The sequence below is a fragment of the Labrus bergylta genome, chromosome 14, assembly GCF_963930695.1.
Source record: "Labrus bergylta chromosome 14, fLabBer1.1, whole genome shotgun sequence".
Lineage (NCBI taxonomy): Eukaryota > Metazoa > Chordata > Actinopteri > Labriformes > Labridae > Labrus > Labrus bergylta.
Window position 1 is genome coordinate 18,290,177 of NC_089208.1, and position 144,179 is coordinate 18,434,355.

General features: G+C 40.5%; 5 protein-coding genes across 11 annotated transcripts; 4 read left to right on the forward strand and 1 right to left on the reverse strand.

Moving 5' to 3' along the window:
- Window positions 1–4,780: 4,780 nt before the first annotated feature.
- Window positions 4,781–16,268, reverse strand: hunk (hormonally up-regulated Neu-associated kinase). Its single transcript, XM_020639857.3, has 9 exons — window positions 15,566–16,268; window positions 12,526–12,818; window positions 11,732–11,787; window positions 11,223–11,358; window positions 10,988–11,115; window positions 8,696–8,822; window positions 8,391–8,559; window positions 7,986–8,148; window positions 4,781–7,105 (listed from the first exon to the last, which is right to left on the reverse strand). The coding sequence occupies exons 1-9, from the start codon at window positions 15,806–15,808 to the stop codon at window positions 6,354–6,356; spliced, it is 2,067 nt and encodes a 688-aa protein (XP_020495513.1). The 5' UTR covers window positions 15,809–16,268; the 3' UTR covers window positions 4,781–6,353.
- Window positions 16,269–19,811: 3,543 nt separating this feature from the next.
- scaf4a (SR-related CTD-associated factor 4a) lies at window positions 19,812–30,556 on the forward strand. Its single transcript, XM_020639860.3, has 19 exons — window positions 19,812–19,985; window positions 21,607–21,690; window positions 21,809–21,853; window positions 21,951–22,112; window positions 22,274–22,403; window positions 22,587–22,723; window positions 22,831–23,007; window positions 23,134–23,219; window positions 23,306–23,390; window positions 23,677–23,850; window positions 24,070–24,143; window positions 24,279–24,469; window positions 24,696–24,796; window positions 25,085–25,198; window positions 25,320–25,476; window positions 25,627–25,754; window positions 25,975–26,128; window positions 26,257–26,409; window positions 26,565–30,556. Exons 1-19 carry the CDS (start codon window positions 19,956–19,958, stop codon window positions 27,680–27,682), a joined length of 3,300 nt encoding a protein of 1,099 aa, XP_020495516.2. The 5' UTR covers window positions 19,812–19,955; the 3' UTR covers window positions 27,683–30,556.
- Window positions 30,557–31,503: 947 nt separating this feature from the next.
- Window positions 31,504–35,391, forward strand: sod1 (superoxide dismutase 1, soluble). Its single transcript, XM_020639859.3, has 5 exons — window positions 31,504–31,661; window positions 33,785–33,881; window positions 33,993–34,062; window positions 34,807–34,924; window positions 35,018–35,391. The coding sequence occupies exons 1-5, from the start codon at window positions 31,590–31,592 to the stop codon at window positions 35,123–35,125; spliced, it is 465 nt and encodes a 154-aa protein (XP_020495515.1). The 5' UTR covers window positions 31,504–31,589; the 3' UTR covers window positions 35,126–35,391.
- A 17,809-nt stretch (window positions 35,392–53,200) lies between these two features.
- On the forward strand, window positions 53,201–107,918 carry tiam1a (TIAM Rac1 associated GEF 1a). 3 transcript variants are annotated; one of them, XM_065962834.1, is made up of 30 exons: window positions 53,201–53,421; window positions 69,212–69,316; window positions 72,002–72,648; window positions 73,713–73,999; window positions 75,137–75,164; window positions 75,276–75,409; window positions 75,502–75,733; window positions 76,321–76,493; window positions 77,094–77,318; window positions 78,934–79,119; window positions 81,595–81,741; window positions 81,938–82,012; window positions 84,726–84,896; window positions 86,456–86,560; window positions 87,867–87,948; window positions 88,230–88,316; window positions 90,651–90,863; window positions 91,814–91,947; window positions 99,903–100,127; window positions 100,516–100,584; window positions 100,720–100,845; window positions 101,000–101,108; window positions 101,247–101,426; window positions 101,565–101,683; window positions 101,791–101,899; window positions 103,095–103,153; window positions 103,416–103,512; window positions 104,554–104,641; window positions 104,752–104,924; window positions 105,486–107,918. In XM_065962834.1, exons 3-30 carry the CDS (start codon window positions 72,009–72,011, stop codon window positions 106,100–106,102), a joined length of 4,890 nt encoding a protein of 1,629 aa, XP_065818906.1. In that variant the 5' UTR covers window positions 53,201–53,421; window positions 69,212–69,316; window positions 72,002–72,008; the 3' UTR covers window positions 106,103–107,918. The 3 variants fall into 3 exon arrangements, with proteins under 3 accessions (XP_065818906.1, XP_020495496.1, XP_020495495.1); XM_020639840.3 differs by having other exon boundaries at window positions 71,980–72,648; window positions 75,137–75,409; XM_020639839.3 differs by having other exon boundaries at window positions 75,137–75,409.
- A 1,537-nt stretch (window positions 107,919–109,455) lies between these two features.
- On the forward strand, window positions 109,456–143,514 carry grik1a (glutamate receptor, ionotropic, kainate 1a). Of its 5 annotated transcripts, none has more exons than XM_065963235.1 (18): window positions 109,456–109,896; window positions 118,177–118,344; window positions 119,254–119,511; window positions 121,551–121,732; window positions 122,538–122,591; window positions 122,685–122,855; window positions 123,260–123,403; window positions 125,303–125,410; window positions 125,660–125,704; window positions 130,330–130,443; window positions 130,820–131,023; window positions 132,261–132,484; window positions 133,102–133,220; window positions 135,160–135,377; window positions 136,287–136,512; window positions 139,617–139,867; window positions 140,485–140,656; window positions 142,942–143,080. In XM_065963235.1, exons 1-17 carry the CDS (start codon window positions 109,767–109,769, stop codon window positions 140,608–140,610), a joined length of 2,742 nt encoding a protein of 913 aa, XP_065819307.1. In that variant the 5' UTR covers window positions 109,456–109,766; the 3' UTR covers window positions 140,611–140,656; window positions 142,942–143,080. The 5 variants fall into 5 exon arrangements, with proteins under 5 accessions (XP_065819307.1, XP_065819306.1, XP_065819305.1 ...); XM_065963234.1 differs by having other exon boundaries at window positions 140,485–140,652; XM_065963233.1 differs by lacking the exon at window positions 140,485–140,656 and having other exon boundaries at window positions 109,457–109,896; window positions 142,942–143,514.
- The last annotated feature ends 665 nt before the right edge of the window (window positions 143,515–144,179 follow it).

Consider the following 144,179-nt stretch of genomic DNA (forward strand, 5'->3'; position numbering starts at 1 on the left):
TGTTCACCGCCAGAGGAACAGCCATCCAGCTCGCTGGCCGGCACGCCTGTCAACAGACGTTATCCCCCCCCCCCCCCGCTCATGCTCAGACACACACACACACACACACACACACGGGGGAGGAGCCCTGAATGAACCCCCCACCCTAATCTCTGTGTGATGTTTTTCTCTCTGCTAACCCCACCCTTGCCCCTCTTTTTCTCCCTACCCCCTCCCTCTGCTGCCGTGAAGGAAAAAAAAAAATTCAAAACAACAACAAACAAGCCGCATGGTTTATGTTTTTTTTCTGGTGTTGTCGTTGTTTGTGGGTGGTGATGTTTTTCTTCAGCCGGTCCTGGCTTAAGGATGGGATGCGTGCATAGATCCAGCACAGAGAGAAGATGATGCAAGCAGGCTGGCTAGTCCCCTGTCCAGATGTGCGCTGTTGTTGCACCTTGTCACAGCCTCATTTTGGAGATTTAGTCCCTGTTTGTTTGTTTGTTTTCTTTTGTTCTCTTTTCCATTAGGAGTTTAAAGACTCAAAGGCTGATATCTGTGTGTGAAGTGAGAGTTTGGGAATGCCCTCTGAACACATTTGGCTGTTTTATATATAGACTTGGTGTTGCTTGATGCATTGCACCGCTGAGTGCAATTATTGCACCGGTTTCACCCCGTTCATCCCGTAAGTCTCAACCAATCACCAAGACCAACACAGGAACACAAACACACATTCACATCTCTCAGTACATCTACACACACACACACACACACACACACACACACACACACACACACACACACACACTCTCTACAAGCACTTGGGGACAAAGGATGAATAATGCAGAGGTAGTGTCTGAGTGAAAGTCGCCTCCCCTCTTCCCCTCCTTTTTCACCTTCCCCAAGCAATAAGGAAGCAATGTTGCCATGGAGGCAATGAAGCCTCGGCACACTATCAGCCAATTACAGCCTTCGCTGTGTGAAACATCGCACCAATGGCAGCCTGATCTGATGCTGCTGTTGCAACAGACACTGAAATGCTATTGGCTGAGCTCTGCTCTTTGATTGAATTTCTGATCTTGTTTTTGAGAGAGAAAATAACTCAAGGAGTGCCACCTGTGTGCCAACTTCCAAAATATGTTTGTGTTGCTTTTTTTTTTTAACATGGAATGAAAAGGCTTACTTTGAAAGGAGAGAAATGTTAGGAGTATAAGACACCTCAATCATGTACTAGTATTGGTTCTTTTGTGAGGTGAACAAGGAGAAAGGTGTTTTTATTTCTGTGATTTAACAATCCGGGATGTGAATTATCAGTTGAAATATTCTGGGGAAAACTATTATTAGCAGTTTCCTATCATCATATGAAGACTTTTATTGAAATTATTTGTCGAAAGTCTGCCTTTCCCATTTTGGGCACCCCTGACAGAGGAACCACACCCCACCAGTAGCTCAGACTATGTTTATGACCATTTCCTGGTTTAACTCTTGATTCTCCACAGCACTCTCTGTTCTCCATGTCACATTTCAGCACGGTTTAATCAAATATGTTTTTATTCTTGTACACTTATGTAAATCCCTTGTGAGGAGTTTGGGAGTGGTTATGAAACACACTGAAATAAATACTGACGACTTTATTAACCCCCAGAAACAAACAAGACAATTAGGGAGAAAAATCCAATCTTTTTTTTTTATTATCACTTTTAATTCATGTTACTGCTGCAGTGGGGCAGCTGTCAGGATAGACAGTTAAACAGTACACTGAAGAAACTATTTTTTTTTTTACAATTTCCACTAAATATTACAGTCAGATTCTGGGACTTAAAAAAAAGCAGGATTAGATTTTTGACCAAAAAACACACACAACTTATTTGCAGAAGAAGAAAAGCTAAGAAATCAAATGTACCGCTTGTCCACAGGAGGCGCCCATATCAACAAACTGAAAGTTCAGAGGAAGAAAATAATTTCCAGACATATTTATCAGATCATAGTACAAATGATGAGTCCTCTTTATTTCTGTGTTAAAATATGAAAAGAAAAGTGTAAGCCAAATGTTTATTTGAAAAAAGATGTGCGTTACAAAAAGTCACATTCCTTTTTTTTTCTTCTTCTCCTTCCATGTTTGGTGTGGTAGACATATGCTTCACTAAAATCTTCTTTTTGACCTACACTCATGAAGACGGTCTGTTCTCATCTGTGTCATTGTGTCACTCAGACTAGACGGTGGGTCAGTTTTTTAAACCCCTTCATCTAAGAGGTCACACTTCCCCAAATTAATCTCAGGAATCAGTGGGTGTAAGATGATCCGAGTGTCAAGAGCATTTGTGAAACTTAGCCCAGTATAGTTTTACTAACAGCAGCTCTAGGGCAAAAGCGTAAAACCTCTTATATTAGCTCAGCCTCCTTGTTTCATTAATCACCTTCATCAGTGTCTGTGGTCGAACTGGATCGCCGGCTAGTCGCAGACACATCTAACCAAAATCCCCTCAGAGTGCTCAAAGCCTTCTGCTTCATTAGAAACATCTGTTTATTTATCTCCCCCTTTTACATCTTTGTGTACGGTGGGGTCCGTCTAATTATCTCCTTCTCGTCCTCTGTGTGTGTGTGTGAGATGCTGAGGAAAGCACTGCTGGACTTTTGGGTAGTTAAACCAGGTTGCACATGTGTATGTATCTGCGCAGTCCCTGAAGTCTGTTACAGCAGCAGCAGGTTAATCGTCTGTTTTTCTCAGACACAAAGGCTCGCCCCGTTTACCAGTGACACCCTGGTGTGAGTGTGTGTGTGCGTATGTGATGAGATGTGTGCTGAAAACAGGATTAGTGTCATCAGGATCTAAGCCTGAACAGATTGACAGAAATAACTCCCTACTGTCATTAAGTGGTCAGTTTGACCTCAAAATTATCAATGACTCGGATGACAAAACATGAGCTTTGTGTGGTCTGGGACAGGTGATGACGAGTTTGTGGGGAGCAGTTATGAATGCCATCGCTCAGGTATCTGTTCTTGGTTACCACAAAGAGATTGGCTGTTTTAATATTCTCTCACTATTAGGGGGGGAAAGCCTTAATTTCTCCAGAGTGTGACAAATGATAAATTCCCTCTCTCAACTGACTGTTTGAATTTGTGTCAAGCTGTGTTGTTTGGAGTTAAGGATAGAAGACCATGATAATAACCTCAATATTAGACCCATTTCTACTTGTTAAGACATAGAACATCATCCATTATCGCCAAAAGTATTCCTGGAGAATTATAAAACGTTAACAGGTTTTATTGTTCAAAGTCGTTTTTGATATTAAAATTCCTCAATGATGATGATTATTGCGACCACAATTTTAACCCCTGCTGGGACTAAGGGGCGTCTGTGTGTTTGCCACAGATGCATCGCTGTGTCTTGTCCTGTTTATGCACAGCTTAATGTGAATTAATCTGTTTGTCTAGGAAAATCATGTTTTTGTCTTTATCTTGTCAGCATGGATTTCATTCCATTATGCTTTTCCAGAATACCAAATGTGTTGCTTTTCCTCCACATTCAGATCCTTTCAAGAAGCAGTCTTATGCTAAACTAACTTTTTCTATTTTATTTTATTATTGATGGTCAATTTGCTTCTTGTTACATTAATATTTTAATCTATAAACTGTGCAAACATGGTTTAAATATCCATCATGTTTTTTGCCAGCGGCCAAGTTCCCTTGTCAAGAGTATTTATCTGAAACCATGACATGGACGATTTAGATTCAAATTAAACTAAAATAAGTAAATATATATATTTTAGAGGCTTGGCAATTTGATTTTGATAATTATTCATTTTCTGTTTAATGGAAAACAGTTTCCAAATCTGGCGTTCCCCAACTTTATCTCTCACATCACTGACGTGTTTTCAAAACGTAATCATCGCAAATGATCTCCACTCTGTGTCGTAAACATTTTGTGCACACACCTTTCCCAGGTGTCACCAGAGAAACCACTGAACAGTACTGGAAATACCTGTACATGTGGGGTGGTGCACGGCATCCTTTCCCTCAGTGTTGTATTTAAGCCGAAGTATGTTTTTCTCCTTGGACCGCCCGGGGAGTCTTGACTAACTGTTCGCATGTCTTCGATAAACAAAAGGCTCCGGCTCTAATGCATTACAGAGCCACTCTTGCCCCTCGGCTTTTATCAGCTTAGCCACGCCGATTTAATCGGGCGGCCCTGTTTATGTTGTCCTGCGTGTTTGTCTCAGAGCTCTGGTGATCCCCCTTCTTTGTCTCGTCAGACCAGTGTCACCCAAAGAGGTTTATGATGGGGACGCGGGGGCCACAGCTGAGTGGATTAGTGTCTACAGTATGAGTGTGTGTTGGTGAAGAGGCGTGGGGGGGGTCATAGTATATGTGTGGGTGTATGTATATCAGGCCTCAGGATCCTTCAGCTGTTGCAAGGGTGTTTTTCTCTTTTTAACCACCACAGGTGTCTTGTGGGAAATGTTTGTGGTATGTGAGACAAGTGGCACATTGAGGCTGTAAAGCAGCATACACCCTCCCCTCGCAAAGAAGCTGTCCTTTATAAAGTCTTCCTCAAGCTGAAAGCTCTAGGAATAAATGATACGCCTGCAGCTCTGTTGAAATTTAACACACATTAACCAGAATGTGAAATTCTGTGGATTACTGTGGGTTTGTTTACTTAATGATGGTAATTTATGTAATTTAATTCAGTAATACGTCGGCGAATAAAAAGTTGAAGTTCATGGCATGTGTTCAAAAGCACATGACGTGGGGAGAAATGTAGCCAGACAGGTGCGTTTGAAGGAGCAGACAGACACATAATGGATTCAGTATAAATATTTAAAATACTTTGTACAGCATAGAAATCTCTTGACACTCAAACAAAACCATCCATTACAAAATCTTACAAAAGACCCTCCCCCCAATCTGTATCAATCTCATAATCAACCAGAAAAAAGGTACAAAGACAGAACATTTCAAATGTTCACAGTAGTTACAATTTCGACTCGTGAGACATTGCATGCAACTTTTCGTTTTGGCCAGGAAGAGATTCTACAGTTTTCTTAACAGTGAGGAGCCTCGTGTGCCTGTAGGTGCCTACGGTCAAATAGTTTTTAAGAAGCCACTAAACGAAGAAAAAAAAAAAAGAAATCAGTTCAACAAACATGTGAGAATCCCTTTTGTACAGGACGGCGTACATGACAGTAAAACAGGAGTCACACCGTTATTTACAAGCACAGAGAGCTCTTGGCAAATACTCGTCATTGCAGTTAACATTTAAGACTATTGCACAAACTACAGCATTAAGACAATAGGAAGTGAATTATCTTCATGGGTGTAATCCTGGTAGCACTTCTTTGCACCTTCTTGCCCTCAGCTACTTGCGAGGTCGATCAGTTTCATAAGGCTTTCGATGCTTTTTTTTTTTTTTTTTTTATCTTTATCTTTTTTTTCCTCTATAAACCGGCATATCCTCCCTTAGTAAGACTTCTACAGTTTCCCTGTAGGTCATAAAGGTGATGTAACCCTCGTGTATAAAAAGTTATAGCTGTGAATTATTTCCAGTGTTGAGTGGTGTTTTATTGAGAACACTATAAAAAGTGAGATCATGACTCTATTCTTGGTAACTACTTCTAATTCACTGTGTTGATGTCTAATGGCACTAACACTCACACTTCGCTACACTGTGGCAAAATCCACACAAGCATGTCGCAGTCGACTGCTTTTCTACATAAGTGTATGAATAATGCAGTGAGGTAAAAGATGGTAAACACCGTTGTTCCTATAGGTTTTGGTTTTCTTTTTTTTAGAATAGTGCAGTGCGCTTCGTCATTCCAGTCAGCGTTGAGGATACAGTGCCAGCTGGCTGGAAGTCAATGACTTTCTTTAGAGTTTTCTACATACACAAAACATTTAGACATGTAGTCAGGGTCAGGGTTGGGGTCTGTTAGCTGGTGTGAATCAGTCTGCGGCTCAATTAGTAACCAGTTACAGCAATGTTACGTAAGAGTTTATAATACAGTGTTTTGTGTGGGTGTGTGTGTGTGTGTGAGTTTTTACACATTGTCGGCAAGGCCCATATTACATGATGTCCCATGTCCACTCTGCATCTAGGACACAGTGAGGATATGTAATACCTCAGGGGTCTGTTTCAAACTCTCGTCGTCTTAATGTCACCACCTCTTACACAATCAGAGCGGTAACACAAGAAATTCAATTCTTTACCCCTTTTGTTATTCTTTTTATTTGTTTTGAATGCTAAAGTCCATCATGAAAAGTGGCTCAGTTACAATAAAGGGACAGTTCACAGTTCAAAAGGCCGCTCTGGAAGACCTCTCCAACATGGTTGGAAGGGGCCTTGAGTCTTTCTTTTTCTATTTTCTTGTGTCCTGTATCCCTCAGCAGAGGGTCTTGAGTGCACCTGAAGCACAGAGGAGAGTCTGCATGGGGTAGGGAGGCGGGGACACCACCTCCTCCACAACCTGTTCTGGTCGGAAGCTGAACGGCTGCAGCTGAACCTTCTTTTTTAAGATCTGTCCGATCCCCATAGATGGGAACTTGCTACGGTGCGTTGGGCTGTCGGGATCGCTGCTGCTGCTGTTATTGGAAGGTGGGCTGAAAGCTGAGGTGGGGTTGAGGGGACTAAAGGCGGACTTTGGAGGGCTAAACGCTGAGCTCCCTGGTGGGCTTCCTATGGTGCTGGGGGGGCTACCGCTTGTGTCGGAGGATCCACACCAATCCGAGGAGACGCTTTTCTTGGGCTGTGGGTTTACGATGAGGACAGGAGGACTAGGGATCGTGGCCTTCTTCAGGTAAGAGGAGTCAGGCTGGAAGGCAGAAACGTGACGGGGTGGGGAGAGAGTACCGTTGGTTAGCTTGTACCAGGGTGAAGCGGGGGTGTCTTCGATTTTCTCCGCTTTGGAGAGGGAGCCGAAGGAGTGCATGCCAATCGGCGATGGTGCCGGTGGAGCAGGTATGTTGTGTTCTGGGCTTGTGTTGACTTGTGGGAGGGTGGCCAAGCGTCTCCGCTGCTGAGGGGTGTTTGGAAAGAGCGGATGGATCTCGAGATATTCCATCGAGGAGGATGCGACAGTGCCAGGTGGTGCAAGAGGGGAATTACGATGGCCTCCAGTAATAGCTCGCAGTAGACCTGAGGGGGAAACAAGAAGTTGATTAGCATTTCTAAAATTCTTCACTTTTATGTCTGTCAAAGTTGTCAGTTTTTTTTTGCTCAACTGGTTCCAGACACAACTGAATGAAAGGTTAAGACGCTCCAGAACAAGTTTGGCTAAGTACCTGCCTTCATGTACAGATTCTTTATGTCATGTCAGTGTTAACATAACTCCCCACAGACATAATAATCGTGAGAGCATGTAACAAGAAAGTGTAAAGCTATAAGAACATTCTGTTCTACTTTTTAAAGTCATGAAGACCGGCCTGTCCCAACATGCTGCATCTGAAACAGGCTATGGGTAACTAAGGAGAGAGGAAGGGGCTGTGACCTTAGATTTGCCCGTGTCCCTGTTTGTCCCCTTGTGAGCTCTTCTGCATTGGGTGTGATCTGTCAGAATCCAGCTCCCTGTCACTCGGGCATAGTTTGAAAGAACTCAATTTAATAATAAATACTGCTGAGTTCCTACCAAAAATGTTTAATACTAACTTCTAATTTCTGCATAATTTCATCCGATTTCTAATATGCAAGTTGAAATTAAAATTGCCCAACAAATGATTTGCAACTTGTCCAAGGTGTTTCCTCTCAGATGGAAGGGTGGGTGGACAGACAAACATTGGACAGATGGAAGGTGGGGTTGGATGGATGGTTGGATGGACGGATGGATGGATGGTCGGATGGATGACTGGATAACTACAGTACATTAGTGTGAAACAGGCTGGACGCCGTGCAAGAACATGCATGCTCAGTCAACCTACCCTGTATGGACAAAAGTAAATAAAATACATAAAATGAGTGGGGATGTTTGGAACAAAATGCACTGCATCTTTTTATTGCCCGTCACTAAATTACTCCTCACCTGTTCGGTGCTTCTTCTCCTTGCTCGGCCCCTTGCTGACTGCCAGGTAGACGGGTGTCTGCTTGGGGGGAATGGTGAGCTTGTCGACGTGCTTCCTCCACTGCGTCTGGAAGTATTCGCTCTTCTGCTTTTCTCCTTTCTTTTTCTCCTGGAACTGCATCTCCTTAACACAAAAGCAAAACAGCCCATTACAGCAGGCCTCAGCGTTTTACAAAAGCTGTTAATGTATAACCAGAATTATCATCTTATTATTATTACTATTATCTCTTGTAAACTTCCTTGGAACACAAAATTAATCGAGGTGTCATTAAAGAATACTCTGGACTTCCAGATTAACTTTGTGTTAGTGTTCAGATTGTGTCCTTTACGCTCTCTTATCGTGAATGTTAGCTAGGATCAACATACCCTGTACTCTTTGGAGAGTCTCTTCATTTTCTTGTTGAGGAGAAAGTAGACAGCCAGAGTGTGACAGGCGCGGTTGGTTAGGACGGCGCTCAGCACCTCGCTGTGCTTGTAGCCCATCTTCTCCGTCATATGCAGCAACACAGTGTGGTTTATTTCCTCAATGTGGATCCTTAACAGAAAGAGAACATTGTTCATCGTAATGTTTTGAATGTAATGTCAAAATGTTTTTTTTTTTTGTTGACAGTCAAATTTAGCTAAATTAGACGACCTACTCCTGTATAATACAATCAACTTTTAGAGTCTACCTGTTGAGGTACGGTGCTCCTGTGTTCTTGTTGGCAAGCTGTAGCCAGGAATCTGCCATAACCTGGTGGATATTGGGACGCTTGTTTGGATCCGGCTCGAGAAGCTTCTTCAGTAGACAGATGGCAGCTGAGACAGAGGGAGGGAGAGTACATATTCATACGTTGCCAGTATTTATTTGTTAGATAAAGAAAATAGTTGCCAAGCACTGATACATATAATTATCTAGCGTCTGCTATTTTTGTTTGACAGTTGTGTGACCCAACATAAATGATTGCCTGATTACACGGCTACCTCACACACCACTCAACCGTTTTTATTTTTTGAAAGAGAAGTTGGAGCAGATGTAGGAATTACACAATCGCCTTTGTCGGTTCATGTACCCACTGACCACAAACTTGGCCCTACCCCAAATTATGAGCTTCTTTTTTATATTACCTAACACAGATGAGATGACAGATTTTTGTTGATAACTAGATTAGCAGTTGCTTACATAACTGAGTTAAGTGAGCATGACAGCAACACGCTCAGGAGAAGCGTAAGGTATGAGCGTCACCAGTTCTGGTGAAGTGCATACGCACCTGTGCTATTTTTCCCCCGACTTGTTTCCTCACGCTGTGTCTTATAACTATTGCCCTAGCACTGTAGTTCAAATCACTATGGGACTGATATACTTGTCTTATTTATAAATCTAAATCAAAACATGTTGACACACACCAAGCTACCCTGACATGTTGAATTTGGCTGATACTCAATGCTCACTGATTCACTGATTCACTTGTTTCTCTTGTGTTCTGCTCCTGTTCAGTCTCTCTTTTTTGTCTTTTGTCTGTCTTGCAATAAATAGATAAAAAATATATTATCATAATTTATATATAACAATGATGATGTCATCGAATATGATAATGATTTATATACAATGACAGAGAAAATGGTAATTTCTTCAGAATTACCAGGAATAACTGTCGTTTTTTTAAACGAAGAGAACATAAAGCTGGGAGAACTGTGTAAAGTACATGAGTCCTTTATTCAGCCTTGACTTCAGACCCACAATGTATCATTCTCACAACACTGACTCCTCTTGGTCTATACAATGTCAAACTCTAATTTCAGCTTCCTCTACTATTGTCAATTATCAACCACACCACAGACTTCATGAGAAATTCTGTCAACAAAGAATCTTTTGGTGTCGTGCCAGCGACTTCACTGGAAACGTTACGTAAAACCTACACGCAATTATGAACAAACAAGCTGGCAGTTTCGTTGGTAAAATTGTTACATCATACAGTACTCTGCCAATTATTTCCTGTATGCATTTTGAACTCTTATGTTGAGTAAAAATCTTTAACTCCTTAAACCAGGGGCTGGTGGCGCAGTGGTTAGTGCGTGCGCCCCATGTATGGAGGCTATAGTCTTTCTCGCATGTCATTCCCCACTCTCTCTCCCTGATTTCCGACTCTATCCACTGTCATATCTCTCATTTAAAGGCACAAAAAGCCCCAAAAAATAATCTTTAAATTTTTTTTTTTTTTTTAAATCCTTAAACCATCAAATCCTTGAAATAAAACCATTTCTGTATATTTTGTTGTTTAAGGTAAGTGCGGTGGTTGTTCTGTATGTTATTTTCCTGAAGCCACCAGGCTGATCTTTAAAATGCTTCTCAACAAAGAGTTATTACTTTGTTAGAATCGTAGGACTGATCATTTCTTTGTATAAAAAAACAAAAAAAACAAAAAACATTTAAACTTAAATTTTAAAAGTTTGCTTCCTAGGTGGATAGGATGTCGTATGAAGAGTTTTTAATGAGAGGATTTTAAATGTCAGTATTAAAGAGCTTCTTATAAAATTCTGGAACCCCAGAAAACAAGTGATATCTTGTCTTGCTTCAATAACGCTTGTTAGCTTTAACCTCTTTCTCAACATAACCGGTTTTATTTTGTATAATCCTTTTCAGCATGGATATCTTTTAATCTATAGATTTGAATTTAACTTTAGCCTCTGTCTTGGCAGACAAAAAAGCTTGTCATTGCATTATAACGGTTGTCAAGCTTTGCATTCAGTAACATGTCATCATAACCCTAATTTCATCTTGGTTGCGTTCCAAATGTACATCAACTCTTCAAAAATATATCGTTTGTACCCTAAGGGAAACTTAGACTGTTGTGCAAGTATTAAAGTTGGCACGGTAGTGTGCTATGCCCAGGTTAGCAAGTTCATAGATTTTTTTTCTTCTCCACAAAGGAATATTTGATTCACCTGCACAGAGGTGTGCAAGTTGTGCTTTGTGTATTTACCTGTGGAGAGAGAGGGAGGTAGAGGGTTCATCTCCTTGTCCACCATTTTCTGGTGCAGAGCTCGGAGACTGAAGGGCTCCACGGTGAACGGGAGAGTTCCGGTCAACATCGCGTACATGTTCACACCACTGGAAGATTAAAACATGCACTTTAGTGCCAGCTCATAAAATCAATACATTTATATATCTGTATTTCTAAAAATGTACTACCCCCCAAAGAACGACAATATACTCACATGGACCAGACATCCACCTTCGGCCCGTACTTTTTCCTGGAGAGCAGCTCTGGAGCAGCATAGGCGGGACTTCCACACTGGGTGCTGAAGGGGTCTGAGTATCCCAAGATGCCGGCGCAGTTACTGAGGCCAAAATCTGAAAGGCAGGAGCAGTGGGGTGAGTGTTGTTTCTGTGTTGTTTATTGTTGCCTTTTCAGCCTACGCGTTTAATTAGTCGACTTGTCAAAGCGTTACACACACAAACAGAAGCAGATTAGCACTATGGTGAGAGCTCGTAAAGGTTTTAACAGGATATTTAATTGCTCTTAACCCCTCACCACATGTGGGACACTGCATGTCCAACTCCAGCTGAGAAAATCTTTTTATTTCTACTTAAAGTAATACTGGAATAAAAATAATGTTTTAATTATTAACTGCTAATCTTGTTTTTTGCTGAGGGACGTGTAGATTTTTTTAAAAGTTAATTCAAACGAATGAAAGAATGTCAAATGGAAGAGTTCTTGAGTTACCTATGAGCTTGATGTTGTCCTGCTCATCCAACAGGAGGTTTTCTATCTTCAGATCCCTGAGACAAAAGGGGGGAAAAAGTGAAGGGTCAGTGCCTGCACAGCGTTAGTATTTACATTAGATAACTTAACTAAGCCTCGATCTTCATACAATGCAATGAGAGGTCACCCCCCCCCCCCCCCCACTGACTGCAAGCCCCTACACATTCACCCCTCCCAATGTGGGTCACACTGGCTGATTTTCAAGCTCTTTTGTGTGCCTCCAGATCCCTCCTTGGCCTTAGAAATCCTGTTATACAGTTATCTTCACAGGCCATCTCACCATGATGGAAACTTAGTTCCCAGGCTCTGAGTCACAAAGAAATGAATAAAGTGCTTTGTGAAATCCGATTTAGAGATGCAGTTTATGGGATTTTCTTACATCACTTCAAACATACTATGTAACACTATTTGTACGAGAAATGCCCTGGGATGGCTCATAAATGTGCAGAGGGCATAGAAATAGAACTTATTCATAAATCTTTTTTTTAATCTTATTTATTTTTTAAGATATTCTTCACGGATGCATTGGAAATTGTTTAAATCATGACAGTGTGGTTAGTGACAGCAGACAGGCGTTTTGATTTTTGTGGATTTGCAGTAATGTATACAACAAGCACTTTGAGAAAGAGGATCATAACTGACTCTAAAATCTTAAAGTCAGCCGCTCTAACCCGAAAAAAAAACAAGCAAAGTTAGAAACTTTCAATATGTTTTGTGCGTGTGCCTGTCTTAATCTTGAGTGTTCTTGTTTTTACCTGTGCACAACGCCGGCTCTGTGCAGGTGCTCAACGGCCAGCACCAACTGCCGTATGTATTTCTGGGTCTCCCTCTCGTCCAGGCGTTTCTTGTCATAGATGCAGTTCATGAGGTTCCCACCAGGACACAGCTCCATCACCAGGTAGTAGCTGTTCTCCGTCTCCAGGATGTCCAGCAGCTGGGTGATGTTGGGGTGGCGGATCATCTGCTGGATGTGGCCCTCCCTGCGCAGGTTCTTGGTCACATATGAGTCCTTTTTGGCCTTCCGCTTGTCAATCACCTTCACGGCCACCTGGGGAAATTTAACAAAGCATTGATAAGGATAAGCTAGATTTTGAAAAAAATTCCCATGCACTGCCGTGTTTCGGAGGAAGTTTTTCAGAGAGTTGTAGTGTAACAGGTGATGAGCTTCTCAGTTTCCATCGAGGGTGTATAACTCGACACTACCCTCTTCCTCACAGCTGCTCCATAATGTGGGGCAACCCAGGCGCTATAGGGCCCTAAGGCTGGAGGAGGGGACGTGTGTGTGTGTGTGTGTGTGTGTGTGTGTGTGTGTGTGTGTGTGTGTGTGTGTGTGTGTGTGTGTTTGAGGGGTTAATGAACCATCATAAACTAGGAGGAAAAGCAAATGTTACCCTAGCTGTTAAGAAGGCGCCATGGATGGCCAAATGGACTCAAAGTATTCCCTCCATTTGCCACATAGTGTAGTTGCAGCTGAACACACATGTGGAGGGGTGACAAATGTAGGAGAGAGAATGTGGGAGGATGAATAAGAACCTGAAGATTCAACAGAGTTAGGAGAGCAGATTGCTTGTCTGAACTTTTTTCGGTGTTTAATTCATCTGCTGCATGCTCCTCTCTGTCCTTGTCTAAACGGAGATAAAAAACCTGCACAGGCTGCTCATAAAAGACTCAACATGTCCTTTACCTCTGTGACAAACACTTTGTAGCTAATTACATTCAATAACGTCCCCCATAAATTCTATTTCATCCTTTGCCAGTCTCCTTGTATCTCGGTCTAGACGGAGTTCAAGAGCATGGCTACCATTCACAGCAAATCATCTCAAGGAGAGCCCGCAGACATGGAAAGGCACGGCCGGAGAAACTAATAACCATATCCATTAATGAAATGGTAAGGGGCCACAGTGGTCGCGTGTTTATGTGTGTGTTCTTTCTTCTGTCCTTCAGCTCGTCTTTCTATTTTACTTTTGTCCTTTCATCTCTGATAATTGATTCACCTCTAAAAGCCTTTTTTACAGCTGCCAATTAAACCTGTTTGTGTGTGTGTGTGTGTGTGTGTGCCACAGTACAGTTATAGGCGTCCCCTGTTTACGCCAGGCAGTAAGGATAAGAAATGGGGTGTGGGGTATGTATGGGGGGATGGGGCACTGTATTTACAGTAGGCTAGTCTATATGAGTAGGGTGGGGGGTGGGTTGAGGGTATATGAGGGGGGAGGGGTGTGCCCAGCCAGGGGGGATTCTGGGGGGGATTGAGTTGTTTATCATGCGCCCCTCAGACAGAAAAGGGCGGAGGTGGGGGGGGGGAAGAATAGAGGGGAAAGTGGGTTACAGACATCAAAAACACATGCATATGACCTCAGTAGCCACCCCCCCCCCCTTTGACCATGACAGCATCACCTCACCTCTCCTCACTTTCAAGCCCCCTGCCACTACCCACACACACACACACTCAAGTATCCACTATGACTTTCTAATGATGCTAAAAAAGGATCTCCTTCCCCCCTGACTACCCTTTTGCTTGAATAAAGCAAATTATTTAAGCCCCCGCCCCCGCCCTTACAACGCCTGTTGGACCCTGTGTTACACTGAATGAGAGAGAGAGAGAGAGAGAGTGTCTAGAGAGCAAGAGAGCATGTGATGCGGTTGTGTGATTGCCAGTGTTTGCATCATCCTCAACAAAGACAGTGAGGCAAGGGGAGATGGGCTTTTTTCTACCCTGCTCAAAGAATGTGAGTGGGCTACAAGGCAAGCTAGTGTAAAATATGCTATAATATGCTAATCATTCATTTTGAGTGGCACATCTTATCTTGTACATAACAAATCGAGGCCCATGTGTAGGAAATACATACAGAAAAAAAAAAGGGGGGGGGGGGGGTACATGTTTAAGAATAAATGCAAATTGCCTGCCTGCTCCTCCAGAAGCCTGAAGAGACAAAGGCAACCAGTGGCCAATGGAAGCCCATTTCAAAGCCCTGCACTGGCAGAATTCTAATGAGACTAGAGCCCATTTATCAACGACACGATTTCATATGCAAGTAGCAGCTAAGCTCTCTCATAGGCCGGGCAATTTTCTTCCCGGTCCCTATCACAGGCTTGCGCGCCCAGAGCAATGAGATCACCCCCCAGCAGCAGCAGCAGCAGCAAACAAAGCAGCGGTTCAGCAAAGCTTACCCAATAGCCCAACAACACATGCTGGAAGAAAAAAAATACAGGAAGCTTTCTATCTATCTTACCCACACATACAAAGAGTAAATATTGTCACTAGAGGTTGGCTAGAAAACAATTCCTGCTGCGCGTAAAGCATGGTTCAACAGCTGGTGCCGCATGAGCTCATTAGCAAAGCCTCTAAATGCAAACAAGGCTGATCACTTTCTCAGGGAGAGCTAAGAGCTGATTAGATGCAAAGTATAAAATAGCCTATAACTAAACTGTCTACACTAATAAGGGCTGGGTGTTTTTCTCGTTGCACGTGGAACAATGAAGCTATAGTGACAGCTGACATTACCCATTAAAATGACATTTTAAAAATGATCTCAGACACCTTGATGCATGCCATTAATATTTCTGATATCACAATCAGAAAAAGAAAAAAAAAAAGATGGAAAAATTCAGTTTTTGCGAGTGTTGATTTGAAAAATTACAAGTGTAAGCCATCATAGTTAGGCTAGCCCACTGAATTAAAATGTCTGATCACAAAATGCATTTTAACAATGCCGAGTGACAGCCTGAAAAAAAAAGAAGAAAAAAAGTAGTATTCATGCGTAAAAACACAAGTTGATAAATTGTTGCATTTCTCACCTTTTCCCCAGTCATAGCGTGGAGACCTTCTCTAACTTTGGCGAACGATCCTTCTCCCAGCTTCCGTCCGATCAGATAGTTCCCGACCCGCTTGGTGTGGTAAAAGTTCTTGAGAATGTCCGCGGCGGGACTGCTCAGGGAGGCCGAGGTGATGTTGTCATTCACGGCGTTGTTATTCGGGGTTTTCCCCTCGTACAACGCGTGGCTGTTGTCAACTACCATGTCGCTGTCTGCTACTGGCATCACAGCTCCCCTTGGCAATTTTGTTTCCCTTTTAACAAGGGAGGGAACCTTACACAGCTCGTCCCCCTCGCCCAGCTTAGAGCCAGGTATTAAATGCTTAAAGTCCGGTACAGTGCGTCAACTCCGCTCTGCCTGAGTCTCGCCCCTAATAGCAAATTAAGGGAACCGGAGCGCGCACCACCTGTTCACCCAAAGCATCCAGGGTGCGCACTCAGCAGGTTCCGAGACAAAGTCTTGATAAGTGTTCCAGCTTAGACTTAAATGACACAGAAAATATGACACACTCAATCATTGGAAGTGAGCACCTGACGCAACCTGTCTTAAAGAGTTGTCTTGTGAAAAAAGCGCTGGCTCAGTCAGAGGTAAGCTGTGAGGCAAGCGTCCCTTCTTCTCCACACATGAACGTCTCCTGGTTTGTCTGAACGCAGGCAGCGTGTTTTGCAGTTTGAACTGACTTTGCCGGCCATCTGAGGCGGGGGGGGCGTTTCTTACAGTGAGGATGGGAGGAAAAAAAAAAAAAAAAAACATTCTCACACGCAGTCCTTCGGATGTAGCGGGGGTAATTTTCAATCCAATCAGAGCCGGCGGGCGGAGCGCATGTGAGAGAACAAGGGGGGGGGGACACAACCCCACCCGGTACCACTGCTTCGCATGGTGCGCTGACTGCGCTCACATTGTACACAGCCATGAACAAAGAATACATTTACAGCCTGAAGAGAGAGAGACAGCAACAGTGTCAATGTACATATTCACAAAATCGACATCATTTGTTCCTGTAATATTGTTTCTGTTTGTCTACGCTGTTATATGATTGTCAGGTTTGCTGGTGCGTTAAAGACCCCAAAATACTCCCACCACATGTGCACCACGCGGAACCACACCGCCTGTTACACTGGTAGCATAGACGCAGTAGGTGTACATTTCTATAGTGGTAATAAATATCCACAATAAAGCCTCTCTGTGAGATGAATTGACAGTACCATTTAACAAGCATTACCATGAAACTATTGCCATGTTTTATTTTTTTATTTTGTCATATTGTTGCTGAACTTGGAGTTCTGCCAACAGAGGAAAGTTGTACTCCAGTACACCAGGGACAAACAAAAGAGCAATGCCCCCCTCCCCATTCATTGAGGTGTTCACTGGCCTAATTAATATGGTGTTCATCACTCAAAGGAGGACACCTATAGGGAGGGGCAACAGATGGAGACAAATCTATCTTCCTGTGTTTGGCCTCAGGTCAGGTTAGTCTGACCTGATATGATTATATTATATGTTTTAATTTCCTATTGGGCAACATAAAAATCACCTGTTAACATGACTTTCAACAGAACAGCCCTGAAATAAACAATACATATGTTACAATTTTAAAATGCATCGGAGGGTGTTGATTCAAATCTGCAGTGTTTTATGAGACAGTATGTATTTAAGTTACTGTGTCAGATTGAATTATTATTATTATTATTATTATTATTATTATTATTATTATTATACAGGTGTGTGGTGTTTGTTCCCTCTTTGTATGGATTCCTAGAAGGGTGGAAAAGACATCCACAAATACAGCTTGGCTTGCCCACTGGACCATGCTTTCTAGACACTAAACCAGACGCACAGACATTGTACCAAAAGTGTATGAAGACCACCATCTATTGGAGTTTTTTTGTATTACAAGAAAATACAGTGTCATCGCCTTAAGAAATGAGTGATCTTACAGTTCAACATGCAGGATTCAGAGCTTGATAATAAACAACAACCTCTACCTGCACTAATGAATTTGTTAAATTACTTTGTCTGAATTGAAGTTGTTTCATAAATGTTTTTGTGAAAGCCGTGCCAAAGAAACATCCCCATGGAGATAAAGCCTAAAATACAGTTTTTTATTTATAAGTTTTATTTTCAGCATTTATACTAAAAATATCTTAATATACTGACAAGAGGAATGTAGCCTATGTTACTTTTTATTGGCCTTACAAAGTAATATAGGCCAAGACCTCCATGGAGGAACAATTTATCTGCTTATTGTTAAAGTTGTTTACTAGAGATCTTGCAGCTGGAGCACCATGAACTCAGGAACAGTTGGGTTAAAACCAAATCATTGTGCAGGTGAAGTACAAAACAATCCACTGTGCATGTTAAAACAAAAATCTTTGTCAGGCATAATTGTAATGTTTAAATTAACTTTCCTTCACTTTTGTGAATTCAGTTTTTAACTAGAAGCCTGTGTCAATTTGTTCATGAGAGTAATGTAGTTTAATTCATTTTTTGTGTCAACATACTTGACAAACAACATTGATTTGGATTCTTAGTTTGTTTTCATGGTCTAATGTTGGGTAATGTAGTAACTTGGCAGCAGCAGTTGTATTAGTATTGCATTTTAGCTGGCAGATAGTTGAGAACCCCCTGAAGCAGTTGAACCTGCACCTGGAATCAGAGGAACCACAAGACCATACTGCCCTACAAAGGCAAAAGGCAGTAACTTCAGTTTTTTCAAAAATGAGTTTTTGTCATTTTGGGAATATTACAGATGTGCTTTATTATGTGGACAGATATCTTGAGTCAAATGTGTTGTTTTTTTTTGAGAAAATAGTCAGTTGTATTTGCCTTAACTTCCAAAAGCCCTCGAGAAACCAAGGCAGAGTGCTTTAACTTCACTCATCAGGGTCTTTGAACTGCAGCATTCAGGAATATTCAAACTGAGTTAAGGTCTTCTGCCTTTGTTTTACTGCGGATCAAAGTGAAGTTACTGTTTCACTGCAGTGGAGTTAAGGTAAACAAAGTGCCTTTGTTTTAATATCAGTCATCAAGCACTTCTGACACACACACAGTAGCTTGACTAAAGTGTAGCAAAGAAATAGTGTTGGTTGTGTTATTTAACAAAGCAACCAAGTGAAATACAGTATCAAATGGAAGTTAATGCCTTTTGTCCTTGGCATGACCCCGTTATTATTGTACAGGCAATGCAAAGGCAGAGTACCTCAACTTCCAAACAGGGTCAAAGGTCATGTTTGAGCTAAAGATTTTTTATGAACATTAATAACCTCATTAAAAAAAAATCAAGTATGCACAGACTTCAGGTTGCTTACTGATAATGATTGTTTTAGGATCTTAATTAAAAAGCCAAGGTGGAGTAGTGCAAGTGAGCTATTTGTGAATGCAGGAGTTAACACCTTACAAGCTCTACTGAGGAACCTTATGTACAGATTTATCGGTCGCTTGAATGACTCAAAGAATGTAATTATAATGCTGCTTGTCGAACCCAAGTTATAGTGCAGTACGCTACCAGATTCAAGATTCAAGATTCAAGATTTTTATTTGTCACATGCTCATACAGATGTGCTGTGAAATGTAAGGACTGTTCCGCAAGGCCGTGCAATAACACTCAAATTACTAATACACATATATACAGTAAAACAGAATATAATGTGAAAAATAAAAAAGAATAAAAAAATAAAATAAAATAAAAAAATAAAAAATGCTCATACAGATGTGCTGTGAAATGTAAGGACTGTTCCGCAAGGCCATGCAATAACACTCAAATTACTAATACACATATATACAGTAAAATAGAATATAATGTGAAAATAAATAAATAAATAAATAAATAAATAATAATAATAATAATAATAATAAAAAATACCATTCATACCTTTGGAGACATTGGTATAAGTGCCTTTTATAAGAGGCGGGAATGTTTTTATTCTAATGTATATGTGTGTTGTCTATTTTTTTGTATTGTATGTCTTTTAAAATGGACCTTGAGTCTAATAATAAAAGTTGTTGATGATGATGATGATGATTAAAAAGACAAAGAATTTCCACATTTCTAATATTCTGCCTGCAACTCATTTGGCTGGAGAACATAAAATACTTTAAAGTCATTTTTTTCTCAGTTCTACTCTCTCTGCACATGTTTGGGTTTTAAACAGCACGCCGCCATCCAGTGGACAAGACCTGCAACAACAACACTGAATCCCATCATGCTTTGCCGTGCCCCGCCGACCCGAATGCTAACTATGCTAAGCTATCTGTCGGCTAGCAACCTGGAGAGCGGACATGTTGAACCGACACCTTTCCTTGACTTAACGTCGCTATAAGCGTGGGGAAAATCGGGAGGTTTTCGGGGTACGGCCCGCAGCGTTGGGCAATCATGGACGCCGTTAACGCCTTCAACCACGAGGTAAGAGAGACCCCTTAAGACACCGAGTTTTGTGTTTGGGGGGGGGGGATGCTGGTCATGGGTGCTGTGATACACTGAAGCTAACCCTGCAAGACAGAGCAGCGGGGCCCTTTAGCTAGCTGGACTTGTCCATCTCACCTGGCCAGCTTCACATGCAAGCACTCGTAATGTTGCAGCAGAAACAGCTATATCATGTTTTTCCCGCTTACTAGCAATCTAAACTAAACGCCACAGGCAGAGTCACGTTAGTTACAGCAGCCCTGCACAAAAAGTTCCACTTGTGATGATGTTAGCTTGTGGGTAGCATGGTCACACACACACACACACACACACACACACACACACAGACATCTGTGTTTGGGTTTTAATGCTCCTGCAAACGCACAGCGAGCATGCTTAACATCTTTCATAGTATCTTTTACTCACTCTGTAAGATAGTAAAATAAATATTCTTAGCTGCTTCGGTTATAAACAGCCTCCTGAGTTTCCTTATAAGATGTCTGGTTTAGTTACTGGTAGGCCTTAAGGATGATGGTTGATACTGTTGTGAGTCCAGTCAAAACACGGGTCTGTTTTTGATGTATTTTGTCCCTCTCTTATCATCAAGCTTGTCCTTAACATGCATATTGGAACATATTATTATTGCACTACACACCAGTTTCTCTGTGACTTTCTTCTTCGGTAGAGACCCTCCTAAACTTGCATAGATTTATTCTACCTTTGCACCATTCTGTAGAAAAAGGGTTGGCATGCTATTTTATGTTGTGCTGCTCTGTGTTGACCCTTTTTGAAGCCTCACCTCTAAACCAACAAGCTTCACACCTGAGTGGGCATTGGAAAACGTCATCGTACAGACTCAGATGTAAATTTGGACACCCTGCTGGTTTTACAGTAGAAAAGGGAGATTTCAGCTTCAAACATTAATTGCTTTTTTTCACAGCAGTGAACTGTTTTTGCTAAGAGATCTCCCTGATGCTAAAAGTCCATAATCCCAATGTTACAATCAATAACCTGATAGATTATCAATGGTGGCTACAAATTAATGATCAGTTAAAAAAAAAAAAACTTAAAACACACTTTTTCAACATTTAAGGATCATACGCCTTTAAAAATAGATGTGTTCTTTCACCCAATGTTTCTGGTTTTCAGATCTATTTTGTTCAAATTTCTTCCACTTTCACATCTGAGATGAGATGAGATGAGATTCAACTTTATTGTCATTACACATATACAAGTATAGAGTAACGAAATGAGGTTTGGCATCTCACCAGAAGTGCAAATAAGCAGAAAGTGCAAGAGTCTGTGCTATGTACAGTAATTACAAAATGTACAGATGTAGACTAAAAAAAGTGAATTATTAGGTATATATGGATGGCTGGATTAATGGGATGCTATAAATATAAATAAATGCTATAAATATAAGTGTATTCTTAGGATTATAATATACAGATTAAGGTGCAGTGAGCATGCTATACTAGTTTACAGATAATATAAAGAATATGGACATCTGGCTGTTTATCAAATTAAAAGCAATGCAACTATTTAAACACTTCACATCTGTATTTTCATTGGTTATTTGAATTACTCATCTGTTAAATTATCTCTCTCTCTCCCTCTCCAGTTATTTTCATTGATGGACTCCAAGCCCCCGATCTCTCGGGCAAAGATGATCTCCATCACCAAATCGGCAATCAAAGCTATGAAGGTAAGAGGGACTCCTGCACATCTATTTGATAATCATACTCAGCACATCTAGGAAAGATATCCCTTAATGTGAGACCTATGTCTAAATGATAACACCCTCACGTGCCTGTCTTTCCCAGCTCTATAAACATGTGGTCCAAATTGTGGAGAAGTTTATTAAAAAGGTGAGATGAGCCTTCTCTAAATCCAGCTTTTACCATGCAGTTTCTCAGCACCTTATATGGAAAATCTTATATCCGTTTCCTTCTTTGCTCTCTCCAGTGTAAGCCAGAGTATAAGGTCGCTGGCCTGTATGTGGTGGACTCCATTGTTCGGCAGTCCAGGCATCAGTTTGGATCAGACAAGGATGTGTTTGGCCCAAGGTTCACCAAAAACATTACAGGAACTTTTGAGAACCTTTGCCTTTGCCCAGTAGAGGATAGGGTAAGAACCAAAAATGTGGAAAACAAATTCTTTGATGAAATACAGCTGTTGTTTTTAGTGTTTTAGTCTGTAAGATGATACTACATTAGGGTGGAAGGAATTTGCTCACATTAATGAAAATGTCAATTTTGGTTACTTCAGTTTTTCATTTTCCTTTGCAGAGTAAGATTGTGCGGGTGTTGAACCTGTGGCAGAAGAATGGCGTGTTCAGAATCGAGGTTATCCAGCCTCTCCTGGACATGGCAGCTGGATCTAGCAGTGCTGCAGCCTGCATAGGCACTGATGAGCCAGGTAATATACGAGGCAGTAGTGTATTTCTTTTACATGTTTCGATCATAGTTGAGAATAATGCGTGTTTAAAGAAGAAATGTGTTTATTTGCGTCATATTTAGCACATGATATGATGAATTGTCACTGAGGCATTTTTGCTTGTGCTGCTGCTCACACAAATGAATGCCATGTCTCTTCCCTTAGGTTCTTCCCCACCTTTAGCCAAAGAGCCAGTTACCGCGGTAACAGCAAACTCCACCACGACACCTGCTGCTCAGCTGCAAAACTCTGATCCCTTTGCTGCTGTAGCGCAGCTCTTTCAGTCCTCACGCGGCCAGCAGGTGAGTGTAGTAGTTCATAACACAATCCACACGATCTTTAGGTTTGTATTATTATTCTTTGCACATCTAGTTAACTACTGCTACTGACATTTCTTTCGCTCTTTAAGCTTCAACAGATGCTCCAGAAATTTCAGCAGCAGCCAGTGAAGCCTGACACCAACACTCAGCCTCCTCTTCATACTATTCAAACACAGGTCCAAAACATCACTAGTGGTCTGGGCATGGTGGCCCCGCAACCTCCCCCGCCTGCCCAATCCACCCAGCAGAAAACAGCCTTTGACAAGGTGGCTGAGCATTTATTTTTAAAGTGCAAATAACCAAAGAGCTAAATGTACTCTGACATGCCAGAAGCCAGGCATTAATGTTATCATTTTTGCATGTTTAACAATCATCACCTGACTCGTTCTTAGAAACTTTTGGACCGCTTCGACTACGACGATGAACCAGAAGCTGGAGAAGAAACAAAAAAGGATGAAAATTCATCTCAGCCCTCCTTGTAAGCCTTGAATTTATATCATAGATTACATCGGCTTTGAAACTGACTTTGTGTGAAAATCTGACTGTGTATTTCTATCATTATAGCATGCAGCAGTCTCCAGCCTTCCTGCAGCACATGGAGCACTTCCAACCGCAAATGATGAACATGTCGCAAGATATCTCACAACAGGTATTTAAAAACAAACATTTAAGGATTTTGAAGGTGTTGTAACTCATTCTTCGGTTGTTGTTTCATCTCATTGATTTTAGTTCCCTATTAAAGCTATTGAAGCTAATGTTATTAGCAAGTTAGCTTTGCATATATTGTACAAACTGTATACAGTTCAGTATCTCCTCGTTTTTAAGGCAGTCCCTTTAAGAAAAGGAGTTTTGAAATCATTACATAGTAAACTTTTAAAAGTTAATTTTATGTTATAGGAAATAGAGTTGGCACTCATTCAATTTGTCTTTCTCAGGTTCCTCTTCCTCCAAACGGCCAGCTCCAGGCCTATGGTTTACCAGGACAAGGCTTTCCAGTGATGATGCCTCCTATGGGTCATACTTTACCAGGGCAGCCCCACCTCGGTTCTAATAGGCCTCCAGCCTTCCCAGGGTTATTCCCTCCTCATAATGCAACCCAGCAACAACAGGTAGACTTAAAAACAGGTGCAGGATATGTAAATCCTACATGGTGTTTGGAAAGTTAATTAGAGGAAAAGTAAACAGTTTGTACATTTTTATTTTTCTGGTTAAATTTAAATCATATCCTAGAGTGGTAACACCAGTTAAAATATGTTCTGTTGTTTGAGTATTTAAATAGATAATAGAATGAGTCAAATCATAGAAATGTCTATTCTGTGCCATGTCAGGATGTGTCCTTGGATATGGACCATTCATCCATGAGAGATGGCAGACACGGTCGACGGTCACACTCAGGCTCAAGGTTAGAATCTGAACTAATACATGATGTGTCAGGAAACGTATCGATGCGTTGCCTTATTTTTTGCAGAGATGCTCATTGCCTTTTTTTTGCCATATATCTATCATGAGCTGAAATGTTTTGCGTTTTTCTTTCTAGGTCTCCAAAGCGAAGGCGGTCACGGTCAAACTCGCGCACACGGCGATCTAGACACAGACGATCCCGGTCACGCTCAAAAGACAGGCGGCACCATTCCCCTCGGCCCCGCTCACTGGAGCGCAGGGAGAGGGAGAAAGAGAGAGAGCGACGGCAGAAAGGCCTTCCACCACCTAAAAGCGAAGCACTTAGCAGTGAGTCATAGTCTATTTGTGATCATGTTTTTTGTTTTTTTTAACTGTATTAACTTCAGCTAAAAGTGGTCTATTTGCTGTGCACAGAATCTTTTTGTAATTGTGTAATATCACTCTCAATCATCGTGTTTTTCAAATACATTTCTTTCCTTCAATTCCAGTTGTCGATTATGCTTTTGTACTACTAAGCTCTTGCTCATGTAACTCTATTGTTATTCCTTTTCAGTTTGCAGTACGACTCTCTGGGTGGGCCAGTTGGACAAAAGAACACAGCAGCAAGATGTTGCCTGTTTACTGGAGGAGTTTGGGCAGATTGAGTCCATCAATGTAAGAAGGCCGACAATGATTTTTGCATCTCCTTATCCGATTACTTATTTTCAGTGTTTGAAATAATATGATTGGCTTTCTCATGTAAGTCATTACAATAACAGCTCATAGCCTCTAATTTGTTTGTATTGATGTAAACCTAGTTTTGTTCAGTCTTTCATAAATGTTAAACATTTTTTCAATAGGACCCTGGTGGCATGAGATTGAGTCTGGACTAACTAAACAAAAATAACAATCTCCTTGTTGATCCCCCCCCCCCCCCTGTGTTTGTCTTCCTCTCCCGTTTAGATGATCCCTCCGCGTGGCTGTGCCTATATTGTCATGATACATCGGCAGGATGCTTTCAGGGCTCTGCAGAAGCTTAGCAGAGGATCTCACAAAGTTAACCAGAAAACCATTAAGGTGAGCAGGCAACAAACTACTCATCTGTTTAGTATCACTAATCAGAAAAGCTTGTAGATTAAAAAAAAAAAAAAAAAAAAAGAACTTGAAATGTAATCAGTGGTTGTGTTTGTTCTGCCAGATCGCTTGGGCTTTGAACAAAGGCATAAAGCCTGAGTTCAAACAGTACTGGGATGTGGAGCTAGGTGTCACCTACATACCTTGGTCTAAAATTAGAGAGTCTCAGGTTGAGGAGCTGAAAGAAGGAGGAATACTGGATGCAGATACTTTGTCAACAGGTGAATACTCTTAACAGACACACAAACAAAATCCGACGTCCATTGATAGCTTAGAAAGTGCATGTTGGACGTCCAGTTAGTCACACTGTTTGCTAAAGCAGAAAAGGCTTCATGCACCTAACTGAATCTGACTGGTATCTGTCTTTTCAGAGTGGACTACAGTGAGGAAGACTCTTGATCTTCCAGAGGAACCGACTCACAACGGCAGGTCGGAGCCACAGCACCCTGAAGAGACACAAGTCTTACCTGCGGCTGCTCCAGCTGCTCTTCCTGGACAGGTAAACAATGGCTGCAAGATATTTTTAGTATATTCAACTTTAAGAATAAGAGATGTGGTGATCTCACTGTTTGTGAAACCAACAATTCTTCAACTGGTACAAATGATGTGTCCAGTGTAGCTTATTTATGCAGTCACTTTACTCCTGTATGTCACTGCTAAGATTTTTCTGTTTTCTTCTATGACCTCTCCAATAAACCCTTGTATATATGAATTCTCAGGTCCCTCCAATGCAGCAGCCAATGGTTGGCGTGGGTCCTCTCCAGCCTCCTGTCTATCAGGGTCCTATAGGTGTGCCTCCACCTTCCTTCCCCCCAGGCGTTCCCCCTCCTCCATTCATTAGACCTGGCTTCAACCCCATGCAGATGCCTCCAGGTAGCACCTCCTACACCTGCTATTAAACCATTTCTCACTGGATTTTTACACAGGTTCTCTTTTATAGCAAGAGTTTGATTTAACCTAATCAATTGGTTCAACACCCTAACTCCTTTCTTCTCTCCCAGGTTTCCCTCCTCCAGGTTCCATGCCTCTAGGTCCCCCTCCTACTTCCAAAGGTGGAGCTGAAGACCCGCATTTGGACCCAGCAGGTCTAAGCAACAGAAACAATGATGAGGGGCTGGAAGGCCCCAACATCTTTAACCAGTTGGGACCCATAGGTCGGTCATATTTTCTTGTTTGTTGTTCTGTCTTCCCAAATGTAAAGTGGCTTTTACTTAAATTCAGCCATTAAACCTCCCTTTTGTTCGACTTTAAAGAAAGTTTAATTAATAATTAAAGCTATTTTTTGTTTCTTTAACACGTGATCAAATAGGTGGACCTATCGGTGTTCTCCCAGGTGGTCTTCCAGGGAACATCCAACCCCCCTCTACTGGTCTGCTGGGCGCACGACCTGGCATAATCCCACTCCAGCGTCCTCCTGTTCTCCCACCTGCACACATGCAACGTTTTCCACCACCTCATGTAGCACGACCCCCTCATCCCAACATGCCCCCTATGCCCCCGCAGATGCTGCCCAGAGGGCCACACCCTCAGATGATGCACCATGACCCCGCTCCAACTAAAGGAGGCTTTGGGATCCTCCACCCTCACAATATGCGGGCTCCTTTTCCTCCACAAGGGCATGGCCCTCCTCATCAAGGTCCTCCCCCTCCTCCTTTCATCAGACCAGTGGCTCCCCGTGGAATGGAGGTGCCAGAAGAAATGGATGGCAGACCATTCAGGGGAGAAAGGCCTGGATTCCGGGATCGCGAGCCGGATAGGGACAGAGATAGAGAGAGGGACCGAGGTTTTGGAGGTGGAAGGCGTCCATTTGGTGATGGAGGGAGAGGTGGAGGAGGTGAAAGAATGGATGGGAGGGACAGGCTTGGAGGCTGGCAGGAAGACGGAGCTGATAACCGTGGTGGAGGATGGGAGAGAGACCGAGACCGAGATCGAGATCGAGATCGGGACAGAGACCGCGACCGGGACAGAGACAGGCGAGACTGGAGGGAGAAAAGAAGCAGTCTGGACAGTGACAGGGAACGAGGAAGGAGTGATGATGGGGAAAGGGAGCGAGGGAGAGGGGAAGGGGGAGAACGGGGAAGGGTTGAGGGAGGGAGTCGAGAAAGAGGGAGAGGAGGTGAAGGAAAAGAAGGGGACAGGCCAAGGCGGTCAGAACGTCGAGAAAGGACCACACGTTGGGACAGTGATGATCGATTGGCCAAACTGGAAAACATGGACAAAACCTCTAGCAGCACAGAGCAACCTTCTTTGACTCCTTTAGTTACCGTGGAAAAAGAAGCTCTTGAAAAGAAGGAAGAGTCAGAACTCTTAGCTCCTCCCTCGGACGTAACTAGTGCTGCTGGAGAGCCTGAGCCCTCTGAGCCCTCTGAGCCCTTACCATCAGCTCAAAGTGAGCCTACAGAAACAAAACAGGAAGAAGCATCATAGAGTAGGTCACTCCTCCTTCAGCCAGAGACTGCTGTAAACCACTGAAATATATAAAATCATGTTTTCCACTTTTTTTTTTTTTAAACCAGCCAACAATTAATTGACAGTTCCTGGACAGTTAACACATTTCTTTAAATCATACTTTTCCCAGACATTATCAAACACGCATAAATGCTTAGTTCCCTCAATGCTATGTCGAGCTGAGCAGTGCATGTCAGTTGCAGAAACTTCTGCTTTTCATTTTGGCCTGTACGTCAACAGGTGAGAGCGAACACAGTGTGTTTGTAATGTGGGTTAGGTGTTGCTCATGCACTGCTGCTTTGCCTAAAAAAACTAGAGAAACTGGAGGCTCACCAAATGTAACGGCAAGACAGTTGTGGTTCTCAGTCAAAATACCCTAAAAATGGTATGTGGAGAATCAGATTGACAACATCCCTACAGTTTGAACACCTTTACCTACCTACCACCTTTCGAATCCAAAACTCCCTCTTTCTGTTCTAGACTTTTGGCTCAAACTTAAGAAATGAAAATGTCAACAAGACCTAACGTTTAGCTCTAGGGCAATTATAAAAGAAGACTCAATTTAAAGTGACAGCTGGCGGCAGCAGCAGCAGCACCTGACACTCAGCCTGTGTGGTCACCGTGACAGTACAAGATGCAGCTATTGAGAGGCAGCCGTCACGCGCTGCTCAGACGTCCTGTGCGTCCCTAGTGTAATAGGCTTATGGCCATCAAATTTGGCTTTACATCTGTGTCTCGAAAAACACATGACCACTAAGTGGTCTGTAGTTGAAAATTGGCTGTCAAGTTTTTCTCTTTTAAGTATTAATGAAGCTTTTGCATGCTAACTTAGCTCTGTCCGTCTGGGATTAATTTGAGCTCAGCTTTTAAGTTTTTACTTTGTTCGTTTGCAGATTGAGAGAACAAATGATTCCTTATTTGACTTCCAACCTCATCTGTGTGATAGCAAGCACTCCTCGACAAGTTAGTATTGTCCAATTTAATGTTTTTTAGTTTGCCTAAATATGTCAAACACTGAATTACTGCTCAAACCGCTGAGATGGAGGCACAGTTTGTTTTGTTTTGTCAGCTCTGAATTGCAATATCATAGCCAGTCATGTGAAACAATTAAAATGGCAACAATAGGTCTGAGATTTTGAGACCAGATTTGGGTATCAGAAGTGTACTAGTGCCTGTTTGTTGTCCGAGTAGGACAGAGCAATTACACCTGAACAAGCTTAGCTTGGGTGCATTAAATAGTGTGTGGAGAGCCAAAGAGACCCAACTCATTGGCCTTAATGCAATTGTAGAACCCCACCCTTCAAACATCTGGAGACTGCTTGGTTTCTATTTCAAAATCTATCTACCTTTATATCTGTTAATTGGGATCTCAACTCTTCTCTGATTGCAACACACTTAATGTCATGAACAATTAGAAGAAGTGTCCTCACTCTTACGTATTCTTGATGCAGTAATTGATGAATCATTGTCATGGAAATATACAGGTTATTACCTAATGTCCTTAAAAACCTCTCACTTGATAAATATTTTATTAAACCTTCAACACAGCTCAGCTTATTCTCACAATGTGTCAGAAAATATTGGCTTTGTTATATTTGAGTGATAACAGGAATTACCCAGTTATTTGTGAAATACATTGACACTCCAGTCACTATATTAATATTTAGTGGTTTATGAGTGGTTCACATTCTTTGGTGATACTGTACTCATAAATGTCACTTTAAAGCAGCTTTTTATGTTTGCATGTCTTCATCTTATTGGGTTGTAAAGCTATTGTTAACACAAATTATGAGGAAGCTCAAAACTTGAAAGATAACAGTGGCATTTATGTCTCTAGATTTTTTTACTTCTGGTTAGAAAGGCATTTTAGAAAAACAATTTGGATTTGACATGAATAAAAATTCAGAAAAGGAGAAAAGGTCATGGTGTATTCTAGTAAATCGTCCTTGATACACAAAAATAATTTGATCATTAAAAGTGGGCTAAACAGTTTGATTGATTTAGACAGAGATATTGGTATGCACAATAAAATGTATACCTCATTTGTAAAAAGAAATGAATCATATTTAGATGTGATACAGTTTAGAACGCTAGCAACAAAATGGGAATTTCATTTTTCATCTTTTTTTTTTATGGTAAATGTTGCATCTTTTCCTGAATTTGTAAATACTTTTTGTTTTTCTGTTGATAAAATATAGTAGAAGCTTTTCTAGATCCATCATAGAAATATTCAACACATAATTATTAATGAGTACTGAACACAAGGAAAAAAAGCAAGAATTCAGGTGTCTCTTTGATCAGACCAAAAAGCTTTTCATTTTTCTCATAAAGTACATCAGTCAAACACAGTTTCATTATTCTTTTCTCAACATGAAGATACAAAAAGTGACCCCTTGGCTGAAATGTGTGTGTTAAAAAAAATTGCTTAATCTACAGATTTTGAACTTGGTGTGTGTTTAACTGAAGACATACTGTATTTGATGTTGGTGTTCTGCTTGCCCAACAATTTTTTTTCTATAACACAAAAACTTAAACTTTGAGGCACCAAGGGCAAACCTCAAGTGATGAAATGAAGAGTGTTGCCGGGGAAATACTTCTGTAAATATGCTTTCATAACTCACAATTTGGACGGTGTAATGGTAATCGTTGTTTATAATCTGTGATTTGTTTGTTCAAAAGAAAGAAATTGACTTGTAAGGAAATGCAGAGGCCCTTTGCTTTAACGTTTTCTAACCCCTCATGCTTTGAAAGTTGACAAATGTTTCTATGGTTTGTTAAAGATACAAGACATGAACATAATATCTTCTCAGCCATAGGAAATTGATTTTAATAAACTATTTTTGTACCAAATCATTTTTGTTGTTCAAAGGCCTTTTTTTGTGTTTCAAGCTCAACTTGGATGACAAAAGATAAATGGAACGGATCATAATGTTTTAATTCCATGAATATAAGTATTACTTTTTATGTTGAGTGTAAAAATCCAGTATATGATTGTTCCCTAACTACCTATGGTAGAATAAACTAATAATTGTTTTTTTTATCAGTTAGGCATATTTATGTCTTAATAATGTAAAAAATATATATATTTAAATTGTATATTACAAATAGTTTTCCTTACATATTCATCCTCATGAAATTTCACTTATGCTTCAAATTAACTTTGAAGCTTTAATGTTCAGCATACAGACTATCATTCCCACTGAAAACAAAAGGGGACTTTATCTCTGGCTGAAAGGGGCTTATACTGTATATTTCACCTTTATCAGCGTCTTCATGTACCAACCAGTGGTTATGAAGGAACATAAAAAGTAGTGGGATTTTTGTCAGGTTATTTTTAATCAGACAAATGACTTTCCGACTAGATTTACAATCTCACAGTATAAAGTGATGTGTGGGTGTATGTTGATGCTGACAAACATAAAAAGTAGCAGATTTGTTTTTTAAATATTAGACTACAGTGTTATCTAATATGTTAATGGATATTCACAACAAGCAGATATTTGCGTTTTAATTCGGCATAATGGTTGAATAGAAAGCCTGGGACTTCAACTATATGAGGGCCATCATTTTTTTCATCATTTTACATATTTAAAATACATTTAAAATCATTGTTGTTAGACTAGCAGTTCAACAAGGGATGAGCGTACAGTCTTGTCGACCAGCCCAGTCGTCTTTGCTTTGGACCCAGCCTCTTTAACTTTACGAGTCTCCTGCGTAATCATCAGCTGCCAATCAAAATATGTTCTGTCGGCTGTGCATGGCTGTGATTGGCTGTCTTAAACAGCGGTCCGCCCACCACGCGTATACATATTTTGGTTGTCTCCCTCTCTCTCGGGCCAGATCAGTGGCTGAGGAAACTTGACGTCCTTTGAAGACTACAGCAAAGATGGTGGTGAAAGCTGTTTGCGTGTTGAAAGGAGCTGGAGAAGCCAGTGGGACGGTGTACTTTCAACAAGATGTAAGGAGAGCATATTTTCCTCTATAAAAAAGATATCCATATAGTAATGTTTACTGAAAGTAAATGATGTTTTGACGTGCATCCTGCAGGGTGCATTGGCGCTCGAAATGCTAAGCTAGCTTCGTTCGTCATACTGCTGGAGCCAGTTTGGTTAGGAAGTTAGACCCGGTATTCAGGGTGAATATAGCTTTCTGGCGGTATGAAAAGTCATCTAGCATTCACATACCTAGCTGAGTTTTTTTTTTTTTTATCCCAGGCTACTTCACGCTGTGTGAATGTATTAAATGTCTTTTAGCGTTAGCCTGCTTGTTACAAAACATCAGTGTTAGATAAGTGCGCACGCAGTCATTCACTGTCTGCTGGTTGTCACTGCCAATTAAAATAAGGCCGCATGTGCAAACTAGTTTTAATTGCATGCAAATATTGTCCCTTCAGTAGACTATCAACCTTTGAACGATAATGGCCTGTGATTTTTTTTGTATATGATCAACAGCGTGTGTGTAGGAAACTCCTGTTGCACGAGTTACACGTTTTCATTGACGTTTTGCAGCGTCAATATTTGCAGTCTGGTGGGATTAATTTAACCATATACCATGCCAGGGACAGGGAGCGAGTTATTTTGTTTAAAAAAAAAAAAAGTTAGCTTCTCTGTTGACGGTAGACACGCAAAATCACTAATTATATTTTTGCTGAGTCACTTGCCTGTTTATGTTCCCTTAACCTCGATCATCTGGCCTTGATGTGGAGAGGAATGGGGGGGGTGGCTGTGCAAATAATGTGCAATATGTAAACAATTTCTGACTATTGAAAGACGATAGCAGATGTTTTGCAGAAACTATTGAGTTTGTTTTATATATCGATATTGATAATCAATCATGCATTATGCTACTACTGCAAAGTTGTAAAAAAAAAAATCTGTCCAATTATAAGAGAATTTAATTTGTCTCCTGCAGCATACAGTTATGCATCTACTCCAGGATTGACTTGTTTAAGTTTAAAACTTAAAACCAAGAGGGAAAACTTTTAATTTTAATGTTTCATGATGATGCTCCCTAGTTTTACGTTGACTTAAATACATTTTATTAGTCTACATGGGTGGAAACCATATCTGGATGCTACCAGCATAAAGCAATAATGGTATCACTCTTGCCTGTGCAGATGGGCAAACTGAGATAGGCAGCAGCCTGCTAGTCACAAGTTCGACTCCAGTGGCTTTGCACAAGGGCTGCATTATCTGTCATGACATGGTCTCCTTATCAAGATTTCAGTTGTGTATTGTCCTGCATATTACTTGGTGTAGAGAACAAATAAATTGGCTGGAGAAAGCTAACTTTCGAAACAGTTTTTGCTCAATTGAATCACAGTAAACACCCCATGTGCAATGAAAAACGCATACCTGGATGGAATCATACTTGCAACTATCACTTTTGTCTGATAACGTTCTGGTGTGGCCCTTATTCCTCAATCCAACCAACAATACAATATTTCATTCCCTTGCTGAGGTTCAGCGTCATATCTGCTGTCAATCAAGCATGGACTCTGCAGTCAGCACATCCAGTCCAGCCTGAGATTTATAAGAACATTTCCATACCTTTTTATTTACTTTGTTGTAATGTAAAATGTTGATAATGCGTCAAAAATACGTCAAAAAAAAAAAAAGATTTATCATTATTTTAGCTAAAACAAGGGATGACTCAATGCCATGTCAGTTGAGTTACAACAGCAACATCATGTTTGTTGTGTTTCTTAGCAACCTAAACATGGTGGGCGTTGCTAATCCTTGTCATTGGAAGATTGAGCAAAGGTTTATTGAGATCAAGGAGATTATGTTTTTTTTGTAAAAGGTATACTCTCACTAGAGGGGATTTATTTTTAATTGTTTTTCATTGATGTCTCATGGCTTCAAAATCAAATACCAATTGAATAACTTCTCTTTAGTTTTCCATGAACATCTTTTCACTAATTACTGACTGCCTGGGTCATAAGAATGAGATGGAAATGATCCTTGCTTGGCTCACATAAATCCTACTAGCCATGTGTCGTTGACAGCTCTTTTGTGTCTTTGTCCTCGAAATGAAACGTGTTTATCTTGTTTTTTTTTTTTTTTTTTTTTTTTTTTTAAGAGTGAGTCAGACCCTGTGAAGCTGAGCGGAGAAATCACAGGCCTTACTCCTGGTGAGCATGGTTTCCATGTCCATTCATTTGGAGACAACACAAACGGTGAGCTTCTGAAACAAGTAGTGACTTTATTACCCTTTACAATATTGCTAGTAATAATAAATATTACTGCATTGCCAGACTGAGTATGAAAAGTGTCTTTTCTGTTTTCAGGGTGCATCAGTGCAGGCCCTCACTACAACCCCCACAGCAAGAATCATGCTGGTCCTCTGGATGCAGAGAGGTGAGTGTAGTCTGAGGGGAGAGTGCTTATGGGTCGTTACAATTTTTAGAAAATAATTTCATAATTACAGTTTTTGCACATTTTAAAATGTATCAGAACCATATACACACTGTTGTAGTAATAAATGTAAGTCTCCTAATTGTATAAGTTTACCATATTTTTTGTATAGCTCAAAGGAACAAAATAAAATTACTTTGAAAAGAGAAGTCATTGTCACTATTGTTATTGAATGTGTTTTCTTCGTCTACTTTTAGAAAAATAGAGGAAGTAGTTCCCTTCCCTTTCCTTTTACTGTTGTACTCATATCTGCTTTCTACTCTTTGCAGTGAAACAAAATTAGCTTTATAACACACCTGCCGAGAGCAATCATTCAGGGACAAAGTGACATGCACATATGAACTATTGACGATACATTTAAGTAGTTTCATTACTTCCACTAGTTAAAAGAATGGGCTTTATAACTCTGCAAAACTACAAGGAAATTGTATTTTTCCAGGACAATAGTAATAGCACTTCTCCAAAAACGTGTTCTATTCTTGTTCATAGCACTTTCTATATTCTAACTTTTGTGCAGGATGTCTTCTGGGCTAATGCTTTCTTCAATCAAAGCTTTCAGTTTAGAGTATTCATGTGCAGCTGTAAAATATAATCCTTGCTTTCTGTGACTTTTTCTGATTGCAGGAAATGTTTATGTCGTCTGTGAAGTAATTGTTTTAATGTGCATTTAAAAAAAAATGTGAACAGGCACGTTGGGGATCTGGGGAATGTAAAGGCAGGAGCAGATAATGTTGCCAAGATAGACATCACAGATAAGATGCTCACCCTCACTGGCCCGTACTCAATCATTGGAAGAACTATGGTGGTAAGGAAAAGTGCAGACATGAATTTTTTTTATCTTCAAAGGTGTGAACTATTATTGAATGGAATTAAAATCAAATCTTTCTGACGTGTTTAGATTCATGAGAAGGCTGATGACCTTGGAAAAGGAGGTGATGACGAGAGTCTAAAGACTGGAAACGCTGGTGGACGTCTTGCCTGTGGAGTCATCGGCATCACCCAGTAAACAATCAATCAGTGTGGCGTACTAGAAACGACTTCTCCCCACAGCACTTAAGACCAACATAGCTACTTGATATGACAGTTTGTCCTTTTCGTTTGTCTGGATTTTTAATGTCTAGTCCAGAGTAGGTAAGCCAAGCTTTACCCGGTCTGTCCTTCATGACAGTTTGTATGGGTTTATGTGTCTGCTGATTAGTTTTGGTCCCAAAGAATTGTTAACAGATGTATACAATTTACAGCGCTAATCAATAAATTGTCTATTCATCTGAATCATGTGTGATGTTTTAACATGTTGATACATTAAACAAAGCTGAATTTACGATCATTCATGACTGCATATCATAGCAGTTAGTTATTCTTGTTCCACTGCCTGGCTATGGTTTACAGGCCTCTAAAATGGGAAAGCCATCACTCATGGTGCTCGTTACGATTGTGGATTTAAAAAATGTTTGCTTAAATGATGTATCTTTAAGTAAAGACACTCATTCCTTGTCCAATTTAAATATTAGGTGAAAACCTGGCATGAGGAATTTCCACTTTGCTGCAGCATTAGATTATAAAAATATGGAGAGTTAATAGAGATGAAATATTTCAATGTCTCTTTCCCAAAAGTGAATGAAGGTAAATCAAATACTCAATGCCTGGATTCCAAACTCCCAAAATTCAATTTTCATTGTGTCTAAAGTGCTTTCAGAATATTAATATTATAAGTTGTTTTAGCTCTGCTGTACAAACTCTACAGTAGCATATAGGATCCTGCATTTTTACTTGAACCTGTGGCCCTCATGTGAAGGTCCTGAGAGTTGTAATTGAGTTCTACAACTTTGACATTGAATGTTGGTTTCCTTACTTTATCATAATCCATATTTTTTTCAAGTTTTCAATAACAGAAAGCGTGTAGGCTACTGGTTAGTAAAAATAGGAATCAAATGTGTGGGCTTTAAATGATGCACGTTGAGTGAACTGTTGCGCAAGGTTGCACAACGGGACTTTGGTCTCAGGCCATATATTGGGGTCATGAACTCTGACACGTTAAATTAGGCTTATCAACGCAGTCAATGGTCATGATAACGAGGTGGGCTAGCATCCCCTTAAAGACGGCAGGGATGTAATTTCAGGTAAGACATACATTTTAAAGTATGAGTTGTTAACCCTTTACTGCGGTCAATAATTTGTGAAGGACTGTAAACAGTTTGTGTGTCGTCACTCGTCGTTGGACTGCTGAATAAACTATACCTTGTTGGTTGTTATTTCTCTTGATACGTTTATTGACTTAATTTAATTGCAATTTTGTAATAAATAAATACATTTGATTTAAAAATGAATGTAACAAACTAATTAGACCAATTGTTATCTCTAGTGTCGAATATTGCCCATTAGCTAGTGCTCTAGGTCATGATCATCATAGACTGTAGGAGACCCTAATTTATCTAATATACCTAATGTAACTTAACTGTATAGACCCTAAAGGCCATGATAAGTGGGTCGAATTCCGCCTACAGAGACGAGAGAGAAACAGAAATATTCCATGAATTTGAATAAAGTAAATTTAAGACTGAAACTGCAAATATTGTCGCAGGTGCTCTTTCACCAAAAATATGTCTCAGATATGGCAGATATCTGTTTTGGTCACCGGTGGTCTTTCCTCAAAGAGATGCAAGGCCAGGGTAGAGGTAAGAAAACTGCAGAAAACACCCTTAATTCACAAACGTAGGCCTACAGTATTTAAGAGGAAAAGATAAATCGTTTTAAAGTTGTTTATCAGGACACAGATATGACACAAACCTCATCAAAAGCGTTCATGTGAATTATGCATTGAGCTGTATTGTCCTCTAGAGGGCGTTGCTGCTCTTCATGATTTGTAATTGATCAAGTAAAGCTCTGATACTCCATTTAAGATTACATTTATTCTCCTCTTCATGAAAAATGTTTTTTGCTCGCTTTGAGGTTTGTTTGTTTATCTATTGTAAGGGTTATGTCCTTCAAATTGGTGGCTAGTCATTTCTGCAGGTAAATGCTATTAACATTCAGACCAAACTGGCATTATGCTATAAACTTGAATCATTTTATCATTTAAACTTTAAAGCATTGACTGATGTTGCACATATAGAAACATTACATTTTATGAACATCCCAGACAGGCCCACTAAATTTTTTAAAACGGTTTATGATTGGGCATTTTTGGCTGAAATTGTAATCTTGGCTCTGCGCGTCGTCCATGGTATTAAATTGAACAGCTGTGCCCATCATTGGCCAATACGCATGGAGACACACACACACACACACACACACACACACACACACACACACACACACACACACACACACAAACAAACACACACACTCAGTGTACACATTCCTGCCTACAGATAACCAGGGCTTGGGTACAGAAATTGCATGCTTTAAAAGCCTTTTCCTATTCATTGGAATGGTGGATGCTCGCATGTGAAGTGACTTGGCGCTCTTTCCCAGGGGAAATGAGATATTGGAGGCCCTTCAATGGAGCTAATACCTCAGGGAGTAATCCAGAAGTAAGCTGCAGAGCTGTGTTGAGTTTAAAATCATGCACAAAATGTTTAGCTCCAGAAAGGTGCAGAGGAATAATGATATACAAGACATGAAGAAATCTATTAACATATAGAATATACATATAGAATGACAGTAATTTTTTCCTGTTCCCAGTTCAGAGGTATTTTCCATTGTTCACTTCTTTTAAAGGCATTCGGGTAGTATTGATAAACTAAGAAGTATGGAACCTTAAGCACTTGTTAGTTTATCATTTAAATATATGTACTGTTACGTTAAGTGACACAGCAATTCAAAGGCTGCATGATGCATTAACCTTCACACATGAAATTAACTGTACCCATATGTTTGTCTACTGTGCTTGGGCATATTTAGTGATGCTGTTTCAGGCCAAAAAATCGTAGGCAGCCCAAAACTGCATGTCCAAGTTGAAATATCTGAATTAGTGTAGACAGATGCAGCCAGCAGGGCGGAAAGATGGACTGACTGTAAAAGCTGGTATAAATAGCCTGGGAGTGGAGGTGATGAATAATAGAGACTACCAATGCTCCTGACAGTGAGGGAGAGAGGCCATGACAGCAGGCGAGTCCAGAAAAGCTTTGCAGAAAAGCATAAAATATAAAAGAAATAGAACAGAATGAGAAGTTTCTATCCAGCTGTTTAGAGGATCATGTGAAAGGTCATACAGATATCGATACAACACTGACATTTTGATTGAACTTCTAAGTGCACACTTGAAGTGACAAAAGCATACCAGCAATCAGCCTTCACCTTTAATTCAAGTCTATAGCAAACACAAAACAGACACATGCTGTACTTATGTAAGGCTTGGAGCATAACTGTCACTTCACCTCAACATCATGCTTTCAGGTGAAAGGTAACGCCTGGGGTGTATCCTTCCCTTTAATAGTCATTGCGCCAGGATTATACAGGGTAAAGTAGCCTTTGTACTTGTGTACTGGTTTTACAATGTGCAGTCCTTTTGTTGCTGACCTTGTTTTGCAGGAGTGCATCTATTATTATATATTAAAAGAAGATGTATTTTTATGAATTGATATCAAACACCACATTGTACACTGTTGGTCAGGCGGTCCCTCTGCTGTTTACTGTGAAATGTCCCTAAAGTGGACGATCAAATTTTTAACCAAGTTTGGTTAGTGAAAGAAATGTACTTTACTCGGGGCAGGTGCGTGTGTTCTTATATAAGTATACTTTCTCTGTTAGAATGGTTGTTTTCGCTTTTTTTCTACCCCAAAAACGTTGAGTTTAGCACTCAGGAGTACTCATGACAAGAACCAGTGTGGTCACATTTCAGGAGCTTGCTTCCCATCATTCTCCCCGGGGCTGCAGGAGAAGATGTATGGCCTAGTACTGCAGGTGAAAACTCTCGACAGCTTCATGGTATACATATTTGATCCCATCCAACTACACTGTGGGTAAGCTATTTATCTGAATTGGAATATATGGCAACAAGGGCTGTATGCTGTTGAAAATCATCATCATCATCATCATCAATACATATCAAATGAAGATATAGGAATACAGATTTGATACACAAAATGTTGTGTGAAATTGTTGGCCTGTTTCTTCATCTTGGTTTTTAAGTAACATGAGCGATATGATCTTACTTCTTGCTATATCAGTTTACATTATCGCATTGTTCCTTGAATGAATGAATTGATTATCATCGTAGTCTCAGATAACAGTCCTGTTGATTAACCTGTTACATAATTAAATGTTTTTTTTGTTTCAACTGTAACTGTCTTGATAGACAGCCTCCAATCCAGTTACTGCATAGGAACAAAGACGTTATGTTTTGAAACAAACACAGAAACCTTTTCTGCGCTCGAGCCTGAGTGATCCTATTGAGGCATCGATGCTCACACCCCAATGACCCTTCTCTTTTCTCAGGGGTGGGAGTTCAGCTTCCGGTACACCGTCTACCCCTGACACGGTGGGGATATTTTTGAGTCTAGGAGCCATAGGTCAGGGGTGAGATGCCACAAATGGTGCATATCCTATGAGGCATGGTTGGTCTATAGACAGACTAATTACAAGGCCCCCTTGACCTAACCTCTGGCCCCTGAGCTCTGTGTCATGTGAGCATAGGATCGGAACCCCTGAAAACTCAGATTCACGTAAATTCGTCAGCATTTTTCTTGTTTATGCTGTTCATGTTATGATCTGTGCTTGCTGGACATAACACGATTTGCATTCAAATAGGCATAGAACATAGCAGAAGCAATGTTAAGGTGATTTAGTTTGTAATATGAGCAGGAAAATTGTGAAGTATCCTTTTAGCACAGCAGTAGCAGGCTTTATAAAGATCGTATAGGACTATGTGTTGTGCAGAGATGATGTTCAGCTCCAGAGGGATTCAAAGACCCATTTGACACATTACTGCCCCTCTCTCATCCATGGTCAAACAGCAGTCTAGGGGTCTGACCTTTGAACTCGGTGACCTGCTAAACCTGCATGTCCATAACTCTCACTTTCACTCAAGAAAGCAGATATTATTCTTTCTAGGAAGAACAGCTGTAGGACTTTATCTCAGTCTTTATGAGACTGCTCCATAATAGAGGACACATGATGGGGTGTTTGGCAATTAAATAGCGTGCCAGAGGTGGATCCTGTTTGATATTACAGTGATGCCGCTTCAACTAACTCCTGAATGGTCAATGGCAGGAATATCGTGTAGTAAATATTTACTTATAAGCATGCTGTGTAGTTTACTTTTATGGGCATATAAATGTACACAGTGTCATGTTTGGTAAAAGCTTTTTACGTACTAGTGTTTTTCAACACTTATTTACTTTATTGTTCGGTTTGGACAAAAAGCATGTCCTGAAAAAGCATGTCCTGAAAAAGTGGATATCCTGGCATTCAGGAACTAAACCTACTGTAACCCTTGCTCCGGCTGCTGGAGAAAGTCACCGACTGATGCCAGACTGCCCTCCTCTCCCGTTTTATGAAGGCCTTTGTGGTGTCTGCTTGGACTTGCCATGTATTCATCTTCCACTGAGTCGAAGTCCTGGTCAGATGTTGTAAAGCCCTTCAGTCCTGTATTCTTTATTATATTCCGAGTACAGTTTTTCCATCCTCTTGTCTCGCTTTGCACATGCACATGACGCTTCTCAAACATTCTCTGCTATGATGAATAACATATGATCTGCAACGTCCACCACAGACATTCAACATTTTGTTTAAGCAACAAGTTACATTTTCTAACTTTGGTTCTCAGCTTATATATTTTGAAAACATTTGTCAAACTGTGGTCTAATCAACTGTGTCACAAAAAGACTGAGGGAGAATATGAATCAGAAAAGTAAAAGAATACATACAGCAGTGTGAGGGTGTTAATTAAAATAATATATAATGCTGTTCTTTTCACTCCATTATGAAAGTGGTCATTATCATGTTATACATAATACAAATATTTATGCTTGATATCAATTGTTTATAAAAAAAAAGGTCTGATCAGAAATGACTTGTGTTTGAAATGGCCTCCCCTGTCTTCTCTCCGCCACCTCTTTGTTCCCCTGAGTCTTTTTATGCAGATTTTCCCTTGCAGACAAACTCTGGATTCAGTTATGCAAATTCATTCCCTGTTCAAATATTATCAAAGCCAATATTTAGCAGGGAGTTACAGAAATAGGAAGCGCTGAACAAGCTCAGGGAAAAGAAACCAGTTTGCCAAACATGTCAGCTGAAAATTAGGGAGGGGATTGATTAGTAAGAAAGGGTGTATACCAACGCACAAACTGAACGTTCTTTAAGGGGTGCTCTATCAATGAATCAAAAGGATGGATCATTCTGTGCTCACGCTAACCTTCAGAAAGTATGTTGGCAAATACTTTAGTCTTCAAGCTGTTCTCTTTGTATTAGCACAGTAACAGTGTTGATGCTTTTCTAATATTTTCTCTCTTGAGAACTGGTCCAGTGCTTCTATGTGCATCATGTGCTTGTGAGTATTCAATTAAAGACTCTCGTATATATGTGTGAGATGTACTGTTCAGGTGTGAAGTGTTCTGCGGTTCCCAGAATGAAAACCGCTGCACATACTTGCTCGTCATGGACAGAAGAAAGACGGGGCGGAAGGGAAAGGGGGTGAAAAACAGGTTGACGGAGGGATTGAAAGAGGGACAGAGTGTCAGTCACGACATTGTCTATGGCCTCTCTAGCAGTAGTGTTATACTCTTCTTTCTGATTTCTTCTTTTCTTCTTCTGCTCTTTTTTCTTTCCCCTTTCTCTCTGATACAGATAATGGGTGGAGTCTGGGCCCTGACCCCTACACTCTTTGAAATGAAGGAGGAAATGACTGTTCTAAAATGCGCATATTTTGCATAGTTTTTGAAATACCCGGCCTGAAATTATACACTTCACCCCACGTTTAGCTTAATTATTCATCTACTTGCGAAAACATTTCGAAAAGTAATATGCTAAGATAATCAGAACTGTTCAAGGAGGATGGGGCTGCATCTCCTGGTTCATTTTATACATTCATTGTTTGTATTTAAATAACTCTCAAACTTCTGAGTGCTCCTGAGCGACAACAATTTACCATTTAATGTGTCCTAAGATTAATCCAAGGACAACTAATGTAAAACAGCCCAATATGCTAAATCAATGTGCTTTGGCTCCGATACAATTATTGGATACAATACGATATATTTTCTGCTTAACTCCTACAATTGTTGTCCCAACCATCTCTAAAATGTGACACATGTATTTGTAATCTATCCCACATATTGAAGAACAATAATTTAGTTTGAGCTACAAGTGTGTGTTTAAAGGAGAATATTTGCTCTCACTTGTGTCAAAGTAACTGTGTTAATAGTATCGTTGGTCCTGGTCAGTAACAAACCTGTTTGAATTAGAGTGGTGATGTCAGGGGAGGTGGAATATTAGCGCCTGTGATTACACACAGGTGAGAGTGAGGATGAGTACTCAGACACCTGCACATGTTTTCAGTTGGACATCTGGCTTAGCTTTAAAGCAGTAGATACTAAACGGACTATGTTAAGGTTAATGTAAGGTACTATAAGCAATAATATAAACAATATGAACCTTCTGTCAAATCTGTGACCAACCATATTGAAAGCTTGAGAGATAATATAAAATGTATTCTTAATTTACAGCTGTTTTTGTGAATGCTAGTTTGTGATTTGAGTTTTTCTTTGACAAACTTACTGCACACTTCGCTAGATATTGCACACACTGTCTGGAGCCAGCTGCTGAATTGGAAAGTCTCTAGTTTGTCACTTATTGTGCTTAATGCTACTTCTACTAAATGCAGATCTGTAACTGTATTTTTGGGGCATGAAGCACAATGTTACTAATTTGGCAGCGATTCTAAACTTGTGTGGAAAATTACTCGTTTGTAACATCTCAGCTTTCCTTTTTTAAAATCATTTTCATCATAACATGTTCATTTATCACCCAATACTGTTTTGACAGTTTCACAACTGAAAAAATGTAAACACCCAACACCTGTCCTTAGCCCTATAGTTGCTTATTTGTATGTTGCTGCCCTTTACAGTCTATGGTTGCTGCAGGCTGTTCACCTTCATACAGTATGGACAGAGGAGGGTGTTTGACATTTGATTGTGAATGCACAGACGGCCTTCACCAAGATTTGCTCCATGAAGACTAAAATCCTCCAAAATACTTGTTTCTAGTTCTAGCTTCTAGCCAACAACTGGTCTTCAGTTAGGTTATTATTATTTCTGCTTCACCTCACCAATTTAAAGGTCTTTTTTTACTCTCATATTACCCAGAGCTATTGATACCTGTGTTGGTATTTATTGTGCCCGTTTAATTGAGACATATGACTAGTATCCTCCCTCCAAATCAACTAACTGAAAAGCAATTCACTAATCCATTACTTAATTATCGGATACACAATTCAAATTTATAACTTCTTCAGTATTAAATTGGGCAATTATTCCTCTAATCTCCATTTTTTTTTTATACCTCTTGAATTAGGAGATAAAGTATTGTGTTTTTAGCCCTGTAGGATCTCAAGACTCCCCGCCGCCAACCCCGACTCCATTCCCTTCTGCTGTCTGCCTCTTTCTGGCGGTTTGTGCTTCTAATAATTTAAGCTTGTGAGCTCACACAGCATAAACCCACCCAAGTATGGATGTGTTAGCCGGGTCACACGAGTCTGTCTCTGACACTGACATGGCAGAACTGCAGAACAATCTCCTGTTTTTTTCTTTTTTTTCATGGCACGGCACATCAGTGCTTGGTTTTGCTGATGTTCACAGAAAGCTGCAGAAGTGGAGGGTGCAGTCTGGTTCCAGGTGAAGACCCACAGCACAACATTTTCCATCACTGCAGTCTGCAGAATATTCCTATACAGTGCAGTTTTTTTTGTATCTTAGTGTCAATCTGAAACCAACTATTTTAGTGCATAGAATATTCGGTTCCTGCATTATCTGTTTAGTGATTTCAACAATAGTTATATTTTTGATACTTTCACACCACCCAAATATGTGGGCATGTTTTCAATATTTGTATTTATTATATTCATATTTTTATTACTGAACTAGTGCATAAGTACTAGTACCTGTGTTTCTATGTCCTTGTATTTGAATATTGTATGTATCGTATCTCCATGTTGATGTTTCTGTATACTTAAGTGTATTTGTCTTGTTTTAGGGTGTGTGTGTGTGTGTGTGTGTGTGTGTGTGTGTGTGTGTGTGTGTGTGTGTGTGTGTGTGTGTGTGTGTGTGTGTGTGTGTGTGTCACTCTGCATTCTCTCTCAGTGGGTGGTAGCTGTTAAACTCTCCAATTTGGTGGGATTACTCCTCCACTCATTCCTGTGGGAGCAGCCATCAGCCCATCATCTTTCTGAGGAACACTATACCTTCTGAAGCTCTAATCCCTTCTTCCCTGTCCTCTCCTCCTTTTCCCACACTCAACCTCTTAACCTCATCTCCCACTTTCTCCTCCCTCCCTTCCTTTTTGCTGGCGCTGTCAACTTTTAGCTGAAGCGGCTAAAACTCTGTGCACGCAGCGGCGGCTGTGCTAAAAGCTGTGATGTTACAGCTCCGTCTGGCAAGTTCACCAATATGAAACTGTCAGCTTTCTGTTTTTTATTTAACCAGATAAAAAATACATTCTTCAGTGAAGAAAGGGCTTAGTAGTAAATGTATTCTAAAAAATATTATTTTCTCAGGCAAAAAGGGGGTTCATTCATGCATTTTAATCTATCTTTCATCGTGTCTTTTTTTCTATGTGGGAATCAGCAAGCTACTGAATCGGAGTAAGATGATGTAAATATGAGCTGTCTATGTGTTACACACAGTGAATGATGCAGAGAGACAAGCACAACTGGCGGACAAGAAAAGGTCTAATTCTGTCTCTGCTGTTTGACCTGAAAACAAACCACATACAGTGATTTCTTAAATGAGCAGGAAGTACATGTGTAAACCCGGGTGTATTGTGTGTGTGTGTTTGTGTGTGTTTTTGAATTGTGTGTATGAAGTGGAGCATAGGAGTGTGAGAAAAAATAATTTAAAATCCAGCAGCCTACAGTCATGCTAGAGGCTCTGTGATGCTTTGAGTTAAATGCTTACGCCAGCGTGCTAACATCCTCACTGTATTTATTATACAGGGTGATGTTAAGCAAGTTTAAATCACTCTCTTATTGGGCTTGCCATGTGATAGCATTTATGCTAACATTCAGCCTCTTCATAGCTTACACGTTTGTTTTATAATGTAACAGTCATGTGTGTGTGTGTTTACCACCAACCTGCCAAGGGACTACACACTGAAGTTAGCCAATGACTACAATCTATCATATTTACATGTGTTTGTTCATTAATCTGCACTGTCCCTATTTTGAATAAATAAATGAGAAAACTCTCCCAACACAAGACAGTACAATTTAAAAAAAGGAAAATTTCCTTGAGCAAGGTCATTCATTGTGAGCAAGGAGTTGGTTTGCTGTTGTCGAGCATCAGCAGCTTTGGGTTATTAAATGTGTTACGTGAACTTGATATCAGTTACGCCCTGTTGGATTTCTTTCACTTTGTCAGATTCGGTTTGGTTTTTCATGATTTGCAAACCTGGAACACATCAGTGCAGCATTCAATCAGTATTTTAGCATTAACCCTGACTGTGACATCAGAGGGAATTGCTACCTTGTGTAGATGTTGAATTTAGCTGAATGCAGGAAATAATTGTCTTATTAGGTAATAAAATAAAATAAATGATAATGTACTTTTTTTTGTCTTGGCAAGGAGTATTTCAGAATATTCATATTTTTGTTTTTAGGGAAACGATCGTGCATCTGCCACCATGTTGGGTTAGTAGTCTGCATTTGTGCTTGTGTATACCAGATTTCCTTTATTGCTACCAAGCCAAGTGGTTCCTTTGTGTTACACTTCTAACTGCAGTATCAGTGCTTTAGGCTGGCAGTTTTTCCAGGATGCCATGTCAGAAACCATTTGCATCCTTGTCCAAGAGCCTCTGATGAGTGAAACCTTTGGATGTGTGTGGCTGCAGCCTTGTAAGCGCTTGAACATGCTTTATTAGCCAAAGAGCAGCATTGAGTGTGTGTATGTGTGTGAGAGATTTTGTGTCTCCAGAGAGGTTTACTGGGCCGTGTGAGTAATGAAATGGCCTCTGCAGTTTTTCGCCCATGAGTTTGTGACAAGGTCAGGATGTTGTGCTGTGTTTATGCAGCCGTCTGAGCAAAGCTACAGCCTTATCTAACTCTCTCTCTTCCTCCTTCAGACTTCTTCCTCCCATCCCACTTCGTCTTGCTTAGTTGCAATTAGGCCTGGGTGATAAAAACAACAAGGATAATTATCACGATATAACTTTTCTCAGCAGTTTTCCTGCACTGTGCACTGAGCTGATGATTGTGAAATGTTCCTCTGTTCAAGTATAGTTTTTCATGCTCTGACAATGAAGAATTATTAATCCACAATTAACCATCAGGTTTCTTCAACTTTCACCTATGAGCAAAAATCAATCTTTAAATTTAAATGAATTAATGATAGGACATTTATCGTGATAATAAGTCAATATCCACCGATATGAAAATTGTTATCGTGATAACATTTTTAGTCATATCGCCCAGCCCTAGTTGAAACTCCTTCTGTATTTCTTTTCAAATATGGTTTCAAAAAGCTTAGGTAAGCAAGCATGACATAAAAAGAGATGTATACACTGTCCCCACTCATCCCATGTGCTTGTATATCCAGATAATCATCTCTGAATGCAGCACTCTAATTACTGCTGCTCCCTGTTTACACTGATGAGGATAATCATTAATTGGATACTGTACATTGGCTCCCCGATCTGGAGGATACTAACATGTATAGTATGGCGGACAGATGTGTCTTTATATCTGGTGTCTGGCTGATTATTACTGGTTTTCTGTCACGCTGGTTATGTTTGCAGAACATGCAGAGTGCTGACATGTGACTCTTATCCTGAACTCTGCAAATTTAAATCTCAACAGAGCTTTAGGTCTTGATTTGGACATGTCTCACTTTGCCTTTGCCTCTGTTGAGTGTGGAATAAAAGTTTATTCAGTCTTAAAATATTGAAAGATATTTTTTTTGTCTTCACCTCTGTTAGATTATGAACTACCCAGAACTAAAGATATTTAAAGAGGTAACTAAGTTGATTTTGTCTTTGCAGTAATTTGTCAAAATCCTATGCTGAGCCCCTGCAGATGAATCAACATCTCTATAACTCTTGTCTGTTGTTGTTTTTCTGTATGTTGTTTATAGACTTAATATAACCCTTAATGAAATATAGCGAAACTCAGCTGATTCTGAAATAAGGTATTGCTGACTGCATTGCTGTTTCATGGCTTTCTTGTCATGTTTTTATCTCAGCATGAGCAAGAAAATTTACTGAAATGTAGTAGTATTAAATTGGGACTGAGCTATTTGATTATTGGTTGAAAAATGTTGGTAATTTGTTTGCATTGCTTAAGTTTTTCAATTATGGAATTAGGTACTTTTGTGTGCATCAGTCAAGAAAATGAAGGGATGTGGCTGTCTGTATTATCATTCAAACATGACAATCTTATCATTACAGTGAATACAACGTTTTTAACGTTGTATTCACGTTGTAAACTTTTACCTTCTTAATGCAATGAAGTAAGATTTTCTGTAGTTTGTGATCTGTGGCCCATGCTAATCCCATGCAAGTGATTATTCCCAAATTAGACTACTTCATTGTGCTGTGTTGATGCATGAAGTCAATGCTTGATTGACCTCTTCACAACTCTCCTGTTTGCTTTGTTGCAACTGTTGGGTGGTGCAAAATTAACCCCTTATCATTCTTATCTGTAAAAACAATAGTGTGTTCTCTTCATCCTCAGCATAGCTTTACTGCTTACCTTCAGCCTGAGCTGGGGTCTAATCAGCCACAATAATTCAAAGCACATGTGGGTGTGCACAGCCATTAAGAGGACAAAGTCTTAGCCCGTGCTTACAGCACTGGAAAGTACATGTTATTCTTGGATGTGCTTCAGTTGGTAGAACACTGCAGCTATAGGTAATGTCAACATCGAGCAGGTAACAGAAATATAAAGGAGTAATGACAGAGGAAGAAGTTGCAGTTGCTGGAATTATAAAAAAACTTTTTTCTCCATATTTTTTAATCGTGATGAAAAACACAACTCATTGTTTATCGACTGAAAAAATGAACGTCCATGGCTTCTGGTTTTACTGGACACATCTGCTGAAGTGCTGAGCTGTCAAACTGTTTAACTCACAATGTTTAAAAAATAAGAAAATGTATATTGTATATAAAGTCTAAGAAGGCAACGGTCAAAATCAGACTCAAATATGATTTTTTTTTGTGAGACAATATTAGATTGTCTGAAGGTCAAGCTTCTTCACTCTAATAGAGTATAAAATCTGTGGTTTAGGTGCAGCAATTAAAAAAATTACCAAAGCTGACAGGACAATATATAATGATGCTTTTTCTAAACCACAGGTAGCTAATATTCCCCTCATGAATACTAATCAGGCTAGCTTTGGGCTAATGTACACTGGTAATGTGCTGTATAACCTTGGACAATGATTTACTTAGCCTATCGTAATAACATTAGCGAGAGTATTTACTTGCATATTTTACATAAACTGTGTATAATTGTGGATGTAACCACCCTGTCTCTGCCACTGGTGTGTGAACTGCCATTTTAAATCCTCAAGTTTTGCAAATTAGCTGTACCCTTTTCTTCTAGAAGCAACCTCATTTGGGGCGGGGGCTGGCTCTGGAGGTTACCAGTAAGTTATTTAAATTATTCTGTTTGGGCCTGTGGTCAATTTATTAGTAGGCTAACCATATCTTAAAGTTCTGTTGACGCCAGTACCTACTTCTTATAGCCAACATATGAATAAAACAAGTTTTACTCACTGAAAAGAGCACAGACTAGAATGCAGACTTAATCTAAAAGACCAACAGGGTACACCGTGCACAGCCTACCTACGTTTTCAGGTGCCACTCGGCTGCAGGAACATACAACAAAAAAAATCAATAATTCATGGCATGTGCCACGGATTATAGTTTTTTTTTCCATTGAATGCATACTTCTTGGACAGTCTATTTATTCAATTATCTGCACACAGCAAACTATATGTCCGATATTTCCAGTATTTAAAAAGTCTCTAAAAGGTCAAACTTATTTTAGAATTGAGGTTCAGTGACTAAATATTCTGATGAGACGGACAGGTATCATTCACCTGTAATCCAAATCAACTCTTCCTCTCATTAGGCATCATTTGAAGCCACTCAACAGTTTTCATAAGAGTATTTATTCCAGGTTGTAAATATGTCTCATAAACTTGGGCATTTTGGGCCTCTATAGGGTTTGACTCACTTTTGAAGTCATCCTAAGGTTGCTGTTTTGAGTAAGCAGTTTTCTTCTGAGTTGGCCTAATTTTTTTCAGCCCTGGAGGTTGCCACATTATTTTGGTCCATCTTCTCCGAGGCTCCATTTGGCGGCATTATTCTGTATGTAACCAGTGACCCAGAATAATTCACTGACCACTCCTGGAGTTTTAATGTGAAACATGCCTGACATATTCATGGTTTTTTAAACATGACAAAAAGGTGATCATCTACAATCTATCTATTGCTAAAGCTAATATTAAATCCTGACAAAGTAGCCTCAACTCACATACTACTCACATACAACTGGGGTACATGAATGACTGGGTTTGCTTTTCTGTCTGAAGATAATGGTGTGGAGCCATGGAGGAGGTTGGGTCCATTTAAGATCTCTCACAGGCGATTTTTGAAATAATTGACATCTTACCCTCGAGTGAAACCTTAGCTGTCTGTCACAGCTTTAAATCGAATGCATGCCACAGTTTCTTTGTGTTGATCATGAAGGTATGCAGTCCAACACCTGATGCCAGTCTTTTCTCCACTTCGAGGGTCTGTCAGTCACATCTGTCATCACTATTTATGAGTGTGTTTAGGTCTTTCTATATATCTTTCCCCGTTTGTTTTTTTGACCGGAGTTTGCCTATTTGTCTGTTTGTGTGCATCCACTGCATTTGTGTGCAAATCACTGTGTATATAGGGGTGTACGATGCTAATGGAAACTGTAATGGCGCTAGACAGGGATTAAGCGGATATGACCCAAAGCAGTAGAAGTAGCAACTGGTAGCTACTGTGAATCTAGAAAAGGTAGCAGGCCAGAAGGGGTGTTCTATTGTGGCCCAGCAGCACATACATTATTCATTAGTTCTCCTTGCATGGCTGGTGATAATGATTTTATCAAATCTGGCAAGGTGGGTGGGTTGGGGAAACGAGGCTCAGACTGTGTATATGTGCATACTTTTTTGTCCCTTTTCCAAATACATAATGTTCATGAATTTTGATACAATATGTTTAGCAAGAGATATAATACGGGGACTGATATAGGAAACCAATCTCATCCCCCCCCAGCGCTTAACTGATGTTGACTATGCCACCCACACACACACACACACACACACTGTAACGTCTGATAAGGATTGAAAGGTGGAGTCCATTGTGCTGAAGGCAGGCTCAGGTGTTGCAGTAGGACAAGGGAACAAAACAGGCTTAACTTACAGTGCTGCTAAAAAAAAAAAAAACAGTCTGTTTATTCAACTGAAAATGCGAGGGGTGATTTATCTTTGCCGTTTTTTCCTTTTTGCTGTCATCCATGCAGACTGCATGGCCAACAACAAACAATGAGTGTGTTCACATTACAAAAGCAGCAAGCCAGAAGATGAGTGCAAACTGAGCAACAACAAAAAACAAGCAAACAAAAAAGAACCCCCCCCCCGCCACCCTGATGTTTCTTTAACTCTCGTCTCGGCTTACATAACATCCTCCACCTGCTGTTGTTATTATTACCTCCTCTGTATTCTGCTTGTGCCAACATGCAATCACAGCCATGACTGTCCTTAAACTGCTAACCAGTTGCTCCCAGCTTCTTGAATAGTTGCATTACAGCCCAATAAGGCTTTGTTTGGGTAGGAGTGTGGGAACAGGTTGTCTAAGTCCTCCTCTTGGATTGGTTATTTCCTGTTTCATCTGGCTCCGAGCACTACACCACTGTCTGCTGTTAATTTGTTAGATAACACTGAAAGAAAGAAAGAAACGGGGAGACAGGAAGGAGGAGGACAAACTGGAAAGAGAACAAAGTGTGATGAGTAGAAAGGTGCTAGCAGACCGCCTGTCAGACTGGTAAAGGCAAGAAGCACAGCAGTGGTATTGTCTGAGTAAGGTGCGGAAATGTCATTCTGTGCCTTGGGGTGAAAAGCCGTGAATGTGTGTGTTGAACATGCATCAGCGTGCACATCTGCCAGTGACTTTGTGTTTGTTACTCTCTCTTTCCTCGCTCACTCGTGGAGGTTGTGCCAGGTCTTTTCGTGAGGTGGATATGTTACCCTCCTGCCCTTTGTCCTGACATGTTTGCCTCTAATAATGTTAAATACTACCAACAGAGTTATTTCAGGAGCTTCACTGAGAGACAGAGACAATGGGAAGTCAGTAGCTTGTTATGTAATCGGCCCTGTTTTTCTCCTTAAATCCATTCTCCTTAAGCCAAACTTTTTTGTAAATCATTTGATGACCCTGAGAAGTCTGCTTTGTGAGGGAAACTTATCTCTTTACAGAGGAGAATGTGATTTATTGTTTTAAGGTATTACATCACAACCTCAAATTTAAATATTTTCCACGACAAAAACAAATATATCCTTATGATATTGTGATATCTAAACATTAATACATTTTGGCAAAAGTCGCCACTGAATAGATACAGATGGGAAATGGACTGCTGTTATGAAACCAACCATTTCATTTTTCCAAACTTTGATATATTGTTTGGGACGTTTCACTGTGACTTCATTATCTTTTTTTTTTTTTTTTTTAAGGTCAGAGACACTCCCAAAATGTTAGCGACCTTTTCACTATTTGTTCGTACCCCTGCCACATGCGCCTATATTTACTTATTTTGATGAGAAACTTTAATATTCTACCACAATAACAACATGAAGCTTTGAATGAACACTTGTTTTGCACATCTTGGTGAAAGAAAAGTTTCCTGCACACACTGATCATTACAACGGAGAGTGGAGTAGTGTTATATTTGCTTCCTGAGTAGTTTCTGTCTACTACTTGTTACTTTTGAGAATAAAACTGGGTCACTGTAAGAATCCAATACAATAGTTGTGAATCCGGGGTGACTACAACTGCTGCCAGTGAAGAATCAGCCTACAAACTTTTTCAAACTCACGTTTCTTACCCGCAGGTGGTGATTTCTTTATACTCAGAGAGATCAAACGAGGAGAAAATACACACTACCGTCTCATTCATTTATTTGAAGCCTCTTTTAACACAAAATCCTGGTTGGTTTGGAAAGAAGGAAAGGAAAGATGAGTGAAAAAAGACAAGAGCGAAGCAGCAGCTTAACATGAGCTACAGCTGCTCTCATGGAACTTGTCCAAGGAGTGAGATGGATTTTTCTGTTGCTACTCCTCACCTCTCTGCCCACCTTTTTTTCCAGTTCTCCTTTCAAACTGCATCTTCATTCTAGTGTGTTAAATTTCTGTAAAGGACACACATTGTATTGTTCCTCTCTATCTCAAAAAAATTTACATTTAGTGGATCAGTCGATATTATTTAACTTGCAGGGCAATGCGTCTGTGGCTGCAGTGCACCTGTACCCCTTCCTGTTTTTGCATGCCTGTGTTTGTCCACTGTGTCCATGTGTCTTTGTTTTTTTGGTGTGTGTGTGTGTGTGTAGAACTTGAGGCCAGAGAGCCAGCAATTAAAAGAGGACTGGGACATCTAAAGGCTTAGAGGCACAGACCCAGCACACACGCTGGCAGTCAATTGGCAAGCCGGGGGAGGTGAAATTGGAGCGAGAGAAAGAGAGAAGGAACAGAGATGAGAGAGGAAAGGAGGAGGAGGAGGAGGGTAGGGTGAGTGCATGTGGAAGAGAAGGGGAGAACAAGAGAGAGAGAGAGAGAGAGAGAGAGAAAAAAAAAAGAGGGCGGGCTCAGACTCAGGCAGTGCACACACACCCTCTCCTCAGCCTTCAGTCTAGTCTGGGCGTGCAAGAGGGAGCATGTGAGAGTATGTACTGTAATCTGTGTGTGTTCGTAGAGCTGAATGCTGCGCTGGAGTCCAGGAGATTTCTCACCGATGCAAGGATTCCCCTGTTTGCTCCCTGAGAGGACACGTGCTGACTGAGTTTTTGCCACCACAGGGAATTAACTGGTGCTCACACGGGAAACGCTGGGAGCTCAAGTACTGGTAAGATGTTTTTATTAATGGTATGGGAGCTATGAGAATGAATGAGTGAAATACACACTGAGTTACTTTGAAATGAAAGATAACTGGATTTGTGCTCTGTATGTGTCTGGGAGATACTTCAACCCCTTGGATGAATGGCAATTTTTATGAGAGCAAGACAACATGAGGTGAAGTAACAAGTTGAAAAGTATGCATCTTCTTGTAAGAGTGCCGGCTTGGTGTTGTACATACTGTAGTCTATATACAGTATTTATGAGTATGTGTTTGTTGTGTCTATTCCTATTAAAAGGATAGCATGCTTTCTTGCACAAAGACCCCTGTGTGTGAGTGTAACTTCTCTCCTTTGCTGGTACAGTATACCACTGTTGGCTCCTTTCGCTTGATGGTCTCTCACTCTCTATCTGTAAGACACACAGACATGGACACACACATTTACTCTTACACATTGATTAAAACACTGCATTAGAATGTGTGTGTGTGTGTGTGTGTGTGTGTGTGTGAGATGATAAAAGGAATTTATCAATCATTAATGCCCTCACATGGGCATTGCCTTGTCTCCTATACTGAAAGTAATTTACAGTAGAGATTATCAAATACCTTTACAATTGTCTCTACAGGGATTTCCCGTCATTGAAAAAACTGCAGAGCTCAAAGGTCAAACAGCAACGCAAGGCTTTCCAAATGTGTGTGTATTTGATTAGGAGATTTTATTTTATTTAAGTATTGCAGGGATAAAGTGAGGTATCAAAAACTGAAGATGTACTGACTAAGTATTGTTTGTTGGAATCTTGTTAGAGAGCCAGAGCACTCAGAGGATAAGAATACAAGACAGCTCAGTGCTGAAAACTTTCTGGTTTATTAGACCATAAGCTGACTGATTTGAATTTGATAAAGGCATTATGCTACTTAATTTTGGACTGTGTATGTGAGTGTGCTGTATTGTATGGAAATATTGAAAAATGACAGGAGAGAGCATTGGAAGATGGATAAGACACAGAGGGAGACCTACTGTAAGGGTTACTGAAAGAACAGCAGTTTTGGTTCTCAGGACTTGGCTGTGATTGACAGTAGCCAACAAGAAGGAGAGCGTGTGTGAGAAAGAGAGGAGATAGGGACGAGTTGCAAGATAGAACAGACACAAAAACACAAGAGGAGGATCTGCCCTTGTGCATTTTTACTTTCTGCTGCATACTTCAGACCATCTGACCATCTGCCACTCACGTGTGTGTGTTAGTGGAGGTGTCAGGTCCCAGCTGTGCAGAGGGTCGTCTTTAGGCACCCAGACGGACTAGGAATTTTCAAAGGGCAAAAAGTCTCTGACAGCCTTTCTCCTTCAGCACTGGAAACAATTTAAAAAACAAATGTTCCATTTAAAATACTGAAGTTCAAATTAAGTATGGTAAAAGTAAGATTCAGGGGATATTTTTTTTTAATGTGAAATGTAATACCGTGGTTCATTTTTTTTTTCTGGAATTGTTCTCAGGATCTTTTTCGCAATAATACATAACAGGATATTTATCACTCATTGGCTATAGTAATCCATATAGTATGTTATTTGATAAGCCAATAAACATTAAAGGGAGTTAAAATAGCTTTAGATTGGTAGATCGCTGCATTGAGATTAAGCTGTTGTTAAGCTGTTAGGCAACTCTTAATGTGTAGAAAACTGAGCTAGGGATCACACCGCCTGTGATAAGATGCTGATCGGATCTATCTTTTGAGCCACAGCTGATGTAAGCAGGTAACAGTCACTTATCACCTCAATTGAACACTAAATAATGGATTTCTTTCAGAATAGTTATATCATTCACAAAACCTGTTAATAAAAGTCCTAAACCAATGAAGGTCAGCACATTTTTGACTCTAACCCTGAAACAGTGCCAACACTTCAGACAGTCATAAAAGGTTAACAGCTTTAACACCAAGACTTAAAATACTGAACTTACTTCAACTACTAGTTTTTGTTTTGATTCTAAGAAGAAATCATTTTCTAAACTAGTCTTTATCCCTCTCTCTCTCTCTCTCTCTCTCTCTCTCTCTCTCCCTCTCTCTTGTTATCTTTTCTTCGTGTTATCTTTCTTGCTACAAGTCACTGCTTCAGTTGCCACCATGAGCAAGTTGAATATTGGCAGGGTGTTTTGAGGAAGTGATCCGTAAAAGGGTTTATGGTGGCAGATAAAACGTAGTTTATGTGAGTGTGTGTGTGTGTGTGTGTGTGTGTGTATGTGCACACACTTTTTTTTTTTTTTTTTTTTCAAATTGACAAAGACTTTGTGAAAGCCTGGGGCTGTGAAAAAATAGGGGGAAGCCATTAACTCTTACTCTGTTCCACAATGCCCATCCAGGTTTGTGTGTGTGTCCATTTACTAAGTGTGCAAGTGTGTGTTCAGGACAAATATGTGTGTGTGTGTGTGTGTTTGTGTGTGTTTGTGTATGTGCATACACACAGCCATGTGCTCCATCTGTGTACAGTAAGCTAATATAGAGTTAGCGTGAAGGGGGGGATGGGGCTTTGTTAAGTGAGCCTCTGTCAGTGTGTGAGTGGGGCTGGATTGTGTGTGTGTGTGTGTGTGTGTGTGTGTGTGTGTATGACTGTGTTTGTGTACTGACCCAGATTGATACACTGCACTCATGAGAAGACAGCTCACCTACAGTGCAGATACAGGTAGGCAGATCCTCTTTTACACACTTCCAGCCTCACTTTCAACACCCACACTCGAGCTCTTGTGATGTCTCTAAGGACTCACTCACAATCATGTCTCTGACTGATAACATAACTACTACACAGGTACTTTAACTCTAACCTTTTACACGAAACAAGTGCACTCTCACACAAACACACACACACACACACACACACACACACACACAGTGAAAGAGTAAAAAAACGTAGATAATGTGCCGCCTGAATACAACCTATACCATAAATACAAATATTTCAGTCATCCATACGAGGCTCATATTATACTTCACGCTTCTAATAACACATTTCATTCAAGGGAATAATGATAATGATCAGCATGAGCAACAACAACACAACTCAAGCTCACCACTTTGACCTTGTGGCAGAGCAGCAGTCGCCCTCTCCTCATGATCACAGGAACAGTACATAAGATGCAGTTTGATGAACATGTGGCGGGAATGATAAAAAGATGATGCAATTAACATGAAAGGCATGATCCCCCCCCCCCCTTCTCTCTCTCTCTCTCTCTCTTTCACTTACACTTTCTCAAAGCTTCATCCCTCTTCCACAGTGGTCCATTTATTTCTGCTGTTGAGCAAATATAGAGCTTATGGCCGCCCCCCGTGCCCATCTCCTCCCCCATGCAATCAAGCTCTTTAAATGTTTGTGTTTGACCGTGTGCCTACGGATTCTCTGTGTGTCTGCCTTCCCCAGTGGTTAACTCTCCCAATTCTCCGCTGCTGTTCTCTTGCAGCCCAGCAGTTGATGGATATTGTTGAAGTCTGTTTTGGGAAACCAAGACACAACTAACAGCTGAGGGTGGAGGGGCACATTTTTTTCTTCTTCTTCTTCTGGTTGCACGGAGTGTGTTTAATTAAGGTGCTGCTTGTGGCACAGTAGCATTTAATAGAAAGGCGGGGGTGATTTTGCAGTGTAGATGATTGGAAAAGGCATGAAGGGATGACTTCGGGAAGTGTTGGAAAAAATGCAACCGAAATTTTCCAAAATTGACTTTTCTGATGTTTACCCAATGCTGATGTTTTTCTTGTGAACTATTTCAAAAGTTTACTTCTTCAGGCCCTTTAAAGCTTTTCAAATGAATCGGAAGAGAAGGAAATTATCTTTGTATGAGCCGGTCATAAACATTGCTACATGTGATAGGATGATGGGACATATTTCGATGTTGTTTTGTTTTAAGGGGACCCAAGTCAAATACTGGGGAGTCCCCTGGGATTTTACACACTGTGTGTGTGTGTGTGTTATTGTTTTTGGCTTTTAGCACAAGCCTTTGAAAATATGAGTAATTGTGTAAGAGACACAGGCTGAACACGTCAGCGTGAACATCGTGTCACTCTGACGTGTTTGCTTTACACTATGTACGTTCATTTGTAATGTCAACCACCCGGTTAAGCAGGACTACAACAGTTGTTGTGTGGGAAGTGTGTGTGTGTGTGTGTGTGTGTGTGTGTGTGTGTGTGTGTGTGTGTGTGTGTGTGTGTGTGTGTGTGTGTGTAACATCAGGTGAATAACATCTCTCTTTGTACCAGACCCCTCAACATCAACCCCCTGTAGTGAAGTAGAAGATGCAGAAAGAGAAGGAGAAGCAGCAGAAGGGGATGCCTCTAATTTGTTAAGGGGTCCAGACGAGGGGGAGGGGTGTCTCAGAGCTGACATGAGCAGGCATGTGCCCTCGTTCATTTCCTATCTTTTGTCTCCTCTATGTCTGCTGATGAATTGGGAGTTTCTTCCTTCCTTCCTTCCTTCCGTCCTTCACTCCCTCCCTTTTTTTCCTCTGTCCTTCGTTCTTGCTGTTTTTTTTTGTCTCACTTCTGTCTTTGCTCTATCATCCCCCCTTCCTGCCTCTCCTGATGTGACAGCATCGCCATCCCTGTCATGTCTGCCCATTATCTCTGATCAGTGTTGCGTCCCAGCCCACACACCGTCTCTGGCTGCCAACTGATGATGTACAAATGCATGTGTGTGAGTGTGTCAGTGTGTATGTACGCATCTACATCTTATTTGATATACAGAAGGTTAGAGCTTAATGGCTGTCAGTGGTGGCACCAATTTAAATGTATAACAGGGTTTAAAATAAAAGACGGAGACAGATGAAAACACAAGGATTCGTGCCGTGCAAAGAAGAAAAATAAAAAGTACTGCGCTAAAGAAATGCAACTTAAAAGGTGTTTAAACATGAGTAAATGCTGAAGTGAGATTTAGTGGGAAGATGAAGCAAGAGATGTTCCCTGAATAGAAAGCTGATGTTACGACTTCAGAATAAGAGAGTGGAAATACATCTATGTGTGAAGTGCTGAGTAGGGATTTAAGAGAGGAATTACTGAGGATGTGCAAAGCATGTCTTCAAAGGTTGTCTTTAGACTTTGTTTGCACCGGGGAGATCGGGCCTTTCTGGGAAACATCCTTTCTTTTTCTTTTTTATCTCTGCCTGGAAATCTTTTACAACCCCTACTTTCTACGCGATTCTGTTCAAGTTTACGTCCACATGACTGTTTCATAAAAGCAGAGGAAACAAGCTACTTAGCCATTGTCTCTCCTCCATTCTCATCTGTTCTGGCTTTCCTTCAACCCCTCAAATTAGTTACATAAAGAGAAAGCTGACCAGAGCCTCAGTGCTCATCACATAGTCACACTTCATGTTCCTGCTCGTTGACCTGGAAGTGATACGGTGGGATTGTACAAGGCGGTCTCAAAAGCCTGCGTGTGCATTTGTAAGTGTGTGCACGTGCAAATATGTATGTGAATGTGTCTGAGTGTGTGTGTGATGTAGGGGGGAGTCGCTGAAAGCAAGAAATGAAGGCTTAAGGCAAAGCTGGGTGGATTTTTTTCTATCTTTGGATTGAGTTTCTTTGGGGATAAGAACCCTGTTGTGCTGTATAAGGTTTCTATCAGACTGTGTGTTTTTGTTTTGTTCCTTTGGTGCGTTAGCCTTTAGACACATGGATGTGCCTGAGTATGTGCGGTCAGATTGCCTTTGTCCTCTCCCCTCAGGCCTGCACTCAGATGTCAGTGAGTCGTGTGGAGCTTATACAGGTCACTAATGTGCTGAGAGGGGAGGCTCTTTTCACCGTAGCCACTCATAGCCCAAACAGTAACCCCCATCCTGAGTCCAAACAAGAGCTCAACGCCAAGGAAATGGACCCATTGACCTAGATCCAATCCATCTGAAAAGAGACGCCACATCAATGTCATGTTGGTGACATCCTTTTTTTCGGTAGCTGTGTTTTGTTTTTACCACAAGACATCAAATTTCAGCTGAGTGGACTCCAGTTAGAAGTTGACAGGATTTATTATTTCTTTTTTTTTGGCTCTTTATGTGTTTATTGTTGCAGACAGTAGACATATTAGGAAGCAGGAGTGAGGGAGTGGGGAAACATGGCAAAGTGCCTAACCTCAGGGTCTAACCTGGTCTGCTCGCTTCAAGGGCTATACCCTCTATATATCTTGCTTTCAATGAAACAACTCGGCTGTCTGTCACCCCAAGAAGAATACTTCCTATGCTAAAGGAAGCAAAATACATTCAAGTAAATGAATTCAAGGTTTTTTGGTCCTTATTGCTCACAAATGGAGATCATATTGAAATATCACACAATGCAGCTTGTGTCCAAAATATGTCCCGATACCCTTGAGGTTAACAACTTCTGTTGTGTCTCTTGAATATTGTACTTTGTACTATACTTTGTTCTGAAGTTAAAGTCACCACAATGTGTCTGATTATTAATACAGTACATTCTACAAACAGGAAATCTATGTCGAAAAGGTTTAGATTCAGAGGTTCAAAGGTTGGGTGAATGATTCTTTGGATGTTTTCACAGGTGTTAAAGCTACATGCAAATCAAGCAATTTGAAGGTGACACATCAGCTTCGAGGAAACTTTCTGACTATTTTGTTGATTAAATGATTGATCCGTTAATACAAAAGACCCATTAAATAATAGTGTGAACAACAAGGCTCCTCTGAGGCAGGAAATTACTGCAGCAGTTTACAGTAATTGAAATTTGAGGAACAATGATGCAATGTTCTAGGCGTTGGTTCTCTGAATCTGTTACGCCTAAAGATGTTGATGATATGTACGTGTGTTTGTGTGTGTGTGTGTGTGTGTGGAGACTCAAATGGAGAAGTAGGTTGTAAGAGGAGGGTGGGTCTTCTATGAAAGTAGCCATGTGATAGTTTGAGACTTCAGTATAAATGTAAATTTGTTTCTGACATTCTACACCTATACCATTCGACTTCACTTAAAGTTGACTAAATGTGTGACTCTTGAGTGTGTTTGTGTTTAAAAGAAACTCAGTCTGAGACTTACATGAAAAGAAACCTTTCTAACATTCTTTTGAGCAGTCTCTAGCGTCTGTTGTCCTGGACTCAGACGCTGCTCAGTAAGCTGCTGTTTGTCTGTAACATTCTTGCCGAACATTTCTTACCCCCATCCCTCGCTGCACTGCATTGTCTCCGGTCTCTTCTTCAAGGGGGTTGCTTTGTTTGCAAGCACTGCTGTTGACTCAGGTGCAGGGATGCATAGAACAAACTTCCCCTTCCAAGCTCTTGCTCCCCTTGTTCTGCCACTTCCTTTTTGTCCCCCTTAACTACCTGCTTGCTCACCTGTGTCAGGTTTATACTCTCATGGCTTCACCTAAATGTCTCCTCTACTCCTATTCTCGGCCGTGATCTTTCATTTTCTCTCTCTTCTCTTCTGAATTCTCCATTTTGTTCCTCTTCCCCTAGCCTGTCCTTGTGTAGTCATACCAAAGCCTCTCTCTTGCTGTCTGGTAGGGAGTAATACAAAGAATTTGCCCAGCCTAAGCAGAAATCTTAATGAATATAGTAATGAGAGTGTTGGGTTGTGTTTTATTAACCGTGTTAGCCTTGCTTTTACAATATCATTACCAGATTAACCACATATCTGAATATTGTGTTATTGCAAAGTTTAAAGGAAACTACAATATCTTTGTGATAATCTTTTTGGATAATAACTGCATGCTGTATTTTTAGTACAAAAAAAAAAGAGCCAGCACTCATTTCTCCCTTGATTAGATCTTTGTTACAGACACTCTGGTGACAAACAAACACACTAACAGGGACAATAAGCTCTCCAGATAGTCATACTGGAGTCATAGCGTTACTGACAACAAACCATGCCTGTTCACATTTGCCCTACTTTGAACTGACACAACATCTATCTCTATCAGCCCCTCAGGACCTATCAGCACCACTCCACCTCCTTACCTCTCATGTCTCCTTCCACCTCAGCACACATCATTCATCTTTCTACCTGTGACCCATCACTCGATTCCACCAGCTCCCCTCTGCTCTAACAGCCTCTCATCCCCCTTTTCAACACCATTATACCTTTTTTTTCAGACCCTCTTGCCCCTCTCATATCACGCCCCTGTCTCAACCCTCCCACCTCAATCCATCTACTTTTGCCTAAAACCCTCTTATCCCCCCCCCTCTCTGTCTCTCTCTGTCTTTTTCTCACTCACTCATCCACCCTGTTATTTTGATGTCCCTTCAGCTGGCACAGAGCGGAATAGCAGGTATTACCCACCAATTTGGCAACATTCACACCTGTCTGTGTTTGTCTCCAGGTGTTGATACGTGTCAGTGTCTTACAAGGTGTTGTATGTTTCAACGTTGCCACTTTCTGCACCAAAAAAAAGTATTTGATGTAATTATTCACATGCCGGAATAAGCTACACCAAAACACTTTTTATCAAAGCTTAAACAATTAGATCCTAAAATTTAGAAAAGGGTACAAAAAAAAATCACCCACAAAAGTTCAGTTTAAGGAAGAGTGTGCAACTTTTTGATCCAGTAGATGTCGCCCTTGAGCACCAGCACGAAACCAAAACAAACTGCTGTTTGGCGACACCTCCGCTTTTCTGAAGCGTCCGCTCTCCTCCAGCCACACACCTCCCACCCCTCTCCCCTCGCATTTGCACGAAGGAGTTATCAAATTGGAACACACCATAATTAAGCACTAAGACTGTCCTTGTTCAAACTTCTTGCTGCACTGTTGTGTTAGCAGGCTAAGCTAGCGCGCTTTAGTTTGCTCGTAGCTTCACATTGTACATTTACACGGAATGACCGTGATCTAATAACGCTTACGTGACGTTCAAATAAACAGTTCTTTTATACGGAAGGGGATGAGCCGGCCGGCCGTTCCGTCCAAGTGTGTCCAATCCCTCTTTATTACTTTATTGCCATGTCAACCAAGTTGAGGGGAATGTGTGTCAATGCAACAAAAAACACTGAACACAAAATAAAAACTCAAAACACTGGGAAACAAATCCAGTGACATTAAGTGATAGGTTTATAAAGAGTTAGCTCTATTTTTTATTTTCCTCATTGTTCAAGCTAATACAATACCAAAGCAGTGTAACATGTTTTGCTCGTTATAAAGAATAATGCACCTGGACAAAAAGAGAGCACTCTCATGTTGGCTATGAAAGACGCTGACTTGCTGCTGTCTAATACAGTCTCAGGTGTGTAATGTCTAATATTGCACCCGCTAGCATGCTTAAGTTTCTTTACTACCTGCAAGTCAGAGTTTTATATCATTGCCCACATACCCTGACATATCCGTAGAATACTTTTCTGTCTTTTTGACGTCTTTCTTTATCTTATTTCTGCACTCCCAGCCGCTCCTCCCCCAGGCTGCGCCTTGCCCTGCAGGGTTTCTACGGTTACCAGCTCAATCTGGAGCACAGTCAACGTCTCGTCCCGCTCCTGCTGGATAATTAAACAACACTTTGGCTGCTGCGCGCATTTTTGGAGCAGCAAATCACCACATGAATATTCAGTTGATTGGTTTGGATTATGAGCAGGGGATTGTCTTTGCAATCACTATTTCATCAGGAAGAATGAGAGAGCGCTGATTGAGAATTGTTGAAGAAACAGGTAGTTCATTTTAGTAACATTTCACAAAAATGAAATCGGAGTTTGCCTCATGTCGTGCAACCTGCTGCACTGCAAGGCAGCACTTGAAAAACAAGAGGATTTCAAGTGGCATAGTAACCTGCAACAGGAGCCCATGGTGGGTTTGATTTCGGCTTACACGCCTTCATCTGCTCCTTCATCTCAGAACAAGCTGGAGAATAGAGTGCTCTGATCTTTTAGTGTAAAAGCCTCACATTAAAATATACATCTCTAAAGATCATAATGGGAGGTTTAAATCTATGGGGTTTCCTGTCTTTGAATTCATACAGGCACTCAGTGATCGCTGAGTTTGCACTAGGCAGCAGCAGCTACAGAGCCGAGCATCAGAAGCTACACAAATTCATTGACTCTCCCAAGCCTCTCACTCAATGGAGGAAGACTGGTGGTAGGAGGATTTTCTTTAAAATATGGTAATCCTCTGACTGCACCGTGCAGCAGAGACAGTCAGCTGAAATCTGAGTTAAGGAGCGTACAGCGTAAGCTCCCAGAAAGACGGAGGAGCGTATTTAATGAAGTTAGTGACACTTGAGGAGTAAAGTGGAGTGAATTGGCCGACACTGAATTTCCAATAGCCTTTATTTTCCCCCCCAAATCCTCTGGTGCCACACAGACTCTGACCTACAATCTAAAACCCATAATATGTGTCTTTTTTGCAGATGATATGCTATAATTCAAAGCTGTCTTTTTCCTCCTGTTTTGAACTATTATCTTTATGATAAATTTAGCTTGGTTTGTCACTCACTTGCACAAGAATTGGCAGTACATATCCTCTCAACACACTCCTAAATCTTTACTCTTTCTTCTCCACGTCTCTGTACGGAGATGACAAATTGAGGGGACTAATGAATAACAATCATCTCATTTCCTCCCACTCCACTTTGTTCTGTCATTTTTTTATGCTTTGCCCTCCGCAGCAACCTCGAAATGAAAGTGCTCTCCAAGAAGGAATTATGATTTGTCTCTCACCAGTTAAAAGAAATTAATGTTTGATTTAAGCAGCAGCCGCGACTCATGCTTGCAGGCACCCTGTTTGTGTGTGTGTATGTGTGTGTTTAAGCTGTGAGAGGGGGGAGGCGGCGCGCGTCTTGTCAGATCCCGAAAGGATGAATAAGAAGCTAATCTCCCTCTCCCAGGGAATTCTTCCAGTGATGTTTCAGACAGTACCGTCTCTGAGGGACTCTGGGAGTGCAGTGGAGTGTGCACTCCCATCTTCACAATGGGATGTTTTCAGAACATATCTGATTGTTATCTCAACACTGTAGATATGATTCCTCCTCAAATGTGAACAATGCAAACTCAGCTTGGTGTGCACATTCAGACAAGCAGGAGTGAGTTTGAGATTCTTATTTGTTTTGACCACTGAGCTTCCCTGCACCTAGTCCTGATCACATGTTCTTCACGCTGTGTTTGTTATCTTTCAGGGCAGGTTTGCTCAGTGTCAACAACAACAGGGAAGCCCCAGTGTACAGTCATTCATGCATGCATGCATTTTTGCAAGTGTGTTTGTGAGTATTTCTGTGGGTGTGTGCGGGGTTGTATGCAAATGGCCACCATGGCAACACTGATAAAACTCTCACCCAGGATTCCAAGGTAGTCTATTTTGACTTCCTTGAAATGCCCCATCCAGAAATTCCTTTGTTTACCCCCCAGAGTGTCAGCCTTAGCGACTTCATTCCCTACTCAAAAGGTGGGAACGGTAACCATTTGAGGAATGCCAAATGTGTGGGAAATGTCCCGAGGGAAGGGTGAGTCCATCGACTGCATCATGTGTTTTGGGACTTGATGGGGGGGGGGGTCGGTTGTGGTTCAGCAGGGGCAGAGAAAGGTCAGAGAGATCAGTAGGGGCTGAGAGCTTCTCAGGTTACAGCAGTGTCTAGACTGGTCACTGTTGTTGCTTCCTTTAATATCTTGTGCTATTTTCTTGTGTTCATTTATTACAAGCCAGAAGTAAAATGTAAAAGTTATAACAGTCAAACCCAAATGATATACCATGTATGTAAGTATCATAATAGAAGTTTGATTTGAACTATCAGTAACATCGTGATAGAGTAACATTTTGAGGACTTTGCATCCTGTGATCAACATTTGTTTGTATAAAAAATATACTATTTTCACTTGGTCTGAAATAAGCGTGGTTCTCTTGACAATGTATTTAATTGTTTCTAGTTGACAGTCTTTCCTCTTGTTGTGTAATACATTTTGACTTAAAAATAATAGCTAAGCAGAAATACTTTTTAATACCATCTTCAAGAGTTGAACAACGGTACACAATGAACATGATGTCTTACAAACACCATGACAAGTTTGACATCAGCGGTATCAAGCTGGTTTGTTGTCATCTTGGAAAACAAGGCAAGTTTAGAGTGTTTGAAAATGTCGCAATTTGTAGTCGATGACTGATTTCAGTATGGCTGCCCCAGCATGCGGTCTAGACTATGACAGGTTTAGAAAAGCACTGAGACAGGTTTTGTTAGACTTCATTCACAGAGCAGCGGCGTACAGTAGCACACATCAGCATCCACGTCACGGCTGCTTTGAGTCTGGAAAGCTGAGCTGTGTGTGTCATGTAGGGTGGAGCTGGGAGACAGGTGCAGAGATGAAAAGATTGGTGGTGGTGGGGGGGGGGGAGAGAGTTGGGTGTGCCTGCTCCATGGCTGTTCTGACAGGCCTTTGGTATTTTTCCAAAGAGTGTGTGTGTGTGTGTGTGTGTGTGTGTGTGTGTGTGTGTGTGTGCGTGCACGTGTGTGTATGTGTGAGTCGGAAAACCTGCTCACTTGAGACTCTCTTGGGATGGTGCAGGTGTGTGCGACCGAAGGTATGTGTGCCTTTGTACTAAGTGTGTGCGACAGGAAACTACCCGCTTGCATGTGACCGTGATTGACGTGGGAGCCCAAAGGTGTCGAGAGCCTTTCTAACGCAACTGTGCTTATGTGGCAATATGAGTTTGACAGCTCCAGTGCAAAACTGTTTCTGCAGTTCAGTAGCATATCTAATCCCAGTATGATACTCAGCCCTATGTCTGTCCATTTGTATTTTTTTTTATAAAGCCAGATGTACTTGTAAAAGATAAAAACCCATTATTTAATCAAGTTGGAAAGAGTTTTTCCCACCCGACATCAGCATCCGTATCGGCCTCGATAAGGTTTAAAATGAAGTATTGGTGAGTATGCCCATCAATGCATCATTCAAATACATCACCAACCAGTAACCAAGTAAATTTAAATGGTAAGAAAATAACAAACAAGAACAGTCTAGACATCAAAATCAGTATTAAAAATAATGAAATGGTATTAAAACATCTCTAATGTTGGTGTTGATCAATTCCGCAAATAAAATATCTGAATGAGGAAAGCGGGCTTACATTTTTTAAGAGTTGTGTTTTTATGAAGATATGTCTGGAATTGTATTTGCGTGTGTTTGTGTGTGTGTGTGTGTGTGTGTGTGTGTGTGTGTGTTTTCAACTGATGTGAGTGGGCATGTCTGAATAGTAATGATGCTCTTGCTGCTGTTGCGCCAGCCATTGTGTTAATACACTCTCTCTCAATGTGTTAATATACTGCGAGACTGAGGGAAAGAGAGCGAATAATTATGTTTCCCCTTTTGTCTCGGCTCCCTCAATTAAGCCCAAAGAGAGGCAGCCAGAGCACATGTCTACTTATCCACTTAAAGCTCAGCAACAATAGGACCCCCCCCAATGTCGCTCTATCTCTCACTCTTCCTCGCACGCACGCTATAATTCTTCATTTCCTGCTCCCCTTGTTTTATTTTCACTTGTTTTAATATAAAACTTCTATTCATAGCACCATACCCCAAAATGTCCCCCCCCCCCACACCTCTCTCCCTTCTGTGTCTATACCAACCTCTGCTCCCTCCTTTCCTGTGAATGTGTTTTTGCCTCCAGCCTTGCCTCACCTCTTAGCTCTATAGGGGTTTAGCAGAGAGTTCTCCCCCTCCTCCCCTCGTTACCCTTCTCCCTCCTCCATGCTTTGCTGCAGGGCACAGGGAGAGGAAAAACGAAGAGACTAAACAATTTCGACTGTACATCGCCAGAGGAGAGGCAGCAGTTAGATGTCCCTTGTGTTGTGTTAGGGAGGATTGTTTTGTTTGTTTGGTCTGTGCGTGTTTTTTTTACTACTCTGAGTTTAGACAGATGTATAGATGGACTATGTGGCTTTTCAAAAGCAATTGACAGTTCATGTTATGGAGAGTTCTAAGTTATACTACCTTCTGTTTGTTTAGAGATTTTACAAACCAAATGCTGTATTTTTGTACAGTAAGGGAGTGTATGTTTGCAGCCTCTTTGTATCATTTCATTTACCCAGACTGTATGAATGATCTATCTATACATCGTTAAGGGTACTCATTTTTGCACATTCCTTGACAACAACAACAATTGATGACCACTTAGCTGTATAAAAAAAATAAGCAGGACTAGCTAAGAAAATATGAAGCATCTGCAAATCACTGTGAGTAAATGTGTTATTGTTAGAATTGTTTATCTTTTGTGTGTTTTTGTTTGTTTTGGAAAGGTGGGTGGTCAGCATGTGGGGTTGGATTAGCCTGGGAAGAAGGAAGGATGAGAAATAAAGGAGGGGGAGGGGGACAATAATGAGAAGAGGAGGAGAAGTATCGGGGTCAAGTTTATGTTATGTAACCACTTCCCACAGCTGGGGGTAACATTCGATGCTGTAGCTAAGCTATATGTTTAGATACATGAATGTGGACCCATACATGGTATGGTGTCATGTCATAGTTGACCAGTGAAACAAAACATTGTGTATGGTTTCGGTGCATTTTTTCAGCCCTTATCTTCACTTCTCTTTTGTCCTTTCCACTTCTCCTTTTAGAGCTTTCATTTCTTTCTTTTCCCAGAACAACAAAACGCTGCTGCTTCACTGCCCCACAGAAAAACACACTGATTATTAATGATTATTGTTTGATATAATCAAACAATCATCTGATTATTATCAATTACAAAAGCAGCAGTTGTCAAAGTTTCGTAAAAATAAAAGTATGTTCATGCCAACTAGATGGAAAGCATGCAATTTTTTGTAGCATGAAACATTGCCAATAAAAATAACTTAACAGATGTGGACTATCTGAACAGACCATGTGCAGATTAACATCTGTTTTGCCCTTGATCAAGCTGCATTTTCTCTATTTTTGTCTTATTTGACTATTTAATTTTTGCATTTTTTTTCTTAAAGGCTTACTATAACACAAACGTATCTGACAGCAGTGTCTGCAGCAATAAGGGCTGCAGTCAATCTCCTAGCTGGCCTCCTTCAGACCTCTGAATTCTTTAACTATCCAGCTGAGAAGCATCGTCAGTTTTTTTTGTTGTTGCTCAGATTCGTGTAGAAAATACAATTTTATCCGGTTGTGAACCAAAATCTGTACAAAACTACACACAAGCATGCATGCTCGCACTTGCATACCTTCGTACTATACATAGCACATTATGGAAATCACAGTCTAGTCTAAGCAGCTCAGGGCTGGTATTAAGGAAAATTAGGTTGTGTTGGCAAGCATTATTTAATTGACTCTTAAGCTGTAAATCATTTCTCCATAGCTGCTTTCATCTTCTGTCATTTCACCAACAGTATGCGTGAGTGTGAATGTGTGTGCATGTGTCTTTGTCTGCGGGGTAACAAGGGGTGTATCCCACAATGTTCTATGCACATGCTTGAACATGCCTGCATGGTTTCAAGTCATCTGTGACATTCAGGGTGCTCTTCAAAGAACATAGGATTCTTTTGGGTGAAATGTCCCCCCCCCCACTCCTCAGGTCTGAGCTGTGTTTGTGATGATCTGTGAGTTTGTGATTAAATGTGTTTTGTAAGCCTTGTATTAACCCCGGGCTTACTGACCACAGTTCTCTTCATTCTCTTTCATCCTGTTTGTTGTTTCTTATCTCATAGACTCCCTCACCGGTGAGCTTCACAGCTTTCCCTTCAAGTTAACTTCATGCGCTTTATGTGACATACCTGGCAGATCCCCTTTCTCTCCCTCGCTGCAGTAGTTTCAGAGAGACCTTTCTGTTCCTTGTCCTATGTCTCCTCTTCTGTGTGCATTTGACACATCGGGTCACTTTGAAGTTTTGAGAGCTTCCCTGTAACACTTCTCTCTCTCTCTCTTCTTGTTCCTCTCAAGGCAAGCTGACACCATCGTTTGAGGATGTGTGGAGGATCATGCAGTCTGTGAAAGATGGCTCCACATTGATGATAAGAAGCTGGTGATGCTGCTGCTTAACTATAGGTAACCACATTTTATACAGAGCAGTCGCTCATTGCTGCAAAAATCTCTGTCAGTGTCAGATTTTGGATTGAATTTTAAGTTGCTCCCTACTCGTTTGAATATCTTTGCTTGTTTGGTTAACATCGGGTATCTGTTATGTGATAGCTCTTAATACTGGATTCAATAATGTGCTTTAACAGATTTTTGACATGTGAGAGAAAAAAAGTTGGTGCGCTGCATTTTGAGCCCACACTGAGAACCTGATGGTGTGGGTTTGACGATGTATGACTCAGAGGATCAACTGATCTGACAGCAGTTGACTCAGCAGCTCCGTGTGCTTATATAACAGAGAGCAGGAGATGGAGATTTGGCAGAATGCAGCAAAAATAATTTGTTTGATAACGTCTGTGAAAATAACTAATGGGAACACCGCTAAGAGAGTACTGAAGACAGGATAAGATGTTTCCTTAATTTTCTGGGATGTGAAGTGCACTCTGCGGTTTCAAAAAGTTAGATTTATCAAAAAGAAATCTTGCATGTTAAAATGTAGGCCTTTGTCGTTGCTTTGAAAAATGAGAATGAAATGCACTCTGAATTCTTTATTAGGAAAACACCGAAACCCACCAAGAACCCCTCTGTGAAATGTAAGCTTTTTATGCTCTAAATACATTTTAAATGAGCTTTATTGTCCCTGTGCTACCCCTTTTCAGTGAGCTGTCCCTGACCGATTTCTAAACATCAGAGTTTAGCTAAATTAGCCAAAACCTGGCAATGCTGTCTCTACCTCATCTGTGGGTGCCTCATTTCATTTGCTTGACAGCTTAACTATACAGAGCATTCAAAGAGATCCCGGATACCTCTGACAAACTACGGCCGGTTAATGGGCAATGAAATGTTACTCACTCATCCAGCACACAGATTGACCTGGTTTTTATAGCAAAAGTGACACAGTAAACATGCCAGCGCCACGGGGGGTAAGGCCGGCTGTTTGGTAATAATTTAAAAGCAGAGTATACCTTCTGGCAATGACAAAAAACGATTCTACGTGCAAACTTCAACAAAAAGTGGGTATTAAAAGTTATTAATTAACAAAGTGGCTATTGTAAATAAACTAAAACATTACCTATTCCGGATCGTTATTTTGCTGAGTGTAACTTTCTTTCCGCAAATCTTTTTTTTCCCTACGAACAGAACCATTATATGTGTATAAAAATACTGTTAACTTCTTACCAAAGACTAAGAAACAGACCCAGCATCTGGTGCCATCTATCTGCTTTTGAAAGATCTTGATAGGCTAACAGCAAACAACACTTAATATCAAAGCACAACGCAAGTAGCGGTTAATTTCTTTCTTATTTTTTTAAAATTTCTACAATCACTTAAAAGCCCATTTCACTCAAGCTGTGAATTCATGAAAACATTTTCGACATTGTCCCGTGATTTGCATGTGTGAACACAAATGGCTGAATCTGTTTTCTCCAGACTTTTTTCCTACCATCCGCCGAGTACAATGTCAGTGTACAGTCAGGATGAATCTGAGAACACAGCAGGAAATAGTCAGGAAAATGTAATGCAAGCAGGGGACTGATGGGTAATGATGTCATTTGAGTGCGGATTTTCTCTGCTTTATACATTTTTAACCTGGTTTATACCTCTGCGCTGAATCCACGCCTAACTATGCCATAGTGGGCTATTACATTGACAGCACTACATACTTGTGCGTTGGTGTGTCTGCATAGTTCTGCAATACTTGGCAGTGTGATTTCTGATGATTGTTATTTAGCTATTTTGTACAGGAAACAAGCGTATAGTATAGGATTCTGAGCTTATATATACCGCAGCGCTTTTCCTTCTGCAGAATTTAAGATACGGCGTTGATTCTGGAAATGTTGTAAATGCTGGAAATAAGATTCTACCCAGTCGACCAATCAGCGGGCTTGTGGTCTGAATCGTTTTGACACGCAGTTACATTTTGGGGAGGTGCATGTCAGGCTACATATGTAGGCTCCCGCACAGGTTCAGGGCTAAGTGAACCTACGGCATATGTTACAGCATGGCTTTGACGCAGAAGTATAAATCGGTGGTCTGTATACTGTTTTCCACTTTGGATTTTGTCCTGCAAGAAACATCTTTATACATCTTTGTGATGTTAAACAGTCACCATTGCAGAAGACTCCGTCTCCTCCTGCACATGCAACCCAGCAGAGTCCCCTCACCTAACATAAAAAATGTCAGCAGTCCATGAGCGGGGACTATAATAGCAGCTTTGTGTTTCCTTTTAGGTTTGCCTTACATCCTTAAAGAGAATCATTGAATAGATGCATGCATGTTAATAACAAAACCAGCTGACGGATATATTTAATTGTTTGCATTGTGTGCCATGAAGTTTATACCTTTTATACCATTCTCTCCATTCAAACACAGAAACAATATGTCAAACCCTGCTTTAAAAAGTTGTGTTAGGACCTTGGTATGAGAGTGATGGCCTAATATGTAACATAACTAATATGAATAGCCCTTTAATTTTAGCTCATATGAGTCGTGTTCAAGTTAATATGTGCAAACATTAGATTGAAAAGTGGCACAGACCAAATCATTTACAGAAACATTTATGTCACTACTTTCTAAGTAAGAATTATCCAAAGCCTAAATTAAAATAATGGTTACATATGTGTGTTTCACAGATTCCTCTTCATTTATTTGCAGTTGAATCATGGGCAACGTAGAGAGTCAGAATGGGGACAGCAGTTTCTACGGTGATGTGACGGGACATCTCTCGCGTAAACATACGTCCCGGTCACTTCGTCTCTCCAATAAACAGCAAATCACACGACGCTCACGACACTCTTCTTCAGTGAAACAAGAACACAGGAACTCTGAAGCCTCAACCCGTTCCTCCAGCACCCCGAGCATCCCGCAATCCTTAGCAGAGAACGGACTGGAACCTTTCAACGCCACTGATGAGTTTGGAGAGTTCGGCATCAACCCCCACTGGACTCAGCGTGTCGCTATGACAATGAGGCCAGAGTCCTATCAGCAGGACGATGACCTCTTGGCCACACCCACGCCTGAGACCTCAGAGGCAGACACCGTGGCTCAGGATGGAGGCGAGGACTCCATGGGGGAAGGGGAGGGGGACGTTATTGGAGAAGAAAGGTACCTTCAGCGGATGACCGAGGGTCCACGGGAGGGGGGGAGTTTTAAAAAGAAGCGGTCCAAGTCTGCAGACATGTGGAGGGAGGACAGCCTGGAGTTCTCTCTGTCGGACCTGAGCCAGGAGCATCTGACCAGCACGGAGGAAATGATCGATGGGGAAGAGGAGGAGCAGTTCACACACCCTAGAGCAAGTGCAGGTGAGGATTGTAAACACACACATATTGGTGAACAGACTACTTTTTTTAGACAGAGAAAACACATGTTCAAATACACACATGTAGTTTTGAGAGATACCTTCTATCCCTGTGATACTTGTGCAATATTTTTTGTTATAGGCCATCAGTACACTGAAGGAATCCTACACAGAAACCAAACAGTACTAGAAAAGGGTTAGTCTATCCCTGCTCCTCATGGCGTCGTGTTTGCATTAAAGAGTGTCTGTAAATAGTTGGTTTCTAACAGTAATACCGCCAAATTAAAATTATCTAAATCTCAGATGACAAAATAAATTGCATTTTGTTATTAACACAGCACACAGTATTTTTGGCGTATCCATAACTGGTATTGTTGTCTGAACAACTGCAGTAGTCTTTCAAATCAAATCATACCTTTCCCCCGAGAAAGGAAACTACAATTGTCAATGTATGGACGTTATATTTCCAATTTTGTTCAAATGAATGGTGACAAAGTTCCATATGCACTATTGTTGTATCTTTGCATGTGTTCAGGGGTGTGAGCTTGATTTGATCCACTTTGCAGTTGATGAGGCTGGTGGGGAAAAAAAATCGCAGACACTCAGAGCGAGAATTTGTGAAAATCTGTTGATTGAAGGTTCCCGCTCTTCCATCGGCTGCAGCACTTCAGTTGATCACAGGGTTGTTAGCTTAACACACACCGTGCGGAAGCCCCTGGATTTCAGTGCAACAGCAGGCGGTAGCTGGTGACTTTACTGCAGAAGGTGTAAGTGCTGCCCCAGGAAGTTGGCTTGCTGGGAATAATGGATGGGCTTGCTGCACATACACACACCTACACACACACTGTTCACTCACAAATTCACACAGATTCACAGGAGCACCCAGACACACATGGAGAAGGTTAATTTACACGTCAAATCTGGCAAAGCAATCTGACAGTAATTGACAGTAATCAGAATACACTACCCTCAATTCCCTCATTCAAACACGTATTTACACACTGCTCTGCAATGTCCACTTGTGTGTGTGTGTGTGTGTGTGTGTGTGTGTGTGTGTGTGTGTGTCAGGTTCCGCTGAAAGGGCATCGTCTCTTGACCATCTGTGCAGCCAGCATAGTCCTGGCCTCAGGGGGCAGAGGAGCCGCTTTGCTAAAAACCGGAGGGAGGCCGAGTGCGATGGAGATGGAGAAGGGGAGGAGGGCTTGATGTCTCCAACTGAGGAGGACTGCGGCGGTTATGGAGCATTCACACTCCCTTGCAGACGCTCACACTGCCTGTCTGAAGGCTTGGCAGGGCTGGGCATCCCGTCTGCACCGCGCCCTGCTTTCCAAGGACGCCGTGCACAAACTACTCAGGTTAGAGCACACAATATGTAAAAAAATGTACACAACAGACAAAGTGGCAATCATGTAAAAAAAAAAAAAAGTATATTTTTCTCTGGTTTCCTTACCCATTTCATTCTTTCTTTATGAAAAAGAGATCCTTTGATTGTTTTGATAGCTTTGTGTAACTGTAGTGCCTAGCAGGTCATGTGTACAAGGGGACACTAGAATCACACAAGAGATTTAGGTTTCCTGTGCGCTAATACTCTTCTGATATGTGTCAAAGTTTTCCTGTATGTGCACCCAAGAGTATATTTATGTAGTGGGGAATGGGATTACGAGGAGACCGATCGCAAAAATGCTGTGGGGTTACTTGTCCAACACTGGCCTGGTTTCTAAATTCCCCCTCCAGAAATTTAAGCATTAAAGCAGAACATCTTTCATGCCCTAGACACTAACCACAAACACACACACGCACACGCACACACACACGCACACACACACACACACACACACACACACACACACACACACACACACACACACACACACACACACACACACACACAGAGTCCTAACATGCATAAATATAAACATGGAGATGTATGGATGTAATGTAGAAGCTTTTCTTATGATCTTACAAAAGCACATTCACCCAAGGATAACAGAGAAAGCAGCCAAAAGAAAGGTTGCCATTTATGAAGAGAGTACAGAAGAAATGAACCCGGCTATGCTTTCAACTCTTTTCCCCGAACACCCTAAGCACCTTTGGATGGTGGAGCACCCTAAGTTATCATTATAAATTCATCCAGCCAGGCTAAGGGGGTTGTTAGAGAGGATATAAATAGATCCACAACACTGCAAAACAAAGAGAAAAAGACCAAGGGAGCCTCAGTTTGGTGAAAGAAAAGAGTCAAAGCACAGAAAATATTTTTGTCTAAAGTGAAAAACGTCCTTTAAGCAGAAATGCATTTAAAAAACGTGCACATATTCTAATGCACCAAGCCTCATGGGTATAAATATACACAAATATAAACCCAGAATCAGGTCATGTATGTGTATACCTGGAGTGTCACTTGCTTATGTTTGTGTGTGTGAATATTAATTATTAGTTTCTGTATATTCATACATAATGCATGAGTAAATGAGTTCTGTTTTTCTTGCTGATAGGATATCTCTGGTGTTTTGGGCGAGGGAAGTGAGTATGGCGACAGTGGCATCGATGGTGTCACCACGGAGATAGATGGAGACGGAGAGTTGGTGTCAAGGCGCTGCAAGGCCATGTCGGCTTCTTTCTCTGTGTATTCAGCTACCGAAAGCAGCGTTTTTAACGGGAGCGACAGCGGGAGCAGCAGCGCAGGAGGAGGAGATGGACGAGGCGGTGAAGGAGTCAGGGGAGGAGTTTATGAAAATTTCCGAAAGGAGTTAGAAAATCAAGCCTGGGTGAGTCCCTCTGTTTGTATGTTGTATTTCTGGTTTAATGTTTAATCCAACATGTTTGTTAGAATTACATTTCACCATCTCTTTCTCTTTAGACACATCATGGTCGGGACTGCACGGAGGAGGCTGGCTCCGCCGTGAGTGACGAGCAGAGTAGCGGCACACTGAGCAGCGCATATCCATCAGACGCTCTGATTGGCTGTGCTCAGGGAATAGTGAGGAAAGCAGGGGCTCTGGCGGTGAAGAACTTCTTGGTTCATAAGAAGAACAAGAAAGTGGAACCAGCAACAAAGCGCAAGTGGAAACACTACTGGGTCTCTCTGAAAGGTGTTGCATTTACTACAAATACTATTATGTCTGAGATATTTTTGGATTTCAACTCATATTTGCAGATTACAATGCAAAACATGTGGATGTATAATGACTAAGAGAAAGCAGCTGCAGGTTTATTCTCATTTTGATATAGAAAGTGGTAACATGGGTAACATTTTTGAGCTCAGGATAATCAGGGACATCTCAGTGTAGTGTCACTTTCAGATAAACATCTTTTTCTGACCCCAACCAGTATAATCTCTTACTCTGTCTCTCCTGTTAAACTGTAATCACATCAGTCTCTACACAGTCTGTGCCCTTGGTTGTCACCTCTACTCTCCTCTCTCACCCTCTTCTGTGTGTGGTCTTACATTTCCACTACTCAGCCTCATCACAATTTAATTTTCCGGCGGCAACCGTGTCTAATCCAATCTCATCCACAAGATACAGCATCTGCAGCTGCTTTCTGCCTGCATCCCATCCTTATGTCCGTTATATATCATAGCAGTTAAATGTTAAAGACCTTGGTTGGCTAGTTGGTTTGAAAAAAAATCATAACTTCTGCCTGTTTTTTTAAAATATTAATTTTCTTTGTTTTTCAGGCTGCACTCTCTTTCTATACGAGCATGACTGCCGTTCAGGGATAGACCACAACAGCATCCCTAAACATGCACTGTGGGTGGAGAATAGCATAGTCCAGGCTGTCCCTGAACACCCCAAGAAAGACTTTGTTTTCTGCCTCAGCAACTCAGTGGGAGACGCTTTCCTTTTCCAGGTGAGAGACACATGTTCTTTTAAACATCCATGGAAGATTCAATATGAAATAAAGGAGACAGAAGATGAAATGTTTGGTAAAAATCATTGTTTGGGTGTTCAGTTCTTTCTTTTTTTTCACGGATTGAGCAGCTCAGCAATTGAGAAAGAGTTTGCTTAGAATAAGAAGAGACTTTGCATCCCCTGGGAAATGTGTGATTGTCTGTGTATGGCACACAACTATGTGACATTTAGCTATGTGTGGGAGATAAGCCAGTCCTGTGACTGTGTGTTTGTTCTATGTCTGACATGTTTAAAGGCCACACTGTCATTCTGTGACAGTGATCCACCACACCGACTATTGTGTAACGTTAAAATGTGTCTATTTATATTCATGGCAGCTGTCTACAGTGACATTAAATCAGTGAATGGAAAGATTTGTGGTAATAAATTGATGAGATTATAATGACCACCCTCTGGCTACGGCTAATATTGGCAACAATTCTTATAGCTGTAATTTTATTCATTCTTTTCCTCCATGTTTTCCCCTGTTTAATTTAGTTCTTTATTTTTAGTAGGGGATAAAATCACAAATTGTTTTCCCCTTACTTTCTCCTGTCAGACGTCAGGCCAGACCGAATTGGAGAACTGGATCACAGCGATCCACTCTGCGTGTGCCGCAGCCCTGGCTCGGCAGCATCACAGGGAGGACACGGTGCGGCTGCTGCGAACCGAGATCCGCAAGCTGGAGCAGAAGATCGACATGGACGAGAAGATGAAGAAGATGGGAGACATGCAGCTGTCCACCGTCACTGATGGCAAGAAGAGGAAGACCATACTGGAGCAGGTATGTAAGCTGGGTTATTACTCAGGAAATCTGAAAAGGAGTGAAATAGATTAAAGCTGATTTTTATACATTACCATCAAACAAGGCAAAACACAGGAATCAAATACGAACACAAAAAGATGCAAGAGAAGGAGCAAGAGTCTTTTTATAGTATCAAACTGCAAAAGAGTAAGACTTCATGTACATGTGATGCTGATGTGAACCATCTCTGTGATCACATATGTTGAGCACCCTGCTGAGTGACTGTAGCTTCCTGTTGAGTTGAGTGAAAACACCTAGGGGTCTCTACAGATGCACATCTTTGTACCTTATGAACTGCACTGCATGCTCTCACACACCGAATCTCTGCACAAAATCATCTTTGCTACACGGCGTAATGCACGAATCTCCCAGACAAATGCTCTCGAGGAGCACTTGCAAAGACAGATGGTTTCAAATTTTCTGACTGGTGCCCATTATAAACACATTCAAGTGCAGTGCAATGCAGAATATTCTGCATAACACATGTTAAGACTCATGCGATGCACACATTAGCAGGCATGTGGACACCAAAATCTTTGGTTAATCCTTCTTTATTTGATAGATGTTCTGAAACAAGTCACAGCTGGAATGTCAAACTCTTCTTACATAAGGTTTGTTAACTTTCAGTGAGCCTTTAGTTTTTTTTAAGTACGTCATGCATGTCTGGAGCTGAATGTCAAAGCAAACATATGTAAACATTGCAAGAGAGTTTAAGAATGTGCCCAAAAGACAATAGGCCTCCTTGTTTCAGAAAACCTCCGACTCTTTGTATGTGTGTGGCAAATGGCTGATGGCTAACAAAAGAAAATAGGACTACAAAAAAACCCCAAAGAAGTAGTCAATCTCAATCAAGCAAACTATTTCCCATTTTTGATTGCCTCTGTTAGTACAGTAACATTCACTAAGATTTAGGGATCAAAGCAGCGAAAAGCCTCGGTGACTGATTGAGTCGTTGTAGATCAGAATCTGGAACCTCTTCAATCTGATAAAACATGCTTACATTAATAAACAGGCATGTGAGCTATCTGAAACTGAAGAACCAAAGAAAGAACATTTGCTCTCATTTGTCCTGGAACCGAAAGGTACAAGAAGGAACCAGGAAAAAATGGTTAAGTCCAGATTGTGTTTCATTTCAAGTGTTTGTGTGTGAGTGTGTGTGTCTGTGTGTGTGTGTGTGTGTGTGTGTGTGTCACCGTGTTCCACCTCCCACGGCCCACCCTGTGATACATTGCACATAGCACAGCAGGTCGAGGACTAGTGGGGGCTGTGTTGGTGAGTAATACCTCTCCTCAGGGGCTCCAGCACTCCCACATCTCACTCCTCTGAAATGACCAAATAACAATCCAATAAAGAGGGATCTTAAATGCATATTTTAAATCTTTATTTATTCTCCAAAAGGACACTGAGGTTTCCCCCATTTCCCCCCAAAAACACAACAAACAATCAGAATGAGTGACAAAAAGCACTGTGATCCATTAAAAAATCCATTTATTTATTTATCACTGTTATGGGTTTTATCAGATGCCATATCTGGAGAGATTCCTTTGATGGTTTCTAAATGAATCACTCTTCACTCTTGTTTCTCCTGTGTCAGATCTTCCTGTGGGAGCAGAACTTGGAGCGGTTTCACATGGATCTGTTCCGCTGTCGGTGCTACCTGGCCAGTCTGCAGGGCGGCGAACCCCCTAATCCCAAACGCTTGCTGGGCTTCGCTTCCCGTCCCACCAAGCTGGCCATGGGACGACTGGGCATCTTCTCTGTGTCTTCCTTCCATGCACTGGTACGAATAGAAACGTCCAAGCACTTACTCGCCCCGAGCACACACACTCTTTGTTACTAATTTCTGACTTTCTCTCACTTCTGACTCATTCCATACCTTTTGATAATTTAACTCCACTTAATCCATAAATCAAGTGCTGTCCTACGTGTTTCTACACGTTCCATTACATTGCGTGAGAGGTTCCCAATTCCTGACCCCAAATACCAGCCCAGCTTGTAAAGTGGGTGTGTTTATCTGGCAGTGCAAGCATCTTGTCACATACTGTACGCCTACTGAAAGCAAGAAATTCTGCTTGCCTGACAAATGTGCAAACTAAAAAGGCATTGCATGTAGCCCGAGGATAAAATTGACTAAAACTTGGGTTACATAAGAGCAAAAAAGCAAAAAAGAGAAGGCTAAATAATGAACATCCTATCACTAGTGCGGCACACTAGCTGCTAGGTAAGACTTGTTTTAAAATCCTACACAGCTGTTCTGAAGATGCTGGATGCAGATGTATTGATTTGTTTTCATTTATCTTAATCAGCTGGGAGCAAATAAAAAAAAGAAAATGGGAATTTGTCAACTGTGATCTAAAAATAGCTTCTAATAAGCCAGAGAGATATAGGGCGAAAAACGAAGGTATTACTCATGACACAGACTGGTCAGAACAGAAGTGAGAGGAAGGGGACAGAATTCTGGAAAACAATTTGTTGACAGCCATGAGAAGGAATTTTCTGCACTTTTCTTTAAGCTACAACAAAGACAGTTTGCCAACATGCATCTACAGTCTTAAAATATATTTACTGTTATGTTACTGAAATTCCTTCAAGAAAAAGCCATTTGTTTTTTACTTTTATGTAAAGAAGTGCCGTTTAAAACAATTCAGAGTATGCTAACTGTAGCTGCAACATCATTGGTTTCAATCAAGCCTCTGTCTTAATGCTGCATTATTCAGTTTAATGTTGTAACATTTATTTTTACTTCTCTATTAAAATTCTGTTCTCAACTGTGACAAATCAAATTCAAAGCTCAAGAAAACTAGAACCAAACACATTTGTTTTCACTTCAGAGAGTCGCACAGTCTTTTTATTCTTTCAGTGAAGTTTGGCTCCTTGTAAGGAAATCTATATTTAAGATATGCTCAAATTTACATAACTGCTCACACACTGTCATCACCTCTCACATTCAGATCATTCTCTTCACAAACTTCCCTGATGTTGACTGCTATAGCCTGTGGCTTTAAGCCTAATCATTAGCTCAGTGCTGTGCAGTGTGCACTATGCTCATGTTGTCACCTTTGAGCATTTCAAGAATGTACAGAATGAAAAGTTACCAAAGATGGAATGATATATATGCTGCTGTGTATCACGTTTACGCTCTGTCAAATATCAGCCAGGAAACAAAGAGCAGAGAGGAGAAAAGAAAGGTGGAAGAAACATTTCTTTAGAGCAGTTTCATACAAACAGTCATTCGGATATCCCAAACGCACACACACATTCCCAGAGACACACAACATCAGAGGTTTGTGGTGTGTGTGTGTTGTTTTTTTTATGTGATTGGTGGATCAATATGAACTCTGTTAGTAAGCTGCCATCCCTGAGGCACTTTCCCACAAACAGGCTTAACACTCTCTGCTCTGTTGACCCCCCCCTTTTTTTTACTGCCTACACCCTCACTTCCTTTGTCTCTCTCTGTGTTTCCGACTGTGTCTCCTGTATTCTCTTCTTCTTCTTATCTTTCTTCACACATTTCTCTATCTCAAACCATCTCTCGTGTTTTTCCGCACGTTACCTCCATGTATAAACCCTATTATTTTACGAGTCTTTCGTTATGCAGATTAAGACAGATACACACATACATTTCTCTAGCAAAAGATCACCATGGAAAATTAACCACAGATGTATACATTAACAAAATAAAGAATACAATTAATTATTAAAGGTTTAAACTTTAAAAATCACCCAATTCACATTGCCTATAGCAAAACTGTCTTTAATACAGCTCTTTATTCATCAGGATTGGTATTACCCATGACTCAAGTGACACCACAACACAGTTAACTGTACAGATTCCTCTTGCGTGCTGCTAAGAAGAAGAGTCTTGAGGACAGTTTGACCTATAATGTTTGACATGTGTTTGTCTCACGAGCAGTGATGGGTGAGGAGAGCAATAAGCACGCACACTATCGCGGTACGTGCTTGTGTGCACATACATAGAACACACAAACATACATACATGTGCTTAAAAGTATGTATCAGTGGACAATATAGTGAGTCAGAGCTGCTCCCATAGCTGAGTGACTCAATGTGAATTAACCCAGAAATGCCAGGAGAAGTTCCTTGTTCAATGTGTAGTGGGTCATGAACGAGGCTAGAGGTTGCAAGTGCTCAGTAAGAGCCATTGGTTTACACTGAGGAGCTAGAAATGTATAATTTAACAGAATCATGTCGCGTCACTGTATTGCCTATTTTCAATTCACGTTTTCTGTCTCAGGTGTCAGCCCGTACTGAAAGCAGCCTCAGGAAGCGGAACCAGGCCATGCCTCGTACCTTCAGTAAACGCCGGAGCCGGTTCTCCTCCCTCTGGGGACTGGACACCACCTCAAAGAGAAAGACCATGGGGCACCCTTCAATCAACCAGGTTTTCACAGTCACACTTCCGTAGCTATAGTTTGGAGACAGTGCCAGAGGATGTTATGTGTGTGCAGTTTGCAGGTTAAATAAATGTTCAGTGTTGTTGAGCTGTTATCAGATGTAATTATTGTTTAGTTACTCCTCCATATATGACGTATTAGTATGCAGCCAGCTGTAATGAAATGTTCTCTGCCTGGTTGCAGGTGTTCATTGATGGGATGGAACCAGTGAGAAAGCCATTGGAGCGCATGTTTGAAGACTCATCCAGTGAGAAATCGGTAAGAGTCAGACATCTTTACCAGACAAAAGTACCAAATATATACAATTTCTCATGGATCATAACAGACCTATGTCCATTCTTGAAGTTATATCTGCGTTTTCAGTGTTCAGTGAACCTTAAACTTGAAGCTTGATTAAAGTACAGTAGACCCAAACGCCCTTTTAACTATGTGTTCTCTGACTACTGAAGCCAAAGCAAGATGAAAAAGGCATCACATAATCTTCCAAAAGTTGAACAGAGATCGACAGCTCAAGTAGCTGTAGGCATATCCCTTGTCATTCTTTCTCATAAGTGAACATTGAAATCACTGTTATATCTGATGAAATGTTGTACTTCTATAATGGGTTGTGTTCTTCTTTAGACCCAGAGGCCAGCTACATTTCTAGATTATTTTTTTTTTTTGCTTAACTGAGATCCTTTTGGTGCTCTTGCTCTTCATTTGGGGTCGTCTCTGGGAAACATTCAAATCCTGCACCCTTCTGCATCACTGAACATTTCTTTTGAGGTCATTTCAAACTCCTGCTTAAATGTTTTCAGACATACACTTCCCTCCTAGCTGGAGATGAAAGGAGAAATGTAGTCTGACTGTTAAATTTTTAAAAGCTGAAGAATCTTTTCCTCAATGCAATCAGGTCATCATTTAGTTCATTTGTGTTAAATGAACAAACCGTTTTGATTTACTGACGCTGTTCTTTCTCCTTGACCAGTTAACAAATTGTTTGTTTCTCCAGACTTCTTTCCCCTTTCTCTCACTTCTGACCAGTCTGTGACATAAGCACAAATAATACCTTTGTTTCTGCCCTCTACCTCTCTGGCTTATCAGAAGCTATGTTTAGATCAGAGCTGACAGAGTCCCATTTTTTTTTTCATTGGCTCCCAGTTATTCCATCTCTGTCAGCATCACAGAATATCGACCTGGGGGTATATTTCTGTCAGATAATCCCACTGGGACAAATTTGATTTGATATGTTCAGATCATTAGCTTTCTGATGTTTCAACAAATTACACAGACATTTGCTTCCAAAGGACCAGGCAGTTTCACACCATCTGTGCTCCAGTGTGTCTCTGTGGTATTGGCCACATTTAGAGACAATTACAAATAATGAAGAGAGAAAAATAGACGATCCAAAGCTTCCAAAGAATGTAGGTTTCTGGTAGCGCCTTATCACAGCCTTGTAAATGATAAATTAATCTGAACTGTGAGGTCCAAATACTCATAGGTTGGGCAAGGACAAGCATGGGGGGCTCCATATTTTATGAGATCTGGTAAAAGGCAGCAGAGATGAGAAGGGGTGATGGAGAGAGAGGCCTCAGAAAATAGAAGAAAACTCTGCAGCACTAACCCACTCTGACTCCGAGGGCCCCCAGTGGCTCTATGAGAGATTGATTTCCTTCCACCCACGCCCCTGCTTCAGCTGGCAGGCTATGGGATGACATTAAAGAACTGCATCGGATGCAGCATGCTTCAGTTGGTTGTGAGACGGAGCTGGAAATGCTGCATCAGAAGCACTGAGCATCTTCAGCAAATGTGTTCCACGTCTTCACATCTGATGGCTTTCACTCTGTTTGTTCTGGGGAATCCCACGGATGGCAGAAAAAAATGGGGGGGGAATGAGGGGAAAATTAAATCTAGTACTCTGCCTAAGACCCCCCCCCCCCCCCCCCCCCCCCAACCCCCTAAGCAGAGGCATCCTGGATGGGCCAGGAGGGGAGCCAGATGGTGCCAAGCAGGACTGTGGAGTTCAGGGAGTTAGGGGGAGGTGCTAGTTCTAGGCCCCTGGTCTCTTTTCTGAGAAAATGTGTGTGTTTTTTTATAGCTATGTTTTGTTTGTGCTTGTGAACATGTGCGTTTGTTTGTGAGTACAAAAGGGTGCTTTTGCATATTTTTTGCTCCTTCCGTCTCCTTCTCTGTTTAAAGTTCACTCACACAGATTGAAATAAACACACAGACACAGAACCACACATAGATCTTCATCATGTTCATCTAAACAGGGACCACCAGGGCAGATTGGTAACAGTCAGCAGATTGTGTGGCGTGGATGAAACATGGGGAGGAGGGATATGATGAAGTGATGTATGGATGGAAGAAAAAGGGTACCAGAAGGAGAGTGAATGGGGGGAGGATGAAAGAATAAATGAGTTGATGTATGCTGTTACCTGAAAGGAGGAGATAAGGTATCAGTGACAGACAGCGTGAGGTCGAGTTGAAAAGACGAGCGTGACAGATTCTGAGCGAGAGAGGCTGAAGTGGCTGCCAGATTGGCAGAGGTCAGACTGATGGGCTTAAAGGTTACAGATGATAGTTTGGACAGAATGCACCCATATACTTGAAACTGCAAAAGCACATACATATTGTCTGTAACAAACACCAAGGAAGAGACACAATTCTACCAGGAGGCTCTCATCAGCATAAATGAATTAGATTCTGTAATCAGATCTCCTGCTGCTTTCAGGGCCGGCTTCCATCATATTAGTCCAATCAGTCCAAGCAAATCTGGTTTCTTTTGAGGACAAGATGGGAAATAATCCTGAATTATGCAGATTATTACATGATTTCAGATATTCTCATTTTGGATAACAGAATATGAGGCTAAAAGGTTTTTAAGATCACACTGAATTTATTGTAATGTGCCTTCTGTTTTCACTGAACACGCGGGCTACTCAAAGATGTATGAACCCCTGTTTGAGCCTATGTGGTGATGTGTTTTCAGAAAGAGAAAGAGGACTCTGTGAAAAGTCTTCCTCAGCAAAACACAGACAGTGACATCTGGGTTCCTGATTACCTGACTCCCTCCTGGGTGTGTCTGCCCAACAATCAGCCTGTCCTGGCCATCGTACAGCCTGGTGAGACAGCGCTGGATGTCCTGAGCGCTGTCTGCAAGGTGAGCCATTAGCAACAGCAAGAACACACATTACATAGCCAGGGACTATTAGCTTGTTAGCTACAAATCTGCTGTACAGCACTTTATGTGCAAGGGGATCTACACAGACATATATCTACAGACCTAAAATTGTGTGTCTGTTTAACAATTTGGATTGACAGGTAACTCATTGTTATGTTTCTTTTCTGTATATATTTTTTGTTTTTGGTTCAACAGAACAAAGAAATAAAAGAAACATCATCTTCTAAGCCCCCACACATCCCACACTCAAGAGACAAAATAGAAAGCAAACTTGCAAAAAGTAACCCAAAACAACAAACTTAAAAAATAAGTAAATTGAAAAACAGTGAAGGAAAACTACGAAAAAAATGAGGTAGGAATTAAGTGAAATGCAATGAAAGGCTGCCGTCTTTTTGTAGACATTGGTAGTGGATCTCTTAAGGAGTATCTCACCTTTTGGAATAATTAGCCAAGATGTAGCTAAACGTGTACGAGAGCTTTGCAGCTGTAACAGAAAAATGTTGTTGTGCACGTTTCCTTGCCATATAGACAGAATCTACAGTATGTAGACACAAACACTACAGCAAAACTGGTAACAGCCTGTTAAAAATGCCAATATTATACTTCAACAGCTTTGTCAAACACATGCAATGTGAGGAATGAGTCTCATAAAACGTCAAGCTGCTCTGTCAGGAGAGTTTTGAGTGGTTACATAAGGATAATAAATCACACCTTTTTACAGGCTATTGACAGCCAACGGCAGGCAAACATGCCGCCGTCAACCATTCAAATCCAGATCAGGGTAGCAGGAAAACATAAATAGTTAGAGGCAGATTTTCAGTTTTCTTCTTGAGCATCAATTGGAATCTAAAAAATACCTTGGGTGTTGAGACTGTATGATTCTTCTTGGAAGGCAGCAAAGTGAACATGTCGCCTGTGCTCTCTTCTACTGGCTGTCACATTTCTTTCAGACGTAAGAATATACGCTGCATAATTCTGACTCACACTGTCTTGTCAGATTCATTTCCAGTTCATCTCCTTTTCTCCCTAATTGGTCTCAGTCAGAGAAACACTAGAATAATGGTAACTAATGATATGTATACGTTCTACTTATGAGTTGGTTGACACATACATGTAAAGCTGATCATCATGTGTGTGGGCGTATTTTCTGAATGCATGCCATAAACATGTCACAAGGAACTGGAGCGTCTAATTCATGGTCCCCTGTGCATAACATGCATGTAGATATACATGGATTACATTTATGATTGGATGCATGCTGGTTATAGGTCTGTGTCCTTTTGTCAGGGTATTTTTATGAGCTGTTTTGTACAGTAATGGTAGAAGTAATGGTGTTTTGACAGGTGAATTTAAAAGAGTGCCCCTTTGTTTCATTAGAAGAAAAGCTTGGCTTCAAAATTGCAGGGAATATAACCCACAAGTAATTAGATTATGTCGGCCTGTTGTTTTGAAGAAGTATAGATACACTGGTTGTAGCTGTCAATTTTATGGTTTTCCTTCCATTAAGCATGACTTTTTCTCTGTTTTGTTTCCTCCAGACCCACAAGATAGATCCATCTAGCCACTACCTGCGTCTGAAGGTGTGGATGGACAACCAGACGCTCTTTTATGTTCCCAAATTTGAAGAGGAAATCTCTGATCTGGTGAGGAAATACACACTGAAGCACCATCATAAGAACTTATAATACATTTAACAATCATTACAAGTAAATGTCCAGATTTTACAGTCAGGATACCGGATTTTAAAAACAGAGCTAACTTCCCTCTTAATTGTAGGAAATGTACTGTTGAAGCAGTCTTTATGTCAGTCCTCGAATAATGGCGATATTATCTATAGACATGCCTCTGTTTCCTCTAAATGTTAAAGTAAGTGCTGTGCTCATGATGGACTAACGTTGGGTCTTTCTAATGAAGCAATGCGTAAGGTCTTATGTATAGTCTCTTTAGAAACCTTTATTATTATGTATTGGTGCTATACAAATAATGATTGATTGATTGATTGATTGATTGATTGATTGATTGATTGATTGATTGACTCTCGGGCTTGACACTCTTGTTTCTCTTGGTAGTTACTCAGTCTCGCAGGTAGTTACTCTTGTTTGATTTCTTTATTGATTGTTTTTTTTAGGTTAAACTGCAGTCTCTGCTGAAATTCAGTGTGGCATTTGAATTATGGGGGCATCACCTTATTATGAATTCATTTTGGTTTCATTTCAGGCAGATCTGGATGCCGGCTTGTGCATGTTTTATGACTCGCTAGCAGATTTGATATGCAATGCATAAAAAATTCCCAGGATGCAAAAGGAGCTTCATCACATATGCTATAAATTATGCAAAATAGCATTCAGAGTGTGTGATGTGCCCCAAGAACTGCACCCATTTGTGTTTGTACTCTTATTATTCATAAAACAATCATTCTCATTGAAAAAGACCTCTCCCTCAAATTACCCAGCCACTGTAAACCCCAAAACGTATTCTCTTTGTGACGGCTCTTTGTAGGTGATACACTGAACTTTGCCTCAAAGCAAAGTCATTGTATAACGCACTCTTTTTCCTCAAGAGGCCTTTTATCTGCCTGCTTTGATCAGTGACTCATTTCACCCTCTTTCATCCTTCGTCTATGATATGACATTATTATTTCTCCACGGTGAAGCCCATTCCACACAGCAGACTTCTGTTCCTGTCTGTTGCTTCATACACACAGCTGTTTGTGTGCTCTCGCCCCACTGCGAGGTCAAAACCTCTTCTGAGCACCCACTCTCTTCTCAGTCTTGACTTGGATTTTGACCCCACAGCCTTCACATGTGATTGCTCTGTTAAGAAGACTGAATAATACATGAATCTATATATTCTTTATTAAGAGTGATAACATGACCTTGACTTCCATCCAATAACACTACTCTCTTTTAATTTTTTTGCCAATTAAAAAGACTCTTCTTGTGTTTGCAGCTCTACAAAGAAATTGAGATTTGCCACAAAGCTACAAAGGTGATCTGCTTTGACAAAGCTGAGTCCTGCACCATCGGATACGGTATGCTAGTCTCTGACAATATCCCTTTTTTTCATCTAGATACACTCAGTTCCAGGCACACTCATAAAATCTCTAACAAATTGATATTGTAATAGATCTTATTGAGTCATGCTTGGTTAACGACTAAAGGGGGGTCCCCCAGTGGGAGCCCATTTTGTCTTAAGTGGATCTAATTGCGGGTAGTTATGCAGCAGTGCACTATGTCAAATTGAGATATTGCAAAGAGCACTATAAGAATTGATGGATTAATCTTTTCTATGTCTTATAATGTATGTCTTTAGGTTTTTCTGTGGCAGTAATAGATGAGGACGGGTTGCAGCAGCTCCATATAACTGAAGTGAAAGAAGATGGACTGGCCTCAGCTAAAGGTAGATATTTTTTATTACCAATGAAACACAATTGTAGATAAATTAAGCACCCTGAAGTTGACATTCAGTCATAAAAAACAACAGAACTTAAATTTTCATTCTTGAATCTGGGTCAGTATCACCAGAGGTTATGTGAAGATGTGTGACAGCTGGGTACATATTTCTCAAGTTGACATTGCGCACCTGTTCTAAGAAGCACCTGAAACTCAGATGACTTCTTATCGGTGCAGCGTTGTGTGACCGCATTGCATTGTCTGCTAAGAAAACATTGCTAAATATTTTGTTTGAGAGAAAAGCCTGGTGGTGCTAGGACAGAGAAGAAATGAGGGGAAGAGATGAAAAACAAAATGCACACCTTTTGAAAAATTGCTAACTGGAAGATGCCAAAGGAACAGGTAGAGAGCTGGTGCAGTCTCTTTTAATGCTTTGGATCAACATTTGAGACAGTGAGTCCACTGAGAGAATCACAGCCCAGAAAGGCCTCCAACATCACTTAATGATATGAATCAGGATCTGCAAAATAGAAAAATTGAGAAAAAATTCATAAAGAAAAAAAACAAAACAATCGGGTCCTTGAAATAAAAAAACATCTTAAATGACTCCATCGCTGCCCTTTTCACTTCATTTGATAGTCTGATGAAAACAAAATTCAGTCTGGGAATGGGCATGATGTGAAGACCCTTAGAATAAAAAGATTGCATATAAGCTATGAAATCTCTGCTTTGCCCTCCTTCCTGAGAGCGAAGGAGAAAAACATAATTCCTTTGTCTTCATCTGATTCCTTTATGAAAATCAGTGCATAAAGATCAACCCCCTTTCATATCTTTGTCTATAAACAGAGCAAGACACATATAATGGGTTTATGAAACACACGGCTTCTCTGTAGATAAACGCTAATGTATAGAAAATAACATGCCCCACTGTTGTGCCCCAGGGTCAGACCAAGGTTACTCAACTGTGAGATTGTGTCCTCCAGCATACTAGCAATCTAAAAGATGCTAACTTAGCAGTCAGAAGGTACAGCTGCACTGTTCCTTCACTGTGAAGGGGAAGAAACAGCTTCCAGACAACACAATACATCTTTGTGAAACTATATTTTGCTGAATCATTGAATTAAGTGTGTCAGGCAGGACATTTGTTGGTCAATGTGTACGCAGGGATGAGCGCGCGTGTGTGGTGTGTGTGTGTGTGTGTGTTTCTCTGAGCGTGAGGAGGATGAATGGGGACTGAAAGAGATCACGCTTTCATTTCCGCAGGGTGCACGCAGAAACCAGGCCAGCACTGGACAAGGAGCCCCAAAGGGTCTTTTCCTCCATCTCTCTCTCTCTCTCTCACACTGTAATTCCTGCTCCCCCTCCCCCCTACAGAAGTGCACACAGACACACATAGCAGAGCACACACAGTCATACACACACCGCACTATAGGGCCTGAGGGGTTATCGCTCTCAGTCCAATAAAGAATCTTCTACAGCTGACATTTCACATCCCAGACAAGTAGGTCATAACTTCGGGCAAAAATGTGTGCGATGTGTGTCTATATATGTAACTGTACGTTCGTCTGCGTTTGTCTGTTGCGTAGTAAAAGCCCTATCCTACATACATTCTATTCAACAGCATGATATAAAATGAGACTGAGGTCAGAGAAAACGATAACAAGCAAACATGTGTGACTGTGCTAACAGGACCAAAACGCTTTGTCTCGGTTCATTCTGCAGCGAGGGGCAGGTGACAGTGCTGTCAGACCGCCTAAACAGCTGTCACAACCAATCAGGTTTATTGGGTGAAGTTCATTGGTAATTGGCGGACTGATTGAGTGCTAATTCTCAATTAGCAGAGCTGGGCACAGGTGGTTGAGGGGAGGGGCTAGAGAGAGAAGCTCAAACTGAAGCTGTGTTCTAGTGAAGCCCATGGTTTTTCCTCTCATCCATATTAACACATGAACCTATATATAATGACAGGACAGGAATAGACAGCCATTGCACCATCCCTCTTCAACTGATCCAGTCATGTTAGATCAGTTTTTGCCTCAAGCAAACAAGCATAGATGATGTATTTTTGATGTTAAGGACCACATTAGAGTCCCAACATGTCCACTCAGCCTCAGAGACGAGCAGTACGGCTCTAAAGTTTCGTTTGTGTCGATCATTTGTTAACATCAAGTTGAGATGATGGCTCACGGGGAGGCTGCTGTGTTGGATGGTCATGTGTATTTTGGAATGACAGATGACCTTTTTTTTATTTACTGTGTGTTGCTTATAAACAGTTGAGGTTGCAGTTTTTCATGTTGTATTTTACATGTTGATGCTTAGTTTTCCCCGCTTGATTTCTCACCAGGTCTGAAAGCAGGGGATGAGATCCTTTTGCTGAATGGTAAACCTGCATCTGCCCTCCAAATGGAAGACATGAGGGCTGCGTTCATAAACCAAGCGTTGACCTTGAGTGTCAGCACCCTGCCCCAGCTGGACTCTCGGTTGTCGTGCACCCTTCCGCCCCGGCGCTCCGATGGCGAGCAGGACCTGGCCACAGACATCTTCTCCCAGAGCCAAGGTAAAAACATCCTTTTTACATATAAAAAAAAAAAAACACGCACACATGGGATCAGTTTATGATATTGTGGTTTATTGAATGATGCAAACAATGTCCTCTGGTGACCCATCTAGCTCAATAGGATGAGGAGGGTTTTTCGTTCAATACAGATCAGATTTATTCATACAGAATAAATCTAAATCTACAGCTTAATGGCAAGTTGCAAATTTCCTATTCATGTGTTTTTTTATATACCATCATACATACTCTATGAAACCTTTTATGTGAGAACGCAGACGGTGATCTTTTTAAGCAGAGGTTGAATATGACGATTTTCTAATTATGCGTGGATGCTGTCTGCTAAGCAACCTGCAGGCAGCCGTCAGCTCTCCTCTGACCTGCTCTTTTTATCCACGCAAGGGCACCATTTGTATTCCTTATAAATTGGGGCTGTGCACTGCGCAGGCTGACAAGCTGGCATTGTTTATACAGGGACTCAGAGCAATATGAATATTAATGTGAATCCTTGAGCGGTGTGGAGCTGTCATTGTGTAGGATATGCTGTACTCAAAGGGTCATCCAGAAGGTAAAGGCTATTCAGCAGACAGATGGAGGTTAACAATTATATCATACTAAAGTGGAGACGGGTGTTAAACCAAGTGGCCTTCAACACAGAGGAGACACTAAATGAGACATTTCATACTGAAGCAGTTGGAAAATTGAACAATATTTCTTAATAGTCATTTCAAATAGGAAACATCAAGGTTTTATTGCATCAAGGAGGTTGTTGTTTATATTTATCATCAAATGAAAAGCAGTAGGAATGCCAACTGAGAGGATGCTTTTTCAAGTGTACAATGCATTAATCAAGCAGGATATCCAGACATAGAGGTTGAAGATAAAGTGTTTTCTTTAGTATGTGATGTATGTGCAGTTGCTCAATAAGCTCAGTCCTCCGTTTCTCTCTGTAGAGGACATCCTGGATGAGGTGTCGGGCTTAACAGTGAACAGCCAAGATGAGAGTTTGGATGAAGGACATCGGCTGACCCAGCAGAGCCCTGGAGGTCATCTGGAAGACAAAACCTTTACCGGGATGGGACAGAAGGTAAGGACATGGCAATCAAAGACACAACTTTAATATGTATACACACAAAGCCAAACATAATCAGACACATACCTGCACTAGAGCAGGGGATTAGCAGTTTATTTTTTCACAGGATGGAGTATCTTATCCATCCTGTCTGCTGATTTGTTTTTTTAAGCAAATGACTGAAAGTCCGTGTGTGTTTGTGATCATTTAAAATGAATCTGGAAGGTCAAAAGCTTGACATTTCCTCACTCATGTCAGCTTTCTTTTTTTTTGTAGAAAGTGATAGTGAGAAAAGCTGGGACGTGTTCAAAGGCTTTTTCTCTTGTGATGCTTGTGACCTTTACACAAAGGCTGTTCTGAGGCAGAAAAATATTCTGAGACGTGAAACGGTGTTAATGGCTCAACACGCATGCACAGCCATTACACCATATTTCACACTCATGTGACTGCTTTGACATTCCTTTTTCGTGAAAACAAGTCCAGCTTGATAAAGAATTCATGCTGAATGTTTGCAATTTCTGTTAAAACTCTCGACATACTGTCACACACAGTAGCCTGAATCACATTATTACGTAAGTGTAGTATTACACTTAGCATTTCTACATTGCTGGCATAAGTGTGTGTGTATGTGTGTATGTGTGTGTGTGTGTGTGTGTGTGTGTGTGTGTAATGACGACCGATAGATGAGCAAAAGAGTGAGCTAACAGCATCACTTTGTAATTAAGATTACGTCTGATCTGATCAGGGTCGGTGCAGAGACACGCTGTATGCCGGCCAGCCTCTCTTGGATACGGCTGTCACTTCCATTACCATGGCGATGTGTGATAACCTGTAACAACCAGAAAAGCTTTTTTTTTCTACCTCTCTGTCGATGGCAGAGACATGGACAAAAGATGCCGAAAGAGAAGGGACAGCGCTGTGTTCTCTCTTGGATATGTGTCAGTGAGCTTCAGTCTGGAGGGAGAACTAATGGGTGAGGTCAGAACCGGCTCCAGTCTAGACTCCAGTAGCCCGTTTGGACAGTGGCGTTTCTGTTACTCCAATTTGCCATTGTTAGGTGGAAGCAAAGTGTGAGGAGATGAGAGACGGAGCGACTGATAGCGTTTTAAGGATGGATGGATAGGAGATAGAGGCCTGCTTAAGTCTCATTTGGTGCACTTGATGTGAGAAAAACCTGAAGCAATTCCAAATGTATTAAACTTAACAGAACTGTATGAGTCTCTGCACAATGCCTTCATAACTCGTGAACAAGTGAGCTAAATAAAGCTCAGTGTTTGCAGAAGACGTCCTCTCAAATCTATTCAGATGAACTAGAAGGCACAAAAAGCCCGCACTCATGATGTAACAGAGTTAATCATACAGTAAATGAGACTCGCTGTAGCATCTTATTTCTATGAAGCTGTGTAGTCTTTGAAGACATCATAACAAAGGCTTGTCCCTTGTGTGTGTTGTTCTTGTGTTTGATGCAAAGCCATCTGCTTTTTCATGTATTGTCTGAGGACGTTCTGCATAAATAGAGAAAGAGAGCCAAGAAGTGCAACAGTATAAACAAAGCTCTGTAAATCTGTGATCTTCATCTCACCTTCCAGTCTTTCACCTCCGGCTCCAGTCTAACATGGGCTGTCGGATTTCTCTCCCTATTTCACATGCGCGTCTGCTTTCTTTTCCTGTACTTGTCCTCATTTTTCATCTCCCCTTATTTTCCCTTGGATAACTGATTAATTATCTTTTTTTTTTTTTTTGTCCCCATGACTGAAAGCAACAATATGACCCTGTCCTGTCTCATACACGACAGCTCAAGTGTTCTTTCTCTGTCCATTTTTTGCATCTGTCTCCTTGACCTATTCTCCCATCCTTCCAGTTTCTTTTTAATTTCCTGTCCTACTTCTTCTGCTCCCCTTCCACACCAACCTCCTGTTGTTTATTACCATAAACATGAGGCGTCTCTCGGCTCTCCAGCAGGCTGTGGACCCTGACCTCAGCCTGGAGCTCTTGGACTCTCCCTCTGTCCACAAAGACGATCCAAAGTTGCTACAGAATCACAATGTTCTTTTAAAACCCGGCCATTTATCCCCTCTTCTAAATATTGAGTGACCATTTTTCTGTTTGTTTTGAACATTTTTTTTAATCTTCTTTGGATGGGCTCTGAAGTGCCATGCATTGCGTCTTTCCTCATTTCATTTGCGCCTGCGGTCACATGTTGGCAAGACCAAGGAAAATGAGGCAATGTGGGACAATTTTAATTATCCTCACATTCTAATTACTTCATTCTCCACAGTGTTTCACATCATTTAGTGGAGATAAATGAGTGTCTGCCTAGCCGCAGGAAACAGGGAGGTTCATTATTTTAGACAAAGCACAGAGCCACCTCCTCACTATGATAACCAGAGAATAAAACAACGATTGCCTGTGATAACGGCGATAATAGAGATGACAGTGACTGCTAGTGTTCTCCAAGGTGTAGTCAGCCTCACTGACAAGTGCCGGTTATAATTGACAAACCTCTATCAGTTTGTCTTAGGGGCATATGAAATGAAAAATACATAATTTAGTGCTTAAAGGGAAAGGAGACTCATCAAGGTTTGTGTTGATTGAATCTTGATGGTGTAATTCTGTTTAAATGGCTCTTTGCATACAGTGTAATTGTAAATCCAGCTACTTAAAACAAAAACTCTTTCTTTGGCTCATATTGATTTTACAGAATATACAAAAAACGCTGATTTAAATGACTCATCCAATTTTGAGCCTATAGCCATAGCGTTGGATGCCATTTTTAATGTTCTATTGGCTTTAAGCTTCAGCAAAGTTAGTGTAATGTCACAACTCCATCATTGAAAATATGTAAAAGACGTTGTTCAGCTCTTGGAACCATACTTAAACATATAGAAGTTTGTAATGTAGCCTTTATTCCCAAATTTATACAAGTCGGGTCAGTGTGGGTGTGGGTATCAGTGGATGTGTGCACGTATGTTTTTGTTTTTTTGTAAACTGGTTAATTGTTATTTTCTGTTCCTTTTAATAGGATGGTATAACAAGGAAATTGCAAAAAGCATAGTGGAGGGACAATGTTATGTAATAACTAAGGCCCTAATACGTCAGTGCCTAATATATATTTAGCCATAAAAATGTTTTTTTTATTTTTTTTTATTTTCTTTGACTTCACAAGCCTTTCAGCTTTGTCCTGGTTTTTGCTGTTGTTTCACATTTGTCCACCAGGGGGAGAACTTTGTTGATTATTGAGGCCTGAAAGACAACAGATTGACTGTGAACACACAGCTTGTTAAATAAAAAGTCATGAGTCACAACCAGTATTGACTGCAATATTTCAGTATTTAGAATTTTTTTGTACTCTTTTATTTTTTTATGTAATCAGTTATAATATTTTAAACATTTAAAACATATTTTAATGTACAAAACTGAATATTTCTTTGCCCTTGTATTAATCCTTGAGAGTCTTTCAGGGAAATAAACGGCTTAGCTTGACACTTACTTTCGACTCGTAACTTCACTGCGTTGTAGGAAGGTTTCAGACTTACAGAAAATCAACAGCTTTAAAGTCTGAACATTCATGCGTAGAATTGTGAAGACTTGTGTCAAAACATAATCATCCTTTCACTCCAGATTAAATGATTAAAGTCTTTCTATCGCTCTCTCTCTCTCTCTCTCTCTGTCATGGTGGATATCCTGTCATTCCTCATTGGGATTTATGGATTTGCATGTTTCCCTGATTTCAGATGCAACTGAACTTTCAGACTCTCCCTCCCTTTCATTCCTTCTCTCTGTAATCACTGAACATAACAAGTACATGCCTGCTCTCTCTGAAGAAACAATGTCAAAGAAACGGTCAAAACATGAGCACATACAATCAAAGTGTATATCCCTCCAACTGCTACATATGTGCATCTGTATGTCAGAATGCATTTCACCCAGTGCGTGTGTGAATGTGTGTGATGTGTTACGGTACGTCCAATGTGATATGGATGTGTGTAATCTGTGTTTATCCTGGCTCTCAAACACTGTGCATGCCTTGAGCTGACGGGTGTGAGAGCAGGTTTGTGCTTGCCTCGATGCTCCTCCCTCATACTGTACTAGTGTCTCTCTGTTCTGCTGGTAGGGTGTGAGATGTAATACATGTTGTAAAGGGGTAAAGGTTGGTCTCTGGGATTTCAAAAAATGCTTGTTTCAGACTGGCCAGAGGAAAAGGTAACCCTGTTTGGGGCTCTTTTTATTTACTATAAGTGCCCGCCATGAATACTTTTTATACAAATCATTTTAAAAGCTTTTTTGTTTTTATGAGTTAAGTGATTTGTTTTGCATCAGTCGCTCTGTGTATCCAAAAATATGTGTATCTGTTGAATAGATTTTTTGTGCATCATCAAAACCAAACTTATAGCATGTGTGGGACGGAAATGATTTCACCATCCCTTCATATTTGTCTTACCTCTACTATGCTGATCAGTCAGAATCAAGGCATGGTGGTCATAGTCTTTAGTGTTGCGTAATACTTGTTTGTCAGGAATGACAAGTTTGCGGCATTGTGTGGAAATGCAACTGTCATTGGATTGACAAGTGTGTCACTGGAAAGGTGAATTTCAGGGTTTTAATGGGGTCAATTATGGTGTTGGAACTGAAACCTCCAGTCAGGTGTGCATCGAATGTCATTTGTACAGTTAACTTGATGCTGCTTTCACCACAAGGAGAAGATGTATGTTTTCTGCATCAGGGCATATATTTTTCTTTTAGATATGTTTAAATTCAAATTAAAAAATTGTGTTTTGATCCCTCAATCTGTGTGAAGCTGATGATCAGTTGCTGCCTTGTGCGTTTGAGATCCATTTTAAAACCCTGAGAGTGAGCGTTATAATATTTACCTTCTGTTTAATGAGGCTGCTGATCATCTCAAGTGTGCTGACAGAAGTCTCTGAGTGTCTGTGGAGAAGATGGGGGGGGGGGGAGGGGGGAGAGAGAGAGAGAGAGAGAGAGAGAGAGAGAAAGCCAGATGCTTGTTTGTCTTCTCCTGTTGGAGAATATTACTCTCACCACCCACTACTTCATCTCGTCTTATTCCCTCCCTCCCCTCTTTTCTTCATCTCTCATGAAGATGTGATGTTTGATCTGGTTATTTAATGTTGCTGCTGCCGCTGCTCTAAAACACCTGGAGGAAAGTGAGGCAGGCAACAAGGACATAGAAAGAGAGCAGCAGAGGAAGAAGAGAGTAAAAACAGAGAGATGACGGGGGAGCCATGCAGAGGCAGTCGATGGGATTTGTAAGGACCGACAGATTGGATAGATGCTGTAGGATAAAGTTACATGGGAGCGCTGTTTTTTGTTGCAATCTGTTCTATTCAATCTGCGTTATGACCTACTTGTTTAGCTGGGACTGTAAAGATGTACCAGCAGCAGTGTCTTGCAGACCAAAGGAAGTGTTGAACAGCAGTTTTTTTATTCTTTTACACTGTTGTCCAGTTTGAGGATCTTTCTACCTACAAAGTGCACCCCTCATATTTGTCAGAAGGGGAAAACACGTTTTTCTTGCACTCATTTGCACGGAAGAGTAGAAGCTACATGAAGGGGAAAAGCTGGAGAAGAAATGGACCACTGACTTCTTGTTGAACCTTGTTTTACCTGCCAGTATGTCCGCTTTCTGGAGGAACAGGAACTCCAAACACTCGTCTGAATCCGTCTATGATATGTTACAGCTGGTGAGCCGTGAGTGTGTATGTGTGTGTGTGTGTGTAGTTGTGCGATCGATTGTATGGTGGAAATGATCCTCCAGAGGTCAGTGATATTGCCAAGGTTAGAGGCATTTATAGTGATGCAACCCATTAAATTTATGTAAGAATAGTCCGATCAAACATTGAGCCTAAGTGAACCTCTATATACAGACCTTACATCAGCCTGTTTATCTGTTAATGAAATCAATAAAACATTATTCAATGTGTTGTTAAACATGCAGGGTGCTACTTATCCAGTGTAAGTATTGTTAAGAGTGACTCAGCACCACTTTTGGATGCAACAAATGCAATTTAAACCTTTTCTGATCTTATTTTACTCAATCCTTTTATCTCAAAATGTAATCACTTATATGTGAATCCAGATTCATGTTTCAATAACACTTCATCAATTAGTCGCGGTTATACCAAAGTTTTGCAGTATTGTTCTTTCTTTCTCGTGTTAATTAGCGGTGGTAATAAAATCATTATCCCGCCATCTTTCCTCAAACCTTCCCCCCTGTCTCTCTTTCCAACTCCCGCTGTCGTCTGTCTCTGTCACGGCTCCATCTGTCTCTAACCCCTGTGGCTGTCCAAGGGCACAACCTCTCTTATGAGCGGCAAGACTGTCAAAGTCATCACTCTGTTGTTTGTGTTTACAAATATACAGGCATGACTGCAGGCATGGTTTAATGTCTCTGTTTGCACGTTGATCCTGCATGTTTGTCGATATTTTGACCGTTCAAGGACAACAGAACTAAACGTACTTAATATCATTTTTAACTTCATGATTTACATTTTGTCTATCTGGGTTAGGGTTCACCCAGCTATGGCTGTTTTTTCTGCTGTGGTGGTGTCTAGTTCGTAATGCACTTCATCCTCACTCATGTTTCATTTTCAGCCCAGGTATCAAATAGTGTGTGCATGCATCCAGCAAAGTTGTCAAACTGGTTTGATACCACCATGGAACATTGTGTTTGTCATTGTCACTGCCTAACAGGAGACTAACCATGGAATCAGCAAAGACAAGCCATGTCCCCGGCTGACCAGCTGTCTGCAAATCAATTATAACAGATGCCAATTGATACAACACTCTCAAAGGCCACACACAGATGAGGGACATCTGTGTATCATGAAGTTTTTAATAACTTCTGACTACTCTGATGAGCACCTGTTTAATTTCAAGCATTAATCCCATCGTATTTCTTATTTCACTTCCTGTGCGGATAGATACACATTTTGGCTTGCATCATGTGTTCAGCTGTACTCACAAGAGTGCAATTGCAACGACTCACTGTGTCAATATGTGCCTCTTTGCAGGGTTTTCATTGTGCTTATTCTTTTTATCTCCGCATGAAGGTGATTTACCTGCCCTTTTAAGTCATAGCTTTTTATTCTTTCAAGGTTTACTTTTTTTAAGCCGGTTACAGTTCAGTTTGAGGTTCTGATTATATAGAGTTTTGTTAAAGCTGGAAGTAGGCGTGAGATGTTTATCTTGGACAGGAATGATATCTAAAGACACAGAGCATATCAATCCCTTGCATTAGTGCTCAGTGTGTGGGCTGAGTTGATTCAATCCCCCATGTTTCAAGAAGATTCTGTTCCTAATTGTCTGTTTAATCCACTAGTTCTCGCTGAGTAGAGACGGTGAAAGGGTGTAAATTCATATCTGTTGTTCTCTCACTTGTTTCTGTCTCTAGTGCCTACGCACTGTTTCACTCACCTGCAGAGCCTTGTACGAAACTATGAGAAGTGGAGACAACCTCTTAATCCTAACATTTCATTTTTACCTGTGTGGGTTTCACTCTAATTCTTAGGAGAGAAAAAAAAACTGTCTTATTTACTTAAGATGATTCATCTGAACTTTTACCAGATGTTTTTGAACCTCATTTGCAAAGCCCAGTTTCTTACCCTCTTCATTATTTCTGAATTTAAAAAAGATGCATTAAATGAGTAGCAGCAGCAGCATCAATTAGAATTAGAGTGTTTGGACAGGGAGGGAGTTTTTTAGGGCTGGCAGGTCTGCTCATGCTTGGTATTTTTTTTTTATACAATTGATGTTGGTGGGTGATGTTATGGCAGGTTTTCAAGAATGCACTGTATGTATTGTTAGGGGTGTTTTCTTTCCTGTTTAATTAATAAAACTTCACCTTCAACTTTCACCTCATAAGATAATAAATAGTTATAAGAATCGTGCTAATAGCAGCAATTTGAGACTTTAAGAAATGCAACTACTATGTTTTGTCTCTTTCTCTACAGAGCACGGAGCATGTCACTGCTTTCTGCCGCAGTCTCCATGACATGAATTCCCTGGACTGCCCTATGTCGTCCTCCTCATCGTCGTCCTCGTCGTCCCTCTCCCCGAGCCCTGTGTCAGCTTTACCGCCCACAGCAGCAACCCAAACCCAGAGACAGCTCTCCCACGCAGACAAACTCCGCAAAGTCATCAATGAGCTGGTGGAGACAGAGAAGACGTATGTCAAGGTCAGTACAGGCCCTCTCTGAGTGCTTTTGAATTGTTTTTGGAAACTGCACAAATCAGTAACTTATAAGGCAGCTATCCATATCTAGATCTGTGTGATGACAAGGGACAAACAATCTCATATGCGCCACTTCTGGTAAAAAAACAAATGCTAAATTGTTGTTGTTAGCAGTTAAATGAACATTTGAAAAGAGACGCAGAGCGTTGACCTGATTTTTGTGTAATGTGAGTTATGTTCATACTTGTGAAAGCTGCTTTCTTTCTGTTATTAAAAAAAGACCTCAGTAATGACTCAACATCCAACAGCCAAACACCCACACATGCCCTTGCTCATTCCTTATAAACGTCTGATCAATGGTTTATGTTTTTCATATTCCTTTTCTTTTTCAGGACCTGAGGTGCCTAATAGAGTGCTACCTGACACCTCTGCAGAAAGAAAGCTTCCTTACACAGGATGAGGTACTTTCTGTCTGATATCTACGCAACTGTATATAAATTGTCTGCGACATAAATATGATAAACAACAGTCGACGTAATACAACCTCACTTAAGTTGGTAGCAGTGTCAGATTATTGTTCCATGGGTGTGTTACAGCTGGACGTTTTGTTTGGTAACCTCTGTGAGATGGTTGAGTTCCAAGTGGAGTTTCTGCGGACGCTGGAAGATGGAATCAGACTGGTGCCGGATTTGGAGCGTCTGGAAAGGGTGGAGCAATTTAAGGTGAGGGTGAAGTCGATGACACGTCATCTTCAAATGGGCCAACCCAACAAAATGCTGTCATCACCTTTTTACTCCAAAGGGATACAAAACATTTGAGACTATTTCTGCAGAGATTTGTTTTGTTTTAACTTGACATGCTGATATGTGTCTACAGAAAGTGCTCTTCTCCTTGGGTGGTTCATTCCTGTATTATGCCGATCGCTTCAAGATCTACAGCGCCTTCTGTGCCAGCCACACAAAAGTCCCAAAGGTCCTGGCTAAAGGTATAATCACTGCACTTCCACTTGGCTGGCATCAAGCACAAAGCATCTGGTTGTAATGGTTGATGGGCTGGTGTAGTACAGAAAGCATGTTCAATGAATGACTGAACTATTTGAACTCTAAAATTTCTGCACCTACAGCAAAGACTGACCCGGATTTCAAGGCTTTCCTGGCTGTGAGAAACCCCAGACAGCAACATTCGTCCACTCTGGAGTCTTACCTGATCAAACCCATCCAGAGGGTCCTGAAGTACCCGCTGCTGCTGAGGGAGCTCTACTCTCTCACTGACCCAGACAGTGAGGAACACTACCACCTGGATGGTAAAACAATCTCTCTCTTATCTTTTTTTTTTGTCATATAATCTGTTCTTTAGACATATACAGTAGTAGTGCACATAATAAACACAGTGTACTAACAATTAAGGAACCAATCCATCTCATGAATGTTTCCCTTTGCAGTTGCAATGAAGGCGATGAACAAAGTCGCGAGTCACATCAATGAAATGCAGAAGCTTCACGAAGAGTACGGGGCTGTTTTCGACCAGCTCATCAATGAGCAGACTGCAGATAAAAAAGAGGTGAACGTGATGAAATACATTTCATTTATCTTAATCAACCCTTAATCCAGTAAAATCTCCAGTTATTCATACTTCACTCTCTGTTGTGTTATTTCTCTTTCTCTCAGGTGGCGGACCTCTCCATGGGGGATCTTCTGCTGCATTCTACTGTGATGTGGATTAACCCTCCGGCCTCTTTGGTAAAGAGCAAAAAGGACCCTGATCTGGCTGCTTTTGGTAAGGATTAATGTGGATTTTGGATTACATTATGTATTTCATGCAGCCCAACTATTGTTTTTTTTTTTAAATAGGACTTTCATAGATTTCAATATTTCCCTTTACTTCCACTGTCTACAGCGGAATAGACAGTACAATACCTTTTACTTAACTGCATTCTTTAAGATGGCTTCAACTTACATTTACAGGTTTTCCAAGCTCTATCCAGTGCAGTAAATTATAACAGCCATGGAGTAAATCCTGTTCATGTTGAGTTTCCTGATCCATAAAATAGACTCTTTATCATTTATTGAACTGCTGGTGTGCGTTTACGTTGCCGCTGATACAGTTTACTTTGAGTCATGATGTGATAAGAAGCCCCACAGTCTTTATTTTCATATCAAAATCTCTCAATATGAACACCTACAAAAACTTGACAACATTTCTCTTTGTATCCTTATGCTCTGGATTGGTCCTAAAATGACATAACATTGAAAATCCTGTTACATGTGCAGGACTCTAGACTGACAGATGATCTGTTAAGCATTCATCGCCAAGCTTTAAGCACTGAAACATTGTCTGGTGTGTTAATGGAATACTACAAAAGTGTCCTAAGCTTTTCTAAGATCAAAAGAAACACTGCATTATCGCATTGTATGTAAGATGACTTAACAATTGCAAGCATTTTGCACTGTACCGTTTCCCACATTATGCCCCTGTGCTAATGGGTGCTATTTCAGGTTGTGCAGAAGCATACTTGATAAAAGGAAAACCTAGTCCTGCTTTTCACACAAGGGACCTTTGGGTTATTTTTCACTTTTCCCATTAAATGCAGCTCACATAAATACATGAAATTCTGAACTTCTCTTCACCAAGAAGTGTCGCTCTGTTAAAATGTTCCTCCACTCGGACACCTTTGCTTATTAATATTACAGTAACATGCTATAAGGGCTTTCCCTAGCTTGGAGATAGTGGCTGGAAGTGGTCGCCTTGTGCATGCAATGTTGTGACTTTGGTCCATTTTTATCTTTTGTGCTGCCAACATAGTGTGCCAGTTTTGTTTTTTTTTCCTTCAAAGCTGAAACTAAAAGCATCCGTGGAGTCACTGCCTCAGCTGGGGACTGAGATGTGTTTTATGTATGTGATGAAGGAATGCAGACCCTACTAATGGTTTCTTTCATTTTTCTTCTTCATCTCTGCTCTTGCCTTCATTTAGTGTTCAAAACTGCGGTTGTATTTGTGTACAAAGACAGCTCCAAGCACAGGAAAAAAATCGTGAGTACTGTTTCTGTAACGTTGTGTTTATTAATGCAATCAGGGGAAGAATGTCTTTCATTGTGGAACTGTGCAGTAAAACAGCGTAATTAGGAAAGTTGTTTGCACTAAAGAGATTGTAAATGCACATTTTGCTGGCCCCATTTAACAGCACAGTATCTGTCAAATCCGCCTCTATCATTGTGCTCTTGTGCTCCCTGCTGTCCAGTTGATGTATTGCGGCAGTTATGTTGGATTTCTAACCAGTCCCTCTGTCTTTCAGGGCGCATCTCACCGTGTGTCTGTGAGTGATGACAGAGATCCTTTCCGTTTCCGTCACATGATTGCAACAGACTCTCTTCAAGTCCGCACCCTTGCAAGTAGGTCTTTTCTAAGTGTCAAGCAGAAAATGTAATTTTTAAGTTTTGCATCACTATTCTTCCAGGTGTCATCAGCGCTTTGAGGTCTTTTGGGTTTCGAGCATTTCTGCGTGGGCGTGTTTAACTTGGCACCTGTTCAATTTCACACCAATTATAATTCTTCTGTCCTAACCTTGTTGAGTATTTAAAAACAACAACTACATTAATTTGACAATTTAAAAAGAGTATAAAAGTAGGAGACCATTTAACATCGATGACAACTCTTTGAATTGTTTGTGAAGTATTCTAATTGGAATAAATGACCTTTGTGCAGAAAAAAACATTTGAATTATCCAGCAGTTAGTCGAAAAATATGTTTGACAAGGACTGAAACATTTTTCAAAGCTCTTTTGAGGCGCCATGTGGAGACATTAATTTGTTTTGCTAGGGAAGCATGGATCACAAAATGTATTGTCAGCCTGCCAGATGTCTGTAATGAAAGGTTGTTCAGTGGAAACGTATGAAAGGTATCTTGTTTTTCCACGTGTAACGGATTGTGCCAAATGAAAAAAATAGTGAATTTATCAGAGAATATGTTTTGAATTTGCCTTAAACATACGTTGTGACCCAAATGTATCTAAATAGGTGAGATATTGGAGTTATTTAAAAAAAAAGATACATTTTTCACCTAGATTTGCTCACCATTTGAAAGTATACAGTTGCCTTATCTTTGTTTTCTTAGGAACAAATAGATTCTTCATTTTAATTCTAAAGTTATAGCAAACATAATTTGCATGAGTCCACTGGGGGTCTCACTCCTGCAGAAAATAAATGATAGCCTTTTCAAACAAAACAGATGAATAACCATTAGTAGGTCTGCATGTGTTTTTTTTACCTCACATCCAATCTGTGTCCTAAATGAAACTTAAATGAGCCTCTGGCAGTTCAGCTCAAGCGTTATCGTTTATCTGCCTAATGGCCTGTGGTTAAGGGGAAAGAAACTGATGATGGAAATTAAGCTCAAAGCTTTTCTAAATGTGGATCACATCTCTCTTCTCTCAGACTCTGAGGGCACAGTGGTGTGCGAGATAGTTCACACAAGATCTGAATCTGAGGGAAGACCAGAGAGAACCTTCCAGCTGTGCTGCAGGTACGATTTATTTATTTTTGTAACTCTATAAATGTGCACAAACTCCTTCTCTCTTAAAAAAAAAAAAAAAAAAAAAAAAAAATCGATCATCCCTTTTCTTTAATTCACAGTTCTCCAGACAGTAAGAAGGACTTCCTGAAAGCAGTACATTCTATCCTTCGAGACAAGCAGCGGCGCCAGCTTCTGAAGACAGAGTCTCTGCCCCCAAATCAGCAGTATGTACCGTTTGGGGGCAAACGTCTGTTTGCTCTTAAAGGGGCAAGGCCAGCCATGAACAGAGCAGGTATAGCTTTTGTTCACAGATACATATAATGCCCATAACTCTCCAGACTTAGGCCTGTTTACACCTGGTTATATGCAATCACAAATGGACAGCCTTAAGTACAGGTTTAAATAGACCCAAGAGTCACTGGGGGTGCATTGAGATCCAATTACTCAGGCTCCATGGACGACACATCTCTACCTCCTCCATTTTACAAAAGTGAAGCCAAAACACTCCTGTGATGGGCGTCAATGAATAGTGCTGATGACATAATTTGTAGCCAGAGTTTGCATTACACTCTGTTTTGTAGTTTTCTAGTTAGAGCTTATGACCTACAGGATACAGCAACCAGTCCGTAAAGGGGAGCTCCACTCTCTGGATTGAGGAAAGCTTTAAGGTCTAATTTGATGTAAATATTGTCTGATGTCTGACGTCTAAACTTCTTTTCTAAGTCACATAAAAATATTTGGGCTTTATAACAGTAATGGACACATTTGGAGATGCATGATAATATCAGGTGTAAACAGGGCGTACATTATTCATACCTATGTTTGTGAATTAAATTCTTCTCTCTCTATTAAGCGTCAGCTCCATCACGAACGCTGGCCCGCAGGAAGCTGGTGAGAAACCGCTTCACCATAGATACCGACCTCGTTTTCCACGGAAACAACAACAGCGATTCAGAGCCTTCCTCGCACTCAACGCCATCCCAGCATGCTCGTCTTCAATCCAACAAACCTCAAGGGGAGGACACGGACCGTTGGGTGGAGGAGCAGTTCGACCTCGCTTGCTACGAGGACCAGGGAGAGGGTATCGACGTGGGGCAGCTTAAGGAGACGGACATTTTGAGCGACGATGATGAGTACTGTAAGTCCGTTAGAGCTGCGTCTTTAGAACCTCTGGACCTGCACGGCAAGATGCGAGGACTCAATTTGAATGGAGGAGTAGAGACTGACAGCGATGTCATGCGCGGCAGGATGCAAGAGGGTGAAGTTAATCAAATTAAGAACAGTAATGAAACAGGCTCAGTAGACTCCTTCACCTCCTGCGGTGTGACTCTTGCCCGCTGTGAACCCCAGACGATAAAGTTCGCCCCCTCGAAGCAGTGTGCTGTAGATGGAGCCACAAACAAGGACCATAATGAAATCTGGGTGCGGCGGGAGGACATTGCTAACGTATGCAACAGTGATGTTTTCTGATTGGGATAGAAGCCAAATAGGTGGAGAAGGGGGACAAGCGTTTGTCCGTTGAGAGCAAGAAAACAGGGGAGAGATTAGATGCAAGCTTTAAACATGTGACATTCAGAGGACCAAGTGTTTATAGAGGGTTTTTGAACCTCAGTCAGCCCTTCCTGTAACTACACACAACCCCCCTCCCTCCCAACTCACCTGCATCTCCCTTCCTCTGACAATCCTAAAGTACTTAAACTGTGAGTGATAAGGAAAGTGTGCTCAGCTTCATTAGCCGAGATTCGATATTCTTATCCTTAATAATAAACTACATAAAATCATCACTGTTTTGGAAAAAAAAACCCAGGCATCATACACAACTGTGGAATTGTATTTTATGACTAAGACGGCACTGCATGTACAAGCGTGTATAAGTGTGTATAGTACACCGAAGCACCGACACAGGGACTCTAGGCAGCTACTGTACTGTCTGCACGCTGTACCCAAGAGGCGCCCTCACTGAACTGTGACCTTGTGGCCAAAAAAATGTCTATTTTTCAACACAGGAATGTGGGTGTTATATTTTTTCTGACTCAGAAACTTGTGTTTGTATTTTAACACTCAAAGGGCTGTGTGTTACTGAACTTCTCTTCAGGGGCCTTTTTTGGCTTAACGACTGCTGTGTAAAAAAAAAAACAAGATGGTGAGATTCAACAATTAGCTTTATTGTGCTTTTGAACTGTTTTTAACAATATGAGCTGCACATTGTTGTATAGTCAGAGTATGATCGAGTGCCGTTAACCTCTTGTATGAAAATGTTTTGATGCTCACTTTGGTCTCCTCGTATACCCTTTTTTAAAGAGCGTTTGGACGACAGATAGTTTACCTATGCTTTATTTAATGATTGCCTTTTTTTAATGTAATTTTCATGTTTACAACACAATCAGCTGCCCAGTGTTACAAACCACATTTTGTGTGTTTGGGGCCAGAAACAGGCTTGAGAAAGCCAACGCTTGTGCCCTTCACATGAATGTCCACTCTTCACTTTTGTCAGTCAAGTAAAGGCATTGCTATTTCAGTAAATTATGAAATTCATCACATCAGTTATAAACTGGACCCTCTTTGCCCCTCAGGCCATGCTTCCTTAATGCTCCAGCTTTTTAATAGTATAAAACTCCGACAACAATCCTGTTTTACTTGAATTTTCTTTGTTGTTTTGAAAGGTGTTCAGGAGAGCCATGTTAGGGACTGTACTGTTACTCCAAGAATCAATCATGCAGTTAATCTTATTCTCCAAATGCAATCCAGCTTTTTATTATTATTTTTTTTACATTTTTTTCATGTCCAGCAGAAAACACAAAGACAGACTTTTAATCTATGAAATGAACCCTCATTGCATTTCACTTCTCCTCTTCTGCATTTGTTCTTCTTTCCACCAGGCTGTGCTGTTTCACTTTATGTCATCACACCAACATGCTGATTGCTGAGATCAACAAAGTCATGCGCACCTTAATGGATGTATTGAACATGCACTTAATACCCAACTGTGAGGAAGAAATCTGTGAGCTACTCTGAACAGAGTGTGTGTAGAGTAGAGGGAAACAATACACTTTGGATGTTTTTACTATTGTCTTCTTCCTATGATGCTGGTTTCCTAGAGTTTCCCTTACTGGCTGCTGATTCTGGCCCAGTAAGGACGTTCAGACTGTGAGGTACAATCACCTGGCCGCGGAGGCAAACCCTGTGAGACCCTCTGACTGCTCCCTTTGTACTTTGAAAACTGTGTTCGTATATAAAACTGTGGAGTATTATCATTTTTATGTTAAAATAAATTTTCTTAAATTAATTTTGTGTGGATGTGCTTATTTATTTATTTAATTTGACACACTAAGTCTGTGGGCTGATTTTCTCTCCCCCCCCCCCCCCCCGCCTCAAATGTAGACCTTGCATTTCAACATCAACTGCCTCATAGAGGTTATTGGAAGATCCCATTCAGTTGATCGAATAAAAATGATTTATGCCAGATGCTTTTGCAGATTGAATTGCAGTCCCTGAATACAATGAATAGTCTTGAATTTAAGGTATAATGAAATAAAGGATAAATTTTGATGGATGACTGAACCAAAAATGTTAAAGTAGAGCTAATTAAAACTTCAAAGAGAGAAGAGTTTAAGAAACTTTTTTGATAGATAGAATACCACTGTACATAAATAGGTCAAAATGTCATTTACCAAGAAGATTAACTTACCTCTGTCTAGTTATTTTGAATTTGTTTTCCTGTATTCAGTATGATGTTTATCCTCTTGCAGACATTTAACATGCATGATATCTAACGGACTACTCATTATTCATGTTTGGAGTTGGGATTGATGCCAATGGTCTCCATCTGTAGGGGCTCGATAGTCATTTAGAGTTAATGAAGTTTGTCCATAGGCTGCTTGTTTGTCAGAGGTCCAGGTTGAGTTGGCAGATTGGCAATCTTGTCCACATCACTCTTGTTTTCCAGCTCTGAAAAAGTTCGCAAACAGTGTGATAGACAAAATATAAATTCTAACATGATGAGCAATTTCCTTGAAGACAACAAAAGCTTAATATGACTGCCTTTGCCCCTTCTACACTTAACACAACGACAGTTCTAGTTAAAACAAATCTAATGAAAGTTTGGCATGTAAAATGTCGTCTATTTATTTACACCAACAACAAACCTCAAGCAGATTTTAAAATGTATTTTTGGTGAGTGCAGTGAGGGGACTACTACTCTTAATTTTAGATGTAAAAATTCAGTCCAGTATTTAAACACTCTCACTTTCAATAGTACTGAGGCATGATGGGAAGGCATCCCGTGACCCAGTAAAATAGACCTTGCCTGTCTGCAGTGAGAGATAATCTGGCATCTGCGCTGTAACCTGAAGATTATTCTCCTCTCATCAGGACCAGTGGAGAGAACCGCTGCCAATCCATCTGCTCCTTAATCCAACCTGCACTGAGCCAAACTAGTGTTGGATCACGCGCCTTCAGAATAAAAGCTTGTCGAGCCATTGAAGTGTTAAAGAAAGAAAGAAATGGTGACAAATAATACATCCGTCTCAATTTACTTTATTTCCATATATATTACAACAATTACTGGTTATATATAATACTGGTAATTAATGGTTAAAATATCTGTTTGAGCTGAATTAGTGAGGTCAAGCTGTTTATGCTTGATATGACGTTGTGGACACTGCAGTATAAACCATGTGGCATATGACCGAACTTTTCACAAATATATACTTCTGTCAACAGCAAGTGTATCCAAAAGACCTCTGTGTCCAGGTGTGCGCTGTACCTTAAATGTTTATTATTGTATTATTTTGAAAAGTCGTACCAGGAATCACTTGTGATTCTGCAAGTTTGACGCTGATCCGCGCGCTCTCTCTCCCTCCAGCTGCTGCCACCCCGGAGGCGCACTGACTGGTGAGTAAAAGTGGACGCGTTGACGTCGGCTCGCTCTTTCTGTCGCAGCCAGTTTTTGTTCAGAATATTGACTTGGAGTACATTTCAAAGGAAAGTTGGATCCATGCGACTGACATGTTTCGTTTTTTTTGATGCGATGGAGTGATGCAGAGTGTTCAAGGATCGCAGTGGGGATAAAACTTGGGGTTGCGCGCTGGCATGGCACTTCAGGTGTTCCAGCGCTCGGATAGAAGCTGTTTCTATGCTCTGTCATGGTGTCACTATCTGCGGTGAGATTGCCCGGAGCACTATGGAGGAAAGAAAGAGACTTTTCTTCTATCTTCTCCTCTCGGCGCAGCTCTGCCTGAGCTCTACACAAGTCCTTAGAATCGGTAAGCGCAACAGCTGTTTACGCACGGAGCTGTCAGTGATTCTCTGCTTGTGTGTGAGGTGGATGGAAGAGTCTGAACCAACAAAGCTACATATGAGGTTTCTATTTTATGAAAGAAAAAATAATGGTATCTCTGAAATGTCACATTTGAAGTATTTGGTTGTGATAAATGTGTTTTTTGTGACCTTAATGTTATTCATTTGCCCTCAATTTGGCATCACTCAGTTTTTTGTGCCACGTTGCCTCATACAAGTGATTATAGGATCACTTGTCCTTGGTAATGGATATAATTACAGTCATTTTGTGTCAGATGAGGAAAAAAAATACATCAAATGACAACTTTACTCCCTTGTGGATAATTTATTTCAGGACATAAATGGTGCCATACATCAGCTCTTATTCATTGTGGATTCTTTTTCTTCCTGAAGGATGTTATTATAGTCTGGATGAATTTAATACTGTACAGAAATAAAATGTTTGCAAGATCCCAGTGGAAATGTTCACTCTGAGTCTGAGCTCATCAGATTTGTAATTTCATCATACTGAACAGACAGCATCTCCTAGTAATTGTTGTTCTGTTAAAGTGTATTCCAAAATAGTAGAAAAGTCGAAGTTTTCTTTTAGAATATTGTTCAAATTCATCTTTCAGCACCCTTTCCCATCAGAGGGGTTGTTTCACATTTTGTATTAATGCAGTATGTTTTAAACCATTTACATTTTAATTGGATCTCAAGTTAAATCATATAACTTAATGTATTTTATGCTCTACTCAGCCCCTCAAATAGCTGAAAATAATAGATTATTGATTCCTCCATGTGTTTTCATGCGGCTGTATACCAGACACTACTGCTGGGGTGTTTTAAATCAGAATAGTCTGCAAACAGCTGATCTTTAGACACTGACTCCTCTCCATCACTGAGATGGATAAGTAGGCTAGGGACAGGGATGTAATCATCTTTTGTCCCTCTGTCATGGGTCTTGAAGTCTGGTTTAAAGAAGCAAGAGGACTTCACCAATACTTTAGTGGAAAAGGAGGAGGTGGTGAGCACTTTAGACTGTGTTGATTATCCCATCGTCTCACTCTAAGAATTTGAATCAGACCAGAGTAAAAATGTCGATCCAATCACATTAGAGCCAGGTGGATTTTAAAGATAAAACTGATTTTAGATTTGCTGATATGTTGGCTATTAACTTTGAGTTGGAATGACTTTTCCATGTGCATTTTGCACATAATAAGGCATGCATTCATAAAATAAGGTTATAACGGTTTATGTAACATTATTATACACTCTCATTCTTGTCGTCTGGTTAATAGTGGCTCTGCGTATGTACTGAAGATAATACTTAAAGAATGGTAATCCATAAAGTCCCAGTGCATTTTTTCTGGACAAAAGAAAACGGATGCACGTCTGTTTTATAAAGAAAAGTTTAAAATGAGAGCATAGCATGCTTTTAAAAGCTTACACTGTATGACAGTAGTATTTCAACAAAAATGAACCATTACGGGCATATAAAGGATGTGGAGTATTTAGAATATGGGTCTACATTTTGGTGAACAATCCCCTTGCTGGCTGCGCCTTCTGACGGAATAATTTGCTCTTTTTAAAAAGTCCAATTACAAGCTATTCTGTCTTTCTCCTTGAAAAATCATGAATAAATGAATATGCAAATATTAGGCTATTCATTTCAAAAGTTTAACTTCTTGACAAAGGCTGTCCTACTTTCCTAAAAACTCAATTCTCTATGTATATGTTCACTGGATATTTGAGTTTCCACTCTGTACTCTTGTAAGTTGCATGTCGGACAGTGATCGCTGGGTCATCACATAATCAGCTTGTTATACTCAGACGAAGGGTTTAAAACTGATTGTTTGAAACACGGTCTTAACACCTCCACCCACCCCATCCTCAGACACACCCCTCAAAAAAGTTGAGCCGCCCCCCCCTGGCTCCTCTGTAATTTTGTAAGAAAACATTCATTTTATTTTTGTAACATATATATTTCATTTTTAAACTAATCCCACGGAGACATCGACCTGAGTTTAATAATACATTGGCCATAAAATTAAACATAATCAGATTTTTTATTTATATAATGACGTTTCAGTGACGTAAGTGATGATGACTGTACCGTTGCTGCTGTATTTGATTGGTTGGTTCATATTGTTGTTGTTGCAAGTTCTCACAGTTTGTAGTCATTTTAAGTGTCTAGTTTTAAGTGAAAGTCTTGAGTCACTTCAGTGAAATACAATAAGGGTGTGCCAAATCGCTGAGTAGGGACAAATTTACTTTGTTATCCATAAGTAACAAGGAAGAGAGGAGTATATAGTTGGGATAGCAACAGAATGGTCTATCAACCAATTATTATGCTAACATAATAATGGGAGGTCGTGTTGTCAGAGATGGTGAATAATGAGGACAACGAGGAGGACGGCGATAAAGCGGACTGTTCAAACAATAGACCTTCCATGGTTCACAGCTGTAGGGTCAACGTCGTGAGCCAAAAGTAAGCTCCTTCTGTTGTCCTGCTGAGTGCTTCAGGGTACTAACTACAGTTAGCTTTTTTATTTGATATACTTTATTAATCTCTGAGGGAAATTCGGGTTTGCACTCTGTTATTTATAGGGACATGCTTCTCACACACATAGGCCCGAATCACACGCATGCACAAACAGGACTTGTGGACATGCATTGGTGGAGAGATGTCAGAGTGGGGCTGCTACAAGCTGCTAAGCAGAGAGCACAACAGAGCAGTTGGGGGTTCGGTGCCTTGCTCAGGGGCTCCTCGAGAGTGTTCGGGAAGTGGCCTGGTGCCCTGGTTACCAGACCAACTTCCAGATTTGGTCCGCACCAGGATTGAGCCTGCGACCCTCCGGTTGCCAACCCAGGCCCCTATGGACTGAGCTACCGCCACGAGCTGGTTAGCTGGCTAGCTGGTTAGCTGCGAGATGATTTATCATGGTTAACGTTAGTGATGTTAGTGATGAGCCTTTTAATGAATCTGCTTAGCTTTTATTTCAACTTTCATCGTGGTTTTTGAGATTATGTTTCTATACTATTTGTATGCCTTTTGTTTTGATTGAAATTAATGTACTTGCCTGTCAACACAAGCTCTTAGATGTTAGTTAGCCAAGTAGGCGACTCATGAGAAGCGATTTATTAATGTGGCGTTTGAGACAAACACAGAATTTAAGCTTTATAAATGTAGAAGTGACATGAAAAAGTAATTCACTGTTTCTTTAATGGTATTATATTGTCACAAATCAGGGCGGTGCATCTTCACTGGTCTCACGATTTTGGATCAGGTTACAATTTCGATAACATGATGCTTCCTCAATTTTCTACATTACTGCACATTGCTACTTTTTCATCAAAGACGAACAGTCAGCTGAATATAAACTATCTTTTTATTATTAAGAAAGTGCTTTAGAAATCAATGTCAACATTAATGTCTTAACTTTGTAAATCAAATTAAAGAAATTACACTGGTCCAGCTGGACAATCTTTATTGAAAGTCAACTCAGTGAACATAAACTATTTTTCTGTCACTGCGATACATCATGAAAATGATTAATTTCAACACTTCTATCACTACATCACTATAGCAGCCTTTAATCAATGGACACATATGGACTGGAAACCACATGCCAAGTAAATTATAGTCGAATCAAGGGCTGGTTATCTTGATAACATCACTGTAAACTGGCCGGTCTTTCTTTTTCAATATGGACGGCATGTGTTTGTTTTATCTGTTGAAGGCCACAGTGGCACATGCAGGGGGTTTCTGATCTAGAGTTTAGCTCTTGGTCACAAATTCATATTCAGCACCATTTCAGCCCAATTAGTTCAGGTTTGATGGTTCATCTCAGATCTCCTTGAACCACACCAGATCAAACATTCACAGTGTCCCTGCATTGCATACAGTTCGGCTCCTTTCTCTTAAAAGTGAGTAAAGTTATGTTGCTGCTGTGACTTACAATTTACTCACGATACCTGCTTAATTTTATTCATTAGTTCCTTTCTCTCCAACAACTGGCCATTAGGAAAACAAATGAATGTCTTTGCAGCCAAATTGCCAGAGTTTTGGAAAGTTGGCCTCACTTCTGTCTGAGATATATGCACGGAGAAACAGTGGAATCGGCTCACTTCGGAGCACAATCGTTCATCATGCTGGCAGAAACCCAGGATTCCTGGTTGTGAGAAAGGAGAGAGAGCTGTTGTTTGTCATGGAATTGCATGGTGCATATTAGTTACTCATTTGTTTGAATCGATGGTGTTGTTTCATGAGGCTTTTCTTGTGATGTGCAGGCTGAGTTTAGGTTGGTGAGTTAACCATCACTTTCTGCGTCTTTTCAGTCTGATTTGTGACACTTTTGTCTTCTAACTTGTGAAGACAATATAACAAGAAAGGAAGCTGTTGTTGGTTTTAAAGATCATTTTTGGGGCCGTTTTCCCTTTATTGGACAGGACAGCTGAAGAGAGAGTGGGGGAATGATATGCAGCAAAGGGTCGAGGTCGGAGTTGAACCCACAGCCGCTGCGCTGAGGACCACTGTCTCCTTACACGGGTCGCCTCTTAACTGCTAGGCTATCGGCACCTTGTTGTTGTTTTTTTTGCATCATTAGGTAATTTATCTATCTTCAAATCATATTTTTTTCAGTCCTGTACAGAAGATTTGATTTGAAATTAATTCCTACTTTTTCAGGAGTTCTCTGATAGGCTCTTGGTGAACGATCAGATTCGTAGACCATCATCCTTTTGGAGCCCTAACAGTCATTTTCAGTCGTTTCTCTCCGTCTCTGTTTTCTCTTCTGACATCCCTGATTGCATGTTTGTTTTGTTTCCCTTGATTTGTTGTCGGGAAATAAAATGTTTCCCCTGTGTTTTCTAACCCAGGGTGCAATGAAATGTCTGTCATTCAGTCTGACACCTGAGACCTCCCCTTTTTTTTTTTTAAACCAGATGCATTTCCTCCTGCCTGCAGCTACATCGCCTCTTTCAAGTGTTTTCACAGAGACACAGATGGCAGTGGTTCCTATAACTGTCATCAAAAAGGCAAACTCTCTTACTTGTCCAACTCAGGGATCCTTCATTGCTGTTCCAAAGATCCACATTTGCACTGAGAAGCCATTTGATGTGTAACTGCCCTCTGCTGAAATGTAGTGCTAAAAAAGATGACTCAACTAAAGTGTGCTTTTTGGTGAACATCATCTGGAGGTCAGATGGGTTTGAATGAAAGTTTATTTTCTTACTTTTCCTTCCCAGAAACCTCACTTGATCAGAATGGGTAGAATATGTTGCTGCTACAATTAGGTAACCTTGCATACTAATATATTTAATTGACACTGAATCACTCCATTTTCAATCTGTAGCGTGTAACTCAACAGAGTTAGATTTAGTGTTTTTTTTGTTTTTTTTTGCAGTTGGACAGGCTCATGTTTTTAGAGGCACAGGAGATTTCTAAAACCCCATAATTTCTCGAACACACCTGCTCCATCCAGATTGTGCCAGTGTTAAAAATGCCTCTGTAATCTCTATGCAAATGGCAGGTACATGTTTGTATCTGCAAGTCAAAAATCTTTTGTTTGAAAATGAGAAATCCAGTGTGTTCCAGTTGTTCAAAAAGAAAAAAAGAAAATGGAGGCATGGAGGTGGTCCAGCTGTAACACTTTCATTTTTTGTGTACTCTCATCCTCAATTTGGCACTAATGAGCCGCCTGTGTTTCCAGCAGTGCATCTTGAGTGTGCTCATGTTTTATGCAGATAAAATCTACCTGCGACTCCAGGCGCATGTTAAAAAAGCATTTACAGAGTCCTGGGGTTCATCTGAAACTTTTAACACTCATTTATGCTGCCTTGTTGGCCAGATGGATATGTGTTCCTGTGGCAAATAATTCCTCATTATTTGGGAGCTGAATGAATGCTTTTAGTGCTCTGAGGCTACATTAATTCATTTACAAAGAAAAAACCTTGTTCAAAAAATATGCCAATCGTTATGAATGACGCAGTTGCAACTCACAGTAGAGTTCAAGCTACGCAAGAGCGGGTGACACATGACGAAGGTGAAACATAATTATTTGTAATTAAACAGTGTAGTGATGGATGGTGTAAGACTCTCCACACACTCGCACACAACCATCTTCATCTCCCCGAGAGATTGATCAATCCTGCATGACGGATTGGCACATGGCTCCGTTTGGTTCTTCAGCTTTCCTGCTTTATGTTTTCCTCCCACCGCAGCAGGCAGCTAAATCTCTCACGAGTCTATTGTAGCGAAACCATATCTACATTTCTATTCTTCCAATTATAGCCATGGACCCAGTAATCACTGTAATCGCAGCAGGAATGACTTTTTTATGTTAATGGACTAATGGGTCTTTGCTATAATTACTAATTGGCTTTAGTTGCAGTTACATGAACGGATGTGTGACACAACATCTTTAGAGTGTCTGTATCTATGTAATGTGGGTAATCTATGCATGTGTGTATGATTGTATGGATGCATGAGTTTCATTTAGCATACAGAGCTTTTCAGATAAGTCATTTTGCACAGGGTCTGTATCAGCCATTAATCGTGAGATTAATCGTGACACCAGTCGACATTGAATCAGGTTAAATGTACAAGTAGGATTTCCAAGATGTTTGAATGGTTAAATCCTGCTTACTGTATCTTCTTGACATACACAGATGGAGCCCCTTGAGCACTAGTAAATGTACAGTAACTGATCAGCAGTTCTCTGACCATGTCCTGATGTTTTTTTCTACCCTGCCACTTTTACGATAGTTTCTTTAAATCTCTGAGCAGGCTAAATTAAATAGAAGCCAGGATGTCTCACAGACTCTGCTGAACTGTAAAAACTGCATGTTTGTGGGAATGTGAAACTAGAGTGGAGAAGTTTACAAACTCACATAATAAAACTCATATGCCTTTTGTTCTGTGTCGAACTTCTCACAAATACTTCGATTGTAGCACAAATTCATATCAGACATTTCAGGGCCTGATTTGATTCTGTGTCTTGTTTTTTTAAAGGTTCTTGAGTGGCTGCTTTTGTTTTGCAAATGCTTTAATTACCTTTTTTTTTTGGGGGGGGCAGGGTATAATATAACTAAAATGATTTTGTGAGAGAAGGAAAGAAGTCAGCGAAGGATTTGACTTGTCTTCAAAAAGCCCGTTTGGAACATCCACGAGAAGCTTTGTTTCAACATTTCATACCGTCAGGAGCAATTACGCTACTTCCATTTCATCTTGCCTCTGAGTCCCCACTTCACATCTTCTGCACCACAGATGACAGGACATTAGTGCGTAGATTCTGGGCCATTTCAGAAGTCTGTCTGAACGGCATTGTTTCTCCGAAGCCTGCTGACAGCTGATCCATGCACTGAGCAGTGTGTGGCCTTGGGTCCCCCATAATATAAAACGTGAAAACAATGAAATAGCAGCAACTATATATCAACTATGAGTCTGTGACTTTCTCTGCCACATTAAGAAATAAAGTGTCTGGACTTTTCTTGTTGCCTCGGAGTAAAAGTTTGATTATTTTTTTTCTTAGCGTTTAAAATTCATCCTCATTTGTATGCTTCTGTGAGAATTCCAAATTTATTCTCTGCTCGTTAAATATTGAAACTGGAGGCATTGGAACTACAAATATTATCTTTTATTGTGGACATCACATATTTATCGCTTGCTTTATGACTGTGAGATGTGGTTTGCATAAAAAAGGACTGATCTGAAATTAAATGACCCCCATTAAGTCAGGCTGCTGATAGCATGAGGTGTAGTTTAAGGTAAAGAAACAAATAAGTGTTTTGTCATGTTTAACTGATGCTCAGGTTGTGTGTTAGCAATATGCTACATTAAAATTAAACTTTCCATAAAAAAAACAAAGTCAAGAATGGGGAGCACCGATACGTTCAAAGTTATGTCGTGTGCCCCATGTACAAAGGTTATAGTACTGTTGTGGGATTGAATGCGACCTCGGTCAAAGAGGCCCAAAAAATAACTAAAGAACAAGAATATGTAACCTTTTAGAAAGGTCTCATACTAGCATTTGTGCCCATTGAAGTATGTTAAATAGATGGAAAGGTTGACAACAAAACACATTGGGAGAACTCACAAATAACAAAATGATTGCATACAGGTGAAAATTTAGCTGCCATATTGTAAGATGACTATCTTGTCTAAGTTTGTGTTATGGATTTAGAATCATTAATCAGAGGTAGCAGAAGTTATTAAATCTACACAGGAGCTCAGAAGTGTCTTTGTTCTCCATCTCCTGATGCAGGTGGTATTTTTGAGACCCGGGAGAGTGAGTTAGTGAGTGTGGACGAGCTGGCGTTCAAGTTTGCTGTAAATAGCATAAACCGCAACAAGACCCTGATGCCCAACACCACACTGACCTACGACATCCAGAGGATCAACCTGTTCGATGGCTTTGAGGCTTCCAGGAGAGGTGAGACATGATAATGAGACCTAGGTCTTTACACTAAACTTAGTCATTATAGCATAACGATTCCCAAACAACTGTTGCTTTTTAAGGTTTATTTAACTATTTAACCATCTTATTCTAGCCATTTAAATGTGTTTGCAGCAGGTTGAATCAGTTACATTAACAATGCCATCCTTAAAGCCCCTATGTTTTTTTTTTACTTGTTATGAAACAGACTGAAATAAATATTGATACCTTTTTAAAGACCAACAAAACCAAGAGACCCACAGTGACAAGACTAAATATTTCTATACAATATTTGTTTAATGCTTATAACCACTGCCATGGATAGTTTGTGTCAAACAAGACAATTTACAGCATGCTGCAGAAACTGCATTTAAAAAAAAAAATGTAATAACATTTTCCACATAGAATATTAACACTGAGTCATCAATTTGATTGTTGAAACTTAAAAGAAAGCAAAGTAATACTTTTGCTAGAAAACACTTCCCCAACATCTGCAGGATAAGGTCAACAAAGAGATACGGCTTTGTCGACATGGGGCGCCAAAGTTGACACGCACTGAAAGTTCTCAGGAGTTTAACTTTTTGGGTCTACAGGATAAATTACATCTCTCTAAGGCATATAAATGCATTTTTAGGGTGTCCAAACATTGATACTGGACCATAATCAAAATATTAAACCCTTCTAGCAGATACAAGAAAAAAGGTGTCTTTCCGACCATTTGATTGACTCTGAATTGGGTGAATCTTGGATCCAGTTGGATACTTGTCTTAATCTCACTTTCTCACACAAGACAAAAAGGAAGTCTACTAAGTGAACATGGATATGATTTGAACTAGTTGTAAAACACTGTTGCATCCTCTTGTTCAAGCACCAATAACCTGTATTTGTGTTTCCCTTTGCTCCCAGTGTGTGACCAGCTGGCTCTTGGGGTGGTTGCGGTGTTTGGCCCCTCTCACAGCTCTTCTGTCAGTGCTGTTCAGTCCATCTGCAATGCCCTGGAGGTCCCTCACATACAGACCCGCTGGAAACACCCATCAGTGGACAACAAAGACACTTTCTTCATCAACCTGTATCCAGAGTACACGGCCATCGCCAGGGCCATCCTGGACGTGGTCACATTCTTCAAATGGAGGAAGCTAACAGTGGTCTATGAGGACAGCACGGGTAAGGCTTGTTGTTTTATCAGTCAGACTCTCATTATTACTTTCAAAGATTATTTATATACCCAAAAAACTTTAATAGCCTTAGCTTTTTTTTTTACTTCAGTGCATGAACACACCCTGTCTGTATTAAGTACATGGGTTTATTCGAGATGGGTCTTCAATTATTTTTGAACACAACTCTTGAAAAATGTTTTTTAAACCTGTAAGAATATTTACCTATATACACGATTAGGCTATTGATGAACACATACAATAACAAATCATTAAATTGATCTTGCTTTGTGAGACACCACATCTCTGCCAACCTGCTGCACTGAGAGAGAGATAAGACCCCTGTTAATATACTCATGTATGAGTGCTGTGCAGACATGTAGGCCTGCAGAGCTGTCATAGCATATCAGAGTGTTTTTTATTGTGTAATGTAGATAGAATAGACAACCGTTAAAATTCAGCATGAGATCCATAATAAAACCTGAATGATTGATATTTGAACCTTTAATTCAATGAATAAACAAAGGACATATGTTTGTTCAGCTTTCATTTTGATCAAGTTGCGGGAGACTCCAGTGCTGATGGATGCACATGCTTTGGATTCACTCGCAAATATTAAGCTCAAGCTTATGGTTTACCTTCTTCCTCTCACAACTAAGCAGTCTGGCTTTTTTTTTATCAGCTTTATTTAATCTTTTCAAGTGTCTGCTGCTTCTTCTCCTTTTTATTCCATAAATGTGAAAACTGACACCTTTTCAGGACAGCACACAGAGAACAGAAAACTTGTGGCCTTTTAAAGACAATTTAAAAACACTTAACTTAACTTAACACTAAATCAACGGCAGCATCTAAATGAGAACACTGGTATTTTTTCCAAACTTGCAGCCATCCCTGGTTAGTGAGAGACTCATTCTTTAATTTGAGTTTTTACATGCTTTTACATTTATATATATATATACATACCGGTATATGGAAATAAGAAACAAACAGTAGTAAGAGTAGTACCAATGATCTCTGGAAGGTATTTTTGTTGAGGGGAAAACGCTGCTTATGTATCGATGATGATCAAACAGATAAAGGTAGAATCAGTTCAGGTTAATTTTACTTGGCTACAGATTTTAGATAAGCCCAAAAATGCGTCTCTTCATCATTGATTTGATTGATTGATTGTCTTTAATGTCAGCCATATCCCCAAGTTACAACCGTACATTTATTATAGCATAATATCAATATTTAAAGATGGATTTTTATGTTTTAAAAACACAAACACTTTTTCTCCACATCTGCAGGGAAAATGAATTGTGCTTCCTGCTGCATCATATCAACCACAACATTGCATGACATTTGAAAGAAAGAACTGAGAGGGAGAAGAGGTCAGAACTGCTGAATTGTGTTTTCTGGACCTTACAATATATTCATATGCCAGGGTTATAATTACTCACAAAAAAAGAAAAAAACTATTCCACTGTCAGCTGCAGTCACCTTCCTCGTGCTGGCCAGTGAACCCAATCTGTGACGGGGCACGAGAGCCTCGCATCAAGCAGCTGCCAGTTTCCCTGCCCTCTGACTTCACACCTCGAAGAGCCAGACAACAACAATGAATCGAGCGGTGTCCCACATAGAGCCCCTGCCAACAACGTAGACCATATAAAACTAGCGCTGTTGAAATGTCATTGTTTATAGATTTTTTTTTTTTCTCTATCAGAAATTACTTTTGATGAAATGTCGCTCAGATTCATACCTGCAAAATTACACACTCTTGTTCTCGCATTTATGGAGAGGATATAAGAAAGCAGAGTATGTGTGTAAGCTGCAGTGTGTTTGTTTGTCATTGGTGTGCAGAAAAATAAAATAGAAGACTCTGAGATGCTGTTGTGAATGTAGATTTCATCTCTCGGTTACAGGATACCTGTCCAAGTTTTCGTGACAGGAAGTTCCCAAACTACAGTCATGTTCTGTATCTGACCCTGATCTTTCTGGAGGAGAGGGACGATAGAATTTTTTCAAAGGGGATAAATGGGTAGTTGAATTTTCTGTTTCCTTTGTAAGGTCTGATGCGGATGCAGGAACTGATCAAGGCTCCTGCCAAGTTCAACCTAAAGATTAAGATCCGCCAGCTGACCCCGGGTAACCAAGACGCCCGCCCGCTGCTCAAGGAACTGAAGAAAGACAAAGAATTCTTTATACTTTTTGACTGCTCCTACCGTATGGCTGCAGAGCTCCTTAAGCAGGTTGGTCCAGGGATTGATCTTCTCATTTGTTCTTTTTATAACACATTCATGTATCCCTTGGGGCCCACAACTTTTGTGATTCTTGTCAAGCAATTTTTTTCTATGTGCCAGAAATTCAAAAGAAACCCATTAGCATGTTTTCAGAGGCTTAGATTTTGATTTAAATGACACCCATTAAAGGATGTGATAAAGAAAAGTTGTTGATTTGCCTCTTTAGGATGAAATAGCACTTCCCTTTTCAAAGTCATAATTTTAAATGGCCCAGAACTTATTTCCTAACACACTGGTTTGCTATTTTTGGAGGGGAAAAAAAAAATCGTCATCCGAGTTAGATGATGACAGATGGTAGCTGATTATATCTGATTTACAGACATGCTGACAAACATATTTTTGACTATCCATGTGTGCCTCATTTCCAAAATGGCTGATGGACTGGATAGTGTAAAGTTTCATATCCACTTGTGTTCTCATGAAACTTTGTAATTAAAATGCAGCTGTACAAAAACAAAGAAGAGAACCTTGTGTAATTTTATTCAGTCGTTTCATTTGTAGCTCATGTGTAGTTAAAGTCAATCATTTTTCTCTGTGAAGGGTGACACCCTCTATCATAAAACAAAATAAACCTAAGCGTATAAATGTACAACACATGCGATGGACCGTGCAAAAATTGAAATGACCTGCCAAATGACTTTGTTATTGAAGATGTGACACTGTAGCTGCAGCACCAGAGAGCTCATCACCTTTAAAATAAGCAATAAGGCTCAGAATTTTCTCCATTACTTTATTTCTTCTTTTCAATTTGCAGCTTTCATCTATGGGAATGATGACGGAGTACTACCATTTCTTCTTCACGACTTTGGTGAGTGAGAAAAGTGTATCATCTAAAGCTGTTCTGTTGAAGAAAACAGTCAAAGTTAAAGTCCTCATCTCCGTCTCCTCCCTCCACTCACAGGATTTGTTTGCGTTGGACTTGGAGCCGTACCGCTACAGCGGGGTCAACATGACTGGCTTCAGACTGCTGAATGTTGACGACCCATATGTGGCCTCAACCATGGACAAGTGGGCAATGGAAAGACTGCAGGGTCCCAAACAAGAGAGCGGCCTTGTGGATGGAATCATGACTGTAAGCCCCCTTGCAGTTGTTTTTTTCATGTAACTGAGCAATAACAAAACTAACACCTGCTCCACTGAAAGCAAATGATGCTTATTTGTATGCTGCATGCATGTTTGAATAACAATTGTAAACTGCAAGCATCTGCTCTCCTGCAAATCTTTGTTGGAGCTATATTTCTACATGGTAAAAATGATATATTGGTTCCTTCATTATATACAGTATATACTAGAGGTATATTGCTATATCTTGTTCACTTGTTTACTCATTAAGGTGTACAACCACTATCAATCATATTACATTTTCATCGACCAGCCATGATTTCAGCTGTTTACTGATGTTTGTTTGTTTGTTAACTGTATCGTGTAGGAGAATAATAACAACAAAACCTCCTCCTCTGACTTTCTCCTCTGCAGACAGACGCGGCCCTGATGTATGACGCCGTGTTCATGGTTGCTGTAGCATCCCAGCGAGCCACTCAAATGACCGTCAGCTCCCTGCAGTGTCACCGCCACAAACCCTGGCGCTTCGGACCTCGCTTCATGAACCTCTTCAAAGAGGTCAGTAGCAGATAGTAGCTTGTAGATCACAGCGAACGGAAAAAAACCTGTTACACCACGAGTATGGCTCAAACACACCCCTGTCGCTTTTCGTTTGACCACCGTGCATGTTCAAAAAATACATTTTAGTTTGTTTTTGAAAAAGGCTCAGTGAGTACAATAACCTTCTTCTAATCTCTGTTGCAAATTGGTAAATGAACAAACCTAGGTGTCAGATCTTGTCACGTGATATAGGTCCCCTCTCACAGGCTCTGCTCCTAAGAGTACACACTTTAAAAATATATCAAATGTATGTACATATAAGCATACAGCTTAGCCCAGCGGTCAGCCTCGACTGGATGCCTGCAGACGGAGATGAGGCCTTTGATGCACGAGTGTTTTGATCTCTTAAGTCTTAAATCCAGCAGAGGACCATTGCCTGCCATGGAGAGGGAACATTATCATTCAATCCCCTCACTCATATTTCCTCTTCATGCCCCCCTCCCCCCTTTTACCCCCTCCCCCCTTTTATTTTTTTCATTTTCTTTGCATCTCCATTTGGCTCTCTTCCTCAGCTTTCTTTTTTGTTTGCCCCTGCCCATCCTTTGAAGCATCTGTCCTCCTGTGCCATTCATCACTAGATAAGAGCCTTTGTTGATTGCACGAACCAGTAATGTGTCTCACACAGCACTCGATTAAAAACCATTTCTGACCAGAGAGAGCAAAATATGAGGACACAGCTTTCATTTCAACTGCTGAAATAAAATCCCAGCGCTATAACCTTTTGTGTGTTTGCTATCTCCCCGTTGGCTATTGTCGCTCAAATTATTCAGTTTTTCTGTGGACAAAATTAAATGTATTGTGTTTTAAATGTCTGAACACATATTTTTTATTTGAATTCCCATCATTTCAGGGCTGAAACAAACAAAGAAGGTAATGAAATTTGAACTGTTGACCACTTGATGATAGTAGGTTTTTTAATTACATGTTTGTACTGACTGATTGTTTTTTTAGAACCTGTTTTCACTACATGATGTGATTTGTAAGCGTTTACCTGTTCAGAATAAAAAGATAAACACAGAGAAGAGCTGCAAAAATCTATGTCTGTGGCGGTATAATAGCTTCAATTTGAGCATTTCCAATTTAAATGTTCTAACTCTGAAACCATTGGGCTACAGACAACCAGGCATATCAGATCTCAGAGTATACTGTATTCACAGGTTTGGATCACTTTTCTTTATTCTAGCCTTGAATATGCTAGAGGTTTCTCTCATTTGCAATGATTCCAAGATACTGAAACACGTACAGTACCATTAAAACAAACCAAAAAAGAGCATTCCCAAAGTAAACTTTACATTGAGGTGTACTGGTTTGACGTTTTGTTGTTTGACTCTACCAGAAATGGAAGTGCCAATCTTAAGAATGTGTTATAAATATGTTTGAAGCAACAAAAAAAACTTGTAATATTTAATGTTCAGATTTAGAAAATGACTGTCCACCGATAACGACCAGTAAATATGATGTACAAAGTGCACACACGCACACATACATTATAATGACATATTTAATAAAAGTAAGTCATTAGCATTTTTTATTCAAATTTAAATAAAGGGTTTGATTGTTTGTTAACACAGTACGAATTTGACTGTGAATGTCGTTATCATTGCTGTCATAAGCATTAACCTTCATGCATTTTAAGACTGCACTACAGAGCAACCAGTAGCTGTCTTTCAGTCTCCACCTGAGTCTTTGAGCCGTCTGTCAACACTGACTTCTCTCGCTGCCTCGATCTCCTTCACTTGCCCTCCTGGGACTCTGCTGCAGAGCTTCAATGAGGCGCCGCTCATACACTGAACTTAGCCGGCATTCGAGACTTTCTCCCACATCTCTCTCTCCCTTTGCATCTCTTTTTCTCTGCAGGCACAGTGGGAGGGACTGACGGGGCACATTGTTCTTAATAAGACAGATGGCCTGAGGAGAGACTTTGATTTGGACATCATCAGCCTGAAAGAGGATGGCACTGCCAGGGTGAGCACACGGGCCTGGAACAGACAATTACACCACTCTCATGCTCCTTCCTCGCTGGCTGATTCACATTATATGTGTGTGTGTGTATGTGTGTGTTTGTGTGTTTGAAAGGGAGATAGAGTTTCCTACAATCCTCATACACCTTATATTATTTGGCTTAGATGTCCAGTCATGAATGTCAATTATGTTGCAACAACTTATTATTTTTTTCCACACTGCTTCATCTTGCCCTCTCTACATTTTCAAAAGGGAGTTACGGAGGGTGTAAGTCGGCTCACGAAAAGATGGATCAAGGTTCGTGCCAGTGCCATGTTTGTTCAAAGCTTTTTTTTTTTTTCTTTCCCCTCGCCCACCCTCCCGTCTTCACCCACTCTGTATGCCACACACCGCCCTGCTCCTTGCCTCGTCAACCTTGTTTCTCTTCACTGATTTTGTGTACAGCAATGCCAATGTATTTGACATTTCAGTTTGCCCCGTGTTTGGGTTCAGGCGCCGCTCTGACGCTTGTCAAAACTTTGTCAGCAGTGGTAAAAAAATAAATAAATATCACAGGCTATTCCTTTTTCAAACATCACAATACTTCCATGTGAAGTAAGGAAAAAGTCACGCAACAACATCATTCAGTTTCTACTGACAGTAGAAAATAATACAAATAAAATGTACCCTTACTTAACTTTTCAAGACTTGTCAGTCCACTACTTTAAATGTGCTTGGCTATTAGAAGGCCTTCATGCTGTCATGGGGATCATACAGGCTAGCAATATTTAATTGCAGCCAAAAGGGATCCATCCAGCTGAGGACACAATAGCTTAAGACGTGCAGTAACACTGTAACACTTTCTTTTGGTGGATACATGCGAAAATACTCAGTCCAATTATTTTTAACAACCTAGTTTTTATAATCAGAGCTTTCTTCTATGCCATCTCTAAAACATGTATTAAGGAAATTAGGCTAATTATCAGCTGGGCATTCAGTGAATTGAGCCATCATTGTTTTGTTAATGTTAGCTCTCTTGCTATTTCTGTAAAATTGCTGAATAGCTAACATCATAAAACTGTCTTTAGTGGATGACTTCAAAATACAAGGGCTTTGTTGACTTGTAGCGGGAGTGCAGAGTGCTTTACAAAGCATCCTACTCCTACACCACATCTATGCAGCGTTGCTACAATAAGCTAAGCTAAACTGGCTTACTTTCTTCAGAAAAACATCAGTTGGCTATCATCCCAAATTACTTTACCAGCAAGGGTCAGGTTTCTTAATTGATGCACCTCCAATGAGACCTGGGCCACCGCACATATTCAATCCTAATTCTAATGGTTCAGAAAGCGTATTTCAGACACTAACAAAGATGTACCATGTAAAACAAAAGTGTTTAGCTAACATGATGCCAAGTTCCCTCGTTTGTATTTTGAGAGAAGCTGATAGCTGGCTTAAGCTTCATCTTACTGCATCGAAATGGTGTGAAAGTATACCCAGGCCTCAAGCCAAGACGTAAAATGTACTCATGCTGGGTGAGAATGAATGGCTTGTTTACATGAAATCTTTATTCTTATTTGCTGCAATAAATTCTGACCTTTTTTGATAAGTTAATTGAGAATGCTCATATTGCGATAACTTGCACAGCCCTACATGGAATTTTCTGAAAAGAGCAAATAAAAAATCATAAGCTTTGTTTATTATTGCTCCTTTATGTGGTCTCCGACGATCCACTGTAATGTTATTTACTTTAAATTCACCTTTGCTTATCTTCTTAAAACTAACGTGATGACTGAAAGGGCAAATGGTGAATTAATTCGGTACCTCAAAGACATTTTACTTCCAAAAGTTGGCAATGTTTTTCCTTTCCAACTGGCTTAGTTATCAGACAGACAGGTATGCAGGCAGGCAGCAGCTGTCAACTTTCTAAAGCAGTGATTTATACTGTAATGGTATTTTAATTCCATTCAGTACTTTAGACCTAAAAAGCCTCTCCTCAGAGGAAATACCCCCAACATGGGGAGCACATCACATAAAACGCTCGACTTCATGGTCATGAAAAATGAATTATCAGCCCGCTGCAGTTGTGTTAGTTCTTGGGCACTGGAGTGTTAAATACACTTTGAAGAGGATGATGGGACTAGACAAAGTTAAAGTCTCCTGAGAAATAAAGTATTTTCTCTTAAAGTTGTTGACTTTCTGGAAATAAGGTTTTATTTTTTTTTTCCCTCCTGGCTTTCTTGGCCTTGCTTAGTGTGTCTCCAGCTTTGTGGAAACGGTTCTCCAGTCTGATTTGGTTCTGGAAGAAGATGAGCTTTAGTATGCAGCGATAATATTTAACTTGCAGCGTTTGAGAGCGAGTTTTTTCTGTCAGTTTTTATAGCACACTTTGTAGTCGGAAGCTTCTCTGCTATGCACGATAAATTTGCAAGCCTGTACACAGTAAATCCATGACTTAGGGCTTTAAAAAGATGATGACTGTATGTTGTGCGGTTGTCCTAAGATAAATTTTAGCATTGACTTCATTGGCTTGGTCAGATTACTTCATTTCTAAAACTTAAAAACTGAATAATCGTGCAGTTGATATTTCATAGAGGATGATACCATCCCCAAAATAACAACATGAGAATGTGAAACTGCACAATCTAAGAACAAAACACCTTCCACACCCTTCAAAAATGATTGTTCTCACTCTGTCCATTTATCTTTGAGATTGAGAACAATACAATTAATTAAACCCAACCCCAGCCGCTGTGTTGCTCATCTGCAGTGTCCAGAGATAAGACAGATTTATGGACTCCTGCACAGAGCGGACCCTTTTGCAAAAGTGCCACGTCGGAGATATAGAGTGCTTTTAGCAAGGTTATAAGTGAGCACATTTTCTGTCTGTGTGACTCTGAATAAGATAGAGCGTAATGAAGAGTGAAGAGCATGTTATCTTTTCAAATAGGTAATCCCACACAGCCCTTTTTGGAAAACCAAGTCTTGAAAAGAATGCCTTCGCTTCTGTAGAGCTCCGTTTAATAAGAGGTACTGATGCGTTCACTACTACTCATCGTCTCACGCAGTGAATGACTGAACAGGCCATTGTTTCTGAATGAACATACCCATATTCATTACTTTCTTTACAGAGCAAACTGCAGGAAGAAGGAGAGCTTGTCTCCATCATTCACTTGAATTCTTATCGACAATGAAGCTTGATGGTTTAATGCACTTAACAGTATCACATTGCTGTCATGAGCCCCCCCTGACCTTTGCTCAGCTCTTAATGAGTGAGGGGATTTGAAAGGGTCGAAATCCAGCTGCCAGACGCCTCTTCTAATCTGATAACTGTCTGGATTATACCGCCTGGTCTGATGAACCAGACACTTTCAGTCACTGTTACAGTGAAGGCAAACACCATGCCGTCCTCTATTTATACAGTCAACTGCTGTACACACCTTCAAACCATCTCTGGCCCCTCCCTTTGTGGTTCCCAACTCCTCACCACCCCTTCTTGTAGAGCTGCAAGTAACGTATTTTTAGTTGTTGATTATTGCTGTGATTGTCCTCTGAGTTGATAGATGTATCCTTTGCTCAAGCAATAATAGTGTCCTTATATAATGTTCTAAAGCCAAATGAAAAGTTCTAAAGGTCTTGTTTTGGATTTTGTTACAAAAAAGGAAGTACATAGCTTATATTTGTTACTGAAAAACATGGTAAGGTCTGACATAAATGTAATGTATATTTTTTGTCTATTGGCTAATTGGCTAATTGAGTTACTCTAGAATGAAGCATTATTATAAAGAAACACACCTGATCTAATGGTTAAATGTATTGAAAATGGATTCTCATAAATGATAATTTTTTGAAAATGTTAGCGATGTAGACTCAGTTATACATTGAAGGCCGACATGATGCGAGAAAAATATGCAATGTGTGACGACATAGTTCAGCATTGGGATACTGATATAAAGTGTGATAAAAACACAAATGGCAGGGTGCATATATGAGCCATAACTCAGTTGCTGTGTCCATCTGTTGTCCCTCCTTAAGACAGTACCTGTGTTCACAACATGTTCCTCCAGAATCCCAAACAAATCCAAAAAGCAGTTTTAGTTTCACTACTATGTTGGCACCTATAAATCAAAGGGGAGCTGATAGCTGACTTGAGGTTCATTAGACTGCATTAAAATGGTGTTAGAGCATCGCCATTATACCTAGGCCTCCATCCTATAGATATAACGTATATAGCCTACTGTATACTGTGTAAGAAAGCGATACATGTGTGTTTATTGTGAATTTGTGCAAGAAGTCCTTTCCTGTCCTAAGCATTAATAACTCATATACGAGTCGTTTTCTTCTTATTTGTTATTAAAAACATTTTTACTCGGGCTGCACACTGTGTTCATTACCCTGGAGAAATCACTGAGCCCTATGGGAGTGATATTGGTTTGCTTCAATAGAGCTGTAAAATTTTTACCTGGAAGTTTTTAACAAGCTACTCCTTCATTTTCATACTCACTGTACATAAGGTGAAGATTTTGGCACTTTACCAGCAATCATCAGAGCAAAGCCGAGCAAAGGGAAATGTTGTAGAGTAGTGAATGGAGCAGAAGGCTGAACATGTGCCAGGAGTGTCAGGTCTTTAAAACCCTTTATGCTTCTTTTTCATTTTTCTGTTCGATGAATCAGAAAATATGATTAATATGCCGCGTATGGGAGCAGTTCAGGTTCCTGTGAAGACTCCAGGACTAAATCTGAGTCTGTTTGTTGTATGCCAGGGTTAATAAGGACAATCAATCAGCTTCTTGTAAAAAAAAAAAAAAAAAAGATAATTATTTTGATGGTTCAAACACGGCTTGACTCAAAGTTTTAACAGAACTAAACATCTAACTTCAATAGCAAGTGTCAAATGGCTCTATCAGGATTCAATAAATCTAACGCCCTGTTTGCCTTTTCAGATTGCTGTGTGGAACTCGTACAAGGGGATGAACCTGACGGAGTCCAGCCGAGACAAGAATAACAATGTGACCGACTCCCTGGCTAACAGGACTCTTATTGTCACTACCATTCTGGTGAGGAGGAAGGTTAAACAGAGGACAGTATAAAGAGAAGGAGAAGCATATATGGGATGTGAAGTGGGAAGAGAGTGGGGGGGGAGGACTCTGAACTGGAGAGTTTGGACAGGGGGAATTTGGATTTTTCCACAGTGCTGTCTTATTGTGCTCATAGTCGACCATACACAGATAAAAGAAGCTTATAACGAATGTTTTACACTAAAATTTTAATAGTTTAATTCATCGAATATTCATACAAATTTGAGGCAGATGGATTTTTCTCATTGTTTGTCCACTCATTAAAGAATCATCTCAAAGTTTCAGTATTCTTTAGTTAAGAAGTGTAGAGGGAATGTATTAACAGTTGAATAGTTTTAATTTTTCTTTCTTTCAGGAAAATCCGTATGTGATGTATAAAAAGTCTGAAAAGGAGCTGTCTGGGAATGATCGCTTCGAGGGATACTGCCTGGACCTTTTGAAAGAGCTCTCCAACATCTTGGGTTTTACGTATGAAGTCAAACTGGTGGGCGACGGCAAATACGGAGCCCAGAATGACAAGGGGGAGTGGAACGGGATGGTCCGCGAGCTGATTGACCACGTGAGTTTACTGCAGATACTTTTAATGTATGAATATAACCACTAGAGGTATGTTAGTCCAGTGCTTTTAAAAACAAGAGGTCAGGTCCTTCAAGGGCGATTCAGTCATCTGAGTGACTGAGATGTTAATTGTGTAGTGAAGAAGATAAAACTTTCATACAAATCTTTAGTCAATTTCTGTAAAAATGGCAAGACATTGTTTCAAAAGCTTGAGAAGTTCATTTTACAGCTAATGAACACAACATTAATACTCATGTCTCTGTATGATCATTTGACTGTTAAAAGAAAGGATGATATTTATTTATTATTGAAACAGTATTTATGCAGATACAAGACAAAATCAGTAAAGAGATTAGAGGTACTGCTTTGTCCACAGACTGAAAGTTCCTCACAGGAGCTTTAAATCATGTAGCGAAGTAAAATGTATCTTTAGTGAAGCAGCTGACAACTCGAAGACATCCGAAACCTGAAATGAGCCCCTGTAAACATTTCTTAATCTGTCAGAGCTCACAAACATTTTAACAAGAAAACTATTAAGCAGCTCTAAGTTTAGTTTAAGACCAGTATTAAGAAACACAACACAGGAATAAAAAAAGTTGAGTTCAAATACCCCAAAGTATACTTCAAGTGCATGATTTGATTTAATGCACTGCTACTCCTTACACATTTTCTACTATTAATCCAAACGGGTCCAAATAAGGTTAAATACTTTTTTTATAAAGTTTATTAAAGGTCCACCTCCACACAAACTAAGTCTAATCATTGAATTTGAACATTGATTTGGCAAATAAAATCTATTATAAAGTTCAAACAGCAGTCTGGGGCAGCATTGCTCGGTTTGTACCAGCTGCTGCCTCTGGCTGAACTTTTGAACTCATTAAACGTAGTCAGTAGTGGTGAATTATGGGAGATTTTTTTTTTACTCCTGCATATTAATAGCTTTAAATTTTGCCCATGGACCTTTAAAACTCAGTTGTTTAAAGATAGCTGTTGCTCACATCCAGTATCCTGTCACCAGTCTAATGGAGAAGAGAGTTTTAATCTTTCTCCATTCATCACTTTGAGCTCTTTTGTTACATTTAATGTTCCATATTTTCTTATGTATATATTTTCATAGTTTAATCCTTATATCTTGAAGATGATAAGTAAAGAATTTTCCTGGATATACACAGAAACTTGTGATATTGATGGTGTTCTATAGTATTGCTAACTTTGTTTTCTTTTCTTTTTTTTTAAAGGTTGCAGACCTCGCTGTGGCTCCCTTGACTATCACCTACGTTCGAGAGAAAGTCATCGACTTCTCGAAGCCCTTCATGACTTTAGGAATCAGCATCCTGTACCGAAAACCTAACGGAACAAATCCAGGCGTGTTCTCCTTCCTCAATCCCTTGTCTCCTGACATCTGGATGTACGTGCTGCTAGCCTGCACAGGAGTGAGCTGTGTGCTCTTTGTGATCGCTAGGTAAGAGGTTGGATTGTTGCCCGTGATAATGACATGATGTCGGATTGGATTGAAGGTAAAAGGGTTGCAGGAGAGTAAGCTGTAGACCACAATGATGTTGATTGCTTACAGAAAAGTCAGTGTTTCGGATAAACTCTGAGCCTTTTTAATAAGAGCCCACTGGCGATTCTGATGTATCAAATTCACATGAAAAAAATAACAATTTGTTTGTACAAATTGGCATGATTGTACCTCAGCAAATCTCTAATTTTGCATTGAAATCCTTAATTGTAAAAATCATGCTTTTAGCTGCCAGTTCGGCTTTCAATGTGGTTGTGAAGTAGCCGGGAGTAATTGCGAGCTCGCTCTTCACTCCCTCTCAGGTATTGTGTGAAAGCACTTTCAGTAGGTTGCTGTCAGAAACCAATAACTGAGACATACATCTGCTGTGAAAACCAAAGTGTTGATCGCATTGGTGAAGAACTCCACTGAAGAGAAGTGCCAGTGTGCAAACAGGCCTCAAGTAAAGCTCCAATATGACACTAAGATGAGGTTTGCTTCCTAAGATGTTTCGAGTTTCTCTCTGAGTTTGAAATGTCATCTACTTTTTCTCTCTCTGTTCTTTTATTGTCTTGCAGGTTTACTCCATATGAGTGGTACAACCCTCATCCATGCAACCCATCCTCCACTCTCATACAGAACAATTTCACTTTACTCAACAGTTTCTGGTTTGGAGTTGGGGCTCTCATGCGACAAGGTATTTATCTCACAGTCAAAGGGATTTGAATCAGTATTTTTGTGTGGATTGAATCATTACTTCTATGTGGAAGAGGTTGAAAAAGCACCTGAATAAGTGCTATGCCTGTGTTCTCAGACTTTTTTTAGGATTAGACACACACACAAAAAAAAAAAAAAAACATGGGGTGCAGATGGCCTAGCGGTTACCATAGCTCACGCCCGATGTACGAAGGCAATAGTCCTAAAGTAGGCGGCCGGTGTTTGAGTTTGACCTGTGGGTCCTTTCCTAGATGTCATTCCCCATGAAAGCTACACATGAGTGACGTCACTCCGGCTTCGTCCATTAACATTTACAGTCTATGGTTTTAGATAAGGTAAAGTCATTGTTAAGGTTATTCTATGATGGGGATCTTGATGGAAAAAGACGGTGACTATAGGTTTTTAGTTCATTGTTTTGGTTTTTGTTTATTTTATTTTTTTTGTATTCCCTCTCGTCTGTTTCCTTTCTGTCTCTGGTGCTTTCAGCCTAAAAGCTTTAAGAAATCAGCGAGTAGCTTGATTGGTGTTCTAGTGGACCAGTACTTCTTCTTTAGAACAAAATAAATAATTACTGGACTTTTTACAAGGGATATATATTCTCAGGTAGTGAGAAACATAACTCCTAAAATATCAAATATAGCAGGTTGAATGCGTTACTAATAGCAACGACTGCAAAGGCCAATGCGCTCTTGCTGAATAGCTGTCTGGAATCCCTGTACAGCAGTAAAATCTGAACCAACACTGCTCGAAGCTGTTTGAATCAATACTTGCCTCCAATTTTCAGCAAATGTCTTTTTCATTTAGCCTGGATTCACTCCCAATGAATGGCAAACAGGCCCCGTCATAAGAATTATGTTGCAATTCACTTGGAGTTGACCTCCCCTAAGGCGAGAGATTTGGGCTAGATAAGTCCCATATGTCTGATTGGACGAACGACAAACCTACTGACAACACCAATTCACTACAAAATGATGATTCAGATGAGATTCAGATGACTTGTGCTGACAGCTAGCAACATTTGTCAAATTAAGGTGAACAATGTGAAGGCCTTTACCTTTTTTTCTGATGCAAACCAGATTACTGATAAAGATACAACATCCCTGTTCCTGCTGATGAGGTGTTATTCATAATAGAATCCATCATCTTATCCCAAACAAGCTCAGACAAGTATTACAGTGAATGTAATGTAAGTGACGGGTGGCATGCCCACATGTCGGTGGTGTGTAATTTAGCTGTTTGCTGTCCTTGAGCTCTCCTGGGACTCTGTGCCTGAGAATAACTGACCGTTATGTAAACAATTCTCCCTGATCTGTTCTTTACTCTGAGAGAGAGCACTTAAGAATATGTCTACTCCATAGGGAGAAAGCATAAAATAGTCCAAACTTATCATAAGAGATGAAATGATTGTGTCCTTCAGTTACTTCATCGGTTGTCTTTGCTTTCCTCTCTGCACGGATAAAGATACATAAAGAACAGAGAACGTTGTTCCTTCACTTTAATGTTGTGTTGCATTTTTTTTTTGGTATGTTGTGTTCCCTCATTTCTTCATGTTCAGCTTTGTTTCTTCTATCACTTCTTTCAATGTGTCCTTTTTTGTTATGCCTGCTTTTTCCACACAAATCTGTTCTTTTTTAACTCTGTTTAAAAACAAGTATTACAGAGAGAGAAACTACACACACACACACACACACACACACACACACACACACACACACACACACACACACACACACACACACACACACACAGCCACTACTGTATGAAGAGGTGCACAATTTATCATTTCGGGCTTAGCTAGAAATCCAATTGGAGCGTTGGTGTGATTTCAGCTCTAAAGATAACCCCTTTAAGACCTGAGTCTTTGACTTTGCTTTGGTAGAATATAAACGTTTCTCATTGTTTTATGCATTTACGTCCAGGTTCGGAGCTGATGCCTAAGGCTCTATCCACTCGAATAGTTGGGGGCATCTGGTGGTTCTTCACCTTAATTATCATCTCGTCCTACACGGCTAACTTGGCTGCCTTCCTCACCGTGGAGCGAATGGATGCGCCCATTGACTCAGCAGATGACCTGGCCAAGCAGACCAGGATTGAATACGGGGCAGTGAGGGATGGATCCACCATGACCTTCTTCAAGGTAAAACTGGTGTAGATGATTGATCACCTGTGCAGTTTAAGTCACAGTGTGTAGTAACACAGACTTTAGAAGTTATAAACTAAAATAACATGTATTTTGGTTTTAAATATTTAACTTTTCACAATGTAAAAAGTTGTCTTAGAGGAGTATACTCCCTTTCTGTGATCTCAGTCAAACTTGTATGTGAGTATGAGTCAATGTTAGAGTACCATCGTCATGGATCTTTGGCAAACATCCCATAAAAAGGGAAGAATCTAAAGACTTTGAAAAAGAGTTGAAAACATTTAGTCTAATTTAAGGAAACGCATTCATCTAGAGTTGAGTATAGGAAGTAGAGTCAAGAAGATGAATGTTGAGACCTCTTGTGTGTGCGCTTGTCACTTAAACATAGGTTAACTTTTTAGTTTCTATCATAAAATGTATCGCTGCGCTGAAGTCCTCTGGCAGGGCTGTCACTTCCTTCCCCCCCATTGCCCCACACTCTCCTTGCATCCTGGTGGCTCAGCAGGGGTGATCCATGGAGGGCTTTATCCTCCCAGATTGCAGCCAGTGATTACGGCTGCCTGGGTAGGAAGAAGCAGGCTGTGTTGATGGCTAGAACAAATTGAATCAGCTGGAGGAGATTAAGAACACAGCTGTCCCATTTTCTCTGACTGAGCAAGAAGAAACACACACACACACACACACACACACACACACACACACACACACACACACACACACACGTGTACACCAAGACACACACACCCTCAAAGAAAGATAGAGTCTCACACATCCTGTATGCAAACTTACATGTGTTTACGATGCTTTTTAGAGTAGAAGTGCATACATGGTGTGTATAAGTGCAGCCACCAAAACATGTAGCCTGTGTGATTTCAAAGTCATTACACTTCTCTCTAACTTTGGCAGAAATCAAAGATCTCCACCTATGAGAAGATGTGGGCGTTCATGAGCAGCAGGAAGAACACGGCTCTTGTTAAGAACAACAGGGAGGGCATCACGAGGGTCCTGACCACAGACTACGCCATGCTGATGGAGTCCACCAGCATCGAATATATCAGCCAGAGAAACTGCAACCTCACTCAGATCGGAGGTCTGATAGACTCAAAGGGCTACGGAGTGGGAACACCTATTGGTAAGCAGAAGATGATGTGATATTATGATACTCCTAAACACCATCTGTGTTTGTCAGAAAGCTCTGCAGTACATTCTAGACAATCACTGTTTGTTTGTTTTCAGTTTAGTAAAAGCAAGCCTTACATAGGTCACATTCATACATGTTTTCCAAAATGCTAAAATGCACTGAAGGTTTATTAAAAAAACATTTGAATAGAGCCTTCGTAATTAAAGATACAAACTTCATTTTGTTTGGACTTTGTATTTTCATTCTTCAGGAGTTTCAGTTCAGAGCTGCTCTCCTCAACATGCAGATGCACTTCCATTAAAAAGCTCTGCCAGCTGTTCAGAGCAAATGTTCAAGTGAGATTTCAGGCCAAAACGTAAACTGGAAGCAAGTCAACCCACTGGACCGCAGGCGCTACTGTTGGATGTTTACTTAAGCTGTTTTTAACATCCTGTGTCTCTCATGTGTTTACTCTCATCCTCACTAGAACTGTGTTTTTTTTTCTAACGTCCTTTTCTAGTTCATCTTAAATTATTCTCCTCCTCAGTTGTCTGACTCACTCTAGAGTTAGTAATTTATTTTAAATCTGGGGTAGTTTAACTGAGCACAACCTGACCTCACCTTAAACAACCTCCACACAGGCATTAGTTAGGCACATCCAGGTACAGGGCAAACTTTTAAAGGTTTTTGACACAACAATGGCGATAATGAGTGTGAGGAAATCTCCATCCAGTGTATATTTGTAATAACCAAGACATATATATGGACTGTCAGTAACTTTAGCATCGTCATTATACCACAAATGAAAACATATAATTTTATTCCGGCTGCATAGTAAATTGCAATTTTGTTTATATCAAAATATGAGCATTCGCACTGAACACATCACAAAAGTCTGAATTTATCGCTAAAAATAAGAACAATTATTTTATGTAAACAAGTAAAGCTTTCTCACTCGGCATGCACACATGTTGCATATTGCATGGAGGCCTGAGTATGATGGCCATGCGTTCACACCATTTTCATGCAGTCAGATGAAGCTCAGATAAAATACTGGCTATATTGAACACACATCGCATTTTTTTCTCATGTTGCTCAGACCTCATTCGCTCTGCTCTAGATCTAGGTAGAGTAACAGAACTATAGAAATATTCATCCTGACGGAAACATCTGTACAAATGACTTCTTATGGGATTTACAACAGATGAATGCACAATTATTTCAAAAGGTGTAAAAGATGTGTTAATGTGTTGAAGAAGCAGAGCGAGATTTTCTGGCACAACGTCACCAACTACCAATGTGCATGATGAGTGAAAGGCTTGAAGAGGTCAAACATCTCCAGCAAACACTTGTAGTATGAAGATCAACTTAATTAACAAATCAGACCAACGTGTTTAAGCTTGTGATGAAGGCATGTTTGTTTCAAACAGAGAATACCAGATAATTCCTCACAGCAGTGTCCTGACATAAGGATGAGTTTGTTGGAGTTGAAATATTTCGAGAATCATTAGCAGAGAGAGAGTCGTTCCACTCAATGCAAGCAAGCCGATGGACAAACTTGTTGATTCGATGGCTGTCGGCTGCTCTGGCCCTGCTGGGTACGCTCTGCGGTGCAGGATATATTGATGGCCATCGCATAATGGACGATATCTGCAGATGGAAAATGAGCAGATCTTCAGAAAGTTAAGCTGGCACTGACCCCTTTCGTTGTGGGCAGTGGGTGCTGCTTATCCATTCCAGTGTGATATTGAGCTGTGGGTGGTTTCACCCACATCATTATTCTGAATTCAATCTGGAACAAACTGCAAGAACAAGCTTGCCTGATCCATAGACCGATGCTCTGCGGGCCACTGGGTCCAGTGACGACTTTGTTGAGAAAGCTGCCCTCAGTTAGAGTTCTTCCCTCCAATTACCTCAAGCCTTTTTCTGTTGCTTGATGTGTCTGACATAATTTTATCCACAGCACAGGTTCAGAATTAGGTTAAAGACATACCTTTAAAAGAAGCACAGCTAAGAGGAACACCTCTTAAGCACCCTGAGGCTGATGCCCTCAGGGCAGATGCATCCATACCTTCGCTGGGCTGACAGCTCAGTCTATTGGAGGTGGATTGTGGAGGGGAATTTGTTAGAGGAGTTCAATGGGCTGAAGCCTCTTTGTCAAACCTAATAAAAGTGGTTTAATTCCTTCATCTCTTTGACTCTCCAACTTCTCCTGCAATTACTTGAGCTCTGATTTGCTCATGGGTACTGATGGTTTACTAGCCTCTGCCTTCCTGCCTCGTCTTGTTCAGTTAGAGTTTCCTCTCCCTCTTCCTGCAGCTGATCTTCCCCTGAGCTGTCCTCTCTGTCAGATATATGAGTGTCTACTTCTTATTCTTCCTTCCCTCCTTCCTGCAGCCTTTTCTCCCCTCATATCTTACATCTATGGTTCCAGTCTGTCACCTCAGAACAGTCTCATCATTCTTCTGTGACCACTTCCTCACAGTTCTCACAGGCTGTAGCTAAAGCTTTTTCATATAAGGCTTAGTTCTGCCTCACTAAGCAAAGCTTGCATATAGGAGGAGCATTTCACCTCAGCCAAGATCAGTTTGTACTGCAGCAGATACAAGTTAATCCTGGCGTGTGTATTGCATTAGGTCAAGTGGATTTCTTAACCTTATATAATATAGAGTATAGAATTACATAACCTAAAATTACACATTTTCCTCAAAGGACTTTAGAGTTTAACACCTCCAGGTAAAGATAAACCAGGATCAGTAACATTTCTGAACATTTCTTGCAGTAGTGGTTGAAATAGAAGCATTCTTAAGACTACTAAAAAGGAGAGCACAAATGTATTTTTTTACATAAGAGCGCAGATCTGCAGTGCTTCTTGAGATACATTTGAAATAACAATAAACCAATGCAGATTTTTAGTTCTATATCCTCAAGATAAATGTATAGACATGCTTCCTGTCACAGGTGTTAATTCTGTTCTCGAAGCAAAGGCTTAAAACGTAAAGTTGAAAATGATTATGCTATGCGGGTTGCATGCCATACTGCATTTGATAAACGTGGAATATAAATGTTTTTTTAAGGCAAACACTTACAGACTGTAATTATTCTTATCCTCACAGGTTCGCCTTACAGGGATAAAGTGACCATCGCCATCCTCCAGCTGCAGGAGGAGGGGAAGCTGCACATGATGAAGGAGAAGTGGTGGCGAGGTAACGGCTGTCCAGAGGAGGACAACAAGGAAGCCAACGCTCTGGGCGTGGAAAACATCGGCGGCATCTTCATCGTCCTGGCTGCCGGTTTGGTTCTCTCTGTGTTTGTGGCCATCGGGGAGTTCATCTACAAAGCCCGCAGGAACGCCGACATAGAGGAGGTGAGTGGGGAAAAGGAGCTGCTGAGGAGACTTAAATGTATTTTTTGTCATACAGTAGAGTACCTCGTCTCATTCAGTTTAGATTATTTAAAATCACAATCAGGAGAAATCATAAAGTATATGCTAATTTATTCCCACGCACATTTCATTGTTGGACACTAATAAATCTTTTAATTAAAATGGTCAGAAGATGTTTGCTGTGTCAGAATGAATTTGTTAAAACACATTTGTTATGATTTGCACTTGGTTTGGTTTTAATAAGAACAAAAAAGTCCCCAGATGAATTTTCAAGACGCAATGTAATTAAGATTAAAATGAAGTATGGGTAATAGAGTTTAATTATAGAAGAAAACAGGCTGATATGTCATTAATGCTGCATCATGTCTGCACTCCCATGATTTGCTTCCTGATTTTTGGTGTTATTCTTTCCATCATTGTTAAGAAAGAACATTTTCATTCCTAATATTAGTTGGTTTGGCCTCGCTTTCGTGTCCTAATATGCTCTGTTTTCCATTTCCATTTTGTCATTTCACATCAAATTATCCAAAAAAAATTGTTTTATGTTCTCATTTCTTTTTTTTCTCTTTGCTGTTCTTTTCTTTGCATGCTCGTGTCAGGCTTTTTGTTTCTTTTATGGGGTGCAGTCCCGTCAGTTCCAGCGGAGAGGCTCCACCTCCTCCTCCGGCACTTCCTTATCCACTGATCTGGAGAGCGGCAGGCTACTGGGAGATGACACAGACTAGCCATGGCAGCACATTTACAACACATTCATACATAGATGATAGGTTTGTAAGTGAAGGTGACCTTCTCTCTGCCCCTGTCTTGCCACAGTCCCCGTCACCACTGCCCGAACACCTTCAGTACCTTATCCTGTGCTCAGCTGCTCACACTCCTTCCCTGAAAAGTGTCCCCTTTTTTATTGGTTTCAAATGTTTTCAAATGTTTTTATATTGTGCTAAGACCAAAAGTTAAAGATATAATTTAACTTGATATTTTAGGAATGACCTAACTTGTTCTACAGCATAAACATTTTCAGGCATTACAGCTTCATATGAGACCAACTCCAATAACAACGATTGCCAAAAAAATACTAATAATTGAAAACACTTGTGTCTTCTGGAAAGGTTTTTTTTAATTGCAAGTTATAAAATGCAATGTGTGAGTCCCCTGTTTGGTTTATTACCAGCAAAAAAAATATTAAAATTCAGGATCTCTGCAAAATGTGGCACTCTAGTTCAGTTTGGAGCTCCTCTGTGCTGCCCTGCTGACTCTCTCGCTTGCAGCCTTCCAATACCAGCCCACAAGTTTTTCTTTATTCAATAAGTCTGTCTCAGTAGGCACTCGAGTACACTTTAGAAGCAGACTTAGAATGCCTTGAGGGAAATCAAAAGATAGGCATACGGTTTTGAATATTTTCCCCCTCATTAAGCTCGTTAGCAGTGTGGTTTGGTCGGTTAAAATTTAGATAACAAGGTGAAGGAACAACCCAAATGTGTCTGGTTAAGACGTCCCCTGACAACAGATCCAGTGCAAAAGTAAAGTTGTGATTTCATTCTAGCGGCTGCAGGACATTTTAACTGTAGTGATGATGGATGAGATCACAGTGAGATATACAGACTCTCAAGGTCCTCACTGCTCCACTGGACTGACCTTGTTATGAAGTTAGAAAAATAACATCTCTCACATGTACTAAGAAACACCAACAATTTATTCTGCTAGTTATCGCAAATATTAACGATCACAATGAGGAATAATTAATGGCACTGTCGATTAAAAAAGACAATGATTTAAACAACCTAAAGAATAAAAAAGATAATTTATTGGATAAGATATTAATTAGGATAAGATACACTTAATTGTCCCCTTTTTTTTCTTGGACTCAAGAAAAGAATCAATAAATAAATAAAAATAGAAAAAACACATCCACATGTAAACAGAAAGGTACATACCAATGCAAAATCACACAACATACTGTATATTGCACAAGGTCTGCAAAAACACAGCATGAGAGATAAGATAACAAAGCTAAAAGAATATAAAAACATAGAAACACCATGATGCTATTGCACAACCTGCACGGCATTCAAAAATGTGATCCCTAATTTGATTGATGTAGGATCAAAAGAGTTCTTAAGGCGGTAATTGGATGGGATGTTTTGAGTCTGTGATGTTTCTGTGTCTTACGTAGAGTCTCCATTAGTACACTTGTGCTGCTGAATGATTCTTAATTCTTTATTCCTCTATATTAACAGTAAAATGATCTGAAGTTAAAACTTTGGTTTTGGTTCCTGTTTGTAGGTTTCAGGTTTCGTGTTGTACCAAGTCTCTAAATGAGCATTGAATCTTCCGTTTCCTCCTCTTTCTCAGACTTAAAGTCCAGAGGTTGATATCAGGTAGCTTTGCTCACTGACACTCAGATTTACTGGTATTTGTGGGAAACCCTGCAGGAAGCTGAATTCAATTGAGAAGCCTTAGGCGGGGGCCGAGGATGAAAGAAAGAGATCTTCCAAGGTCCTTTAGGTGCTAAAAAAACAACAGATAGAAAATGTGATGACGTCGTGTTGTGAATGATCATTTTTGTAAATAAATTTAGTTTGCGACCCCCTCTGGAGAAGGAAAACTGAAAAGGAGAATAAACATGACTGAAGATGAATGAATACGATGTATTATTCTGCTGAATGGAATGAGACGCTCCGCTCTTTGGTCATTTAAAATGATTACAGCATGAATTCACAGCTCCCTTTATTAGTATGTGGCACAGCATAGACTGTTCTTCATCTTTTGTTTGTGTAAGTCTCTTTCATTTTGTATAAAATGACAGTCCTGGTGTTTGTCTGGTTGGACTTTTGAGCTGGCTGGAAACACCGACCGAATCTTATAATATTACCTCCAGAAAAAACTGTGAAGAGCAAAGCCGTAAGTCAATGCTGTATCTAGCATTTGCGCAGTTGATCCAGTTATTGTGTCGGCAGTTTGATGACTTTTCACTTCATGGTGAAAATTCCTGATGACTTTATTGGAAATCAGCTCTATTGATGTATTGAAGCAAGCCTTTGTTGTTTTCTCTTTGGCAGTGCAAGTCCTTTAGCGCCATGATGGAGGAGTTGGGCATTTCCCTGCAGTGTTACAAAGGCGTCCGGAGGAGGTCGCGGCCCCACAGCGTAGCAAGGTCTGCTTGTATCTTCTGTCAACCCAAACGCACGCCAAAGCAAGAGGGAGGGAGACGGGACTCCAGCACGTGAGCCTTGGAACTATAAACAGTTGGAACATAGATCAGAGACTGACTTTTGATCACTTTCCACTCCTCAGATTTGTTTGTGGAAGACCAGAGGATATGATACGCCCCCCCCCCCCCCCCCCCCTCATAATCTTCTTTATACTGTTTGTGTATGGATAAAACATAAAGCTTTCTATTGTAGATGTAGTAAACAGAGTCTAGGCCTTGTATCAACATAACTGATGTTAAAACAGGTGATGACTACGTGAATGAAAGCTCTCTCATAGTGTTACTGTTCCCTCATGGCTGTAAGTCACTGTTCTGAGCAGTTTGCAGAGTTGAATCTGCACACTTTATAAATACTCCCATCTTGTAAATGTGTGACAACTTCACTGATTTTCAGAGTAAAAATGTTTTTGCATTTTTTAAACCGATGTGCGATTTACTGTTTTTTTGTTGTTCATGGTTTTGGGGCATGTCTCTTTGTGTGCCCACTGGCAGGCTGAAACGTAGCTTCAGAGCAGTTTGCTGAGCCAACCCTGGCCAGAGAAAAGAGATAAGGACCCCTGAGGAAAGTCAGGAGCACACCTGCTGTTTTATACCCTTCAAGCCCCGACATCACAGACACACACTGCCTCACAACACTTGTCATCCGGGTAAAATATAGCTGTCTGTGCACGAGAGGAAGAAAATGATACAGAGAGAAGGAAAGAACAAAATGAGAAGCAGGTTTTTTTTCCTCTCTCTCTTTTTGTACGCATAAAATTCTCAGGAGGTCAAAGACAACGCACGATTTTCTTTTTCCCTGGGGAGTAAAAGTCTTTTCTGTTTGCAGTCGTCGAATTTGAAAGCCTGGGGGGAGATTGTGTCTCCAAGTCGTGACAGTGGTTCTCTGTGGCTGTGTGCATTTATGAAAGAGTAAAGATTCTCTTAACGTACTCGACAAGGTTGGGCGTACATTTTAGAAACCTTACCCACCTGCCGATATGAGGAGCATTATAAGTTATGGTGAGAGAGATTATGATCCATAGATAGAACCACTATATCATAGATCATGAAATCTTTATGTCGACAGAAATCACTTACACAAAAGTG

What these genes read in the sequence shown, in the direction of transcription:
- sod1 (XM_020639859.3), top strand. Translation starts at nt 31,590, where the DNA reads ATGGTGGTGAAAGCTGTTTGCGTGTTGAAAGGAGCTGGAGAAGCCAGT. An exon ending in ATTTGGAGACAACACAAACG is followed by an intron (nt 33,882 to 33,992) that starts GTGAGCTTCTGA and finishes TTCTGTTTTCAG; the next exon opens with GGTGCATCAGTGCAGGCCCT. An exon ending in GGTCCTCTGGATGCAGAGAG is followed by an intron (nt 34,063 to 34,806) that starts GTGAGTGTAGTC and finishes AAATGTGAACAG; the next exon opens with GCACGTTGGGGATCTGGGGA.
- grik1a (XM_065963233.1), top strand. Translation starts at nt 109,767, where the DNA reads ATGCTCTGTCATGGTGTCACTATCTGCGGTGAGATTGCCCGGAGCACT. An exon ending in TACACAAGTCCTTAGAATCG is followed by an intron (nt 109,897 to 118,176) that starts GTAAGCGCAACA and finishes CTCCTGATGCAG; the next exon opens with GTGGTATTTTTGAGACCCGG. An exon ending in TCATGAACCTCTTCAAAGAG is followed by an intron (nt 123,404 to 125,302) that starts GTCAGTAGCAGA and finishes TTTTCTCTGCAG; the next exon opens with GCACAGTGGGAGGGACTGAC.
- hunk (XM_020639857.3), bottom strand. Translation starts at nt 15,808, where the DNA reads ATGCCAGTAGCAGACAGCGACATGGTAGTTGACAACAGCCACGCGTTG. An exon ending in AAGGTGGATGTCTGGTCCAT is followed by an intron (nt 11,116 to 11,222) that starts GTGAGTATATTG and finishes TTAATCTTCCAG; the next exon opens with TGGTGTGAACATGTACGCGA. An exon ending in ACCTCCCTCTCTCTCCACAG is followed by an intron (nt 8,823 to 10,987) that starts GTAAATACACAA and finishes CCTCTGTCTCAG; the next exon opens with CTGCCATCTGTCTACTGAAG.
- scaf4a (XM_020639860.3), top strand. Translation starts at nt 19,956, where the DNA reads ATGGACGCCGTTAACGCCTTCAACCACGAG. An exon ending in AATTCATCTCAGCCCTCCTT is followed by an intron (nt 23,220 to 23,305) that starts GTAAGCCTTGAA and finishes CTATCATTATAG; the next exon opens with CATGCAGCAGTCTCCAGCCT. An exon ending in CGCAAGATATCTCACAACAG is followed by an intron (nt 23,391 to 23,676) that starts GTATTTAAAAAC and finishes TGTCTTTCTCAG; the next exon opens with GTTCCTCTTCCTCCAAACGG.
- tiam1a (XM_020639840.3), top strand. Translation starts at nt 72,009, where the DNA reads ATGGGCAACGTAGAGAGTCAGAATGGGGACAGCAGTTTCTACGGTGAT. An exon ending in AGTTAGAAAATCAAGCCTGG is followed by an intron (nt 75,410 to 75,501) that starts GTGAGTCCCTCT and finishes CTTTCTCTTTAG; the next exon opens with ACACATCATGGTCGGGACTG. An exon ending in AAAGGGTGGAGCAATTTAAG is followed by an intron (nt 100,846 to 100,999) that starts GTGAGGGTGAAG and finishes ATGTGTCTACAG; the next exon opens with AAAGTGCTCTTCTCCTTGGG.